Genomic DNA, 144,179 nt, shown 5'->3' on the forward strand with positions numbered 1-144,179 from the left:
AATATACAGACTAACACAGCTACCTGTGATACTTTTCTATAACTATTTGACAATATGTATTAAATACAAACAATACATTTTCCATAACTCAGTATACTTTTCAAGGAAAACCTCTCCAAAGAAAACATCTAAACACATCTCCACTTTTGGATTCAGGTACTTGCATGCAGACATGGCAGGAACTTTCTCTTAACTCAGATTTGTGAGCCAATGGTTTCACAACAATATTCCTTGTGTTTAAAATATCTCTAGTGCACCCATAACAAGTTGCTTTATGACCAGGGTTAAAAAATAAGCTTGCTCAGGATTCTTGATAAAAGATAAATAATACTTTAAGGCATAAATTTTAGGATTTTTTACATTTATTCTCCTGTCCATGTTAAGAAAAAGAAGATTCCAAGATGACACTGGCACACTGAAGCTTGTAGATTTCTGGTGCAGGCACATTAGCCTATGCAACAAAACTGTGGTGTGAACTTTTTAAATCCAGATCCAAGTAGTTAGCTGAATTTATCAGTGCCATCATACTTTGTTTTAAAGTTGGTACATTTCTTGAGTTTATCATCTGTTTCATACAATCAGTATAATTTTTCTAACATATAGCAGCCCATGATGTGTATTAATAGGCTCCTTCCCTTATTAAAGTGATTAGCTATGCATTTGAATTTTTTCTGAATATGCACTGTCATACATGATGAATATTTTAAAACTGCATACTCCTAATGAAAACCTGTTTCTATACTCTGCCAGTAATTCTTATTTGCAAATTAGTGTTCCCAACTTCCACAGTTTTAGTACAGATCTTAGTCAGGAGGGGTAGAGATGTTTCTGTTAGCCAGATGTGGTAATGGCCAACAGGGCTGAATCACTTGCTCTCCTGTTCATTCCCTCCTGAGACACCTAACATTGGCCACTATCAGAAAACAAGATACTGATCTAGATTGTCCAGATTGTGTCAAACCAAAGATCTTTCTTATGTTCTTACTTACAATGCTTGATCAGTTTCAAGTACCTGAAAGGTTAAAGAGGAGGGAGAAACATTAGTCTCTTTAACTTCTGATGATAAGTAATGAGCTTAAATGGAGGAGTGTTAGTTAGGATATTAAGGAAAGCTTCCTGTCTGCCTGGTTAAACATGGCAATAATGTGCCTAGGGAGGCTGTAGAGTCTTCATCACTGGAGATTTTTAGGAGCACATTGGACTAATACATGTTGGGGTGGTTCAAATGACACATGAGTAGAGGGCACTGGCCTTGATGGTTGCTTGAGGCCCCTGCCTGTAGTATGATTCTATGATCTAAAAGGCATGGGAGTCTCGGATGTTTTGCTTAAATAAGAGCACTTTTTGGACTTGAAGAGAAAATCTTGAAAATGGGAGGTGCCTGGTACAGCTTCCAGGACTAGAAGTATAACACAAAGCAGGGCCACTTTCTTTCATTCTAGCAGTTTTAAAGGGCTTAGAATTTTAAGCCACTGAGGATTTTCTGTGGCCTGACCCATGATTTTCAAATACTTGGGGTTGGCCCCATTAGGCAGCCGGGCAAGCCGGGAAAGAGGCCAGCGCCCTGAGGTGGCTTTCCCCGTCCTCTGACCTGCCCACAACCAATGAACCCCCGCCACTGGGCAGGGCCAGGCCACTGACAAGGACCGGCCGCTGGGGGCAGAAGCCGCAGGCGGACGCTTCCTCTACGGTTAAGGCGACTTTAAAAGACGAGCTAAGGGGTCCGTGGCCTGGCTAGGCTGCCCCCTATAGCAAGGCGGCCTCCAGCTCTGCCCCACCGCGGCCGGCTGGCAGGGCAGCCGCTGAGCCCGTTTCCATCTCCGTCGCGGCCTGGCCGCGCGGAGCGTCCAGGACGACGTCAGCGCCGCCCCAGCATTAGGCCGAAGAGGCAGAGCCCGCGCACCCCACTGGCTACCAACATTGCCTGGCAGCAGCTGCTGGGATCCCGCCGCGCGCGGGGAATGCTGGGAGTCCCAGTGACGCTCGGGACTGCTCTGTGGCGGTTGGTGTGGAAGGCGGCGGAGCTCGCGCTTGTCCGGTTGCTGGGGTAACGGGGCGGAAGTGGGCCTGGCTGTGCGCGCCATTTTCAAACCGATGGTTCAGCCCAGCTGCCGGGGGTCAGGTCTGCGGAGCCGGAGGCTCCGGTGAGTCTTCCTCGCCCGCGCGGTCAGAGGCGCGGCCGGTAGGAGCCTGCGGGGGCTTCGCTTCCGCCAGCTCCAGCGGAAGGAAGGGCCGGGCCACGGGTGTGTCACTCACTGCACGTTGCTATGGGGAAGCTGACAGGGGTTCGGGCGCAGGAGGGGTGGGAGTCGCCTGGGCCTAGGTCTGGGTCTGGTTGAGGGTGTCCTGGCGTCGCTAGCGGTAGGGATGGGCCGGCTACCCGTCCCGGGGCCACGCTGCTGCGTCGGTGGGTGTTACCGATTGTCCCCGCTTCACTGCGGACAATGACGGGGCTGGTGACCCGCAACCACCACAGCGCCCTGCGCGTCTCGCTCCGGTTGGAGACGTGTCCGCCCACGGTGCGACCTGTGCCCGCTCTCAGCTTTCCCACTCCCCGCAACTAGTGCGTCCGCCCTCAGCTGTCTCTACCCGAGAGCTGTGCAGCTGTAGCTAGCTAGCCAGCCTGCCTACCTGTTGCGTCCCTGTAATCGATCCACCATCTGTCCTATGCTGACCTCTTACACGTATCCTTTCTGAAACCTTTTCAGATCCACTGGCCCTCTCCCATGTGGTGCCCATACTCTGCCCAACTCTACAATCTGTGCAAACACCTGTGCTGAGGTGGTTTAAGGTGCACAGACAACACGTGGCTTCCCCTCATCCTGGGGGCCTAGAGCTCTAGGACTGGGACAGACTCACCCACTTTTACATGAGCAAGCACTGTGGGCAGTGGCAGGGGTTGCACTTTGCTTGGAGGAAGCTGATAAGGTGACCAGTTCTACTGCTGCAAAGTGCATCTCCTGTTAGTGGCACCAGGTTCTTCTAGGTGGGAGACCTCACGACTGGGCCCTACCCCTTGTTCTTCCTCTAAAAGCCACCTAAGAAACCTGGACCACTGTGAGGAGCCCTGGATCCTCCCTCTAGGGCAGGTGGAGGGTCTGGGACATCCTACAGTGGCACAGGCTTCTTAAACAGCTTGGCTCACTTATGACCTGGTCATGGGTTGTGGTCTCAGAGGGAGATGAGGAGGAGGGGGACTGGACCCACAGATTTGGCACTGAGAACATTTCACATAGGCTCTGGCACTCTAGAGACCCCACATTGTCCAGAACTCCTGGACACAGGCCCTACGGGCCCCTTGCTTCAAACTACATTCAGTTAGAATCTGCATTTCTGTACATGTATTTGGATTGTCAAAAAAATTTGACAAGATCCCTAACCAAAGGCTCTTAAGCAAAGTAGGCAGTCTTGGTATAGGAGGGAAGGTCCTTTCTTGAATCAGTAACTGATTAATAGACAGGTATCAGAGGGGTGGATGTGTTAGTCTGTATCTGCTAAAACAAGAAGTTGTGGCACCTTATAGCCTGATATTTTGGAGCATAAGCCTTCATGGGGAAAGACCTGCTTCATCAGATGTAATGTAGTGGAGTTTCCAGAGGCAGGTGTAATTATACAAGCTCATGAAAAGGAGGGAGTCCCAATCAAGAGGAAGGCCAGAGTTGATGAGGTCATTTCAGTCAGACAGGATGGGGCCGCTTCCAGCAGCTAATGTGGAGGTGTGAACATCAAAGGAGGAGAAACTGCTTTTGTAGCTGGCCAGCCGCTCCCAGTCTCTGTTCAGTCCTTGATTGATGCTGTCAAATTTACAAATGAGTTGTAGCTCTGCAGTTTCTCTTTGGAGTCTGTTTTTGAAGTTTTTTTGTTGAAGGAAGGCTATTTTTAAATCTGTTAGTGAGTATCCAGGGAGACTGAAGTTGTCTCCTACAGGTTTTTGTATGTTATCATTCCTGATATATGGTTTGTGTCTATTTATTCTTTTATGTAGAAACTGTCCAGTTTGGCCAATGTGTATGGCAGAGGGGCATTGCTGGCACGTGATGGCATATATAATATTAGTAGATATGCAGGTGAATAGATTAATGGTTAATAGGAAGGAAACAAAAAGTAGGAATAAACATTCAGTTTTCACAATAGAGTATGGCAAATAGACTTGTCCCCAAGGGATCGCTATTGGGACCTGTGCTTTTCATCATATTCATAAATTTTCTTGAAAAAAGAGGATAAAGAGTGAGAGGTCAAAGTTTGCAGGTAGTACACATTTATTTAAGATGGTTAAATCTAAGGCTGATTGCAGAGAGATACAAGCAGACTTCTTAGACTGCGTGAGTGGGGGGGAAATGGCAGATAAAATTCAGTGTTGAAAAATGTGAAGTAATGATCTGAAGTAATGCTGAAGAACTTAATCCCAATTAAGCCCACAGAATGAAGCAGGTCTAAATTAGCTCTGACTACTTAATAAAGAGATGTTATAGTCATTGTGGTTAGTTCACTTGAACTGAGGTTTCTAGAGTGCAGTGGCAGTTAAAAATAAAAGCTAATAGAATGGTAGGAACCATTGGGAACAGGATAGATAATGAGACAAAAATACTAGAAAGCCACTATCAGAAGAAAGCAGCATTCATGTAGCGCTCTAAAGACTGACAAAATAATTTATTAGGTGATGAGCTTTCATGGGGCAGAGTCACTTCTTCAGATCTGGAGATAGTGCTGTATTGGAAATGGCATAACAGAGATCCAAGAAAAAAATATTGAAATAAAAACTGAACAAATCTGATACATAGGACAGAAAGGGGTAGAACAAAGGGAGAAGAGGAGGGGAGAAAATTACTAAGTGTCCTACCTGAGATCACTATGAATCTCAAAGGTGGGGAAGCTGTCTTTGTGATGTGTATGGTAGTTGCTATCTCTGTTAAGACCTAGTCTCAAAGTATTAAATTAGAGCATAAATTGTAGTTTAGATGTCACCCTTTGTAATCTGCTGTTAAAATCTTTTTGTTGTAAACGCATATCTCACGTCTTTAACTGTATGGCCCACTCCACAGAAATACTGACAGGTATATGTGTATTCAGATTCCTAATGTCTGCTTTGTGTCCATTCATTCTTTGGCAAAGTGATTGTCCAGTTTGTCCAATATACATAGCAGAGGGGCATTGTTGGCATATGATGACTATGTGGTTGTCTGTAGGTGAGGCCTGTTCTCTCCTACAGACAATCACCTAAAGTCAGGAAAATTCCAACTAGCAACCACAGGCCGTAGGCCACACCACAGTAACACTAATCCTGGGACTTTTCCTTGCAACAAACCCTGTTGCCAACTTTGTCCACATATTTATTCTGGAGACACCATCACTGGACATAACCATGTTAATTACAGGATTAGTGGCTCATACTTCTGTACCTCAACCAGTGTTATAAATGCGGGGACACACAGGTAGGCTCTCTGTCTGCCACAGTCCCTGGCTGCTCACTCCACGTACCTCTCTGCACCATGGAGACTTCATGCACTACCCCAGCCCTTTAACGCAGCTTCTGTTGGCTGGTTTCTGGCCAGTGGGAGTTGCAATGATGGGGCTGGGGTGGGAGCCAGTGTGTGAAGTCTCCTTCTCCTTGCACAAGGTGCATGAGGCACCTAGAGGCCTGGGGCTGTGGCCAGCAGAGCACCTGCCTTGGGGTCTTTGCACGGCAGGCTGTGGGCCAGCTGAAAAAGCTTGGTGGGCTGGATCTTGCTTTCCCCTGCCTGTAAAGAATAATAAACCCCATGAGGGCAAAAGAGACTCCAAGATCCCCAAGGGAGAAATGGAGTGCCACTGATTTTCTCTCCAACGCCGCACCTCAGTTCACCAGAGCATCAGCCCAGATGCTCTGGGGCTCATGCTCAGCCACAACCTCAGTGGCCCTGATCTCAATGCAGATCTCCATAAAACCAATGTTGCTCACCCTCCTGCAGCTTGTCTTCTAGGCACAGGAACTCTTGCCTGCATCCTGGGGATGTTCCGCATTGCATCTACAGTCCCCTATGGCATAAATAGCAGCACTGATCTCCTCGCTATGGGCACCAGTCCCCGACAGACATGGTCAGCAGGCAGAACCAGGCATCAAGCACCCCACTATGGTTACCAGAACATTATTCCTCCATTATAAAAGCCCAGTTCAGGCCCTCACCTTGTCTTCACACTCATAAATTGATGAGGTTTATAGCTTCAGATGCTGGGGACGTGCTTCTCTGCCTCCAAAGCCTTCCTCACAACATCTCTCTTGTTCTTCTCCATGTGAAGTCACTACAAGAAGATTGTGAAACATGAATTAAAAAGTCAGCCATTTGCATATGACCTGTAGTTCCGCATCAGCTGCCTGCTTGAGGTAAGCAGAGCACAATTAGTCCCCAAGCATTTGCTAAGATCTGGAGCTGGATGCAGCACTGCTGTTTGCAGGTAAATCCTAGAAATAATGAGCATCAGGCAGCAGAAGCATTTAAAAACCTCTCTATCAAAACCCCCATTCAGTGCGTGACTTCTTGATAGCCATTTTTTAACTGTCAGCCTGTTGGATAGTCACACGAAGTAAGAAATTCAGGGAGATACTGAGGCTGCAACCTCTGAGATCTGATTACAACGATTTGCATAGGGTTTTTGAGCTCCTGTCTGAATAGTTATTTACTAATTCTGAAATTAATGTTAAACCCTCCCCCCACAATTGGTACAGAACAGCTATCATCTGCTCAAAAACAGAGGCCATCAAGATCATCCCATCCCAATGCTCTACTTCCTTTACTGGCATCCCCACTGAGTACAAGGTCAGATTTAAGGTTTTGGTCTATCTTCAAAATCCTCCATAGGATTGGTCCAAGATATTGTAATTTCTTCATCTGATGCGATCATGCCTGACCATTACAATCCACTGGCACTCTGGAATCCTGAGTGAAATTTGTGAAGGAAATGAAATCTTTTTGGAAACTAGCCAATGGACCTCACTCTTGGTGGAGATCAAGATGACCATAAAATTCAGACAGCATGGAAACCGCTTTGATTTAGGCATCCCATTTAAAACACAAAACCCTCTTGCTGTAGTCTGATTCTTGCTGATGGGAAGGGAAAAAAGAGATTTTTATGTGTATGCCACATGGAAGGTGCTCAGATGGGTGTATTGTATAAGAATCTATATAATGGTGATGGTGCCTTTTTTAATAAGGTCTTTGAGTTACACAAGGTTTCTAGAACATATAGAGGACTATTTCCTATACCAAATTACCAGTTTTTTTATTTTACTAGAAAGGATTGCTTTTACTTGTGTTTATACAGCAGTAAGAAAGAAACTCTGTACATCTTCTGTAATCTTTTTCAGGTCACATTGTTCTTGTTGGGAGTGATCAAACCACTTTTGAAGTTTATTCACAATGAGCACAGCTGCAGAGCGAAAGTTTATTAACCTCAGGAAGCGGCTGGATCAGCTGGGCTATCGGCAACCCTTGGGTGTGGAGAGCTTGCCTCTGGTGGAAAAACTTTTTAGGTATCCAAAGGGAAAATCTTTAAAAAGAATATCAGTCACGTTGGTGGCTGCTACTTGACCATAAAACTAGTGGGAAAAGTGTATTACAGTATCTATTTTTAATTGTCTAAAAACAAAATTGTCTATTGAAATAGGGTCAAATGATAAATTGTTTAAAGTGAATATTTAAAAATAATTTCTAAGCATTGATAAGAAAATCATACTATGCAGCTCCTTGGACAATTGGGTATTTAATGGTCTCTTTAAATGCTATTGATGTGCACTTAAAATTCAAAATGTCTAAACTGAGTCTGAAAGTGGAAATTTACTTTCTGACTCAGTTACTTTGTAACCTGATGTGGGTAGAGCATTTATAATTAGCTGCGTCCACATTTACTGAAATGTGTTATTGGATGCAAAGGACTACATAAAACAGAAAATGAATTTGGTTAAGTAGTGAATCTGGAAGACAACTTATCCACTCTTAAGCTGTTTGTTGGCTTTGATGTCATTAGGCACACAGGAGTTCCTCTACTAGATCAGAACAGAGGTCCATCTAATCCACTGTCCTGTCTCAGAGAGTGGTCAGCTTCATATGCTTTGGATGAAAGTGTAAGAACCTCACAATCAGCAGATATGGAGTAATCTGTTCCCATACTTAAGTCTCATCCTGAGTGCCAGTAGATTGGCTTAACTTTTCTGGGGCATGAGGGTTAATGTTCCTTTACAAAATTTGCCATAATTAATTATAATAAGTAAATATTCTTGATATACATATCTCTGCCAATCCCTTTATTGAATCATATTTACATTCCTGGGCTCATTTATCTCCTGTGGCTATGACCATCGCAGTTTATTTAGATGTTACTTATCAATTTTGAATTTTCTGTCCTTTAATTGAATTAAATTGCTTTTGTGTTATAAGGCAGGGAGAACCAAATTGTTTGATCTATCTTGTATATACCATTAATTATTTTCTATATTTTCATCATGTCTCCTTCATAGCCTTTCTGAAGTAAACAGTCACAGTCTTTTCAGTCATTTTGAATGCGACTTTTTTCCCATACCTTTGGCTATTCTCGTTGCCTTTGAATGCTTCTAATTCGGAAATGCCCTTTTTGAGAAGGGATGCATGTAGTTTTCCAGATGAAGTTGCATCAGTGATTTATATAAAGGTGCTACAATATTCTCTTATTCACCTTGTGTTCTTTATACATTTTATGACATTCACAGAAGAATCCCAGTTCTCATTTTCAATCTTGATGGACAAAAACCAGTTTGTCCATCCAGTATTTTTAAGATCATGTCATGTTGCAGTTTATCCTTGAAGAGCAACACAAATCATTTTAATTTAGAAAAACGAGAGCTCACGGCAACTCATTTTGTCTATAAAGAGAAGAGATTCAACCAGTTTCAGGCTGAATAACTAGGTCCAGGGTGTCCATAGACAAGATTGTTTATAAGATGCATAATCTAATAAATTGAGTTTCTTTACAAAGAATTTCCCTTTAGAGATAATTAGACATAATTTTAGGAATTTGATAATCCCCCATTTTTGGTTTACAGCCCCTGGGTATGTTATAGAAATTAATTACTGGTGGTCTCTAGTGTTTCCACCCTCATTCCTATGTAACCACAGAACCGTTTCTAAACATGTAGCAAGTTGTAACCAACAAATCTACAGTAAAGCAAGAAGGAAAACGATAAGCCACATTTGTCTCTTGCATTATACTGCATTCATATTTTGAAGTTTGTGTTTTCAAATCTTTATAGTGAAAATTTTTTCTTTATATACCTATGTTTTGGAATGTACGTGAGTATAATGCTAGAAGAAGGAATCTAAAAATCTATCTGCTGAATGAAACAAGTCATTTAATTTTAAAAAGGTTTCAAACAATATCGCTGCCTTTTTTTAAGGACAAAATAACCAGTTGGGATAATAACTTTCAGTTTGATGGGATTCTTACCTGAATTTAGAAAATCTATTGTCTTTTGATTTCAGTGATCTTGTCCATACAACAGAGAGCCTGCGCAGTTCAAAGTTATCTGCTGGAAAAATTGAAAAAGAATGCAGCAATTTTGATGCTATTCTGGAACCTTACAAAGCAGAGAATGCTAAACTCACCAGGGAGAATAATGAGCTACATTTAGAGATATTGAAACTGAAAGAAGATTCTGAACATCATGTTAAAGGTATCATGAAAAATGAAGATTTTCAGTCTTTCTGAATATCAAAAATAACTGGATTTTGTTTCAGATTGCAGATATTTCTCTGATCTGCGATTTTTTTTTTTCCTGTATATTCTTAACTTAAAACTTGTGTGTAGTCTCATTGACTTCAGCATGTGCATGGAACTGGAACCTAAATGTACAAATATTTGCTATATAATCCAAAGGTTGCTGACTACAGTATATTAACATACTGATCATGTGAAGTTACATTTTTCTTTTTCTGGCCTACTTCTGCGACAGTGATACTCATATGGAATCTCGGGAGCTTCAAGTGGCTCCTTAATGCGTTCCCTGTGGGTCTTTGCAGCACACAATAGTAGAACACTGTGCTTTTCATTATTAACCAGTCTAAGTTATTAGCCAATCAGAATGATTTTGCTATGTTGTTAACTAATTGTGGAATACTTGCTTAGTCATTTTGCTGTGAGAATAATTACACGCACACAGGCTGCGTCTATGCTACCTCTCCCTGTCAGAAGGGGCATGTAAATAGAGCGGATCAGAAATGCTAATAAGGCTCTGATATGAATATCAGCCATGTCGAAAGTGCTGTTTTCGAAATGCAAACTAGCCACGTCGACAGAGGTCCTTCCAAAAGGGAGGGGTAGTGTAGACAAAATAGTTTAGGAGCCAAATTAGCAAGCAGCATTACCCAAAACAGTATTCATTGTTTCATTACTCGCTGTGGCTTCATCTACACTACCCCTCATGTGCTCATTTTCAAAAACATGACGGTTTTAAAGGAGCTGATAACTTTGTATAGTTCTTTATATTCTTGCAAAGTTCATGCATATTTTCTTATTATTATTAATATATTTTTCATCTGCTAACGTGTTACTTCAGGTAAGCAACATATGAACACACGTTGAACAGCAATATTCCTGGATTTTAATTTTTAAACAGTGTTTTTGTGTTTTAGATTTACAGTGATACTTCAGTGGTTTAGGAGCCAAATTAGCAATCAACATTACCAAAAACAGTATGCTTTGTTTCATTTACTCGTTGTGGCATTTTAATCCTTTCTAAGGGTGATATTCAGATGGCACAGAGCAGTCGTAGTAACCACTTATGCCTCTTACTGTTCCTGGCATAGAAGGATAAATAGTTGATGACTAGAGGAAAGAGGATATGTCCAGATTGTTTCGAAGCCCTTTGTGGCTGTTGTAGCCTGGCATAAATTAGAGCATCACAGTTCAAGGGGAACAACCTGCACAAAGCATCCCTGACATCAAAGGAATGCACAGCTGAGCTGTAAGCAGTTTTTTACACATCACCCACCTGTGATCTGTGCTCTCTAGTTTGGCACAAGAAGTCTCCTATTCTTTCCACTGGAACCACTAAATAATAATAATAATATTTGGTAAAGAAAACTTATATGTTACTTACTTGAAGTAGCACATTAGCAGATGAAAAATATATTATTAGTAATGAGAAAATGTTCATGAACTTTGCAAGAATATGAAGAACTATATAAAATTATCAGCTCTTTTAAAATTGTCATGTTTTTGAAAATAAGGACATCGGACTCCTTTATGCATATTTTGTACTATTAGAATACTGTTAAATATTGTTTTTTCTTCCTAAAGACTTGAAGGCTACCTTAAGAAAGGTTGAACATGAGACAGCTGACTTGAAGTTTTTGAATAACCAGTATATGCATAAAATTCGCTCATTAGAGCGAGATAATAAAGCCAAGACTGAGAAAATTCAGCAGCTTCAGGAGAAGAATCTACAAGCAGTAGTACAAACACCAGGTATGACTACTGAATATAAAGAATCCTAGGCACTCTTACTTTCTCCAGGCTATAATAATGTTCTGATTTTTAGGTAAGGATGAGAAGCTGGGAAGACTTAGCGTTACAATACCCTATGATTATCATCTTAAACTTTCTCTGCTCCGCAGGTCTGCTTTTTTCGTATGTTTGATAACACTGTTACACAAATCTTTTTTAAAGACCAATGATGATAGACATGGGTAAAGATGCCTCTGGATAATAACAGAGTTAGAACTTGGCCTTAAGCTTTCATGCCAAACTACATAATTTTGACTGACTTTTGTTACCAATGGCAAATCAGGCTTAATGCTGTCATAGGTAAACCAATGTCTGAATAGTCTTCCTTCAACATTTTGTCAGTTGGTCATAGTTAATGATTTGTCTTTGTCTGTACTGACTTCATAAAAATAATAATAAAAAGAACATCATGCTAGTTAACCTGTTGGAGCAGTCTGAGGTCTGCATTAAATTGAAATGTCCTATAACAGCCAAAAAGGGCTACAAGATTAGTTCAGAATCAGGGTAATATAGTGGTTTCTGAATCCTAGCCTCCTTGCTTTCACTAATTATGTCCCTCCCCTGCCTTTTATTGGTGTGCTGACAGCAAGAAGGGTGTATAGTACATGAGAACCTACTTTGACTGTACACGACTTCAGGATCATCATCCTTGCATCTGCTCGATTGTCTTTGAGCCACTTACTTGGTTTCTTAGCTGAAGTTTGTTTAGTCTTGGAGTGCAAAATTTCATGGTACTCCAAAAATCTGAGTCTCTGGGAACTCTCAGAAGTTAAAGTACTCTCCTCTCTCTCTTTGTCGGTCTCTCCTGATAACTGAACATATGCTGATATTTAATTTCATATGTTAGGGTGACTTCTCTCTTTCATTTCCTTGTCCAGGCTTTTTCTTTTAAATGGAGATATGTTTGTGGGGAGCTATAAAATTTTAGGTCTTATTTGAGTTCTTTTGGTTGCCCATTCATTAATGGCATGTGAAAGAAATCTGTATACAATTTAATTAAAATTAAGATGTCTTCTAATCTTTTTTACCTCCCTGCTTTCATGCCTTGGGATTTTTGTTGACTTCTTCCTTATGATCCATTATACTTTTCTTTTCTTGTCTGTGCCTTTTCTCCTTTCTTTCCTCTCATATTTCCCCCTTAGCAGTCTTCTGCAATAACCCCTGTTCCATGCTCAAACATTATGTCATGTATAATCTTCTGGTTAGAAGAACTAGTGGTTGCTCTTTCTGAAATGATTCAGTACTGTTCCTTCTGTTGTTTTTTATTGATATAATATACACATTGAACTTTCCTGGCCTGGCACCCTTGGGAACAGTCAGTGCTGGACTACGGAAGATCATTGGTGGCTCAGCTACCTCCTTTTCTGCTCTCCCCACAGCGGTTGGGGTTTCTGTTTGCCCCCTATTGCCTCGTCCAGCAATGCTTTTGCCCTGAGCCTATCAGTTTTTCTCCAAGAGTGCTCCCAAGAGTTGTCATGGATACTGGACCAGGGGTGTTCCCAGACTAGGGAAGTTCAGATTATGGAAGTTCAACCTGTAATGTAACGCAATATTAAAAAAAAAAATCCCCTGTTGCTGCACATGGCTCTTTAATTTACAAGCAAGTAGCCAAGATTGTGAGAAACATCTGTAAGATAAATTAGCTTGATTTGGAGTTAGGGCAGAAGGAAGGAGGCATCAGTAAATAATGAGGAGCTTAGTTTGGTCTACTGGTTCTCAAACTCTGGGCCGCAGTCACCTTGCAGATGACATGCAAGGCCCAGGACTTGCCCAGTGGGGAGCCCGTGCTGCCACTCCAGCCCCATGGTGCCCCTTCTCTCTGAGTTTCTTGCGCCAGCTTCCTGCAGCTGGCACTGGGAGCAGCCCCAAGCCCTGTAGTCTAATCAAGCTCGCTGAGGAAGAAGTGCCTCTGTGCACTGCTGCTCTCCCTGTACTGCTTGGTGCACATTTTCAGCTGTGATTCTCTTTTGCACCTTTCAGAGATACTGGAAGGATCCCTTCAATTCTACACCAAAACCTTTTCACTGGGATCCTACACAACCTTCTGCCATAATAGTGGAAGCAGATAAAATGTACTTTGTTGAAGGCAGGTTGCCTGGACTATCATAATTTTGCAGGGAAGCATTGAATCTCTCTTCAATTTGTCATAAATAAAACTTAAGTAACATAAAGCAAATTAGTCTTTTTTTTTTTAATCAAGGTTTAATACTTAAATTTAGGTGACGGTAGAAAGATACTTGTCTATAAGGAGTGAAAGCATTTTTCTATGTAGTTTAAGCAAGATTTGCTTTATTCTTGTAGTGGTAAAAATTTTCTGACTTCTGATTATTGTGTGTGTGCATACTATTGTTGTATTTATTTTAGTAACAGGAATTTTTCTCTTTTGTGGGATTTGTGGGATCTAAGTTTTTTGTGGGTGGGAGTAGGATATCAATGCATGAAACAATTCTAGAGTGAGTATTGCAGAGCAGGATGGTGTGGGGATTAAAAATAGTCACTTTCAGGGTTCCATTTTTGTACTCATATCCTCAGAGAGTTTCCATACAATCCCAGCCTGAAATAATTCATAACCTTTTAAATTTGATGTGATAGACCTCATTGATACTAACAATTAATTCAGTAAAATTCTGTCTAAAAATTGCAGGAAATTGCCATATCTGTTACACTGAAATATACATCAAAGGAAAAATGTGAGACTAAAATGTGTGCCAGAATGTTACATGTTATACAGCTTCTATTAATTTTTTTTGTGTTCATTAAAATTTATCATATTTGTAGATCTCACTATTGCAAGGTGATTTTATTTGTCTTTAATATTTCACTGTAAGGCAAAGCTGGCATTTTTAAACTGAGTCCCTGGATTCTCTACAAAACCCGCTGCGTTTGGAATTGCATATCAGTTAACTCTGTTTACCATTATTACATCGTGAGGGTTATATTGTTTCTGGATTGAAGAGGAGCTCTCTTTATCTCAAAAAATTACCTCTCTCACCAACAGTAGTTGATCTAGTAAAAGAGATTATATCACCTTCCTTGTCTGTTTAATATCTTGGACCACGTTGGCTACAACTTGCATACGTTACATGATAACTACCAAGATTTTTCTGTTGGAAAATATTTCAAAGAGAAATAATGGAATCTAAAAGTTGTTTAATGTGTTGTTTAAATATTTTCTCAGTAATATTCTTACTAGTGGCTCTTGTGCTTTTCGCCAGTGCATAGTTGAAAGGGTGAGGATTACTGAAACAGTGATAAGTTCTATAGTTTTGTATTGTGGAAAGTAGTAGTAGTAGGCATCCTTCAGTCTGCATAGACTATGGATCGTGGCCTTTAAAGTTTCAATTGAGGACTTCATTTACAGCGTCTATTGTGACTATAAAGACCCACACGAGAGTGACAGTCCTTGCTGCATCTCTTGCAGATGTAGTGGGTGTCTGGCAAGTCCTTATTGTGCTTTCTGTGCAGTCGCTTCTCCTCTGCTAGCTGTCTGATCTTCAACTCGCCCTTCTGAAGGCCCTTGTGTAACCCCTGCCTCCATCTGCTGCGGTCGTCTTGTAGTTCTTCCCAGTTGTCCAGCTCGATGTCTACCTCTCTGAGGTCTCTCTTGCAGACATCTTTGTAATGCAACTGGGGGCGTCCAGGAGGTCTTTTGCCAGAGGCTAGCTCACCATACAGGATGTCTTTTGGAATCCTTCCATCATTCATCCTGTGGACGTGGCCAAGCCAGTGGAGTCGACGCTGCCTGAGGAGGGTGTGCATGGTTGCATATTGTGGAAAGTGTAAGCAACCAAACATATTGAGGGACATTTCTTTTGTTGGACTTTATTGGGATCAGACTGCATATTTGGTTATTTAAAATTGGAATTAGACCAAATTAAGATTTTATGAAGGATGTTATCAGGAAACTGAGTTCTCCTATCCATAGGTGCTTTTCTGTGATAAAGAAGAGAAACATGCCAATTCAGAAGTTACTGAGTTCTTCATTTCAGATGAAAATACATCTTCAGTTTCAAGTAATAAGCATTTGTGGGTTTTTTTAGGTGGTAGGAAAAGAAACATTCCATTCAAGCGTCAGCTCATGCAAATTGACCAACCTGTCCCTCCTTCAGGAGTCAGCACCTATCCAGTTCCTCAGCCAGATGATCCCTATGTTGCAGATCTTCTTCAAGTTGCTGATAACAGGTGACTTAAAAATTTGTTTTCAAAATATTGAAATGTTGGTGATATATGTAAAATGTGTGGTTGTAACAACATTTTTCTCGTCTCTTTTAATTTTCAACATCATAAAGCATTTCATTTTTCCTTGCTATGAAGATTTGCAACACCAAACATTTACTTGATTTGCTAGTCCATAGCCCTTGTAGACTTTTTTTTGCCAAGAACCTCTAAAAGCATGGCGATTTAGTCATTCACGTTTGGCTAATGACACCAGAGAAATCAAGTGAGTCCAGAAAATAAAAATACATATTCTTTAAGACGAGTGAAGTTTTCATATGGAATAGCTGTTTGATTGACTGACATTGCTCTCTTTATAGAATAAACATTACATTTCTTCATTCTAAGTTTCTGCATGTGACATAATGGCCAGACTGGGACAGTTCAGTGGTCCATCTAGACCAGTATCCTGTTGTCCAACAGTGACCAATGCCAGGTGCTTCAAAGAGAATGAACAGAACAGATAATAAAGTGATCCATCCCCAGTTACCCATTACTAGTTGCTGGCAAACAGAGTGTAGGGACACTATGTCTGTCTAATAGCCACTGATGGAGCTAACCTCCAAGAATTTATCTTGTTCTTTTTTTGAACCCTGTTATAGTCTTAGTCCTTCCCAACATCCTCTGACTAGGAGATCTGTGTGCTGAGTGTGCATTGTGTGAAGAAATATTTCCTTTTGTTTATTTTAAACTTGCTGCATATTAATTTCATTTCATGACCCCTAGTTCTTGTGTTTGAGAAGGAAAAATATTACACTTCCTTATTTACTTTCTCCACACCAGTCATGATTTTATATCCACTCTGTCATCTTTTTTCCAAGCTGAAAAGTCTTAATTTTACTCATCTGTTGCATACTCTAATAATTTTTTTGCCATTTTCTGAACCTTTTCTAATTGCAATGTATCTTTTTTGAGATGGAGCAACCAGATATGCATTCAGAATTTAAAATGTGGGAGTACCATGGTTTTTGTATAGAGGAAATATTTTTTCTCTCATTTAATAAAATATTATTATTATAATATATAAAAACACACTAGCAATGAAGATTTAATAAGCCGCTTATTGTCTTAAAGCATTTGTTTTGAGATTCTAATATTGTACCATAAATAAATTTTAGTTCAAATACTATGAATTGATGCCAAGAGGGCAGTGTTTTGTGGAGAGGGTATCTCATCTTAGGTATTTGCTATTTTTTTTTTTTTTTTGTGATTATGTGTTAAGAATGTTTGTCCTAAGAATGTTTGTATTGGGAACTTGAACTTGTATGAGTCTACAGTCATTTAAAAATCTTTATTCTGATATCTTTTGGGTTTTCTTCTATTAAAACTTATCTACTTTTCCCGTTGAAATGTCTGTACCTATATTATGTATGACTGTGATTCTTCTGTTTAGTCCAATGTATTTCTTGAGGGGGCAAAGAGAAAAGTTTAATAGATAATATTCTATTTTGCTATAATAGGAGTGTATTGAATTACTTAATGAAACCAGTTTGGACATGTGAAATATATTGTAAATATATTTCAGAATTCATGAACTTCAGTTGGAAGTAGCCGAATTGCAGGAAAAGCTGGAGATATCTGAGCGTGGGGTGAAAAATTATAGCAAACAGGTAGAATTAACACTTGAAGGTTATTTTATTTATTTATTTTGTCACAGTAACCCGGAGTAGTCTGTGTATAATTTGAAATGTTACTTCACTAAAAAAGCATTAAGCTTCAAATACATTCAGAATGAATTCCATAAATGCTGTTTTGCTATTATACTCCTGCATGAAATTGCTAATGGAAAGTTGTTTGCTTAATAGATGTTTTTTCTACTGCTTGTATTTGGATCATTGAGTCCATTAAATAACATATATTTAATCCGGGGCTGTAAGTTAACCACAGTTAAGTCAAGTGATTAACGCAAAAATTAATTATGAATAATTGTCATTTTAATCAGTGTTAACAAATAGAATACCAGTTGAAATGTATTAAATATTTTAGATGGTTTTTGCATTTTCAAATTTACTGATTTCAGTTACAACACAATACAAAATATACTATGCTCCCTTTGTATTTTTAATTAAAAATATTTGCACTGGAAAGATGATAAATGAAAGATAGTATTTTTCAGTTCACCTCATACAAGTACTATAGTACAACCTCTTTACAATGAAAGTGCAATTTACAAATATTGGTATTTTTCTTACAAAACTATACTCCAAGACAAAACAATAGAAAACTTTAGAACCTGCAGATCCACTCAGTCATGCTTCTTATTCAGCCACATGCTAAGACAAACAAACTTGTTTACATTTACAGGAGTCAATGCTATCCACTTCTTATTTACAATATCACCTCTGCGTGAGAACAGGTGTTCACATGGTGCTTTTGCAGCTAGCATGGCAAGGTATTTACGTGACAGATATGCTAAACATTCATATGTCCCTTTGTGCTTCAGCCACCATTGCAGAGGATATGCTTCTATGCTGATGATGCTTATCACAAAAATGTGTTCAAGGGCAACTGGTGAGGAAGGATTCAAGGAGGCACCACCCCTCCCCTCAGGCAACATGGCCCAGGGTACAAGAGTGTGCATTGACTGGGAGCAGTGGAGGAAGTGGAGAAATGTGGCTCCACTCCCCCAGCTCTTGGCCACATCACTTGGGGGTAGGGCAGTACTGCTCCTCCTTGCATTTGTAGGTGGGAAGTGCAGTGACCCTGCCAGAAACCAGAGGAATGAAGCCACATTGCTCAACTTCCTCCTGCTGCTACTGAGGAGTACAGAAGGGCCTGACCCTTGCTGCCAGCTCCAGGCCCCTCTGCTACTTTCCCAGGCTTCCCAGAGGCTCTGGCCCATTGCATCTCCCACTCACAGCATTTGGGAGATCATATGGCCCCTTGGTTCCCCCTCATGTTTCGCCAGTGAATGCATTAATTAAATTTGTGATTGAAATCTCAAGGGGAGAATTGTATGTCTAGTTTTTCACATGATGCACTGTATTTCAATCTCAGATGATGATCCAGCATGTGGTGTTTGTTTAAAGAATACTTTCACTGCAGATAGGTGCTAATGTGAGGTTTTTAAAGAAAGCACTCAACCCCAGGTTTAAGGAGCTGAAATAACGTGTATCACATGCTTTCGGAAGTCTTAAAAGAGCAATGCTGTAATGCAGAAACTACAGAACCTGAAATGCCAGGAAAGAAAAATCAGCCTTCTGTTGGTCGTATTTGACTTAGATGGTGAAAGTTAATATCTGTTAGTCAGCAGTGCTTTGGATTATTATTGAGCAAAAACCATCCTCAGCATTGACATATGTCCTCTGAAATGGTGGTTAAAATCTGAAGTTGTATATGATTCTTTAGCACATCTGGCACATAAATATCTGGTGACATCGGCTTACAACAGTGCCACATAAATGCCTGATCTCACTTTTTCAGGTTGCATTGTAAACTGGAAGCAGGAAACATTGTCTCCTGCTAATGTAAATAAATTTGTTTGGCTGAAGAAGTAGTAGGACTGAGTAGAATTGTAGGCTCTGAAGTGTTCCATTGTATTTTTGTATGCATTTATTTTTTGTACATAATTATACATATGTAAGTTTATCTGTCATGATAGAGATTACAATGAAGTACTTGTACGTGTATTGAAAAATATTTCTTTTGTTTTTTACAAGTGTAAATATTTGTAATCAAAATAGAAAAGTGAGCACTGTACACTCTAACTAAAATTAATCTATTTCAAAATGTAGCAAACATGCAACAATTTAAATATGTGATATTTGGTTATTGTTTAACATGATTAATTTTTTGGAATTGCTTGACAGCCCTAATTTGAAGGATTTTAAATTGAGGTTTTCATGTATGTATGCAAGAAAAAATCATTCTAGGATTACTTTGATATACAAATACACACCCTATTTCTTGAGTTTGGGTATGCATCTATTTGACAGATTTTTTTAAATGTAACTGGTAAGGATAAGCTGTCTTTGCAGTTTCTTAGTCCATGTGTGGCTTATTAGATTCCTGTTTTGGACATAAGTATCAACTTTTAAACTTAACTCCCTTCCCTCAGGGTGCAAAGATACTCCACACTGATTCATGGCTGTTTCAAAAGGCATCTCCTTGAAAACAGTCTTTTTTTTCTTGTTGAGAGTATGCTTGGATTTCTTGTCGCTTCTTATAAGCAAGTACTTCTGGTTAATCTTCTATGAGACCTAGCATCTGATTTTTCTTTCTGATTTTCTGCCTGCTTACAAAATCAGACATCAAAATATAGAAGTGTCACAGTGCGCTTTAACTTCCAAACTAATTATCTGACATGTTAGAGTTGTAGCTTTCTTTTGTTCTGGATTTCCTGTATATCCTCTATCTGCATAGAGACTGACCAGGAATTCTGTGTGGGTTTCCCCCTGCCTCCGCCAATTCTTACATGAGTATTGCATCCAGTCACACCAAGTGTGGCCTTTTCATACCAGGGAACCCGATGTGAGAATGTCCCATCTCAGTCACTTTTCCCATTTGCTACAGATTTTTTTCTTTCGTCTTAGTTTGATTTTTTTTCTAAATATTCAGGATAAATTTGGCAATTCAAATGATCTTATGCACGGGCAGCAGGTATAAAAGGCAAAGGGAGGCATTTTCCTCTGAAGCTAGCAAACCTGCAGATTATAAACAAAATGGACTTTACCTATAGGAGCACCAGAAGTAAATTGCTGTAGCAAGCTTGCTGCCATTGCCTGAATCATTCACTTGACCATCTAAGGCAGGGGTGAGCAAACATTTTTTGTTGGGCCCCAGCCGACGTTTCATCTCTGCAATTAGCTGGACCCTCCCAACCTGTTTAATGTAATCCAAACCAACAGAAATGTCAGTTATGTTCATATGAAAAAAAAACCCTTTTGGCATATGTAAGAAAATAAATATGTACGAAAGTAAAAAAATATATTAATCTGTGTATAAATGTGAATACACATACATAAAAACAATAACATATTTCAACATTTTTTAAAGAGATGGATGAGCCTAAGACCCAGCAGCCGAACGTGGTGTGCCTGCCAGTTGGGAAATTTCATGCCGTCCCACTCAACACTTTTTGCACCCTGACCTAACATAGTCAAAATATAACCTCTTTTCTTTCCTCAAGGGGTCTGAAGGGTATTAGAGATGACAAAAATACTACATCATCCAAATAATCATAATCTATTTGTCTGTTTCATGGTGGCGAGTTTGATTACTTGCTCTAATGCATAAAAACATACCTCATTTGGTTTAAGCCAGTGGCTCTCAGCCTTTCCAGATTACCTGAGCCCTTTCAGGAATCTGATTTGTCTTGTATACCCCAAGTTTCACCTTACTTAAAAACTACCTGCTTACATAATCAGACATAAAAATACAAGAGTGTTATTGAAAAAATGGTTTACTTCTCATTTTTACCATATAAATAAAAATAAATAGTTTGGAATGTAAATATTTTGTATTTGCATTTTAGTATTTAGTACATAAAGCAGTAAGAATAAGATGTATGAAATTCTAGTTTGTACTAGCTTTGCTAGTGCTCTCTGAGTAGCCTGTTGTAAAAGTATGAAAATATCTAGATGAGTTGACGAATACCGAATACCTCTGCACCCCAGCAGGGCTACATGTAATCCTGGTTGAGAACTACTGGTTTAAGCAAGGCTGCTTAGAATTAATTGACTGATGCAGCACATTTGATGCAAAATCTTGCTTAAGGATATCCTTTGTGTCTGTTAGCTGGCAATACGGTAGTGTGCCTGAGAAACCATTTTGGTACGTGAATAAGCCACATAATAGAAAATCAACAATTAGATGTTTCACTCTTAAATTTGTTTGGTTTTTTTTTAAAACAGTTTTTTAATGGGAATGTGCTCTCGACATATGCTTGTGCTTTTGGATAACATTTGACATTGGGAACAAACTCATACAAATTTCATACAACACTTGCCAATTTATACATGTCATACCTATTGGTTAACCATGTCTTTACATGATTGACCTCATGCTCTGGATGTTGAAAACATTTCTATGTTTTGCATTTTGAGTTCATGAATTTCTGAGATCTGTCTTAGCTGTGCTTTGCATCTGTGCTTTCTATTCCCTTTTTGTGTCTATTATTCACTCTTTTAAAGCTATACATTTGGCCAAGATATTTTTCAAACAGCTTTATGTAATTTTTACCACAGATTAATTTGTTTTCATTTGAAGTAAACACAAACCTCTGCAGTTATCCTTGTATTTTTGCCAAAAAACAAACAAACATGAAAAAGGCGGGGGAATGGTATTATTGGGGTGGGCTGCAAATGGGGAAAGTGGCGGAGGGGAAGAATATTCTTTTGAATATTTTCAACTTTACATTGATAATGTAATAAAGTAAGCAGTGGTGTTTTTCCAGTCAGGTCACTGCCTTTAATATTCTAGAAATTTCATATTCGTAGATTTCTTCCTACTACGTATCATCTAGTTATATGTATTTTTATTACTGTGACAAGCAAATGGCTAGCAACTTTGAATTCAAATCTGTTTAAAGTATGCAAAAATAGTTAGCCTTTCTAAGATTGGGTCAGAGATAAATAAGTATTTAAAAGGAATAAATATTTTCTCCCTAAAGGTTGAACTGAGAGATAGAGAGATAGAACGTCTAGTACTAGCACTGGATGGTGGTCGCTCTTATGACGTTATATCTTTGGAATCCAGAAGTAAAAGTAATGAGAAGGTTATTGCTCACTTAAATTTGCAGGTAACACATTTATGTGTATTTGATTGTCAAATTTAGAAATACTAGCAACCTATAAATAACTTGTAGCTTTCTTTTTTATAAAGTATATTTTGTTAGATGTACAATCAGCTTAAGCTGCTTAATTTAAATTTGCTTGGTGTCGTGTTTGCCAGTGTATTTTTAAATGACTTAATGCTTATATTGAGAATAATTTCAGTTCATAGCCCAAAGGTCTCAGTTTCTGTCTAGAATCTTTTGGAAAGACATCTTTGTTTAGAAACTTCCATTTTGTTATGCTGAAACTGTGAAATTCCTGTATGTAGTTTGGATTAATTTGAAAATGGGGTGTGGTTTCCAGCCTGAGGAGATACATTGATGTTAGTCCTCACTGAGCTAGCACACTAAACATGCTGTGGCATACGTGCCCATCAGATACCCTATCTACATAATTGAGGCAGCTGTCCCACAGCTCATGTTGCTGTGGCTACACTTTATTTTTAATATGCGAGCTCGATGAAGGCTAACACAAGTATGTCTCCTTGAGCTAGGAATCAAACCTCTGTCTTCCAGTGTAGACATGCCCAAAGTGGTTTGCTCTAGGTTATGCATACAGAAAGTGAAGGGCAGAGCAGCAAACTTAAAGTGGGTCTAAAGAGCCCCAAACTAATGACCTGACTGCTGGCCCATCTTTCCTCTCCAAGTAAGTTAAATGCTTTTTAGGGTTACAGATGACCTCAGTGGAAGTTCAAGGAGGTCAGGAATGTAGAAGTAGTGATCAGTGTTCCCTGTAAGCAAAGTGCTTGGGTGGTCACCCAGGAGAGATTCAGGGGCTACTCAGCAGATCAGAAGAGCACCCAGAGCCACCCACCCTGGGCATCATGTGTTTCTCTTGGTGGTGCACAGCTGCACATATGTTGGTGCACAAAACAAAATTTATTCTGCCCTTGGGTAGAAAAGAATTATAGGGAACACTGGTATTGAGAGATCCTCTGAGTGCTTTTGATGGGAAGGAGAAGTATTGGGGTTGTCAAGGTACATAGTAGGAATGGGGAGGTGGGATGAAGAGGGGACTTATGAGGGACATAACTTATCCGTCTGTTAATGGCCCCCCAGGGGCTGTAGTAATGAAGAATATATTGAGACACATATGCCAGCCCACCCATTGATATCCTTCAGGAATGGTTCAGGCTTGCAGCCAGGACTGCTGTCAGGCTGTAGCTGAGAGAATATCAACACTTCAGCTCCCTTAGTGTGGCTGTGCATTTCCCAGTTTTCTGATGTTTGGGCTTTTTTCATGGCGATATTAAGGCCAGTTCTACACTTAGTTCTTCAGTATAATTTACATCATTTAGGGGTGAGAGTGACATGAGTTATATCAGCCTAAGCACTGGTGTGGACAACACACCCACCAATATAGCAACCACCTCTTATGGGAATGGAATGGGTTTATTATGCCAATGGGAGAACTTTCTCCTGTCACCGGGAGAGCTTCTTCACCAGATGTGCTACTGTGACACAGCTGCACTGAGGTAGCACTTCTAGTCTTGACTAGCCATAAGCTTCTTGTAAAGTAGGTCTTAATTCCATATGTCTTAGTTTCTCAGCCTTTGGGTTTTTGGAATTTAATTTGTGTTCTGGTAGGGTACAAAGACCTTGGGCACTGAGTGTCTACAACCTTAACTTCAAGTTACTCATTTTTCTTTTTTTTTGTACGTGAACTTTTATTACTTGCTAAGAATAGGAAAATGTGCAATTTCATATTATTATGTGGGTTGTTTTCAATGCATAAAGCAGATAAAGTTATTCAGAAGCATTGTAAGAGGTATTCTCTTATCTTTAACTGCATCATTGTGTTTAATATTCCTGTTTAATTTATAAATGCATTTTAGGTTGAATATCTTCAGCAAACAAACAGGGAGCTTGAGAATCGCATACAAGACCTCTTAGACACGAAACAAAATGTCACTAGTGAAGTGGTTCAGTTAAGCAATAAAAATGAAGAGCTATGCCAAGAACTGAGTGAGATAGACCACTTGGCACAGCAGTTAGAAAGACACAAAGAAATTGCGCTTGAGACTGCAGATAAGGAAATTGGAGAAGCTAAGGTAAGCAAATACTGTAATTTGCTTTGGTGGTGTGTTTCTGATTCAGCTGCCAGTGAAATAATTTATATTATTTACATTGGCTTCTAGAGAAGTTATTTTCCTAAAACAGGGCAAAACTTTTGAAATGTACTTAAAATATTGTATGGAATTTCTCCTTGAAAGATGACTATCCTTACACTATGATTTAGTTGGTTATTTTTGTTGCTATGGCATTACAGAGCTTCATGTCATACCATAAAGCTTTCTTCCCTTCACCTTTTGGTGGTTTTTGTTCAAGATTTTGTTCTATTAAGAATGAACACGAAAATGCCCAAAATGGAAGTGGGTTTATTTTTCTTATTTTGCCACTTTACTACTTTAGCCAAGATAATTATTTAAAGAGTAGCCCCAGAGAGGTAGCTGAGGTAGTCTTCAAGGTGCTATAGGACTGCTTTTTTGTTTTGTCAAGATACAGACTAATAGTATAATTTATTAGGTCATAAGCTTTCATGGGACAGACCCACATCTTTCCTCCAGATCTGAAGAAGTGGGTCTGTCCCATGAAAACTTATCACCTAATAAATTATACTGTTAGACTACTTTTTTGTTTTATTTAAAGAGTAGTTAGCTTCTAGAAGGAAAACAAATCTGTCTTTAAAAAAAATCCTGAGACCAAGAACTTCTGGAACAAAATAGATCTTTGATAGAACGATGATCGTGTTTGGAGGGTTCTGCTGAAAAGCAATAGCTCATTAAATTGCTGTGGTCTATGACAAATATAAATCACTGTACAGCAAATTGGAGATATTTTCAGTACATGTTGGACTTCCCTGGTCCAGCATCCTCAGGACCTTGACTATTCCCAAACCAGGGAGTTTTTCAGACTGGGGAGGTCAACTCCAGCCCTTCTGCAGCTGGCCCCCGCTACTGGCCACCATTCCCAAGCTCCCTTTCTAGCTGCCTGCCATCCCCCACTGCCATCTGACTCCTGGCTACCGCAGCTTTCTAACCCAGGAACATCCCTTGTCCTGTCAGAGAGTCCTGTATTAGAAAGGTCCAACTTGTACTTCTGTGCTTTGCTTAATAAATATATGAGGAAATTAAGCTCTTGACTGAGTAAGTAATGACTAGTAAATTCTTAGCTATTAAGTTCATATTTTTATTGGTACCCTGTTACCAGATTTGCCTGTTACTCTGGGGTATGCTCATTTATTTGGGGTTACAGGAGGGAAGAATGTGCCAGAGAGAGAGAAAAAGAGAAAAGCGACCAGTTTAACAATGAAAGTTATGTATTTCTGGGGAGTGAATATATATTTAAAAGTTACAATACTAAATAAAATGATTACAAATGTTAGGGCTAGCAAACCGTATAACTTATTACATCAGACAAGGTCAGGAGGCTATGCCGAGAGAGAGAGAGAGAGAGACTGAGATCTCACCACTCCGTGGAGCTTGCATTTATTGGGGTTCCCAAATAGTGATGGTAGTTGGGGGTGTGTGTGTTCTGAGGGCAGGAGACTAACAGATCCCCCAGCATGATCAGATAGGAGGTGATGGAGTCTCAATGGAACTGATGTAGAGTTTACATCCAGGCATCAGAATGGTTTCATGAGCAAGGGTTGGAGTTTTTGTAGGTACAGGAAGATAGTTCAAGAAGAACACTGTATTTGATTATGGTAAACAGAGGTGAGACAATAGAGATTGATCATGCTTGGCTATGGGTGATGTTCCTTGAAAGAGCTCGCAATGCATCTAGGCAGTTTCAATATTTTGGATATCAATAGGATCCATTACTAGAATTGGTCTGTTAATAACTAATTTGGGTGTGAGCAGGCCTGATGAGTTCATTAGAATCTGGAACAGAGATTCCCATCAGGTAGTGCTTCTCTGCTTTGGGTATCCCATAGTTCAGTGTGGTTCCTGCTTTGGAAAAGCTGGTCTCCAGACAGTATGCTAAGACCAGAAAGACATCTCCATATCTTCAATGCAGATGAGGCTAGGGGTGTTTCCTTAATCCAATCACCTGTGTTGGTGGGATTTAGGTGTGTCTGTCCCTGGCAGTTTCAGTGCTTTGTCTTTGATTCAAGCAGAGGCCTGCAGGAAGGGAATTGGGTTTCTATGAGGAGGTGCGTACACTAGCAAGTCCTTTTGAAATAATTTTCAAAAGGAGGGCCTCTTCAGAAATATCCTGCAGAGTTTCTATATGCAAAATGCATTCTTTTGGAATTGCTCTTACATTCCCATTTCAGAGAGAGCACCTTCTTTTGAAAGATAATGTGTGTAGATGTTCCATGGGCTGCTGTTTTGAAAGAGCAGTCCTCCATGGTACTGGCCAGCGGGAGCACAGAGATGCCCCTGCCAGCACCAGCGGAGCTCTGTGGTCTCTGCATCCAGCCATGTTTAAAAGTGCATGGATCCAGAAACCCTGTGGCAGGAAACTAAGAGTGTGCTGGTTTCAGGGAGAGCACAAGCCTCCAGAAGCACACCCTCCTCCTCAGGCTCTGCCTGCAATACCCACTCCACCACCCCCATGGCCAATGGTCAGGATCCCTGTGCACCCCAGGGGCCCCACTCTGAGCTGGCGGATGGCTCCTATGAGTCCAGCTAGGGCCCCAAGAAGAGTGCCCCCTCTTGGACAGAGGCAGAGGACCTCTTAGGACTTTGGGGCGACGAGGAGGTCCTTCTTCAGACAGGCATATAGCGCTGGAATGGTGTGGCATTTGGCCAGCTATCCACTGGCCTGATCTCCTGGGGGGGACCCCCACCACATGGCAGACCAGGTATGCAGCAAAGCTAAAGAGCTGGTGTATTGCTGGGCCTGGGATGCAGCTAGCCACTTGCAGGCAACGCTCACCGGCTGACCCTATTTCGAGGAGCTGGACCGCCTCCTTGGGCCGAAGGAGGTGGCTCTGCTGATTGTGGAGCTGGATGCCGCTGGGCCAGAGATAGACAGAGGACCACCCAGGACCCTCAAGCGACACTGTTCCCTGGCTGCTGGAGCAGGAGATGGAGCCCCTAAGCGAAGATGAGGGCTCCAGTGATGGAATCCTCGTCACTGCAATCTCCTCCGGGTTGTCCAGCTTGGACGTCTCCACCCTGGCCTCCCCCGAGTTCCTGGAGGGACTGCCAAATAGGTACTGGGCATTCCGGATGCTCCAGGGCATGGGGAGTTGTGCCTGCCCCTGCCACAGATGGAAGTGGGCTGCTCATGCAGCTGCTGGCCCCAGTCCAGATGCACCACAGCTGGCCATGCTCGACATTCAGCACCCGCTCCCCTGAACAGCACCACAGGCGCATTGCCAGGGAGGGAAAGGGGCATGTGTGGCCGAAGCCTGTGTGTGCTTCACCCATGTGGGGACCCCTAGTGCCTGGGATCTCTCAGGACTCCCAGAACATCAGATGGAGGGTGGGGCCCATGGCAATAGAGAGCGGGGGGCATGGCCCCTGGGGCTGGGTCATGAAACTGTTAGGTCATCCCTCTGTTTCCAGAGCTCCATCATCTGGGGGCCATACAAGACCCATCGACAGCCAAGGGAGCCCTACAGCAGCTGGCGAGGGGGCTGGGCCACCCCCAGCTCCCACGCCTGTGCAGGGCCACAGCAGAGACGACTGCTGGTGCCACCATGAAGAGGAGGCCGCTGCACACACAGCTGCCTTGTGAGAGCAAAACAGCATGCTATGGGAGTGGCTGCTGTTGGAGACGACAGTCTGGGATTAGGTTGTGGGTGCCCTGGACAATCTAATCCAAGCTGTGACCACCCTCCTGTCCTAGCCTCCCATTCCCATGCCAGGCAATCCTGCAGCCCCTCCCCCCCGCACACACACCCAGACCCCCTCTCTTGCTGACTCTCACATCACTGCCCTGCTCCCACCCAACCTCCCTCCAGTTGCCCGGTTGGCACTTGGCCAGTGGCTCGTAGCCACTGCTGGGCCAGGGTGAACCAGCCCCCCATCTTACTCCCCCCCCCATGTCTCGCCAAGCCCATGGCCACAGCACCCCTCCCATGCCCTTACCTCCCTGTAGTCCCAGCCCCAACAGGGACCCCAGAGCCAGGGCGATAGGTGCCCATGCACCTGGTGCAGGTCATAGCCCTCCACCTCTGTGGAGGACTAAGCGTGCCCACCCCAGGACCCCTCTCCAAGTTTGCTGCCTCCATGCCCCCACCATGGCTTGCATGTCGTGGAGGCGACCTCCAGGCATGTTAGGAGGCACCGCAAACACCCATTCAGGAGCCCAAATGTCCACTCAACCATGTACTGGGCTTGGTTCAGGCGCCTGTTAAAAATGTGCTGGGTGTGGTCAGAATGTCCTGTATAGGGCCACATGAGCCATGGGTGCAGGGGTAGGCAGCATTGGCCACAAGGCAGAAGGGCATGGTTGTGTCCCTGACCAGGAGGTCCTGCGGGGGATAGTAGGTCCCCTCCTGCATCCTGCATCTGTGCAATGAATTCCTAAACACCCGGGCATTGTGGGCCTGGACCGACCAGTCCATGCAGATGTCTATGAACTGCACTGTGGCATCGATGAGGGCCTGGAGCACCACTGAGTGGTACCCCTTGCAGTTGATGAAAGTGCCAGCACTGTGGTCCAGGGCCCTGAGAGTGATGTGGGTCCCATCCAGCGCCCTGAAGCAGTTGGGGAAGCCCAGCTTCATGAATCCCATGAAGGCAAAGTCAAGGTCCCCGATACAAATGACCCGGTGGAGGAGGAGGGTGTTGATCATCCTGACAACCTGCATGGTGGGGATGGCAAACATGCCTGTGGGTGCATGGCTGGGTGCTCCATGCCTCAGGTTCCCCAAGGGTACCCCTTGCCTGGAAGCCTCCTCCTAATGGTGGATGTGTGACCCGAGCACTGCTTACCTTCATGAGGTTGGCCCTGATGGTGGCCTTGCCCACCCCAAACTGGTGGCTGACTGACTGGTGGCTGTCTGGGGTGGCCAGCTTCGAGATGGAAATGGCTAGTCTCTTGTGCAAAGGGAGTGCGGGCCGCATCTCGGTGTCCTGGTGCTGAAGAGCTGGGGTGAGCCAGTGATGTAGCTCCAGAAACGTCCGCTTTGTCAAGCGGAAATTCTGGAGCCAGCGGTCATTGTCCTAGTCCCCCAGCACGAGGGAGTTCCACCACTAGGTGCTGGTGGGATCACCTAAGTTGGGGGTGTGGCCATTGCTGTGGGGGAGGGGGCAATGTGTAGGAAGGTGGCTATGTGGGTGGCCTCCTGGAGCCTCTGGAGGACGACCACGATCACCATGGCCAGCAGGCTGACCATGGCCTCGAAGAGCTCCCCATCAGGGAGCTGCTGGGGATCCATAGTGTTCTCCGCAGTGACTCCTCTGCAAGTTTGAGTTCTGCAGTGCTCTGTGTTGCAAAGCAGCCCTCAACATGTGCAGGGCGAGGGTGCTTGGGAAGGGCCCTTTAAGGGAGCGGCTGGCTGCAGCGCCTGGAAGGGCTTGTCCACTGTGCGACCCTGTCCGTGGTGTTTCCTGGCCTGTTTTTACGAAAGAGCACCCTGGACTGTGTGGACATTCTTTTTCAAAAGAGCAGACCAGGCTTTCAAAAAAGCAGATCGTAATCTCAATCCACTTTTGACATGTGGCCGCGCTCTTTTGAAAGGCAATCTTCTGGAAGGTACCCTCCAAAAGATCACCTTTTGAAGCAGTGCAGTAGGTTAGATGTAGCCTGAATGTCATTCCCTGGCTTCCCAAGACTTGCACAGGTCTCACACGTGGTCACGCTCTGGTTCCCCAAAAACACATTGGTGGTAGGTAACCACATGTACTTAAAATTTAGCAAATGCAATTTACTAAAAAAGCGGTTTCTATGTTTTCACAAAAATATTTTGTACATAATGTTAAGGATGTTTTGAGTTTAAAAAAAAATTCAGATTCAACACATTAACATGTGGTTTGAACCGGGATGGGAATTTTCTGGGTCATTATAGGGGCTCGTTTGCATACTTGGCTTAATCTGATTCTTGCCTCCCACCCCCGCACCTCTTCTGCCCCTCTACTCTCTGATTTGCTCACCTTGATAATTTATTTTTTCTGATTTGTCCACCTTGATTGCTATTTTTGGATCTCTGTGCCTTAAATTTTGAGTCTGTTCTGGTATGGCTATGGTCTGAAGAAGTGGGTCTGTCCCATGAAAGCTCACCTAATAAACTATTTTGTTAGTCTTTAAAGTGCTACTTGACTGCTTTTTTGTTTTGATAGTATATAGACTAGCATGGCTTTCTCTCTGTTGCTATGATTTTGAATTGTAATAATTATTTTTATTAATTTATGTTAACTTTGATTAATAGAAAGAGATTGAAAGGAAACACAGTGAAATACAGGATCTTGAAGAAACAATAACAAAACTTAAGTCAGTAAGTAAAACAATCTTTTCAAATTGAGGGTTTTTTCAGGTAAATCCAGTAATTTTTTGTTTTTGTTTTTTTTTAATTTTTGTTTACCATATTTTATATAGAATGTTTTACACCTTCATCCTTAAGAGAGAAATTGTTAAAATTATAGGAATGAAGAAAGCTGCTAGCCTTTTTAAAATAGAAAAAGCATATAGGCATGAATATCTTCTGTAATATCTAACAACTTTAATAAAATAGCTTAGAATATCATTTCCAAAGTTGAAGAGCTGAAAGAGCCTTACTATAATTTTGTAGTGAAGTTAAATAAATTAAAGAAAAATTTGTATAGACAATTTGCTTTTAAACAATATAGTTTTCTTTCTGTATCTATTTCTACATGTATTTAGGGTTGTCCAGCAACAGAAAAAATTGAATACCATTTATTTAAGTATTTTGGATGTTTTCTTCATTTTTAAAATATATTGATTTTTAGATACATCACACAATAGAAAGTGTACAGTGCTCACTTTATTATTTTTATTACAATATTTGCACTTTAAAACAAAAGATAGTATTTTTAATTTATATAATACCAGAGCAGTAGTGTTCTCTTATCATGAGTTACAAATGTAGAATTATTTAAAAAAAAATTAAACTTCAAAAATTAAAAAAAATGGAGAATTTAGAGTCTACGAGTCGTATCAGTCCTATTTCTTCTTAAGCCAGTCACTGAAACAAGTTTGTTTACATTTGCAAAATATAATGCTGCCTGCTTCCTGCTTATGATGTCACCTGAAAGTGAGAGTAAGTGTTTGCATTATACTATTGCAGCTGGTATTACAAGGTATTTAGATGTCCGCTGTGAATCTTTATTGTATGTCCATTCATGCTTCCACCACCATTCCAGAGAATGTGTGTCCTTACTGATGACAGATTCTGTTCATTAATGATCCAAAGCAGTGAGGATCAACACATGTTCATTTTCATTGTCCACTCAAAATTTTTTATATTGCTTTTTTTTTAATGCAGTTATGTACTAAAAAAGAATGTGTGTTTGTAATTTGTACTTTAGTGATAGAAATTGCATCGCAGTATTTGTAAGAAGTAAAAAAAAAAAAACTCTTGTTTTTCAGTGCAAATATTTGTAATAACAAATAAGACAAAGTATTATACTTTGTACACTTTATATTCTGTATTGTAATTGAAATGTATGTAATCAAAACATAGAAAAACATCCAAAATATTACATAAATATTACATAAATTTTCAATTTGATTGTGATTTTATTTATTTTTATTTTTTGAGTTAATTGTGATTAATTGACAGCCATAGTTGTAGTACATAGGACATTTATGTGGAAAAGACAGTCTTTTCCTTGAGTTATCCGTATTATCATATCTTCTTCCCTGATATCATAATCCTTAATTTATAATGATATAATTATTTTCACTCCAACTAAATAGGATATCTCAGAGAAGATTCTTCATATAGAAACTGATCAGATTAAAATCAGGACTTGAGCATTTTATCCAGCAATTGCTGGGTTAAAGACAAAACTTAACACCCCAGATCAAAAACTGCCTGAGGCCCATGTCATTTAAAGTCAGTTTCATGTAGTTTAAAACAACACATCATATAGCGGTATTGTTCAAGTATTGTATGTAAATAGTACAATTCAGTGAGTTGGGTGATCTAATATGGGGAAAGATATTCACTAAACTGTGTTTCACCAAATGCAGAACAGGGTGAATACAAGAAAATATTGTTATACAAATTATTTAACTAAAGCCAATTAAATTAGCAAATGTAAAATATTTGATTTGTATTGTTTATTCATACACACTTATTAAATCTCTCACTTTAGTTGTACTTTCTTTCCTTTGCTGGTTCCTCTCTGCCTCTTTTTTTTTTTTTTTAAATAGTTTGCCTCTCTTGAGATAGTAGAATGAAACTGACCTGATTCTTAATTTCGCTGATGACTGCAGGGTTCTGAATTCAGTATATAGATAGCGTAATGTATTTTTACTTCACACTTGGCTGTAGTAAAAAAATGGCACCAAAACAATATATGTTCACTGACACCTAAAATTTTGTATGGGGAGTATGTTAAACAGTAGGAACATCTGCTCATAATTAGAAAGCTAAAAACAGTTAAATTATTTTGTTAAAATACTTTGCTTAATTTTTTTAGTGACACTTCTAGAAATCTACTAACTCTTTTAGTAATTTTATTTCAGGAATTAAGTTCATGTCGGAGAGAAAAAGAGAGGCTGGCTGATGAACTCTTTGGAAAAACAGATGAAAAACAGCATTTTGAACTATTGTTAAACCAGCTTGAACAAGAGAAGCAAAGGCTTTCAGAAAAAGTCGAAAACTTTGAAATTATAGGTAAATGTTTAAATATTGATTCCCTTTAGTGCTGCATATTTTTAAGATAAAATCCTAAAAATATTTATCTTTAACTCTGTAGCTGGTGGTAACACTAAATCACCCCTTAATATATGTAGAAATAAAAATAATTGTTTGAAGGCTTAAGGCTTTTCATCAAAATGTTTCAGCACCGATACTATATATATGTGGTGCTTTTTTTTTTTTTTTTTAAAAAAAAAAACAAAACAAAACAAAACAAAAAAGAGGAACTGGTACTCAGCTGGCTCCCCACCCCAGAGCCAATCCTGTGCCTGGGGCTGCCAAGGTGCTAGTACTGAGTACTAGCAAGTACTGGCACAAAAAGAAAGGGCTGTGTATATGTGATGTAATTTAGCTATAGAATGGTGGTTTACAGCCTCCTATATGGATTTATTCATGATAATTTTATTAACCTTATAGATGATGTCCTGAAATAGTACACTCTACTTGCTAATGCAAACTAAATTGTCGTGGAACTCAATATGATGATTGTGGCTACTGTTTCATTTATTTTGTGTTTGTGTGTCTCTTGCTGTGTGATTTTTGCTTACCTTTCTGTCTGTAATATGTTGGAAATACAGCTAACACTTCAAAGTCATAAATTGTAGGCATATACTATTAACTCTCTAGTTTTGTCAGTTATAAAATGTACTTTATCTTCTATCGGACTTTTTAGTAATATTTAGTAATAATGACTAACTTGAGTGTGAATTCCTTCAAATAATCTTTTATTCATATACATGAATTTTGTTATTTCTTGGGTGCTATCGTCTGCAGAACGAGAACTTGTCTTAGAAGTAGAGAGAATGAGGTTAGAATATGGCATAGCTTTTGGAGACAAGTCACCGTCTCGACTAGATGCATTTGTGAAGACTTTAGAAGACGACCGAGATTACTATAAAAGAGAGCTAGAATATCTTCAAAAGATGATAAAACGAAGATCTAGCCCATGCCGTAGGTCTCCAGAAAAGGTAATGCTCCCTGTCTAAATATTAACTGCAGAAAATTAATTATCCTAATTGTCTTTTTAAGTTGCATTCCCAATATTAAGAATAAGTAACTGCAAACCATAATAGTAGGCTTAATTTTCGTCTTTTACTGTTGACATTTTTAAGCCTTCTATTAGTGCTCAGTCTATAAAAATCCTCTGCCAGATGGCTTGGGCTAAGGCACTGTCTAGTTGCAGTGCAGTGAAACAGCCCTTTAGCCTGAGCTGTTTATTCTGAGTCAGGTGGCATGGGCTGGCAGTATAGACATATCCTGTTTGTTTTGTTGAGTTTTGGAAAAACTGTTCCTTGTTTGTATTAACAGGAAAGCATAAAGGTGCAATCAGGATTGGGCCTCCATTTTGATGACTTTTTCCTAGAAATGCATTTTTTTTACAGATATTACTGGTAAGTATGTATAATATATATTTATTCTTTTTGATTTACTTTGCAGAGTGAAGATCTGAGGTTGATTACCAGGGAAAGAGACGAACTACAATCTATGTTGGATAGATTTGAAAAACATATGATAGAAATTCAATCCAATGTCAAATTACTGACTTCAGAAAGAGACAAATTAAAAGACCTTTATGAACAAGTAAGAAACCAAGGGTGTAATCTAGCTGCCATTGAATTTGTTGACTAACACCTTGCAATACCATTTATTAATTAAAAAAGCTAAGATTGAAGGAATTGAGGGTTCAACGTGGTGGGCTCCTAGGAGCGTAGACCAACCAAGATATAACAAGCTGTAACTACTGAAGTAGGATTGCGAATTTAGTTGTTTGTTAATTATGTAATTCCTGATTTTTATTCCTTTGTAACAAACTGGTATCTTTTGAAGTTAGCATGCTAACTTCAAAGAAATTCTAGTAGTGGCTGCTATGTCTTTGTGAATTCAGTTAGTATATTTGCTGTGCAAATCTAATTTATATGTGATGTCCTTGAAAACCACAGTGATGAGTATGAAGGGCAGGACTAAGTACAGTGGGGGGAAGGGAGAAGGAAGGAATGAAGTGATACAGCATGGGGGCTGACAGGCAAAAATCTCCACCAAGGTGGGGACATAGATTCGGCTCCAGTGGCTGCAGTAGGGTGTGCAGCTACAGGGATGCACAGCTCCTGCACCAGAGCTGACCACAGCTGCGAGGCAGGGTGCGTGGCCCTAGCCACAGCCCCCTCAAGCACTGGCTGTAGCCAGAATGGTGAGTCACTCTGGGGCAGGAGCATATTGCCAGAGTTGTAGTCCCTGATGCAATTCCCTGGCAGAAACCATGTTGCTGGAGTGCAGTGGGGGCGCAGCCACAGGCAGCATGCAACCCCAGTTCCACAGCCAAGCCGGGGCTGGGAGGAGGGTTCATCATCTTGAGACGTCACAGAACATGAACTTGCACTCTTGGCTGCATGCTTTGGCAGAAGACACAAGACTGGGGACAGGAGGAAATGCAGCCTGGGCGTGCAGCCTGGCTGGAGTCCTTCCATCCTCTGGAAGCTTAGGGGCGGGGGCTGCAGGATCTTGATTCTAGCCATCCCATCTTAGTTGCAGTATGGCTGGGCCTCATAGTCCCAGCTTCAGCCCTCATTTCAACTGCTGACTTCTGAATTGGAAGAAGTCATGAAGTAAAGATAAAGGAATCTGTGATCTTTGTAACTGAATCATAGCCTCAGTGATGAGTGCTATGGGAAATCTTAAAGAAGGCAGATAGAAATTAAAATTATAATCTACCTTATTAGTATAATTTGTTAATATTTAAACTAAATGTATGTCTGTGCTTTTACTACAGAAGTGTGAATAGCAGTGCTTTGCTGTAACTCCCATGTGTACATGCCACAGGAGCAAACTAAAAGGTTTCTAATTCTTGTTAATGTGAACTAAGAACCTTTTAGTTTGTGCCAGCAGAGTCCACATGGAGGAATTAGAACACAACACTTCTGGTGTGTACTGCTGTTCATAACTAGTCCGAACTGCAGAGCAGTGTAGATAAACTTTGGGTCACCTAATATTTTTAAATCCAGTTATAGAGCTTTACCTAATTTATGCTATAGTACTCTATGGGATAGAATCCTCAAAACTGCTAACTTTAAAATCTTATGCCCTCAAATATGTGACCTTAGGAATATTTTTAAGGAGGTGCATTTTGGAACATTTTATCAAATGATGATTCTACAGTATATAGTAAACTCATTTGCAACTCTTGTACTTCTGAAGAGTAATTAATTAAAATGGTACCCAACGTACTTGGTATTTAGAAAACGAAAGTTAAATGATGGAGAGGTAGAATTCAAGAGTACGGGAGGGGAGGATAGACGTTAGGGAAAGGCGAGGAACTAGACAACTGAAGACAGTTTGGACATAAGGAAGAGCAAAATCATGAGGTTTGTGTGGGAAAATCAGGAAGTCTGCCTTTGTGTGTCTTAAAAACACTTTCTGGATGTCTAGGATATAACTAGAAAAATGCAATATAGCTAATGCAATAAAAATATTAAAATCAGTATGTAATTTTTCTTAGCATTGTGTACAATGTATTGTTTTTGAATATTTGAATACCACTAAGCAGTACTCTTTTTAAAGTCTCAAGATGAACTAAATAGGTTGAGAAGAGAGGCAAAGCATACCTTAGTTTCTCAAAGTTACGTGGAAGAGGAAAGAGACATGGCATTAGCTGACTTTAGAAGAATGGTGGCAGACAAAGAAAGCCTAAGGGAGAGGCTAAAGGTGAGCATGTGTTAAAATAAATAATGCCTTCTATGTTAATCTCTTGAATATCTACCCTTGTGATTTCTGAGGGGAACTTCTAACGTGTTGCTTATTTATGTGGTCATAATTAAGAGCGTGCAACTTCAGTTTTTGTCTCCCGTGAAACCGCCACTGGACCACTTGTACAGTCTGTGCAGAATTAAGGACCTCTCTGGAAATTCAAATTTTTTAAATATTGTACCTGTCAAAACAATCTCCTTATACATCAAAGAATGCATTTGTCAGGCGAAATTATGCATAGGATCAGTATGTTTGTGCGCCAAATGTATGGCTGTACTGTTACAATTACTTCTGCATGTTGTTTCAGTTTATTGACAGAAAAAAATTAAACCTATGCTCAATAATATTGTGGGTTTTTTTGTTTTCCTTCAAGAGATTTCCCTGTGGGTGCTCCACTCTGGTCAAATGCATCCTGGTGCCATCAGTTGGAGATGCTGATAGCAGTATCCCTTTTCTCCTCAACCCCTCTTGAGGCTGTACACGCACTTTGCCTGAGTCACAAACTGTTACTATTTAAATTAGAGATGTTAATGGTTAGCCTTACCCTAAATGGATGAGGCTTACTGGTTAAGATTAACCTGTGGGAGCTGGAGGGGCCTCATATCTGCATTGGGCAGGGAGCTGCTTCAGCCCTGTGGGGCCTGCCATGGGTATGGGGCACCCCAGCTGAGTTGGATCACCCCTGGTCTGCAGTGGGCATGGGGTGAGCCAGGGACAGGAGCTTTTTTCCTGCTCAACCTGAGTGGACTGTGTCCTCAGCAGGAGGAGTGAACTTCCTGGCTGTGCCCCTGGTTAATCAGTTAACTAGTAAAATCCCATTTAATACCCCTAATTTACATAGCATGTGTGTGGCCTGGGCTCCTCAATTCTTTTCCCCTGTCCCTGGCTAGAGACAGAATGCAACAGTTCCAATACCTTCTTTCAACAACCCCCTTAGACTCATTTGGACATAGTTATAGTGACAATTCTTTCTCTTTTTGAAAAAAAGTTCCCTCAACATGCCAGATTCTCCCAGATTCCAGAGGTGCTCCTCTTGCAGAGAGGTCATCCCTGAATCACATGGCCACTCTGTGTCTGCTACCCAGGAGAGTCCCACGTCCTCCAAAATGCCTATACTGCCAAAAGTTGAAAGCACAAACTCGAAAAGGCATGTAGCTGCACGTGAATCTCGTTCTGCTTCTGGACTCTCAGATCATCATCTGATTCTGGACAGACCCTGGCAAGGGAAACAGAAGCAAAACTTTCAAAGTGAAAGGTGAGTCCTCAGCCTCCCCAGGCATACAGAAGAACAAAAGACAGAAGCACTAAATAACACGTCACCAAAACAGCCCTCTGCTGTCACGGTGTCACCTTCAACTCACCTGATCACAATACCTCACACCTATTCAGCACCACATCAGTTAGTGTGGCTCAGCGCTACTCAGCAGCAATTTCTAAGCCCCACTGACCTCACTATATCCCATTCCTAAGGGACTCCCCTCCTGGATGGAGACTTTTCTCCAAAACCCCCAGGGCCATATTTTCAGTCACTCTCATAGCCCTTTCACCCTTATTCAGTGGTGAGGGATAAGACCTCTCTCTACGCTACTCCCCACTTTGGGGTCCCACACAGGCAAAACACATCTGCCACACAATACCCATGGCATGCTCCCCGCTTGATGGGACTATTACTACCATTCCCCAGGCATTGACCCTATTGGGGCACATGGGACTATTATCGAATGGGACAAACTAACCATCCCACAATGCGGAGGCAAATCCACAAGCCTTCCCCGTTAACTCCCCAGGTGGAAGTGCACCTCAGCTACAAACAGAATTCACAGGGGACACCCTGCTCATGGCCACTCCAGCCTCCCCTTCATCCCAGGAAGCCAAATTACCAACCATCTCTACAGCTACTGACAACTTCATCCACTTCCAGGACCTCTGTAAGAGAATGGGAGATGAGCTCAATATTACTGTGGAAGAAGTTTCAGATACCCACCATGAGCTAACAAACACATTACAAGCTGTTATCAACCCTGATAGCACTCCCAATCAATGGGCCCATCATGCAGTCCACATAAGCCATAATGCAGATGTCTGCCTCCATAACAGCCACGAGCAAGAGTATGGATCATAAATATTTCATCCCCTCCAAGGATACTGAGGTCATTTTTACACATCCTGCTTGCAACTCACTAGTGGGTGAGGCAGCTAACCAAAGGAAAAAGCAGCAGCAACAATTCAAGGCATCCCCATCTGACAAAGAAAACAAAAAGATGGACACTTCTGTGTGCAGGGTATGCTATTCTGCCACCTAGCAATTCATAACAGACGACTACACAACTAGTGAAGTACAGCCACAGGAATTATACAAACTTTTATTGATGACATGCCCCAGGAAAAAAGGGAATAATTTCAAGCACTGATATCCGAAGGACAACTAATTCCCATACAGCAATCTAGGCCACCCTAGATGTTGCAGATGCAGCTTCCAGGTTCACTGCCACGACAGTAATAATGAGTCATACATCCTGGTTCTCCCCATCATCTTCAAGGGAGAACCAAGCCATAAATGGAGGATCTTCCATTCAGTGGATGTAAACTGTTCATGCCAGCACTTAATGGTATTATCCACTCCATGAAGGATACCCATGCCACTCTTTAAATCCTAAATTCATCCATATCATCCAGAGGCCTATTGTTAAAAGGCAGTGTAGGTATCAACAGTATCAATGACCATGGTACCCCTATTACTCACACCAGCCGCAGCAATACAATATGGCATGCACTAGTGACAGCATCATAGATCCAGAGCCCAAAGACGACATCCTTCCCACTATCTGGAGTGACCCAATGTCAAGCCTCGGATAAGCATATTTAAGAAATTGGTCAAGAGCACTGAACAATCCACCCTTTCTAGTGCGTATAGTGACATCACATCACCTACTCTTTATGACCATTCCCCCATGATTGGGATGCCATTACCTCAAACTATTGGGCCCTCAAGATCATATACTCAGAATATACTGTCTCATTTACATCCCCACCCCACAACCACCCCATCACTCTGCCCCTCTTCAGGGACCCCTCTCTCATGCAATTGCTGCACAGCAAGATACAACACCCCATAGGCCTCGGACCAATAGAGCCATTACCTACTCAAAGGAGGGAGAAGTTGTTCTACTCCTGTTACTTTCTAACAGTAAAGAAAACCTGTGGATGGCAATCCATTTTAGGTCTGAGGCCTGAGCAAATAAATACAGAAACAAATATTCAGGATGTCACTCTCTCTACAGTAATTCTGGCATAGGGAGACTGGTTTTCTGCTCTTGACCTCCAGGATGCATATTTTCATACAATTGATCCACCTGGCAAATACATGCTTAAGATTCATGTTTGAGAAGGACCATTAGCAATGTGCTTTCTTTTGGTATCTCCACAGCACCATGAGATTTTTCAAAGCTCCTGGCACACTTAAAGAAACGGGGCTTCATAACTTTCCACTGAAGTCTCCAGCCTATTCTCATGCCCTCTGTGCAACTTCTACAATAATGCAGTGCTTCCATGACCTGGGCCTGCAACTCAAAGACGAATCAACATTGATGCTGACAAAACAAATTCACTTCATAGGAACCTACCTCACCTCCACCATGTGGGAGATTCCTTACCTTCCACAGGAAATATTCGGGACAATCTTCAATCTTATCGACACCATACACATCAGCTTGTGAGTCACAGCCCGAGATTGCCTTCAGCTATTGGATATATGCCTGCGTCTACCTCTGTCATCCCTAATGCCCACATATATATGAGAAGCCTTCAAAGCTGGTTGGCTTCAGTATATAAATGAAAATGGCACAGATTCCACAAGTACCTCACAATGCTGCCCTGGTCAAGCACTCCTGTAATAGACGTCCTCCCACTCCTCCAACACATATGCCGAGGTGTCCTATTCCAACAAGACTTTTCCACTATCACCGCGAAAACAGATGCATTCCTTACAGGATGGAGAGCGCACATGGGCCACGTCATCAGCTAAGAACTATGATTCCCATTCATAGCCACCTGCCACATCAGCCTCCTCAAGCTCAGAGCCATACGCTATGCCTGCTTTCACTTCCTCCCAATAATCAGAGGGAGCAATATCGGAATACTGAATGACAATGTAACATGCATGTTCTTTGTAAACAGATGAGGTGGAGCTCACTCTCATTCCCTCTGCACTGAGGCCATGAAACTATGGAATTGGTGCCTGCAGCACAACATCATGATATCTACTGTATACCTACCTGGTACTCAAAATACCAGTGTGGACAAACTCAGTTATTGCCACATCATACAACACAAGTGAAAAGTGGATGATACCATCCACACAACATTTTATAATGCGGGGGGTTTCCCCAGCTCAACATATTAACAAGGGTGCAGGAAAAAAACAAATGAACAAAAAACCTTGTTTCAGAGGAGACACCATGACACTCCGATGGACCAACACCCGTCTGCATGCAATACAAAAGTTCAGAAGTGACAAATCACACATGATCTTAATAGCATCAATATGGACCAGGCAACTATGGTATCCCTTCTTCATGGGCATGTTGGCGCGCACACACGTGTGCACACACCACACACACACCTCCAGCCCAATCTCCTATCTGAACACAATTGCTAGATCCTTCTCCCCAACCTAGAACATCTCCATCTCAAAGCTTAGCTGCTTATTGGCTCTCTCCTGACAAGCTAGACTGTTCAGAACCAGTGCGGACTGTCCTTCTCCACAGCATGAAACTTACTTCACGCACCCCTTAGCTGTTTAACTGGAAGAGGTATGCATCCTAGTGCATGAACAAACATACTGCCCAACTTCTGCTCCTTTTTCATTGATCCTCAGCTGCATAGCTGAATTACAATATGTGGGCCTCTGCTTCAACTCCATCAAAGTCCATCTTGCTGCCATCTCCACATTCCATCAAGAGGAGGACAAGACCACACTATTTGCCTACCCTATTTGTCACCAAAAGATAAATGCAATACATCCTGGCCTATACCCTGATATCAGGTGACCAACACATCCTTGGGGCCTACATCTCGTCCTTAATACACTAATGCACAATCCCTTTGAATCTGAGCTACCTGCTCTCTCTCATACCTTTCAGTGCCACAAGGAAGGCTGTTTTCAATCACCTTTGCCAGACAGGCAGGGGAGCGTAGACCTCTTGTGACCGATCCTCCTTATACCACCTTCTTTGGGGACAAAGTTGTGGTTCACCCACATCCCAAATTTCTATCTCAAGTACATGCCTCTTTCCATTTAAATGAACATATCCACTTACTAACATTCTTCCTGAAACCACATGCCAATGATTTTGAAACAGCTATGCACATTCTTGATTGTTTAGAATGTTTAAACTTGAGCAGAAACAAACCCTTCTGAAGCGCACAAACAAGCTTTTTGTCTTCATCACTCAAAAGTCCCAGGAAGATACCATCTCTAACCAGACTCTGAAAATGGATATCTGACTGGCTCTCAAAATAGATAATCCAAGGGCTTCAGCCCCAAGCAAAGGGCCTCTAATTGGAGACCCGCTGTCCAGGGCGCTTGGATTGGGGCTTCGGCCCTGGGTGGGTGGTAGAGCTAGGGATCTATGGCTTTGGCCCCACGTCTTAGCAAGTCTAAAACAACCCCAGGCCCTCTTTGGGGTCTGCCCCACTGTTTGGTCATTTCTACACGTTACTTTCTCCAAAAGTGGCATGCTAATAAATGGCCCGCAAAATGCTAATGAGGCGCAGATGTAAATTTCCAGTGCCTCATTAGTATAGGGTCACATGATCTGGAGACCAAACCCCAAAACGGCATGTAGAGAAAATTTTCAGGAAGAAGGGGCTTCCAGGAGATCCCCAGGGGCTGCACCTCTACATGCTGTTTTGGGATCCAAAGGAGCTTCTTCTGGACTCCAAATCATGTGACCTGATGCTAATGAGGTGCTGGAAATTTATATCTGCACCTCATTAGCATTTTTGGGCTGTTTATTGTGGCGTGTGTAGAAACAGCCTTTGAGAATCGCTGAGCTATTTCATTTGTAAGCAGATCTCAATCTTCCAGGGTTGTGTTTTTAACAAATTCATACTGATTTAAAAATTACTTTAAACTTTGACAATATCTTTTAGAAAATAACTTAGAATTTTGATGTCTTTCTTAACGATACGTGGCATCACTTTGATTTTGTAATCTATCACAAACCACAGATATTGTTTCATATGAGGGAAAATAAATTTATTGTTTCTGTCGCAAATGTTCCCAAACGTCGAATTGTAAACTGATTTGAAGACATCTGCAAATGTCCTCACAAAATCATTAGAAAGTTTGTATAGTACCTCCTTTTTTCTTTTTTCCCCAGATGAAGCTCTGCATTCTTTTTCTGCTTTGCGTGTGTGTGTGTGTGTGTGTGTGTGTGTGTGTGTGTGTGTGTGTGAGTGAAGCTAAAGCTTTTTTTTCTTTTAAAACTCCAAAATGGCAGTGCTCTTTGCATAATATAAATCATACTACAGTCTAAAAAAATACCTATTGTTATAAATTATCCTGTATATCTTTCCACGTCAGATCGAGCAGGAAGCAGCTGCCTTGGAAAAATCAAAGATGGAGCGTAACATTGTTGAGCTGGAAAACACTATTCATGGGGTAAGTGACAAATTAGTGAGTGAACTTCTAACAGAAGCTCTTTTACACCTAAATGGATTTTTAAATAAAGCCTTTAGATACATTTTCTTTAAACTAAATCAATTTCTCTCTTTTTTTTATATTGTTTGCAGTTTGAAACACAACAATTTGAAATGAAGACAACCATCTCTGTGCTAAAGGAAAGAATAAATTCTCTGGAAGATGAATTAAAAACAAAGTCTTATAAACTTGCTCAGACCTCTGATGACTCTTCACAATTTAAAGCTGAATTATGCTCACTTCAGTAAGTTTAACTTAAATTTTTCTGTCTGGTTCCAGTGGTTAAAATATAATTTTGTCATAGGATAACATGACAAAGATGGATAACTCATAGTCAATATTTCATAAATATTTTTAAAATATCCTGGTATTGTATAGCTGGCTTTCACAAGAACACTTCAGCAAGAAAAGGTAATCTACATTTTCCTGGGCTACCAGTATAACTGTATAATGAGCAAATATATTTTAAAGTGCTAGTTGCAAATGAAAAAAATTCTTATTGTCAACATGAAAAATCCAGACTCCTGAACCTGTTCAGACTCCCTACAAAGACATCACTTTTTATACTAAGCTGAAGTAAATAAAATACCAAAACTGAAAAGTTCACAAAGTTATATTGAAGGTTGCCAGGTACAGTTTAGGAGGAAATGCTATTAAGGCCGTTTGTTGATGTTTTAAAAACATTTTTTTTGCATTTTTATAATTGGGGTAATTTACCCCATCTATGTGATGTTACTCTCCTAGTTCTATGGAGTTCCAATGTCAAGTCTACAAAAAAGGCAGTAGTCAGTGTTGGTTTCTTAATATTTTCCCGCTCGTAGAAGTAGTTTATTTTTCCCAACTACAATGTTCCCTAGATATGATCTTGGAGGAAAATGAAGTTTCTAACAGATGCTGCACTTGGATTTCTTTTCGGTGGAGGTGAAAGCTCTTACAGATTGGAATGTTTGGCCTGGGTTATGCCTGTTTCTGACTGGTGTAATTCTTACATTTCACAGAAATCTAATGTTATATATGCAGGTTTGGCAATTTTAGCTTTACTTTCTAAGCTCACAGAGAACCAGCTGGTGTTAACAAATGCTGAGGCTTATTTTTCCAAAATTTTCCTCCTGTCAATATCTTGACTGCATCATAATACCACCTTAACCTAAGTTTATACTAGGGAAATAAGTCAATTTCAGCTACTCAATTCTAGTTATGGCATTTGTACAGCTAGAATCAACGTATCAGAATCAACTTATTTCCCTTGTACAGCCCTAGCCTCTACACTCTCTGGTTGACGTCTTTAATTCCATGCGATTATGTGGAGTACAAGGATCAACTGCTGTTGCCAGAGAGATCAATTTTGCTGTGTCTTTAGCAAAATCGAACTCTGACAGATTGACCCTGACCAGGTCAATCTTCCGCTTAGTAGGAATAGCTCTTTGGGGCCTGTTAGGTTTCACGTGTACTGAAATAGTACTATCGCATCCCACAACTTGTACTAAATGAGTTTTTCTCAGTAATGTTAAACTTTCTAATTTATTATGTGTGCAGAAAAATTACAAGTTAACAAAAATCTTTGTTTTCCTGAATCTTAAGTGATGAAAATATTAACAAGATAAATGTTCAACCTGTTATAAAAATCTAATTTTCTCATCTTAAAGTCAAAATGGGGCCTCAGATTTTTTAAAACTGACAGACTCAAAAAGTATGTAAGAAAAGGTTAACATAGGAAATTTTTTGCTATTTCTGTTATTCACAAACTCAACTATTGATTCATTGCCTCTGACTTAAAGCAGTGTTTCTCACTAGTGGTACCTGTACCCTGGGGGGTACACCTTCCAGGAGGTATATCAACTTATGTAGATATTTGCCTAGTTTTACAACAGGCTACATAAAAACATTAGTACAGTCAGTACCATCTAAAAGTTCAGACAATGACTTTTTCTACTGCTTCACATGCCTTACACTGAAATGTAAATACTATATTTCTATTCCTGTTAATTTATTTGATAGTAAGATGGTAGACAGTCAGCAAGTTTTCTGTAGTAGTCTTCTGTGATATTTTTGCATGTTTTGTAAGTAGCTTTTAATTGAGGTATAACTTGGTGGTAGGCAAAACAAATCTGACTCCTGAAAAGCATACAGTAATCTGGAAAGGTTGAACGGCACTTGTTTCAAGACCTCAGATTACTTTAAGACCATATTTCTCAACCAGCAATATGTGTGTACCTTTAGGGATTATGTGAGAGAAATCTGAGGGTATTTATACATGTATTTTTTTTAAAATGGTACTTTATTTAAAAAAAAAAAATGGTTGAGAAGCACTGGCTAAAAGGATGCCTATTTTCCTAAGGCCTTTCATCAGAATAACCAAATGTTCTTAATGCACGTCTGCTGTAACAAATCTTATGCTACTTTCTTTTGATGTGTCATTAGCCCTCTACATCTTCAGGAAGTGCGGGCAGTAGTGGCAGCACATCACTGGGAGACAAAAATCCATTTCTGGATGAAAGTTTGTCTTAAGTAATTCTAGATAGCAAGTGAGGTAAGCCATCAAGAAGATCCAAGCCCTTTTTTGTTTGTTGGACCTGACAATCAGCAAAGACAAATCAGTTGTTCTTCCAGCACAGTGAATTGAATTTGTAAGAGCTCCTCTTCACTTGACATTAGAAAGAGCTTATTTGCTTTAGGCCATATGTCAAACAATCTTGAACCTGAGCAGAGAACTCAAGTTATGTCCTTGTACAACATTACGTAGCTGCTTGAAACTTCTAGGTCAAATGGCAGCTTGCACTATTCACAAGCACAATTTACCTCAGAATTCTGCAGAAGTGGTTGAAGTGTGTCTGTCATCCTCTACTAGAAATGCAGGCTCAGATATTCCTGCAGCTGTTCTGTCTTCCTTGGAGTGGTGGATAGCTCCTGGTAGTGTATGTAGTGGAGTTCCATTCTGTACAATTCTTCTGTTTGTGATCTTAGTCACAGATACTTCATTCCTGAATCTGTGGAGTTTTCAGACACAATATTTGTAGAGTGTTCCGGACCTCCCCCTACACCTTAACATCTGGTATCTCTTGAGTTATTTTTCTGGCCTGTCAAGTGCTCCTGCTCCCTATTGCAGTCTATTCCATATGTGTATTCACAGACAATGGTGTTGCAATGATTTAATTGAAAAAACAGGGAAATCCCAGATCAGACCCCTTTTGGCAAGAAGCACTAAACTTCTGTCACTTTTTCATAAGATTACCCCAAAGCATCTGATCTTGTTCAGTCTTAACATTCTAGCAGACCCTCACAGCAGCTCATTCAGCAGAGATCATGACACAATTTAGCAAAATCAATTTTTTCATATTCTGGGTTTACTAGAAATAGACCTTTCTGACACCTGACAGAACAGAAGTGCCCCTAGTTTTGTTCAAGGGCAGCTCTCAGCCCAATATCAATTTTGGGAGCCTCTCTGGTCTCCTAGGTGGGGAGACTTCTTTATACTTTCCCACATTCCCCATGCTGCCAAGTCCTCATACAACTTAGACAAGATTGTTCTGTTCTAATTTTGATTGCTCTAGCCTGGCTTTTTCCTCACTGGTTCTCAGACCTTTTGAACCTGTCCATCTGAGATCCCACTACCTTCCCTGGATTCTGAACATAATTTCACAGGGCCAGGCTCTTTATCCCTATCTCCTACTGAGGCATCAACAAAGGGGCTTTCAAGAAGTGAGAAGTAGGTTATCTCTTCTGCTGCAGTGGAAAGCATTTGTCTGAGTAGAGGAAAACCTTCTACCTGATGTATTTCATAAAATAGAAGAGATTTTTCTACGTGGCCTTGCAGAATGATACCTGTCCTTCATTGGCTTCTATTCAATGTATTCTGGATTACTTGCTATATCTAAAAGAAAGAGTCTATCAGTTCCCTTGGGGTTTATCTGTCTGCTACTTCTGCATTCATTCTTCTATAGATGGGAGAGGTGTTCTCCAACTCTGTGACTGTTACATTTTGAAGAGTTTGAACAGGGTTTTCCCACCTGATAGAGACCCAGCTGTAGTCTGGGATCTAAATGTGGCATTCTCAGTTTTAATGGAACCCTCTTTCAAACTTGTAGGTATGTGCTCACCATCTGATCTCTCACCGAAGGTGGGATTCTTGAAAGCTATTGTTTTGACCAGAAGAGTTGCCAAATTTCAGGCCCCTCATCTATTATTTGTTGGGCCTGACAATCAACAAAGACAAATCAGTTGTTCTCCCTGTACAGAGAGTTGAATTTATAAGAGCTTGTCTTGGCTTGATATTAGGAAGAGCCTGTTTGTTTCAGGCAAATCTTACTAGGACAAAGTTGGTTTTGTATCCACACCCCAAATTTTTTACTAAAGTGGTTTCAGATGTAAATATAAATCAGACTATAATACTTGCCAATTTTTTTCCTGAAACCTCACACAAAGATAAGTAAAATCTACATATTTTGGAGACTAGCAGAGCATTGGCATTCTGCCTGGCTGGGATGAAGAGTTAATTATTCATATACTTTGCTGATAGGATAGAAAGAAAAGCCATTGCTTTAGAATATTTTCCTGAATTTGTCTGTCCTATGATATTGCCAACATTTAGTTACCTCAAAGGACTTTGACATACTCGGCAAGCTGACGCACCTTCAGCTGCTTTCCCAAGTTCCATTTCCATCAATGGTGTTTGCAGGGCTGCTACTTGTCTTCTGTTCAAATGCTAACTACTCATTATGATTTCTCCCATTTTTCCCATTATGATTTTTGTGAGGAATGATGTTTGTGAGAGTGGTACTTCAGTCTTTGTTGAGGTAAACTCTGATTTCTTCCTCCATCTGGGACTGTTTGTGTGTCACTTAAAGTGAAATGGACACATGCAACTACTTAAAGAAATAATGGTTACATATCTGGCCACTGTGTTCTTCAGGATGTGTTGTACATATCCATTCCATAATCCTCCCTCCATTCCCCTATGCTGGAATCACAGCAAGCAGTGGCTTCTGGTGTGAAGGAACTGAATTGTGGTCAAGGCATCTCTACTCTTTCGTACACTTGGGCCCTCTACGTGTTCCTGCTGTTAGCCCTGTGCTGCCCTAACCAATACTGCTATGGATAGGGCCCTACCAAATTCACAGCCATGCAGAATGCATCATGGGAAATATGGTGTCCTCCTGTGAAATCTGGCCTCCTGTGTGCTTTTATGCTGTACTATACAGATTTCACAGCCAAGACCAGTGATTCTTAAATTGGGGACCTGACCCAAAAGAAAGTTGCAGGGGACTCAGAAGGTTATTTTAGAGGCTCTGGTTACGCTACAGTGATCTGTTGACAGAAATCACTGTCGGAAGAGATATCCCTACAAAACTTCTTTTGACAGAGTGCAGCCACACACAAAAGCCCATCAGCAGAGCACTCTACTCTGTGGACAGAATAGCTGGAGTACCCGGCTGCTCTCTCAACCACACAGGCACCGGGAAGCACAGCAGACAGGGCGGCCCATTGTTGCGGATGCCCTGTCTGTCAACAGAAGTCCCCCAGCCAGTGTCCACACAGCTTTTTTGTCGACAGAATCTGTAAACAGCAGAGTTATGCGAAAGTGCTGAGTTTTGTCCACAAACTGTTGACAAAGTGCATTTTGTGTGTGGACATTTCACCATTTGGCATCAAAACTGGGATTTTGTTGGCAAAACTTGCTAGTGAAACTGTAGCCAGAGAGTCACAGTATTGCCATCCTTATTTTGTACTTCCCCAGTACTAGTCTCTACGTAAGCAACTATTTTAGTTGCATAGAGTTGCTTGGTTGTGAACAGGAAAGGATGTATATAAAAGTCACTACTAAACTGATGTTTTGAGAAGTTAAATGTGCTTATAGATCAAACAGTGAGGCCGTGTCTACACTAGCCCCAAACTTCGAAATGGCCACGCAAATGGCCATTTCAAAGTTTACTAATGAAGCACTGAAATACATTTTCAGCGCTTCATTAGCATGTGGGCGGCCGCAGCGCTTTGAAATTGACGCGGCTCGCCGCCACGCGGCTCGTCCCAATGGGCTCCTTTTTGAAAGGACCCTGCCTACTTCAAAGTCCCCTTATTCCTATCTGCTCATGGGAATAAGGGGACTTCGAAGTAGGTGGGGTCCTTTAGAAAAGGAGCCCTGTCGGGACGAGCCACACGGCGGTGAGCCACGTCAATTTCGAAGCGCCGCGGCCGCCCGCATGCTAATGAAGCGCTGAATATGCATTTCAGCGCTTCATTAGTAAACTTCGAAATGGCCATTTGAAAGTTTGGGGCTAGTGTAGACGTAGCCTCAGAGACATCCTCATTCTAGTGGGAAAAAAAAATTGTTTAATAAATTCCTCATAGTAGACATACCTCAGTATCAAGAGACCATGGATATGTTTCCCTGGGAGGTAAATAATTCATTCAGTTGATTTTATGGCAGCTGCAATTGTGGCTGAAGCTACTTGCTGCTGCATTGTTCACATTTAAAGGTGATGTTTTGACCTTCTCTGCTTTGCCTTCTGTGAGCTCTTTTCTTCTCTGTTAAATTAGACTGTTTCTTCTGGTAACTCCAGAGACCTTTGTTAAGCTCTCGTTTCCGAACGTTGTGGTCTTGAGTGTGATCTTCCCATTTTTCCACATTGCTATCCATTTCTGTGCTTACTTGCACACATCCTTGAAATGCAATTTTAGGCATTCCTTTGGTCTCTTTCAATTATCCATAGAGGATGTCCTTTGGGTCACCCCCATCATTTTTTCAGTATACGTGTGCAAGCCAGCAGAAGCAGCTGTGTTTGAGCTGCTGGCCCATTTGAGCATCTCACTTTCAGTGCTGCTCTCCTTCCAGGAGATTCCAACAATGCGTATGGAAGTTGTTGAGCCTCTCTTTCTAATGAGAGTATACGGTCCATGTCTCCCTTTGATACAAAAGTGTGCTGATAACATTGCACAATACACACAGATTTTTGTAACAAACAATCACTCATGTAGTACTTTAAAGACTAATACAATAACATATTAGGTGACGAGCATTTGTGGGGCAGACCCACTTCTTCAGATCCTCGGAAAACAAACAGAACACAAAAAAATCCCATACTCAAGTCTAGACATTGTGGCCGCTTTTCCAGTGAAGATTTTGTGAGCCCAGGTATGGAAACTTGTTTAACGCTTCAAGTTCATAGTTGGCTGATCTTGCTTCCTCAACTCCTTGGCACATAGTTAGTCTTTTTTATGCTTCTACTGAGCCTGAAGTCTTGTCAGGCTTTGGAAAAACTGTTCATTAGGCTTTGAAGATGAGCGTTTGTGTGTGTTGTCACTGCTGCATCATGAGCAAAGAAGAGGTGTGTGTAAGCTGGGGCAAGTATGTAGTCTTGCTTAATTCCACTATGACTCTTGAAAGCCTCAGAGATAGCCATCATATCAGACTGTGCCATATATGTTTTCATGGAAGGATTGAATCATGCTTAAGAGCTTAGGGGGGCATTCAGTTTCATCTAAAAATGTTTTCTCATAATTATAGCTGAAAATGGTGTAGTTGATAATTATGGAGAGGATAAGATACTTACAGAAATTGTAAATCTTTCAGCCTTTAGTACAAATTTTACTGTCTGATGGCATTACCACATCTATCAAGGCACTTTTATAAGGCTTCGTTCTGAGATGTTTAACTTGGTGTTAACTTGCAACAATGTCTTTCTACAAAATTAAAAAAATACTGCAGCCCTTTTTTTTAAATAATAAGCTCCTGTTGACTTCAGTGGGTTTTCTGCTACTTTGAAAACCAGGCCACTTACCTTTTTCCTTTTGCAAAACTTTTATTATTTGCGTTTGTTTTGATTTATTAAGATGACGAAAATAACTGTCTGACAAAAACAATCCCACAGAGTGATAGCCTTAGATAACTGTTTGAATTTCTCCATTTTTTTTTTTACAATTTGCTCAAAGAATATACCTGAAAGATTAGAGTCTTGTGTTTTCAACTGAGTGTTGATTTCTCAGGTTATTAAATGAACAGCTACAACGATCCCTTGAAGATCTTCGGCACCAGTTCTCTCTTAAAAAGAATGAACTTCAGTCAGCTCAAGAGGAAATTGCAAAGCTGGCGGAGAAAATAGGTAATCCCTTCATATTCTTTTTGCATTAATTTTCTATAATTAAACCGACCAGAAGACCTATTTCTTCTCTTATAGATAGGTTGAACCACAAGAGTGCTGCACAGGATGAAACGGTGAATGTGCTCAGAAGTACCATTAGTGTCCTCGATAAGGAAAAGGACAGTCTTCAGGAAACTGTAGATGAAAAGACAGAAAGAATTGCTTGTTTAGATGACAACTTAGCTAACAAGGTATGTGCACTAACAGTGCTTACTGCAATTGCAGTTGATTAGTACCTTCCACCTGAGGATCTCAAAGCAGTAAACAAAAAAGTAGAGCAAGATGTTGTGATGCAGAAGACCTTTGTGTTGCTTAGGCTCTGTTAAAGATTTAAGTGGCGCTGAAAGTCTTGTGCCAGCCCTGGGGTCTGGGTTTAATTTTACTAGCATTCTAAATTAATTGCCATTAACACCAAGAAGTTAACTCAAAACAAACTGACTTGATTTACAAATTGCAATTAATGGCACTTTTAACTGGTGTTGATTAAACAATAATAGAATTCCAGATGAAATTTATTATAAATATTTTTGATGTTTTTCTTTGTGTTCAAATATATTGACTTCAATCACAACATAAAATATAAAGTGTACACTGCTCACTAGGTTATTTTTATTATAAGTATTCAAACTGTAGAAAGATGAACAATAGTGTTTTTAATTCCCCTCATACAAACACTGTAGTGCAATCTATTGTGAAAATGCAACTTACAAATGTAGATTTTTTTTAACATATCTACACTCTAAAATTAAACAATATAAAATTTTAGAGCTTTCAACTCCATTCAGTCCTAATTTTTGTTCAGCCTATCACTCAGCCAAACAAGTTCACAGAAGATAATGCTGCTTATTTACGTCACTGAACGTGAGATGAGGCATTCAGATGGCACTGTTGTAGCCAGTGGTGAAATGTACTCATGTGCCAAATATGCTTAAGCGTTCATGTGCCCTTTCATGGTCCAACCACCATTCCAGAGAATGTGCTTCCAGGCTGATGACACTGGTTAAAAATCCAAATTGATTAAATTTATGACTGAAGTCCTCGGGGGGAGGATTGTATGTCTCCTGCTCTTTGGTTTTTCCCAGATGCTGCCATATACTTTGTGTTATAGCAGTATTGGATGATGACCCAGCCTATGTTTGTTGTTAAGAGCACTTTTCCAGCAGATTTGACAAAACACAACGAAGGTGCCATTGTTAGATTTCTAAAGATAACTACAGCACTACAACCAAGTTTTAACAATCTGAAATGACCACCAAAATCAGAGAAGGAAAGATTCTGGTGTGGAAAGAGTAGCATTCCAGTACAGAAACTACAGTACTTGAACCACCAAAAAAGCAAACAAACCAACCAACCAACCAAAAAAAAAAAAGAAAAACCTGTTAGTGGCAGCTGACAAAAATAAATGTGCATCAGTTTGCACTGCTTTTGGATCATTATTAAGCAGAATCCATCATTAGCATGAAAGCGTGTCTTTGAGGATGGAGGTTGAAACCTGATAGAACATACATTAAATATTTGTATCTGGCATACAAATAACTTGCAACTCCAGCTGCAACAGTGCTATAGCCAATGCCTGATCTCACTCATGTGCCATTGTAAATAAAAAGCAGGCAGCTGTATTTCCCATCAATGTAAACACGTTTGTTTTAGCGATTAGCTAAACAAGAAGTAGGACTGATTGGACTTGTAGGCCCTGAACTTTTACATTATTTTGTTTTTGAGTGCAGTTTTGTAAAAAAATAAATAAATAAAAGCCATGAAAAAACCCTTACATTTTTAAGTTGCACTTTCACAATACAGAGATTGCACTATAATGTTTGTATCAGGTGAATTGAAAAGTACTATTTCTTTTTAAAGTGCAGATATTTGTAATAAAAATATAAAGTGAGCATTGTATACTTTATTCTGTGTTGTATTTGGAAATGTAGAAAACATCCAAAATATTTAAATAAACGGTATTATATTACTTGATTATTTGTGATACACCTTTGAGAAATAGAGCTGTATAATCAGTTTCACAGATAGGGCTACCAAGATTCAGAGAGTTAAGACTCTAGACTGACATCACACATCAAGACTATTATATTATGGATATCATCTGCATCTACTGATTCCCAATCTTTTACATTAACTGCTACAAACCCTTCTTCCACAAACTTCAAATTAGTCCTAAGTTTCATTTTTATTACAAGAAGTTTGGAAATTTGAACATTTGAAAAACCAAGTTACCTGTTGCTGAATAGTTAAAACTTTTATAACTGCTACCTTTTAAATAATTATGCTTAGTTTGAGTTATTGTGGGTATTTTGATACATGATCTGTAATATAAATTTTATATTTATTTCATAGGAAAAAACAATTGCTAATTTCAGACAAACTGTGTCAGAACTGGAGTCTTCTGTAAAGTAAGGAAACACTGAAATTGTTTTCTGTTGGTTTTATATGCTGCAGATCAATATCTTTTGCAGAATAAAAGCACTAGCAGCCAGGCTATTACTGAATTTTCTTGTGACATAGTCTTAATTATATATGTTATGAAATGGGGGCGAGGAGAGAGAGCATGAATTGCACTGTGGAAAAATATATCTAATTTACTTTTCCTAACCTTTTCTGGTTGAATAGAATTCCAGATAAATATTAAAAGTCTGCCAGTTTTTACTTTGCATCCTTAATAGAATGTATTGCATTGTGTTTTTCTTCACTTTATTATCTTCTCCTATTTAAGGAAATGTCTTGCTGAGTCTGTTCTTCTCAGAATATCTAAATACCTCTTGTATGTTATGAAACTAGTAATAATGCAGCTGGAAATGTTTTTCCCCCAAAGATGCAGAGATTACCATTGTGAATCTTGTGCCTCAATGTTTTGTCGACTTGTTTCAAACCATTCAACTCTTGCCCAATCGGCGTGGCGTGTGTGTGACACTTCTCAGGGGCTTCCAGGGTTGTGAAGCACCCCACAACCATCTATATTTAGTAAGAGGAATCCTGGTTTGTCTACCCAATTTCTCCCCTATTCCTCCAGCCACTCACAATGCAAGCAGTCTCCTTTAGACTAGCAATAGGCACACTCCAGTCCCTGAGCCTTCTGAGTATTATGCTGAAGTGACTGTTTGGACCATTGCATGCTTGCAGTATTCACAGAACTGCTGCTTCCAAAGAAACGTAATCCCCATTTTACCAGTTCCGCCTTAGATCACCACTTTGCTTAACTCACAGTTAGTCTTTAAAGTGCTGCTTGACTGCTTTTTTGTTTTGATATCATTTAGATATGGTTATAATGAATCAAGTATAAGTTTAGAAGCTAGTGATTACATGTAAAATAGAACCATAACATGCATTCAAGATCCTAGAGTTAAGTAACTATGTGCTCTCATATCTTAGATTTTCTCACCCAAAATCCTTGCAACGCTTTATGGCTAGCTCAGTTTGTGATCCTTCTTTCATGAAACAAAGCAGCAGTCATGTAGCACTTTAAAGACTAAGAAAATTATTTATTAGGTGATGAGCTTTCATGGGACAGACCCACTTCTTCAGATCTGTAGAATTTCCAGTCCAGACCCAGTTATATAGTACAAGGGTCCAAAAAAATTGCCATAAAAACTGACAGATCAAATACATGAACTGAAGGGGGAGTGAAGGGTGGGGGATGTTAAGTGTCTTGACTGAAATAATTACGAACATCAAAGGAAGGGAAGCAGTCCCTGTAATGTATCAGAGGGGTAGCCGTGTTAGTCTGGATCTGTAGAGCAACGAAGGGTCCTGTGGCACCTTATAGACTAACAGAAAAGTTTAGAGCATGAGCTTTCGTGAGTTAACTCACTTCTTCAGATTTCCAGGACCAGCATCTGAAGAAGTGAGTTAACTCACGAAAGCTCATGCTCTAAACTTTTCTGTTAGTCTATAAGGTGCCACAGGACCCTTCGTTGCTCTACAGTCCCTGTAATGCGTGAGATAATTGGGGTCTGTGTTCATAGCAAGTGTTAAGGTGTCGAATTTGAATGTGAACCCCAGTTGACAAATCCCTCTAAGTAATCTGTTTTTAAAGTCTCTTTGTTGTAGGGTGCTCGTTCTCAGGTCTTTAACAGAATGGACCGCTCTATTGAAATGCACACTGACAGGCTTATATGTATTGAGATTCCTGATGTTTGTTCTGAGTCTATTCGTTGTTTAGTGAAGTGTTTGCCTGGTGCATTGTAGAGGAGCACTGCTGGTACATAATGGCATATATAATATTGGTAGAAGTACATGAGAACAAGCCCCGATTTTGTAATTAACGTGGTCAGGTCCAGTGATGGTATCCCCAGAATAAATATGTGAACAAAGTTGGTAGCGAGGTTTGTTGCAAAGAAAAGTTCCATGATTAGTATTACTGTTGTGTAGCTTGTGATTGCTAGTGAGAATGTTTCTTAGGTTACGAGGTTGTCTGCAGGAGAGTACAGGCCTGTCACCTAGGGCCTTCTGGAGTGTAGCATCATGATCTAGAATAGGTTGTAGGATTTTAATGATGTGTTCCAGGAGTTTGAGCTGGGGGCTTATATTTAATGACAAGTGGTGTTCTGTTATTGATCTTCTTGGGACTATCTTGAAATACCTGGTTTCTAGGTGTTCGTCTGGTTCGGTCAATCTGTTGTTTTACTTTTCCTGGTGGGTAATTAAGTTTTATGAGTGCTTGGTAGAGATCTTGAAGTTTTTGGTCTGTCAGTAGGATCAAAGCAGATGTGATTGTATCTAAGGGCTTGACTATAAATGATGGATTGTGTGGTGTGTGCTGGATGGAAGCAGGAGGTATGTAGGCAAGTGTAGCAGTCAGCGGGCTTCCAGTAGAGAGTAGTGTCGATGTGGCCCTCAGTGATTTGTACTGTGGTGTCAAGGAAATGTACCTCTCATATGGAATAGTCAAGGCTGAGATTGATGATAAGGGTGCAGATTGTTAAAATCTCTGTGGAATTCTTCCAGATTCTCTTTACCGTGGGTCCAAATGATAAAGATGTCATTGACGTAGCGTAAGTAGAGGAGGAGTAATAGGGGACTTGAGGAATTGTTGATCTAAGTCAGCCATTAAAATTTTAGCGTACTGTGGGGCCATGCAGGTACCCATAGCAGGTGATAAGATGTCTAACACTCCTACCTAAAAGGAACATTTCAAAGATATGTCATAGAGCTCAAATAGTATCCACACATACATTTCAAATGATTACATCAACTAGCAAGCTACTGGCTCTTGATAGAGCTCTTATGCTACCCTTTGGTTAAATATTGTGCATATAACTGACCCAGGGAATAGCTATAAAACGCTATGCTCCTTCTGCCACTTGGCATCAAAGGGACCCTACAGGTGCATTCCAAAGGCCAAACTACCCTCTGGCTGGGTCTGCACTGGAGAATTTTGTCAATAGAAGGGGTCTTAACTCAGGGAGCTTCTACACACTTAAAACATTTTGTCGACAGAACTCTGCATTTTCCTCTACAGTATTATCCCTAAAAAATTTGAGGCATAACAATCTCCGGCCATAGTACTGTTGAGAAAAGTGCAGTGTAGACACTTCTGTCGACACAGAGGGCTTCTGGTTGCTGGGCTGTCCTCTTGGCAGAACTGCTCTTCTACTTTCTGGCACCAGAGGGCAGTGCAGTCTGGCAGTTCCCTGTAGATAGAGCAAGTTGTGTGTAGATGCAATCTGTTGGCAGAGGTTCTGTTGAGATTACCCCGTCGACAGTAACTTATGTTGACAGGTGCTTCTAGTGTAGACATAGCCTCCTAGCTTATTGTTCTGATCTAGACTTCATCTGATCCCTTTTAGCTATCATCTTTCTGACATTTCCTCAGTTAACTACTACATTTTTTTAAAAAGGCTAAACATTTGTTTGAAGATCCACTTACCTGTAATTTTGGTGCATTGATATATGAAATATTTGTGAAGGAAACATGGGAATGGGGATGTTATACGAGTAATATATAATGTGTATTTCTATTGTGGGTTTTGTCTTCATGTTTGTGGGCAGTAACTAACATTGTAGCCACTATCTAAATAGAAATAAATCAGAATAATTCCACTTCCCTGAATGTAGGTTGTATATGTATACCAGATTATCAATCACTATGATGTCAGATTTCCATGTGCATTTTCTCATATACACCAAGGTTAGACGAGACCATTGTGATCATCTAGTCTGACCTTCTGTATAATACTGGCCACAGAAGTTCTCTACAGTACTTCCTAGAGCCAAGGTGTCCAAATATGATCGCTACTTGCCACATGTGGCGAATGGGACACATGGTTTGGCAATTCTGGCTCTGAAGTCTTTATTCCTTATGACCTGAGTACTTAGCTGAAGTTTGGGATTCTTGAGCTTATTATTGTTAGGAGGAGGAATTGATGGAATTGTGTAAATTTTATGCAGTTCTTTCTATTTTAACAAGGATATATGAAGTCCTGTTTCCCTAAACACAAACAGAAGAGAGTTTATTTTCTTCGAGTGATTGTACATGTGCATGCCATTGTTGGTGTACAGTGCTCCCTGTTCACAACCATTCAACCCCTTGAGCTCTATTAATTCTTTCTTACCACTTGTGATGGTAACTGAAGCCATTTGGCTTGCCTTAGTAAGTACTCTGTGGGTTTATTGTAAATAGTTTTTTAGCTGTGCAGCTAGCAGTTATTTGCGCTGTTTGATAATAGACAAAAGTGGTTTTATTAAGTATAGAAGACTAGAATTTAAGTGATTGCAAGTGAAAGCAAATGGATCGAAGTAAGGTACTGAGCAAAAGAAAAACAGAACGTGCCCGCTAAACCTAATGTGCTAAGTGAAGTTGTTACAAATCATATTTCTCACCCTAGTTCTTATTTCATGTGCAGTTTTTCAGAAGTCAAAGTTGATCTTTTTATCTGACCTTGGCCCAGTAATGCTGCTCTGTCCCTCTCATTACAGTCGTGTGTTGTCTGTGTGCGTCCCCCCCCAGCCCGCAGGTGTTCTTATGTATTCTCTTAGGCTGTTTCAAAAGCCAGCTCAAGATACTCATTGCTACCCATTACTTAAATAGAATTTCTCCAAAGTGGGAAGTCTTTGTTCCATCCTCACCATCCCAATGGCAAAATACTAAATTAAAGATGGACTCCAGCACCAGGTGACATGGTCACCTGTCTTTGTAGGACCAACCACTGTTTAGGCAAACAGAAAAAGCAAAACCATTTACAACTCATTGCCTTGACAACTGGGCCATTAAGTTCCTGACATACAGCTAATGTCTCTCGGAAGAAGGCCTAGATTAATAAGCAGGTTTGCGCTTCATATTTCTGTCTTCACATACAAGAAAGATGCATGAACACAGGTAGAATGTAAACATTCAGTGGATCGAAAGCTCTTGAATGGCAGGTTACTTACCCATTTAGCATAAAATATATTCATATTCAAAAACATTTCCATAACACAATATAAGGACATAGCATCACAAGCAGTATCTAATTTTTACCTACATTTTATCCAAAGCCATATGATGATAGAAAGGAATATTATCTGCACTATTAGAATAACATTGGCATTCTTCACAGACAAGACTAAACAGTTCTGTTTAACACAACTATTTGTGGCCATAGCAAACAGAATGAAAAGTCTCTTAGTCTCTTTGCAGAAACTTGCATAACTTCATTTATTCATGTTGGTTATGATCTGGCAGGTATTCTCCTGCAGGACAAACTCATGGCTCGTTTCACAAGATAACAAGCAGCCTTAACAGTGTTCCTCGCCCAAGTCCAAATCCAGGACATTTCTAGAGCGGCAACCTGTCTTTCAGTTCACATCTTTGCATTCTATGCTATTCTGTTCTATGTAAGAGAGAATCCTAAATTTGGACGAGTTGTAATCCAGTCTGTGTGTATATGAACTCCAGTCCTTCCTCTTATACTGCAGCTTAAGAATTGTATGTGTGCAGTTTAAGAGAAAAAAAGTTTACTAATCTGCCGTAACTTCTTTTTTGAGACATGTTGCCCATCCACAAGCATCTTAGCAAGAAGCATCTGAGGAAGTTCAGAGGCATCTGGGACTTTCATAGCAGCACATGCTCACATATAGCAGCAAAGGGCACTTGTACTCTCCCAATGGGTAACAATGAGATTAAAATTTCCAGTGACTGTGTGCAAAGTATCTTAAAGAATAATAGTTACAAAGGATTAGTGTTTTTTCCCGCTGCTCCAGGATCCTTTCAGGCAGCACTCAGCCCAAAAGCTTTCTCTAGGTTCTTACCCCAGCTGTGCTGTCAGTACTTGTTCAAGCTATTTCTGGCTCGTTCTGAATCTGTTTTTGTGGTGTTTCTCCTATGCCTCTCACGTAAATGCATATAACATCTATGTTACAAACAAAACCCAGTCTAACATCTCCATTCACTTAATTTGAATTCATGAATGCCTTCATGTATGCCTTTGTTTTGGGCAATAGTTCCTGTGTTTGGAATGGAAGCTGTTTTTTGCAAAGGAATTTAACTGTTTATTATGCCGTAGCTGCACAGGAAATAACTTTCCTGACTCATAAGTTCAGATATTTTGAAAAATTTCCCGTTCCACAGTGGAATGTAACTTATTTTTCAAAAACAACTGCGATTCATTTTGCCACCTACACTCCCCATAGTCCAGTGGGATACAGACATAGGAAAACCAGACAGGTAGTGAATGCTCTAACTAGCAGGCTACTGGTTATTCTGGTAAGTCTGTCTCTTCTTTTGATCTGTTCCACTTTGTATAAATAAATTAGTATAAATATTTATTGTATGAAGCACTTCAGCCTGAGTCTTGCACATACCAGATAAGTGTCCTGACCACAGGCCTATAGTCAGCCTTTCTTTTTCTAATCTAATAAATATTTAATTTTTATACCAAGTGGAGCAGCTCCAACGGTAGAGAGAGACTTCCTGGAGAAAGGTTAGGGCACTTAAGTGGGATGTGGGAAACCTACATTGTAGTCCCAATTCTGCACCTTTTAAGTTATGCCACCAGCTTCCTAGGTGAGTGCCATGTAGAAGACTCTGTCTGTCTCTGGTATTGAGCAAGAATTCCATTCTGGACTGAACACTTCCTAACAGTAGATTTCTGTTGAAATCGCCCCTTTTGTAGGAGGAGCTTTGGGTTTCATGAATCAGTATTTTCCAATGGAAAAACTGTTAGAAAATTTCTCTTGGATTCTACTTACTGCCATCTTTCTTACTTCTGTTCCGGGGCAATTATATCCACCAGTTTCAATAACATTTTGTCCAACCTTCAACAATTCTATATAGTTCAGTGATAGTTTGCCCAGCCCACAACATGCAGTTAAGCATTTATGCTGGTAAGCAGTTCAACAGTTTACAACTTTCAGCTACGCAAATTTTTGTCCATCGCACATGAGAGGCACAAGATTCATATAGTGGTAATTTGTCTATAGCTGTTATACACAGACTGAGGTTTGGGAGCTGCAAATGACTTTAACATATCTCCTGTGGCTCTTTGCAGTGCACAATATGAAAATAATGTGTAATTTTAATTATTAATCAGGATGCTTTTACTATGTTACAATACTTGGTCAAACATTTTTTCTGTGAGAATAATGTATTTTATTTTACATATAAGTAATAAATGAAACAATGAGTTCACTCTACTATAGCTCTTATGGGTAATATATGCTAATTGCTAATTTGGCTCCTGAACCACAGAGGTCTGAATACCACTGGTTTATAGTTACCTTCAGAACAAGAAACAGATAAGTAAATTGCTCCTAAACCTTTTGTATATTCAGAGTCTATTTAACGCTTTGAAGCAGTATATGCTATAATGCAAGAAGGGAAATTTTATTTAAGGTTTTCAAAATCACCCATTTGATAGCCAACTAAAGGAGGCGCTGAGTAACAGAGATCGTGAGATAGCTAGTCTTCGTCGCCAGCTTGATGCATCTCAGGCAGAGCTTGCAGAAACAGGAAGAGTGAAGGAAATGGCCCTGAAGGAGAACAGAAGATTACAAGATGACCTAGCTATAATGACCAGAGAAAACCAGGTATGAAAGTGCTGCCTGATAGTGAAATACACTAAAGCAGAGGTGTGTCACTCTCTCTTTCAAATTTTGTGCGCCTTGGGATTCAAGCATCAGAGCAAATGTAATTTAAGCATGACTGTCATAAATAAATCCGTAAGAAACATGATATACAGTTTGAGTTTCGTCAGAAAGTCCTTTTACAAAAAAAAAGTCTTTTTAAGCCTAGCAAAAGCTTTGTTGTCTATAAAAACATTTGTTATAATTGTGAAATAAATTTGGATTACTGAGGTACAAAAAATCCAAACAGTTTTTGTTTTTGTTAATATGTGTGCTGAACATTAGGTTATAGAATATCTTAATGTAACTCAAATTATCTGAGTAAAGCTTTTCATTGTTTCATTGAGTCCTAATTAGTTTGAATTAGTCAACACAATAACAAATGATAATTTAGACACTTCTCAAAAAAATTCTTTCTGTCTGTGGGTCAGTCAAGTTCCAGCCACTTAGGCTTCAAATTAGCACTCATGACTCAAAGAGTCTATGACTTAGGTCACTTTTCCTTCTGCACTTCAGATTACACAGCTGCAAAAGTGGAGATAATACAGCTTCCATGTAGTCAACAGGAGAGGGATCTTGAAAGGACTGTAAGGGATATTGGGGGGTGGGGAGCTTTTCTTTCAGTTGGCTGGAGATGTAAGAATGGACTAACTTGTTGAGTCTCATCTTCTCTGCCCTGACTGTTCAAAGTCCTCCAGATTCACTCCAGTGAAATACATGGTGTGTAAGAATAGAGAGGCATACACCATTTCCCAGGTATTTTGTGACCTGCCAATTAAAATCCATTTGCTCTTGTTCATTCGCATCCATATCCTGATGAATGTAGAATTTAAGAATGTGCTGTACGTATAATCAAATTCACCTAATGAAATATCCCAGAGGAGAATAAAGTAAAATATATAGGGCACTTCACAGGCATAGTTACTTTGGGGTATTTTATTTTAATAAAATATTGAGTTTTCATATAATCTCTTTAGGCGGTCACTAATGAACTGGAAAGAGCAGTCCATGAAAAAGAAGAAATGAAGACTAGAGTTCATAATTATATAACTGAAGTCTCCAGATTTGAAAGCTTAATGTCTTCGAAGGTGAGAAGGGGAGGAAAGTCTGTAAATTGGCTTTAGTTGTGCTTTTAATGAATGTTTTCAATAAGTTTATTTCAACTACAGTTAACTTAAAATTAGGATTTTTAGTCATAAATTTTTCACTTTATTTTAAAGCTCATAATGTGGATGTGTAAAACAGACTAGAGCATCAGTTCTCAAATTGGGTCAGGATCCTAGCATGGGTCACAACCCCTTTTTAATGAGGTCACTGGGATGGCTGACTTAGACTTGCTGAGGCCCAAAGCTGAAGTCAAAGACTGAGCCCTACTGCCTGGGGCTAAAGCTAAAGTACATGGGCATCAGCCCTGGGCAACAGGGCTCACATTATAGGCCCCCTGCCTGGGGATGAAACTCTTTGGCTTTGCCCCACTCCCTATGTCCAATGGAGACACTTAGACTTGAGCAGGCTTAATCTTCCAGCTCTCCTCCTTGTATCATGTAGCAATTTTCGTTATCAGAAGGGGGTCACACTTTTTAATGAAGTTTGAGAACCCCTGGCTTAGAGGCTTTTAAGACACTGTCAGACTTCATTGATTCATTTATAAATTGTCAGCAGTGGTGAGGAGAAGCATCGTCAAGTTTGTCTGGATATTTTACAATACAGATAGTGATATATTTCATAGAATACTAGAGCTGGAAGTAATTCAAGAGCTTATCAGATCCAGTCACCTGACCTCATGGCAGGACCAAGCACCATCTAGACCAACTCACAGGTATTTGTCTAACCTGCTCTTAAAAATATCCAATGGTGCATCTTCCACAACCTCCCTAGGTAGTTTATTCTGGTGTTTATGCACCCTGACAGTTAAGAAGTATTTCCTAATGTGCAGCCTAAACCTCCCTTTGTCCAATTGAAGGCCATTGCTTCTAATCCTATCTTCAGAGATGAAGAACAACTTTTTTCCTTTCTCCTTGCAACAGCCTTTTAAATACTTGAAAGCCATTATGTCCATTTCAGTCTTCTCTTTTCCAGAATAAACACACGCAGTTTTTTCAGTCTTCCCTTATAGGTTATGTTTTCTAGACCTTGAATTATTTTGTTGCTCTTCTCTGAATCATGCCCAATCTGTTCACATCTTTCCTGAAATGTGGTACTCAGAACTTGACAGAGTACTCCAGTTGAGGTCTAATTAGCACAGAGTAGAGCAGAAGAATTACTTTTCGTGTCTTGCTTACAACATGCTTGTTAACACATCCCATTGTTGGTCAGCAACAATGATCAACATTGCCTGTGCTGCTCAGGAAAGTTCACCTCATGGCAAGGTGCCGTATCTACATAAAATAGTCTTATGGGGTTGACCATCAGTCTGTCTAGCCCAGTATCCCATCTTCTGCTAATGGCCAGTGCCAGGTGACCTACAGGCAATGAACAGAGCAGGAAGTCATCAAGTGATCCAACTGCTATTGCCCGTTCCCAACTTTTGGAAAACAGAGGCGAGGAACATCATCCTTACCCACCCAGTGTAATAGCCATTGATGGATCTGTCCTCCTTGACTTTATCTATAGGTTGAACCTCTCTCATCTGGCATTCTGAGGACCTGACTGGTGCTGGATGAGAGAATTTGCAGACCCTGGGAGGTTCGTATTGTCTAGCATCATTACCAACTTCCACTGGTTACTGGGCTTTTTGAAGACCTTTGGGGTAAATAATAGCACAGAGCACTGAGAGCCAGGACTGGTGGCTGTAAACAAACTTTATGGACCATAGGAAACTTGGCCACACCATGGTAAGTGGATATGCGGCTAACTAAAATCATGCCAGACTACAGATGTTGCCAGCTGAGAGAGTGCTGGATTAGAGAGGTTCGATCTGTAGTTCGTTTCTGAAGCCTATTATCGTTTTGATCTTCATATCCTCTGGCACAGGTTGACTGAACATTGTGTGAAGACACTTTTTTTTTGTTCGTTTATTTTAAACCTGCTGCCTATTGAATTCATTCAGCAACCTTCGGTTTCTCTATTATGAAAGAGAAATAAAAAACACTTCCTTATTTACTTTCTCCACACCATTCATGACTTTGTAGACATTCTCATATTAATAATTGTCTCTTTTCCAAGCTGAAAAGTCTACCTTGTTAATCTTGCCCAATATGGAAGCTATTCCATACCCTCTAATCATTTTTTGTTGCTCTTTTCCAAATCTTTTCCATTTCCAGTACATCTGCTTCTCTTCCCCAACTGTACTTCTGAGGGGTGGGAATTTCATCTCAAGATGCATCTTATGGACAAAGTCATGAGGCCACATGGACTCCAGCTGGGGGTCCACATCTCCGATGCATCAGCCTGATTTTTGATTGAGGGTATCTACTTCCACAGATCATATGTTGTGGTCTTATGGGAATACAGGGAGCATTCTCTTAAATACTAGTGCAAGTTCTTCTCTGAGCCCACTTCAGAGACATCAGATACAGTCCTCCCTACGTTGAACAGTAACAGAGAGAAAGCCGTGCTTGTCTATATACTATGAAAATAAAAAAGCAATCCAGTAGCACTTTAAAGACTAACAAAATAATTTATTAGGTGGTGAGCTTTCATGGGGCAGACCCACTTCTTCAGACCATAGCCATACCAGAACAGACTCAATATTTAAGGCACAGAGAACCAAAAATAGTAATCAAGGTGGACAAATCAGAAAAACGTTATCAAGGTGAGCAAATCACAAAGTAGAGGAGCAGAAGGTGGAGGGGAGTCAAGAATTAGATTAAGCCAAGTATGCAAAAGAGCCCCTATAATGATCTAAAATATTCCCATCCCAGTTCAAACAACGTGTTAATGTGTCTAATTTGAATATGAAAAAGAGTTCAGCAGCCGCTCTTTCCAAAGTGTTGTGAAAATTCCTCTTCAGTAGGACACAAACTTTCAGGTCATTAACAGAATAGCCCACTCCATTAAAGTGGTGGCTGACCGGTTTGTGGATCAGGAGTGTTTTTATGGCTGTTTTGTGCCCGTTAATTCTTTGTCTAAGAGAGTTTGAAGTCTGTCCAATATACAAAGCATCTGGGCATTGTTGGCACATGATGGCATATATGATGTTAGTTGAGGAACATGAGAATGTGTCCGTGATTCTGTGAATAACCTGGTTAGGTCCAGTGATAGTATCTCCAGAGTAGATATATGGACAAAGTTGGCAATGGACTTTGTTGCAAGGAAAAGTTCCAGGACTGGTGTTCTTACAGTATAGACCATGGGTGTCCAACCTTTTGGCTTGCCTGGGCCGCATTGAGTGAAGATAGTCGTGGGACGCATACAAAATATATAATATAGTTAATGTATATAAATCACATAATAATGTTAAAAGTTTACAATCTTGTGGGGCTGCATTACTAGCTGTCCAGGGCCGTATGCGGCCCGTGGGCTGCAGGTTGGACACGCCTGGTATAGACTGTGGTTGTAGGTAAGAATCCTCATAAGGTTGGGAGGTTGTCTGTAGGAGAGAACTGTCCTGTCACCTAGGGCCTTCTGGAATGTGGCATCCTGATTAAGGATAGGTTGTAGGTCTTTAATAATGTGTTGCAGTGGTTTGAGTTGGGGGCTGTAGGTAATGACCAGAGGTGTTCTGTTCTTGGCTTTTTGGGGCCTATCTTGGTGTAGCTGGTCTCTGGGTATTTGTCTGGCCCTGTTGATTTGTTTTTTTTGTTTCTCCTGGTGGGTAATTCAGGTTTACGAATATTTGGTAAAGAATGCAATTTGTACCTGAGGGCTTGACTGTAAACAGTGGATCTAGTTGTGTGTGTGCAGGATGGAAGCTGGAAGTGTGTCGGTAAGTATAGCGATCAGTGGATTTCTGGTGGAGTGTGGTACCGATCAGGTCATCCTTGATTTGTACTGTAGCGTTCAGGAAATGCATCTCTCACGTGGAGTAGTTGAGGCATAAGTTGATGGTGGGGTGCAGATTGTTAGTCTCTGTGGAATTCTTCTACAGTCTCTATATACCATGGGTCCAAATCCATAAAGATGTCATCAATGTATCGTAAGTAGAGGAGGGGTAATAGGGGGCGAGAACTGAAGAATCGTTGTTCCAGGTCAGCCATAAATATATCAACATATTGTGGGGCCATGCGGTTGCCCATAGCAGTTCCACTAATCTGGAGGTATAAAATGTCTCAAATCGGAAATAATTGTGGGTGAGAACAAAGTTACAGAGGTCACACACCGGATTGGCTGTGGTGACATCAGGGATGGTATTCCTGATCGCTTGTAATCCATCATTGTGTGGAATGTTAGTGTACAGAGCCTCTACATCCGTGGCGGCTACAATGATGTTGTCAGGAACTTTCCAATGTTTTGTAATTTCCTCAGGAAGTCAGTGGTATCTTGGAGATAGCTGGGAGCATTGGTGGCATAGGATTGGTGGCATAAGTTAGGTAAGTCTTCCTGCTTAGTCCACAAGGATTTGGAATGTCTGAAGTCTCTGGATTGTCACAAGGAAGCCCACCAATCCAGGGCTCTGTCAGTACCAGACCATCCAAAGAGGAGAGGAGACGTCATTCCTTCAAAGTCTTAGCCTTTTACCTGCAAAGTACAAAGCCAATCAGAAAACCAGAAGCGGCACACTAATGAGCTAACTGGAAGATGCTAATGAGGCACAAATGCAAATTTCCTGTGCCTCATTAGCATATTGGCATGTGGTTTGGAGTCTGGAAGAAGCTCTTCCAGACCCTCCTTCCAGAAGCCTCTTCTTCCCCAAAATTCCGAACCACGTGCCAATATGCTAATGAGGAGTGGAAAACTTGCACATCTGTGCCTCATTAGCATCTTCCGGTTAGCTCATTAGTGTGCTGCTTCCAGAAGAAGCAGCACATGGCGGTGCAGCCTCAGTGTTTCTTACCATAGCAGAAAGAGTCTGAGGTCATGCTATAGCCTCTCAAAGGAACTCCAAATGGATCTCAACTAACTCCTATCTGTTGTCATGTCTTCCTCCCCTTCATGGAATTAGGGCTAATTCTACAATTCTTCTACCTAACTTGGCACTTTTCGATAGCATCCTTAGATCACAGAAAAAAAGAATAGTTTTGAAAGAAGGACTGAAAACTTCAGTGCTAGATGAGTTAATAAAATGGGGTAATTGGATTGGTTGATGATCTTTTTAGGGATATCTTTGCCAGACATATTACAGCTTTTGTAGGAAAAATAATAACATACCTTGAGAGCATCAAGAAATTCCTACCTGAAGAGAAGTAACAGAGAGATAGCTGTATTAGTCTGTATTGTAACAAAACAAAAGAGCAGTCATGTAGCAAGAAGTGGGCCTGTCCCATGAAAGCTCATCTACCTGAAGAGAGAGAGGGAGAATATGATGTAAACATTCTGTTAATGTATTTTTCGTGGTATCCTTGACATGTATGCCTCATTGAAAAACTGTCTGTTTTGTTAGTTGCTTAATAAACATCACTTCTAAGATAAACTGAGTTGGGCTACTGTATCTAGGGCAGGGGTGTGCGACTGAAATATCAAGAAGAGATCTTTTTTCAAATTCAGTTACAAAATCAACACTTCAAGAGCTGCAGTGCATGTTAATACGAGACCATCCTAAATAAATATATAAAAAATAATAAATAATGACAAACTGTATTTTTGTAACCTGTATTTTAAGCAAAGTGCACACAATGATTTGTACCAGTTGGAAAGTTAAGCTACCTGTATTCCCAAGCTTTACCCCTGCATGCCACAAACCTGCACGCAAACTCCAGGTTTAACACTTCCAGCACCAAACAGCCCCCCCGCAACCCATCTCCAGATTTAACCCCTCCAGCCCCAAACCACCACCTCACATCTGCAAATTTAACCTGCCTCAGAGCACGAGGATAGCGCTCCGTCATGGTCACTGCTGTGCCTGCCCCGCCCCCACGCAGCCTGCCCTGCCACTGCCTTCTCTGCACAGCTCTGGCAGGCTCAACTGCCCCTCCCCCCAACTTTCTGCAGGCTGTCCCCATGTGCATGGTGGCAGCTCCATGCTCTGTTGGCTTTCTCCACCGGGACTCCCTGCTTTGCCAGCTTGCTCCTCCAGGGCTCCCTGCTCTGCCAACTGATTTCTGCAGGGCTCCCTGACGCGGCTGACTGCTCAGTGGCTCTGGAGGCTGCCACTGCTTAAAGAAAAAGACTAAATTTAATTTTAGGCAGTGGCAGCCTCTGGAGCCACAAGTGGCTCCTTAAAGAGCCTCAGGTTGCTGAACCCTCATCTAGGATATACTTGCTACTTGCAAAAGGAATTAAGCTATGTACTCTGGAGGGGGGGAGAGAAATGAAGTACTTCATAAAGGGTCAGAGAGATGACCAAGTCCATTCCTTTCTTTTGGAAAAGTATAACAAAAGTGATGTATAGCGCAGATGGTCAAATGACTTGAAGATATAAGGCATTTATTGCAGTGATGCATTGTTAATTATAGAGTGGTGAATTTTTTTCCATTAGGAGAAAGAAAATCAAGATTTGTTAGAGAAGTTCCGAATGCTCCATAGCCAAGCTGAGGACTGGGAAGTCAAGGCCCATCAAGCCGAGGGAGAAAGCAGCTCAATACGTCTTGAACTCCTCTCTGTTGATACCGATAGAAGACATCTTCGAGAGAGAGTGGAACTTTTAGAAAAAGAAATTCAAGAGGTAATACCCAATACAAGTCAATAAAATTGAATCCTAACAAGGAAAGTGGTTTACGCTTCATTGCTTTTTGTGTTTTTAAATAGAAGATGGGAACATTTGCTAAGCTTACATGGAAATGAGCTTGTATTCTTGAATGCTTTGAAAGCAGACGCACAATATCTGAAATGGAAAGTGCAGTTCTGGCTAAAGTAGTATCTTTTCTATGCTGCATAACTCACTGTTCATGTCACAATAGCTTTTCAATTAAAAAGTATAGTTTACCAGCATGTAATAGTCTTTTAGTTTATCTATCCATAAAATACATATTGTATTTGCTTATAGTATTTCCTAAGGGTAGGATTAATTTTTTGATTAAAGCCCATTGAGTTCCTGAATTGAAAGGCACCATATGGTAATCATAGAGGCAGTAGCGTGTTAGTAGTAGCAAAAGTCAAGAATCAAGGACTCCTTTATATATGGTATTGCACAGAAATACTGCACAGTATTAGCACTCTGTATTGCTATGCTGTTATTCCTCAATTAAATCTCTGAACATGCTCGGTTGAGCCCAGCTGAAATTACCACTGACGTAAATCAGAAAAGTTGGTTAGGGAGTTGATGTGGAATCTACTGGACAGACTGAGATTTTTGAATGAGGCAATATCTTTGTCCTCTGAAACAGATTTTGGTTTTGTAGCTGAACAATTGTATGGCAGTGTGGACAACCTCTGTTTCATGAGGAATAGAGCATTAAAGTATTCTTACAAGTAAAGAGCAACTGGATATGGCTGAATAGGAAATAGCACTTTTGGAAACAAAACATAATTCTTCAGAAAACATGAATGTACAGGATTCTTCTAGTAAGTCTACTATGAAAAGAAATATTTAAAAGTATTTGAAAGATTCCTTGATGGTGAAATACCTGTGTCATTTTGTATCCTCTTCTTTTTCTGAGGCTACTCACACCATTCCCCTCACTTTCCCAGCATACATGAATGGGAAAGTTTGGGAATGGGTGAAACCTTGGCTCAAATCATCTAGCATACCAGCCAGTGCTTCTGGGAGAACAATTGCTGCAATGGATATAGCTCAGGTTCAGGATACATCTGTACTCCTCTGGAATAGGAAAGGCAGATTGTGGCCCTTAGTCACCACTTACCAGTCTGCTCTTTGGAAAACACTAGTTTGCTGTACTTTACACAGAGCCTACGGCCACCACAGCTAAGCCCTAAACTGCATGTATAGATTGAACCTCTCAAGTTCGGCACCCTGGGGATCTGATCAGTGTCAAATCAGAAAATTGCTGAACCCTAGGAGGTCAGTATTGTCTAGCAGCACTGCCAACACTTCTAGTGCTTACTTCATTCTTAGAAGACATTTAGGGGTAAAGGAGAGCTAAACAACTGGGCTACGTCTACACGTGCAGCCAACATCGAAATAGTCTATTTCGATGAATAACGTCTACACGTCCTCCAGGGCCAGCAACGTCGATGTTCAACTTCGACGTTGCTCAGCCCAACATCGAAATAGGCGCAGCGAGGGAACGTCTACACGTCAAAGTAGCACACATCGAAATAGGGATGCCAGGCACAGCTGCAGACAGGGTCACAGGGCGGACTCAACAGCAAGCCGCTCCCTTAAAGGGCCCCTCCCAGACACAGTTGCACTAAACAACACAAGATCCACAGAGCTGACAACTGGTTGCAGACCCTGTGCCTGTAGCATAGATCCCCAGCTGCCGCAGAAGCAGCCAGAAGCCCTGGGCTAAGGGCTGCTGCCCACGGTGACCATAGAGCCCCGCAGGGGCTGGAGAGAGAGCATCTCTCAACCCCCCAGCTGATGGCCACCATGGAGGACCCAGCAATTTCGACGTTGCGGGACGCGGATCGTCTACACGGTCCCTACTTCGACGTTGAATGTCGAAGTAGGGCGCTATTCCTATCTCCTCATGAGGTTAGCGACTTCGACGTCTCGCCGCCTAACGTCGAAGTTAACTTCGAAATAGCGCCCGACACGTGTAGACGCGACGGGCGCTATTTCGAAGTTGGTGCCGCTACTTCGAAGTAGCGTGCACGTGTAGACGCAGCCCTGGACAGAACACCTGGAGCCAGGACTGGTGGCTGTAAACAGTCTTTATAGGACCGCAGGAAATTTGGCCATGCCCATAAGTGGACATCCAGATAACTAAAATCGTACTGGACCAGAGATATTTGACCTCTACCTTTGCTGCCTTGTTTCCTGTAAATAATCCAAAGGGAGCACAATAAAGGAACCGTATAACATATGAATGGCCATACTGGAGCAGACCAAAGATCCTTCTAGCCCAGTAGCCTGTCTCCTGACAATGGCTAATGTCATGTGCCTAGAGGGAATGAACAGGACAGACAATTATCAAGTGATCCATTCCCAGTCGCACATACCAGCCCTGACAATATGGAAGCTAAGTAGACCATCCCTGGCCACCCTGGTTCAGAGCCATGGATGGACCTATCCTCCATGAATTTATCTAGTTCTCTTTTAATCCTTGTCTTAGCTTTCACAGCATTTTGTAACAGGGAGTTACACAGGGTATGTGGGGAAAAAATATTTGTTTTTAAAACTGCTGCATATTAATTTCATTTGGTGATCCCTGGTTCCTAAGTAATAGGAAGGAGTAAACAACTTCTCCTTATTTATTGTCTCCACACCAGTCATGGTTTTATATCCCCCTGTTAGATGTCCCTTTTCCAAGCTGAAGAGTCCCAGTCTTAAGCTTTCTTCATATGTGAGCCTTTCCATACCACTAATCATTTTTGTTGCTCTTTTCTGAACTTTTTTCAATTCCAATATCTCTATCTTTCTTGAGATGATTACATCTGCATACAACATTCAAGATATGGGCTTACGATCGGTTTTTGAAGAATCAGTAAGATATTTTCTGTATTTAGTATGCGTCCCTTTCTTTATAATTCCCAACATTTTATTTGACTTTTTGACCGCTGCTGCACATTAAGTGGATGTTTTCAGAGAACTATCCAGAAACACTCCAAGATTTCTCTCTTGGGTGGTAACAGCTAATTTAGAATCCATCATTTTTTATTTATAGTTGGGATAATGTTTTCCATAGACACTACTTTCCATGTATACACATGGAATTTCATCTGCCATTTTGTTGCCCATTTACCCAGTTTTGTGAGATCCTTTGAAGCTCTTTTCAGTCTGCTGTGGACTTTACTATCTTGAGCAGTTTTGTATCATCTGCAAATTTTGCCAATATACTTGACTACCCCTTTCTCCAGATCACTTATGAATATGCTGAATAGGACTGGTTCCAGGATAGACCCCCTGAGGGATGCCACTGTTACCTCTCTTTATTCTGATAAATGAGCTGTTATTCCTAACTTTTCTATCTTTTAACCACTTACCAATCCATGTTGTTTTCCTCTTATGCCAGGATAACTTACTTTACATGGGACCCTTTGGTCAGGGACCTAGTCAGAGGCTTTCAGAAGTCTACAAACACTATATCCACATACATGCTGACCTCAAAGCATTCTAAGAGATTGGTGAGGTATGATTTGCTTTTACAAAAAGCATGTTAACTTTTCCCCAACAAATTATGATCATCTATGCATCCAACAGTTCTGTTCTTTACTACCATTTCAACCAGTTTGCCCAGTATTGAAATTAGACTTATCAGCCAGTAATTGGCAGGATCACATTTGGGGGCCTTTTTAAAAATTGACTTCACACTGGCTATCCTGCAGTCATTTGGTACAGAAGATGATTTAAAGGATAGGTTATAGCAAATCACTGTACATAGTTCCGTAGTCTCACATTTAAGTTCTTTCAGAACTCTTGGATGAATGCCATCCTGGTCCTGATGTCTTACTACTGTTTAATTTACCAATTTGTTTCAAAACCACCTCTAATGACACCTTAATTTGGGACAGTTCCTCAGATTTGTCACCTAGAAGGATTGGCTCATTTTTGGGAATCTCCCTCACATCCTGAGCTGTGAAGACAGAAGCAAAGAATTCTTTTAGTTTCTCTGCAATGACCTCATAATCTGTAAAGGGGTTCTTCAGTATCTCAGTCATCCAGGGGCCCCACTGGTTGTTTAGCAGGCTTCCTGCTTCTGAGGTACTTAACATTTTTGCTATTAGTTTTTGGCTAGCTGTTTTTCAGATTCTTTTTTGGCCTTCCTAATTATATTTTTACACTTAATTTACCAGAATTTATGCTCCTTTCTATTTTCCTCACTAAGATTTAACTACCACTTCTTACAGAATGTTTTTTTTTGTCTGCCTCTTTTACTCTGTTGTTTAGCCACAGTGGCACTCTTTTGAGTCTCTTACTGTGTGTGTTTTAAATTTGGGTATATATTTAAGTTGACCCTCTATTATAGTGTCATTAAAAAGTTTCCTTGCTGCTTGCAGGGATTTAATTTCTGTTTTAATAGGGCTGTCAAGCAATTAAAATGATCAGATGCTAGCCATATTTTATCATCTTACCTTCTTTGTTCCTTACGAGCACTAAGAGAATCTTCATTAATAGATCATTCCCTAAGAGATGTCTCCAACCTTTCCATGTGCTTAGCAATGTTTCCTACCTTCAGTCATTTCCAGGAAACTCCATTGCATTTACGGAGATCCCTGGGTAAGTGGTAGTGATAAATCTGGCCCTGTGGAGCAATAGCTGTAAAATAAACAGTTGGCTCACTGTAGAAGATCTGTTGTTTGGTAGAGCTGACACGAAGACTTTAGGATGGAGGCGTTAGATATTTCATGATCTCAGTACATGTAAATAAATAGTGCCACTATATCTACCAGTAATTGCATTTTGTTAAGTCGGACAAACATGTTCTTGAGGTATTTTTCAGGTTTAAGTATTAGTTCAAACTTTTGGTTCTTACAACGGCATATTAGATTTTTACAGTTATGTCAAATGATGATTTCATAGTTGGAGAAACAATCTTTCTGAATATCAAGATTATAACAGACAAGCAGAGACAGGCCACATTGCTGTCTGACATTTTTAATTCATTGGGGAAAAAGTGTTAAGTTCAAAGTTGGCACCTGAGTAAGAGAGAGATTTCAGTCTTCAATTTTTTAAAAAAAATTGTCTTCTACAATATTATTATAGTCTACTTCTGTATATATATTTAATATATATGTAGTCCTTCGAATGGCTGCAACAGATTCAGGGGAACATGCTTTTTTTAAAAACTATGAGTTAGAGGAAAATAAGAGCTTGAAATTCAGTTTAGAGCTCAGGGAAGAGATACGTCGTTATGTAACTTTTAACACTGAGGAGGGAAAATTCATGTTCACTTAGCTTTTGTCTGTTTTCATTTAGCATATCAGTGCACACCAAGCATACGAATCTCAGCTCTCTTCAATTACAAAAAATATGTCCAGATTGGAAGAGGATCTCAAACGCACTCAAGAGGAAAAGTCTTCTGTATTAGCAGACCTGGCTTCTGTGAGGGAACTATGCATGAAACTTGAGTCTAGCAAAGAACTTTTTTCACGACAGTTAATGTCCAAAAACATGGATTATGAAAGGGTAAGGAGCAAAAACTAATTTAGTTATTGTTATAGCACAGATACACAGTTTGATTCCCTTACTTGAGGGAGCACTGAAAAAAATTTTCTTCCCCTAACCAGTAATCATTTCTGACTTGCATGTACACTTCATGGCTATTCCTTTAAGACAGGAAATAAATGTATATGCATGTGTGTGAGAAACGAACACGTGCTTAATTGCTAATTCTTGATGTACTGTACAATTTTTAAATTTTATGATAATTAGCCTACAGTAAATATAGGACTATTTTATTTAGATCATGATTATTTATTTTGATTTTGATTTCAAGTAACTAATTTTATTAATTACTACATTGTGTCCCATTCTGAAGTAATGACAAAAAAACCCTCAGGTTAAAATGATCACATTAGTTAAGTTAAATTTAAGCATTAAGATTGAGTTGAAAATAATCCTGTGTTGAACATATATTTATGGTTAAGACATTTTAATGTTTATGGGTTCAGATTAAACTGATCTTCTTCAAGTATTTTCTCCTTTTTTCCCCTGTATGGTGTCAGTGTAAGACACAAGTTTGGGTGCCTTACCAATGTGTCTTCATATCATAATAATTTAGTTGCCTTATAAATTTAACCTTAATGCTCAATTTCCTGGGTTTGTAAAGCTTACTTTGGGGTTTATTAAAACATCCCTGGAATGTGTTTTTTCTAAACCCTTAATTAAAAGTGATATGTACTTTAACTGTAAGTCTAACTTAATATAATTTATAGGCTGTTTCAGAAAACCTTTTATAAGCTATAAATCGGTGTTTTTCAGAGAGAGTATAAGAACTGTACACATCTGTTTGTAAAACACTGCATAAGTAGTGAACATCCAGTGTCAGGCCAGTAACAAATCTGCTTCATGACTTCTTTATTTTGGTCTTGACCAAGAAGTCTGATGTAGAAATGCCTAATATGGTGAATGCTGGTGGGAAAGGGGGTATGTTTAGAGGATGAAATTTAATTAAAAAAGATTAAAAATTAGGTGTCTTCACATCACCAGGGCCTGATAAAATGCATCCCAGAATACTCAGGGAGCTGATAGGGGTGGTATCAGAACCTTTAGCTATCATCTTTGAAAAGTCCAGAAGTCAGGAGAGATTCCAGAAGACTGGAAAAGGGCAAATATAGTGCCCACCTATGGAAAAAAAAAAAAGGGAAAAAAGAACAACCAAGGAAACTACAGACCAGTCAGTTTAACTTCTGTGCTGGGAAAGATAATGGAGCAAGTAATGAAGGAATACATCTAGAAGAAAATAAGGTGATAGGTAACAGCCAGCATGGATTTGTGAAGAACAAATCATGCCAGACCAATCTGATAGTTTTCTTTTACAGGGTAACAAGTCGTGTGGATAAGGGAGAAGCAGTGGATGTGTTAGACTTCAGTAAGGCATTTGATAGGGTCTCACATCATCATCTTATCAATAAACTAGGCAATACAACTTAGATGGAGCTACTGTAAGGTGGGTGCATAACTGGCTTGATAACTGCTCTCAGAGAGTAGTTATTAATGGTCTACAGTCATGCTGGGAGGGCATAACAAGTGGGCTACTGCAGGGTTCTGTTTTAGGACTGGTTGCATTCAGTATCTTCATCAGTGCTTTCGATATTGATGTAGAGAGTATGCTTATTAAGTTTGCAGATACCACCAAGCTGGGAGGAGTTGCAACTGCTTTGGAAGATAGGGTCAGAATTCAAAATGATCTGGCCAAACTGGAGAAATGGTCTGAGGCAAACAGGATGAAGTTTAATAAGGACAAATGCAAAGTACTCCACTTAGGAAGGAACAATGAGCTTCATACATACAGAATGGGAGGCAACTGTCTAGGGAGGAGTATTGTGGAAAGGGATTTAGGGGTCACAGTGTACCACAAACTAAATATGAGTCAACAGTGTGATGCTTTTGCAAAAAAAGCAAACATGATTTTGAGATGCATTAACAGGAGTGTTGAGAGCAAGACATGAGAAGTCATTCTTCCCCTCTACTCAGCGCTCATTAGGCCTCAGTTGGAGTATTGTGTCCAGTTCTAGGCATCACATTTCAAGAAAGATGTGGAGAAATTGGAAAAGGTCCAAAGAAGAACAACAAGAATGATTAAAGGTCTAGGAAACATGAGCTATTAGGGAAGACTGAAAGTACTGAGCTTGTTTAGTTTAGAAAAGGGAAGATTTAGAAGGGACATGATAGTGGTTTTCAAGTACCTAAAAGAGGGTTACACAAAGGAGGGAGAAAAATTATTCTCCTTGGCCTCTGAGGATAGGACAAGGAGCAATGGGCTTAAACTGCAGCAAGGGAGATTTAGGTTGGACATTAGGAAAAACTTCCTAATTGTCAGCGTGGTTAAACACTGGAATTAACTGCATAGGGAGGATGTGGAATCTCCATCACTGGATATATTTACGAGCAGGTTAGATAGACATCTATTGAGGATGGTCCAAACGGTGCTTGGTTCTGCCGTGAGGGCAGGGGACTGGATTCTATGAACTCTCGAGGTCCCTTCTAGTTCTAGTGTTCTATGATTCTGTTACAGTAATTGTTTTACACCCTAGGTTCTGGCTGAATTGGATGATGTAAAATCAGAAGCAGAGCTGTTGAAAAAGCAATTGTCCAGTGAACGACTTACTATTCAGAATCTTGAAACACTGTTGGCTACCAGCAGAGACAAAGAGTTTCAGAATCATTTAACATTCCAGGAGAAAGAGTCAGAAGTTCAGTTACTTAAAGACAAGCTAACACTTGCAGAGAGCAAACTGTAAGTTCTAAAACAGAAAACCTATATTTCTTCCTATATTTTGAGTTATAATGTTTTTATATTAGTAGTATTTTGATTTGAAAAAAAAATCTTGGAACTGTATAAAACACTTACTCCCATAATCAAACCCTCCACAATCACTCAAATGATTTTCCAAGGCAACATTGCTGTACATGCATCTGACAGTAGTATATGGTTATTCAAACTTTCCATAAGAGCCCAAAATTCTCAATGACTCTTGACTTGAGCTTCCATCTCCCAGTTACTATTATGAATCACGTTTCTGCTACAGGAAAGAAACTGTCTCAAGTCAAGTTTATCCATGTCAGAAAAAGAACTTAAGGAAAAATATACTGTTTTGTTCATATTAAACACAATGATTTCTTTAAGGAACTCTAATCTCTCGCTGTTTTGGAGTGTAGACTTGAATTTGCAAAGGAATGTTACCCTGGAATGGGATTTTTCCTTTTTACTCTTGTAACATTTCATCCAAATTTGACTGAATTATAAACATCTGAAAATCGCCATTTGTACATGCACAGTAGAGATTTATTAGAGGCTGGCAACAAAATTCTCCAAACACCAGTCTAGAGCAAGTAAAAAAAAAAAAAATTCCGTCACCACAGAGCTCTGTGCCAATCACAGGGACAATGCTCCACACTAAGAGGGAACAGGACTCTCCCTGCAATTCATCCTTCTCTCTGCCTGGGATCTTAGTTGTGCCAGGTGCAGAAAGTCCCTAACTTGTGAATGGGTTGTCTGTCACTACAGTATTTTTGCCTGTGTATCCCTTGATGAGAGTTCTAGTTTGAAAACTATGGCTGTAGTGCAGAGAGGGCATGAGGACATAACAGAAAGAAAGAAAAAGAAAGAAAGAACATGAAGAGAAGGGTGATGGGTGGAGAAGAGGAATCAAAGTATGGGGGAATTCTACAGAAGAGGTTATATCCCAGGTCTAGTAAGAGAGCATGTTTTTGTGTGACAGGTGACATGATAGTAGTTGGGGCAGGCTGTGGTGTGACAGGAAGATGGGTCTGTAATCGCTAGATCATGCTCCCTTGCAGAAAACCCCCTTTCTAGCTTGTTCTAGGGCCATGGTGTGCAACATGATAGCCACTAGACACGTGGCTATTTGGCTTGTTGACTGTGGCTAGTTGGGTTGAACAACAAATATATTTTCAGAATAATATGGCTGGTTTGCTATAGCCACTAGCAGTAGGTGCTATAGCAAACTAGCCACATTATTATAGCAGAGCTTCAGACCTGGTTGGATACCATGGTTCTAGGGTCATTCATTGTGCTTTTTCCAAGCTCTCTCTCCCTCAGTATGTCTTACTTCAGTTTCTGTCACTGTCTTGTGCACCTCCCCGCCCACTCTTCCTCACATTTGAATTCTGGACACATGGTTTTAGTTTCTGGATAGCCTCCATTATGCCTTGTTGTTGGTGGAGCGCTTTAACTGTCTCTTATCTCTACCTTAAATGAAGGACACATTCATCCCCTTTGGTTTGCTATGGCTCTGGTTGTCGTTTGTTGCTGACAATTTGACCAGAGATGGCTGATATGCTTCTGGCTGCAATAGTGCAACTACTTTTTGTGCCATCCATGTGATGGCTTTTGTATTCTTTCCTTTTTTAACTGTGTGCAATGTGCTTGATTTATATGAAGGTAGATTTAACTCATCTGATATCAGCTAAACATAGTAGTATACTATAGAACTTCAGAGTTATGAACACCAGAGTTATGAACTGACCAGTCAATCACGCACCATGTTCAGAATTAAAAATATACAGCCCGAAGCAGCCAAGGCCAAAGAAAAGGAGCAAGTACAGCTCAGCAAGTACATGTGTTAAATGTAAACTAATAAAAATAAAGGAAAGAAGCATTGGTCTTCTGCATAGTAAAGTTTCCAAGCTGTATTAACTCAATTTTCAGTTGTCAACTTTTGAAAGAGCAAACATATTTTCTTCAGAGTTGCACATGCATGGTAATTTTCTGATGTTTATAATTCAGATGCACTGTTGTATGAGTTTATTGAAGGAATTCCACATTTACTCTTCTGTTTTCCCAGGTTAACTATGTCCAGTAATTTGTCATTCTAATTTAATTCTTCCCATCACTTTTGATTGTCAGTCTTATTTTGAGCTGTTTGAAGTTACAGCTCATCTTACTTATTTGTTTGCCTTGTTCATAGCTGTTTTTCCTAATTCCTCTAGGATAACAGCTGAAAGTGTGCTACAGTTTAAGAAAATTCTTTTACTTTTCATTATATTTTTAGAATCTCTCATAATAGAGAGGTTTCCATTCTTCGAAGTAAAGTTGCACAGCTGCAAACAGACTATGATGTTTTAAAAAGGCAACTGACAACGGAACGATTTGAACGGTAAGCACCTATATTATTTTTGTTGCTGTGGGGTGATCCTCCATTCTCATCTTAATGGTAGCTGCTAATGCAATCCCATGTGTTTTGAATATAATTTTCCTAATAATTTTGTTAAGGCTTACTAAAATTCAGTTTCTACACAAGCATTCCTTTATTAATCCAAAGATGACATGGTGTTGATTTCAGCCACTACATCAGTACAAGTCTATGCACCCTCATATTTTATATCCTACCAACACTGTAGTTGTAAGCATTGACCAAATTTTACCACAGGATCCAGCCCAGGAGAAACTTTTCCATCGTGTTTGACTCCTGTGAAAACTCTGACAAAGAACTCCAAAAAAACCCACCTTACCTTGTGAACACTGTTACAAACAATGATGTTACTGCTTGGTATGAGACCTTCGCTATGGCCAAATAAAACAGTTTAATGCTGAACCTTGTTATCTGCCCCTGTCAAGACAAGAGTAATGGCTGGAGCTCTTTTCCCCTCTCCCTCCTAAGGGTTTCTTACCTCATTTTGGCATATTTTTTCCTTTCAACTTAAGTAAACAAATTAACTATTTACCACATCTGGTATGCAGTTAGCTCAGTGGTTCTCATTGGGGCCATGAAATCTACAGATATCTGTTTTATATCCAGGGGTCCCTGCATCCATGAATGTGGATGCACATATCCATGGCTCATTTCTGAAGATGCAGATACAAATTTTGTATCTAGAACCCTGACAATTTGCAAATATCTTATATATCTGCAACTCAGTTTTGCAGGTGAGGATGCCGATACCATTTTTGTATATGTGCAGGGCTGGCTCTAATTCTTGTCTTTATCTGTAGTAGTTTACATGCACCCCAGAACCACCACACTGTTCATACCCCTATTTAAAAAAATCAGCATGCAACTGTCACTAAATATTAAAAACAAAGGTTTTGAATCGAACAGAACAACAATCCATTGTAAAAAAGAAAAAAAGCAAAACTGCTATTGTGGTAAATGCTTACGATTAATTGTGCACACAGTGCCATGATAAATAGATTAGTGTATAGATGGCAGTGATTTTGTGTAATGCTATGCAAGTGTAATCCATCAAAAGGCACAGCATCTTGAGATCTGGTATGTGTGGAGGAATTAGCTTTGTTAATTATTCATTGCTGTGGATAAAATGCATGCAGTGTGTTTGTTTTTGTTTTTTTTCTTTCCTCCTAAAGCTTCTCATGCACCCCAGTATACATTCCATGCCCCAAGCCAGAAAACTTCTGAATTGCTATCTTTTCTTCATTTCTGTTATTACAATCCAAATTTTAACTAAAATCCTACTAATATTTTAATAGCCACTACAAGTTTAACACAATCTCCTCTTCATGATCTTATTTTTTTATTGCGTGCTTTGGGCCTCACTTGTTCTAACATCAAAACTCAATTTAAAATCATAATATACCCAGCTCCAATGTAGGCCTGTATTCCTACACTATGGTTGCAGTTTAATTTCAGTGCAAATGGTGTTGTTTTCTATCCTCTTCAGTGCTGTTTGAGGTTTAGAGGAAAGAGAAAAGAACATTCTCAACTTCAAAATTGGACAGGGTGGAGTGTTTTGGGATCTTTTGAAATGTTATAAGTAGTTTCAGATACTAAAGCTGGTTCTGACACTCCTGGTAGATCCAGTGGATTTACCATTGCATTTTAGAATGACTTTTTTGTTTTTTCTTGCTTCTTGAGGTAGACCCATATAAAAAGCAAGTGAGTTCACAAAAGAACAACACTGACTACACAATGTGTTTTCAAATTCACAAAGTAAACAAATGGAAAAAGTAGAGAATTTATTTCTAGTCTTTTATCATATTCCTAAGTAAGGGGAGGGCAATAAGTGGTCTATGGGCTGGATGCAGTTTGCCACGGTGGGCTGCCAGACTCTTTATTTACCTGAATGTCCACAGAAATGGCCACTTTCAGCTTCCCAGTGAAAATGATGAACACTCAGCTAAAGAGAGCCTCTTTGTTCCTTAAGTATAAGAGGGATGCTATTTGAAATGAGTGTAATATATCTTCCGAAATTCTTTCGTTTTCTTGTATCCACTAATAATTTCTACAGAGAAATAGTATGATGTGGCAGAATATAAATTCTAATAGTTGTAATAAAGATAAAAGTGTGTTTAAATTAGTGTTTAACAAAAATTCTGTCTACATTGTAGAGAGCGTGCAATTCAGGAGATGCGTCGACATGGTCTGTCCACATCCTCTGTCCTTACCTCATCTCCACTTAGCTCAACAATGAGGTCTCCCTCCCATTCTCCAGAGCGTGCAGTTATAAGAACTGATAGAGCAGCAGCAGAAAAGTAAGTAAGGAACAATTTAGCCGTGTCTACACGTGCACGCTACTTCGAAGTAGCGGCACTAACTTCGAAGTAGCGCCCATCACGGCTACACGTGTTGGGCGCTATTTTGATGTTAACATCGGCATTAAGCGGCGAGACGTCGAAGCCGCTAACCCCATGAGGGGATAGGAATAGCGCCCTACTTCGATGTTCAACGTCGAAGTAGGGACCGTGTAGTAGTTGTGCGTCCCGCAACATCGAAATTGCAGGGTCCTCCATGGCGGCCATCAGCTGAGGGGTTGAGAGACGCTCTCTCTCCAGCCCCTGCAGGGCTCTATGGTCACCATGTGCAGCAGCCCTTAGCCCAGGGCTTCTGGCTGCTGCTGCTGCAGCTGGGGATCCATGCTGCATGCACAGGGTCTGCAACCAGTTGTCAGCTCTGTGGATCTTGTGTTGTTTAGTGCAACTGTGTCTGGGAGGGGCCCGTTAAGGGAGCGGCTTGCTGTTGAGTCCGCCCTGTGACCCTGTCTGCAGCTGTGCCTGGCACCCTTATTTCGATGTGTGCTACTGTGGCATGTAGACGTTCCCTCGCAGCGCCTATTTCGATGTGGTGCTGCGCGATGTCGACGTTGCCAGCCCTGGAGGACGTGTAGACGTTATTCATCGAAATAGCCTATTTCGATGTAGCGTTCACGTGTAGACGTAGCCTTTATGTCACGACATCCAGGGATACAACCTTCAATTCTTCCTCTCCTTATGTGTTCAGAGTAGCCAGGCGTCTGCATTTTTGTAGGGAGAGATGCTAGGATCATCCAACTCATATGGAAAATCAATATCTATCCATCCAGTCTTCACATATACCACCCTAGCCAGAAGCAAAGTGGGAAAATGCAAGCACACACTGCCAAATAGATACTCAGAGCTACCTGGGGAGGAGGGGTAGCTCAGTGGTTTGAGTATTGGCCTGCTAAACCTAGGGTTATGATTTCAATGCTTGAGGGGACCATTTACAGATCTGGGGCAAATAGATTTAAAAAAAAAAGTCAGGGATGGTGATAGGGCCTGTTACAAGTGCAGAGGACTGGACTTGATGACCTCCAAAGGTGCCTTCCAGCTATATGAGATAGGTACAGCTCCATACATTCAACACATGCACTGCTATGGGCTTTCTGTAGGCATTTTAGGAGAATGAACATTTACTAAATGGGGACTTGTGCAGAGCACAGTCTCATGAAGGAAAAGGAGAGTATGGTTACATTCTATTTCCTGGGATTCATCATCCAGCCCTCTATTACCACAAAAGAGGTAAGGCACACACCAAAATGTTCTTCATTTCTAGGTTAGTTTGAAGGATATAGTAGGAAGGTGTTGGGCGTCTGTGTTAGTAGAGACATCACGATGCTATGCCCCAGCTACCAACCAGCAAAAACTTCAGATTTTTGAAAGGTTCTAATACAAACTTCCAGCTTCCCAAGATGCATCTTGGGGGCTCTTTCATCTCTGATTGCCAGGGTCCGAATATTCAAAGCCATGATAAGGCACCATCTATCAGAGGTAGGTCAGAATCTGTAGACAGCCTGTAATCTTTTACTGGTCAGGAGATTTGCAAGACACTCACATACATCTACATTTTTACAAAGCATTATTATTTTAGATGTGGCCAGTCAATGTTACAAATCTGATTACAGGTTTGTTTGATGCAGGTCTCCCATCTCCCTATGCTATTAGTCTGAGTGAAAAGTCAAAATCAAACAACAGTAAAATGAGCTCTGTTTATTTGCAACAACTGTGTAGTAACCACATACATGGAAATGTGCTCTGTCAATTGTGCTGTTTTATACTATGTACTGAGATTTTTTTCCCCCTTACACAATTCACTTAGTCTGACCTAATAACTTTCTTCTGGTCTTTGACTTACCTTGTACTTCTGTCCAGTGCTTGTGTGATGTGTCAAGAATTTTATTTCATATAAAGTAAATTCTGTGGACGATATGAGTGAATTCAAGTTATTTAGGAATAAATTATGAATAGGATAATATTATATATTTTACTTTTCATTGAATTGATAAAAGTACTGTAAACAAATTTTTATATTTTAAAATCACTTCTTCCTCCTTTCCATCCAGAAACGTGAGCTTCAAGGAATAACCATACTTGGGCTAGTCTTACAGCTAAACCAGTAATTGAAGGATTAATTTGGTTCAAGGACTTATGAAAAATATGAAGGTTGACATGAATTCTACCTCTGATTTTACTTCAAATCAGTGATAACTTGTGAATTTGTGTGCTTATGTTATACAATCAGTGTTGCAGAATTCTATTTTCCCATTTATCTGGCATTGACAAGTTTTTTGCATGGGTGTTTTACATTACCAGTCTATGCAAAAAATTCACCATTATAATAAAGTTGTGTGACAATTTTGCAAACGTAACATAATATCTATATACATTTATGGTACAAACGGAAGGTGGATCAGAATAATTGATGTGACAACTTCTGATTTCTCTGCTTGTTTAAATCAGAAATGTGTACATACTACAGCACAAACAAAACCAGGTTTGGACTTTTTAAAAGATTTGTTATGATTTTAGTGGATTTTTGTGTGTTTTGGTTTTTTCCCAAGTGTTTTTTGTTTACATGCCATTGCTTTTATATACCCTATGTCTTGCAGAATGTGAGGTCATTTTCCAAATGCATTATCACCCTTGCAAGGATTTTTCTTAATGAAAGAGTGTCCACTCAATAACTACTTTATAAATAGTCTTCAATAAAAAGAAAAGTCTTCTGTAGTGCCGTTTATATTTTTAAAAGTTACATTTTGCCATTGCCAAGGTTAATAAAGTAATATAAACACGAGATTTTAAATAGATAATGCACTATATCAAATATTACACAGTAGTTCTATTTTTCTTTGTGAATATTTCCGAACTAAATCTGGAGATTTTTTTTCAAAAGCTCAGAGCAAAATCGGGAATCCTTCATGCAGATGAGCTCAAGCTTTTATTAAAGAGGTGACACAGGGTCGTATTACGATACAGAGCTGCTAGGTAAGTGCAGTCAGGATTAATCTCTTTAAGAAAACTGATAAATGTGACAGACCATTATTAAAAGTTTAGGTCAAAGTAGATTTTGTAATGTAGTATATTTTTTTAAATAATTTTTTCAAGCTGGTGTGTGTCATAACCGTGTATTTGAATTAATTGTCCTTCAGCAAAATATTGAACTTTAATAGTGCTTCATAGGTGTTAATTCAAAAGATAATGTAAAATATTTATTGGTGTTATGTATATAATTAGAAGGGGAAACTTCTGCTGTTGTAATGCATCCCTGCTAACTGATTTACAGCATTACATTCATGTAACTTTGAAGAAAATCCTGTACTTCCCAGATTTCATTATGGATACCAGTAAGGAGTAAAGAACATATAAAAAAATGACATGGAAGAATTAAACGTTGAACTTGTCTACACTTGGTCTCCCATCTACAGTATTTTGCAATAAGATTGTAAAGATTGTGATTTAATAAAAATGTGTCTTTTTTAACTGGACCTCTGGTGTCAATAGAAATATTGTAATTAACTTAAATGTTGTTGCAACCCTATATAAGCTTTATTCTTGTATGAAGTAACAAGTTAGTTCAAGCTTCTGCAACATGAACAGGAATTGCTTATACAAAAATTACAATACATTTTTAATGGGTTGTTGCTTTATAAGTTACAAGGTGGAGGGAATGATACTATAGGCACAAATACTACCCCAAATGAAGTTAACAGCAAAGCTCTCATTAACATGCGTGGTGCAGGATGAGGTTCATAGTAACAATATTAAGTATGTTCTTACATTATTCCACATTTTCTGTTTTGGGTAGTTTCAGCAGTTGCTTTTAAATCTTTTAATTTACATTCTATTTATTGTCCAACCTTTTCAGTAATAAAATACTAAGTGAGAAGAGCAGGGTATGTGAACATTACAAAGGTAAGGTGACCCAAGTTTTATGTCAGCATACGTAAGCTGGCTGTGCACATCCACACTATATTCCTTGTGGTGTTCACTATAACAGTGCTTGCATCGATGCAGAGCAGGGCATTCTGGGCACTTTGCCACTCATCTCTGTCTAGTGCAGGATGTTTTCAATAGGCTTTGCAATGGTACAGGAGGGGAAAACATTCATGCAGGTGTGACTGGGAAAATGGCATGAATATCCCATTCTGAGGTTTTCACACACCTGTAATTTTTATCTATATCCCATAATTCCTCATGCCCCTTTTCAAAAGCCCAGTAAACCTGCGCATCTGCCATCTCTGAGAGATGCATGGGTCCACACAGTTCTTCACTATAAGGCTAGTCTATACGACCAGGCTACAGTGGCACACCTATGCTAACAGGAGAGCACTTTCCTGTCAACATAATTACTCCACCCCTATGAGAAAGAGAAGCTACGGCACTGAGGGAACATCTCTCACTGACATAGCATTGTGTGTTCACATCGTTAAATCAATGTAATTTACATTACTCAGGGATAAGGTGACCATATCGCCCCATCCCAAATACGGGACAGGGAGATGTGTGGGGTAGGCGCAGCTCCTCCTGGCTGCACCAAGCCCTGGAGAGCCAGCACTCCCTCTGCCTGGAGCTCCAGGAAAGCAGCAGACGCAGGCATTCCCAACTGCACCCCCAAGGGCCTAAATACCGGACAATTTGTCTCTTTTAAAAATAAAGTCAGGATGCCTTTGTGGCATCCTAAATATGGGACTGTCATGCCCAATACAGGATTGTTAGTCACCCTACTCAGGGATGGCTTTGTCAAACCCCTGACCAATGATAGTTACACTGACTTCAGTAGTAGTGTAGACAACACCATAGTGATGAACATTATGAACACAACACACCTGATCCTGCAGTAGTTCTGGAGCTGCTGCAGAGAATGTAACAATTCCTTTCAAGTAGTCTTGCTGAAAGCCATGGAAGGAGAGAATTTCTGGTTGATGTGGGCAGTCACGGTGCAACAGAATGTGACTGAGTGCCAGTCTGGTCCCAAGAAACAAGCACTGACTGGTAGAATCACATCATTGTGCAGGTATGGGATGACCTGCAGTAGCTGCAGAACTTTTGGAGACACAAGGCCATGTTTTTCTAGGAACTATGTGCAGAATTTTGTCTCAGCCCTCCTGCACAGCAACACTGCTATGACAGTGGAGAAACAAGTGATAACTTTGTGGAGCTTTGCAACAACAGATTGCTACTGGCCAGACAGGAGTCAATTTAGTGTAGGCAGTTTGCTGGAGATAGCGGATGGTTTTGTTGCAGTGGGGTTCCTGAATTGCAGTGAGGTAATGGATGGTTATGCATATCCTTCAGACATGCGATCATCACCTCCTGTGCATCATGCTCCTCAGCTTTTCTCATGTCCTCAATCTCCCTGCCCATTTTGTCCATGTGTATGGTTCTCCATACCATCTGCTTCTCCAGATGCTTGCATGAGCTCTACAAACATGTCATCCCACATTCTCTGTCTTCTCCTTATTTGACTCAGCTTCTCTGCTGGTGTGGAGGGAGAGATAAAGGCCACAGTTGCAGCTGCAAAAGATACAATGCACAAAAGTATTACTATGGGTGCACACTCAAGGCTTATGGAAGACTTGCTATATTGAAGTCACTCCCTTAAATCGACATGTTTAAAGCAGTGAGTTTTTACTTTGGCCAGGTTTTCATAGACTCTGGTGGCAATCCCAGCCATGGTGAGTACTTCCTGGAAGGGGGAAGGCAGAGTGCTAACACAAGGCAGGTGAGGTGGGACATGCAGGTAGTGGTGTTTGCAGATCAGGGAGTTGAATACTAGCACCATTTCCCACAGGAAATGCTCACTTTAACTGATATCTTGCATCTGAGCAAGAGACGGAGACAGAAAAGGTTCAGCTGCTGCACTTGCTCAGCTGTGAATCAGGTCCATGTGCTGTTAGCCTGTGTGCTGCAATATTACCTGCCCAATTAATCGCTGGGTGGCATAGGAAAGTGTCTTACTGCAGCAGAAAAGAGTAAGGTATCTCTCCCCAGAAACATTCAGCAACAGATTACAGAGTACTTCCAGCAAGGTTTCCTCAAGATCTCAATGGAAGAATCACAGGACACCCCCGTGCGCATATGTTTTGGAAGGTCCCCTCTGCATAACTGTTCTTGGCAATGAGAAGGAGATAACCTGTGAAAGCAGAGTGGCTATTTTACTACCTCTTGTCATGTGACTAAAAATAGTAAATGAGAAGCTGTAGCCCTGCAATATCAATAGACAATGCATTCTTTTCAGAGGTTCCTTCGCTGGCATCATGCTCACCTCTGTTGGAGCATTGAGACTGGCCAGACTGCTTCAGGGTTCAAAACAGCTTCTGGCTTACCACAATTCTGGATTTCCTGGTGATCTGTCCCTCATTCTCTCTCTCTCATCCAACTCCTCACCCCTGAGTCGAGTGTGGTGGCTCTTGACTCCTCTGATGTGTCCACAGGGCCCTGGGCAGGAGGAGAAGGGAGAGGTTGTGCAGGTCCTTGTAAAAGCAGCATGTTTGCGGTGCCACACCAGGAGTGACTGTTCATCTCACTTGCCTTTGGGTATGCTTGCTGCTGCACCTTTACTTTCACACAGCACTGTTACAGGTCCCTCTTATAGCGCCTCACTCCTGCTTCATGTGATCTGCTTGTAGATGTCCACATTCCCTGGATCAGAGCTTTACCTGTACAACTTGTCACAAAAAACAGGAGATCCTGGGTATTCCAGGCAGGAGTGCACTTGGAATGTGTAGCCAGCATGCTGAGCTGGGCAGTTACTAGGTGAATGCTCCATGCTGCACAATAGCAAATGAAATTTCAGAAATGTGGGCCTATAAAAGGAAGCAGGGCAAGAAAATGTATTCTTGTATACTTGGCTACCAGAGAGCAGAGTTCAAAATGGTGACCAGAGTGGTCACATCAGGGCATTGTGGGACACCACTTGGAGGCTGTTAAAATAGACATAAGCAAGGCAGTGGCTACATTGGACCCTGCCAGAACAACAGATGCTAAACCTGCAGACGTATTTCCCACGATACAATGATCAGTACCCCCCCACAAACACCTTTAAAGATCCCTGTGTCCTACACATGCCTATCACAACATGTGGCATTTAGCACACTGGATGAGGTACTCCACAATTACTATGTGGGCAGAGGTGAAAATAGGACAGTATGGCGTACTGGTAAGAAAGGGGTTTGTAGGGCACAGCACTCCACACCATACCAGCAAGCTACTTATAGCTGGTATGGCATACTGGAAGGACCCCAGGCTGACCTCCCACGCCCCTGCAGACATTTTCACAAACACTCTATATAGGACTGCTGCCTTCATCCCACAAAGAAACTTGCACAATATCTTCAAAGACTATCCTGGAAACTCTCCTGCCCCCAAAGCAAGAGCTGCTCATAGCGTGGAAGTAGTTTGTTGGCAAAAGAGCCAAAAAAGGGCACACTCTCACACTGGCTTTTAGTGGTTAAAAGATGCATCATTCAGACATACCCTCAGTGAAAGATGACACAAACACAAACTAAACAGTCCTAGACCCCAATTATGGTTGACTTCCATGAGGACAACATGACATCCCTACATTTCTTAAGCAGAGTAGATGACACATTGGAGATTTCAGCAAAGGTGACCCAAGACATTCTCTGCACCACACAAGCTCCAAGACATCCAGCACACTTCAGTACTAGGATATCTTGGAGTAACCAACAAAGGGCTTTTCAGACCAGTGACATTCTTCTGGAAGATGCTTGCCTCTCTGGTACCACACCAAAGAGAACAGACCATCACTCCTATGTGCCTTCCCAGGGCTTCTAGCTATTTTATGTAACTGTCACATCCAGGGTAATTATCAGAGGGGTAGCCGTGTTAGTCTGGATCTGTAGAGCAACGAAGGGTCCTGTGGCACCTTATAGACTAACAGAAAAGTTTAGAGCATGAGCTTTCGTGAGTAAACTCACTTCTTCAGATGCTGGACCAGCATCTGAAGAAGTGAGTTTACTCACGAAAGCTCATGCTCTAAACTTTTCTGTTAGTCTATAAGGTGCCACAGGACCCTTCGTTGCTCATCCAGGGTAATTGACACTGATGGGAATGAGAGGTTGAAACAAAGCCATCAAAATGAGATACTGAAAGGCAAGAATCACAGAGTTAATGCATGTGGAAAATTATTCTGCCCCATGCTTCCAAATGAGTTGCCAATTACCAGGTCTTGCTGGCAACATTTGTTTGTTTGAATTGAAATGCTGCTGGGATGTATCTAAATTTAGAAAGAAGAAGGAGTTTGTCTTTGATTGCCAAAAGTCAGCTGGTGGCAATTAAATCCTTCCAAGTAACCTTTGATACTGTACAGATTCCAGACATATGTCAGTCTCCCTTGTTGTGAGGAGATCCTTGTATTTTGTCAGCAGAGATCCCTTAAGAACCGCAGCTCTTGAATTTGAAGCATGTGAACTTTTCAATGTAATTCCTTCTCATCTGGCAGAATGGTGGTTTCAATTACCTGGATCATCTGTTGCAGCATCTCCCTGCTGGACGACTCTGCCCCCATACAGCTATGGCAAATAAGCAATATGTTAGGCAATACGTACAGGCTCTACAGAGGCTGAATTACGTCATACCAACAACCCTCAGACCAGCAGGGTACAGAGCTCACAGTCAAATCAGCATGTGAAGTCACTACCTTACCTCAGGAGTCATGACTCCAACATAAAATTTCAGGCTCTACAGCTAGTGAATTATTCTTTGCCTTGGGCTAGCCAGCAGATGCTTGCACTGCTAGGGCACCAGGCTCAGTGACAGACTGACGTAGCAGGTACTGAAGACCTGTGACTCTAAAGCAGAAGAGCTTAATCAGGAGCTTCTGGGGCAAGAGCCTAAGAACAAGGAGAGAGCTATCTAGGTAGTTCAGGAGTAAGTCCCACAACAGGCCTGGTCTGGGGTGGGGAAAAACCTGACAATTCAGAGTCCCATCCCTCCCTACTTGAAGGGTCCTCAGCTCCCTGGGGAAAGAAGTTGTGCTTGTTCATGTTGATTCTATTCTGGGTGCACGTATGCCTATGTGCACCATTATTGGAATCTTTTTCCTTAGCAGTATTGTATGGCTGGCTCTGGAACCCTGCCTTCATGAGCCAGTATATGAGGTGCCACGGACCTTGTGCTTTCTCAGTTCCTTCTTACTATCCATCACGGCTGGAGTGCCTTCCTCTTGCTGTGCAGGTCTAATGATAGCTGTTTCTATTAACCTACTGCCTCTTCTTTTCAAACCTAATAGACTATCAGGAACTCTGAGCCCACTTCCAAGGATATTGCTTGTGAGTCACTCAGAACGGAATCAACATGAGCAAGTACTCAAAGAAGAAAAAATGGTTCTGTACATATTGTAACTGTTCTTTAAGATGTTGCTTATATCCATTCCTTTACATGCTTTCTTACCCCTCTGTTGGAGTTATCAACAAGAAACTGAGAGGGCATAGGGCCAGTGGCGCCTCATATACTGATGCGTGGGCACAAGGCACCAGGATTAGGCATACAAATACTGCCAAAGCAAAAAGTTCTGACAATGCTGTACATGGGTGTGCAGCACCTAGAATGGAATGGACAGGAGCAACACATCTCAAAAATAAACTTATGAATGGTGGGAGTGTGTTTTCCTACACAACTCCCCTTCCTCCCACTGTGATTTGGAGTAGTCTCAAGATACTCAGATATGTCCTGCAAATACCAGAGAGTCCCAAAAATGCAAGAGGAACTAAATCCTGCTTCAGGCAGTAATTAATACTGCTAATGAATAATTGGGGCAGAAACCAGGGTTAAACCCCTTTTCTTTGCCTGCTCTCCCTGAAAAAAGATGTCCTCTTTGGCTGCCCAGCTCTGAAAGCAGAAAGAAGACAATGATAGCTGGTTTCAGCAGCATTAGAGAAGTAAGCCCCAGTGTGGGACAGGAACACACAGGAGCAGCCTCTATCCTGTGTAACCAGGGCATCCCACTTAGACTAGGTGGAGCATCTGGGGATCTCAGAGGAGTTTTAACTGACCTTCTCTGACCTGGTTTCTGGATCTTTCTCCCCTTGTAGTTGCTGGTTTCTGAATTCTGCCAGGGCTTTTCCAGCACTGCAGCTGGGTCTCCCTCCAGCCAGGCAGTTCTCACCACCTCCAAACAGCCAGAGTTACACACTTCTGTGCTCTGGCTTCTGACCTCCAATGAGGCAAATGAGAAGGGGAGAGGAGGAGGAGGGGATGGTGCCACAGAGAGAGCTGAGCCTTATGACAGGGCAGGAGCTAAGGCCTACAACCAAGTTTCATACTTTAAAGAGATTAATTGAAAACCTTCACGGGCAAGCGTAAGTTCAGGATGGATTCTGGCTGCAGTGATTCTAGAGCTACATGACTGGTATGTAGCTCTTGACCTCCATGATGCTTACTTCCATATAGAGTTTCAACTTCCTCACCAAGTAAATTGGCATTTCCCCCTACCACTACAGGGTGCTTCCATTGAGCCTATTAACAGCATAAAGGGTATTCATAAGATGCCTAGTGATAAAGGACTCAGGAAACTGAGTCCAGGTTTACCTATATTTGCCTGGATGGCTCATTCATGGAAGTTATAATCAACAAGTAAAGTACATTCGATGGACTCTAACTTTTTGCCTCCTTAGGTCATAAAGAAAAATCTATCCTAGCCTCGAACTCAAGTAATAGATTTTATAAGTGGTTTTAAATGGGAAAATGCCAATGATCTGTCCGCCACAAGAATGACAGACTACATTGGACCCATCCATCCACCAACAAGTTCATCCCAAAACACTAATAAAGATTTGTCTGAATCCTAGGACACATGGCCGCCTAAATGTATGCAACTTCATCTTTTCTGTATGCAAAGATAATTAAAATCTGCATCAGCCCAGCAGGCATTACCTAGATATGTCAGTGCCCATTCCTCTACAAATCATGTCATTTAATTGGTGGAAAGACCCTCTGAAAGTCTGTCTTCATGAGTGCCTTTTAGGATGTTGGTGAAAGACGGTTGGAGAGCCTACATGGACAACCTCCAAACACATGGTAGGTGGACCTCAGGAAACACGACTTCATATACGTATCTGATTGGATGTGTGTAGTTTTCCTGCCAAGTCTTTTGAACAAATTTTTCATTAATTTTTCTTTGTCTTCCTTTCCTCCTTTGCCTACCAGTTCTCTGAGGATTTCTGAAGTTTGCTTTTCTAGGTCCTTTGTCCTTCTTCTGCCACTTTTACTTCTTCCTTTCATTCAGTCATGAAATGTATCATTTCATGATCATTTTCTTCCAAATTGCCTTCCTTCTTAAGGCTTACAACAAACTTCTGTGTGAGAATCACATCAAATGATTGTTCTCCTGGTTTCTTCCTCCACCTTCTGAAGCAAAAAAAAAAAAAAAAAAAAAAAAAAAGAGAAAGAAAGAAAAGAAAAAAATGCATAGAGGGGGGCCAAAAAAACTGCCATGGATTTACTCTGAGAAGGTGTTGGAAGGGACATCAAGAGGTCATCTAGTTCATCCCCTTGCACTGAGGCAGAATTAAAGTATACCTAAGTCAAGCCTGAATAGGTGCTTATCTTGTTCTTAAAATCCTTCATTGATGGGCATTCCACAACCTTCCTAGGAAAAACTAATTATATCTAACTTAAATCCCTTTACAGCAGGTTAAGCATGATACTTTTATTCCTACCATTGGTGAATATGGAGAACAATTGATCTCCATTCTCTTTATAACAACCCTTTGCACATTCAAAGATTTTTATCTTGTGTCCACCCCCATCTCTCTTCTCTAAACATGCCCCGTTCTTTCAACTTTTCCTCCTAGGTAATGTTTTCTAAAACTTGTATTTTCGTTGTTCTCTGCTGGACTCGCTCCAATGTGTTCAATTCTTTCTTAATGTATGGCACTCAGTTACTTCAGCTGAAGCTTCATAAATGCTGAGTACATTGGCTCAGTGACCTAACTCAGCATATTTATCAACAGTAGTCTCCAACTTCCATCTAAAGTAGGTTGCGTGTACCCACCTGTACTTTCCCTCACACCACTTTTATATGAAGGTGAGACAAAGCTTCTTGCTCTAGATCTGCAGTGTCCAATATGTTCTCCACTTCCCTCATGTGGTGAATAGAATACTCTGGCATGGCAATTCCAGCTCGGGAGCCACAAGTGGGGAATGCTGTCTGTCCACTCTGTGCATGAGCCCCACTATTTGGTAGGAGAAGCATGTGGTGGCGGCCGTGACTCTGGCTGCTCCTGCAGTTCTAGTAGCCCTCACTGCTCCCGAGGAGGTGGCCCCGGTGGCTCTGGCTGCTCCAGCAGCTCTGGTGAGTCACCAGCACTGCTTTAGAACGGGGGTGGGGGGGTAAAGGTGCCTGGCTCTGGGGGAGGAGGAAGGCATTTATTTAGAGTGGGGGGCGGGTGGTGAGGGTTGTGGCAAATATGGAAGGATGACAACCACAAGTGTGGCAATCTTTGAATTCTTATTGGACACCTTTGTTCTAGCTGCTCCCAGGGCATACTCTTTCTGCAATCCTGGCACCAATGCCTTTAGGGTATCCCTCAGACTCTTCATAGATTATGCAGATGAAATAAAAGTCAGGCCATTTAAACACAGAGACTCTCTAACTGGATTCCTACTTGCATCAGGCTATTCTGTTCACCCAACACTGAAGCATCCTAATCTAAATGTAATTTTGGTAGGAATCTTGATGAGGTAAACTCCTAGCAGGGAGCTTTGGTAATCTTACTGCTTGTGAGTCACCAGCAGTGGACTATATTTGGACAAGTGGTCAAAAAACAAATTTACCTTTCAGTAACTGTGGTTCTTTGAGGTGTGTTGCCCATGTATATTTCACAATCTGCCTTTTGTTCACACTATTGCAGGGTCTCAGAGTAGTGAGCCTCTGTATGAGTGAAAGAAATGAGGCACTTGGGATTGTGCTGTCCTTTAGGGTGCAGGCATGGCACCCACTAGACACAGCAGATCAAAAGAATGCAAACTTGAGTGAACTGGGCACATGTACACCAGCAGTGCAATACTGAGAACAAGCACTCAGGGGACCATACTTAATGTAAGTAACTGAACTCTACATTTCCCCTCTCTGTGTAATCTGTTCTTTGCTTGGTTGAAATAATCTCTTCCATGAGCCACTCAGATGATAGTGTTACAGAATAGCTGGAATAAGGAAATGATGATGCAGTCACTGTGGTGAACTCACATCTGTCAGGCCAAAAGACAGCCTCTTTCAGTCACTGCAATATCAACATTTTGAAAACATACTATTATAAACATATATCTAGCAGCAAGAAACTATGTTCTCCTACCCTTCTCTGCTTCTGCTTTATCTAAAAGTAGTAGAGTTAACACTTTTAAATGGCTGAAGTCTTATAAACAATAGTCCTTAATTATAGATCAAGGGTGAAGAAAGGTTAATTACAATAGCAATGAGGGAGGAATGATGCACTGCATATGGTACACCAGTTGTGGACTGTGGAAGGGAGTTATATTCAATAGCTGTTCATGGATTATTATGTCCCAGCCACCCAGAAATAAATCAAATTATTCTTCACTGTTCAAAGATAATTGTTTACACTTTAATTTTTTTAAAGACTTAAAATATTTAAGTCTGCACTCACTGTGAGCGCCACGCCGTTTAGGAGGAGTATGGGCGTAGTTCCATCCCTCCCCCACCGGGGTGCTCCCCAAAAGCACTACTCCCAGGCTGTGCCACTCCAGGGGAAGGGGGAGACTGTCCCCACACCCATAGGAAGTGGTGGGAGAGGCGTGGGAGGAGGAGCATGCGTGGAGCAGCGGCACTTGGCCGGTGGGAGTCCCCACATCCCCGCACTGGTCACCGCTGGGCACTCATTTCAGTAATCAGCTACTGCGTGCAGTAGACCCTGGAAATGCGCCATTGGGCGGTGAGTAACTCGCATTAAAGCGACTCAAAGTCTCGCTCCCCCGGCCTCGGCTCACCCCCCGCCAGGCTCTAGCTCCGGCTCAACCCCCTCAAGGCTCACCACCTCCACGTGTGGCTCCAGCTCAACCTGCCTTCTCACGTAGTTCTAGCTCAACCACCCCCCTGCCCCCGCACATGGCTCCGGCTCAACTCCACCCCCTGCAGCCCTAATCCACCTCGGCATTAACCCTCTCTAGCCGCCCCCCACCAGGACTTACCTTTCTAAGGGAGCTCCAAGTGCTCCTACTGCTTCCCCGGCTGCAGAAGGTGCATTCTAGGGGGGAAAAAGGCCCCTCCCCTGATGTACGCGAAATTCAGGTTCCACAAGGCTGTCTGGGACCGCAACACTTGCTTAAATCAAGGTACTGTTGTATGCACATAGGACGAGATTCGGTCCTTTACGCCAAGAGTTTGCAATCTAGTTCAGACAATATTTAGCCACAGAGGCTGCATCAGGCTATGGTTTGCATTCAAGGAGTTGGAGAAATCTGGCAGCGGTGCTGTTGAAAAACTTCCTGGCACAGACATTATGAGTAGGTGAGGGTGCTGATTTGATCAGTGAAAAATTAATAGGACTACTTCCATAAGAAAGGTAAGCAGGATTCCTCTGTAGCCCGTTTTGCTAGTCTTTCAAGTGCTACATTTCTTCTGTCCCTTTCTCTTTGTTTATCCATTAATGCATATCTTCATTCTCCTCCTCTGGCATGATTCTCTATGTGATATGCATTGTTGTAGTCCTGTGAGTCCCAGGATATTAAAGAAACAAGGAGGGGTGAGAAAGTTTCTTTTACTGAACCAACTTCTGTTGGTAAGTGAGACAAATTCTTAAGTCACACAGAGATTTTTGAAGACTTGATACCCTGCGGTCTGACTTGCAAAAATGCTGAGCACAAATAGCTGCTGCTGAAGTCAATTGGAATGTGCTGTGAACACATTAAATGCTCTATCATGCTCAGTTCTCTTCTTCATGTCATGTCATAGAGGGCACCCAAAATTAATGCACATTTTCGTCTTAAACTCTGTGCCTCAGCTCCTGTGATGGGGTGAGATAAAAATCCCCACACTAGCCCTGCAAGAATGGAATTGAACCAGGTGGGCCCAATCAGCTAATTAGGTTTCAAACTGAGGAGCTTTTAGCTGGAGGTGGCTGATGAGGAACAGACTCACCTGTGCAGGAAGCTGCCTGCAGATTAGCAGCTGCAGTGAAAGTGGTTCAGGGCTGTAGGAAACAGTAATTCTCTGTAACGGCAATGAAGGGTCCTGTGACACCTTATAGACTAACAGAAAAGTTTTGAGCATGAGCTTTCGTGAGCACAGACTCACTTCATCAGATGCTGGTCTTGGAAATCTGCAGGGCTAGGTATAAATAAGCCAGAGCAAGGGTGGGGATAACAAGGTTAGCTCAGTCAGCAAGGGTGAGGCTTAGTAATTCTCTGGGCATAGGAAAGAGGATTTTTTGGAGCTGGCTCACCTTGAGAAAGAAGGGGAGCCAGAGAGTGGGAAGTAGCCTGGGAAGAACAGAGAGAGGTAGGCCAGAATTGCTGAGGTGAAGGTGCCTGGACTGGAACCTATAGTACAGGTCTGGGTTCTTTATCAGCCACTGAGGGAGTGGAACTGGGGCAGTGAATGGGAAGACTGCATGGGACTGTTGATGGGAACACTGTGATCTGGAACACCTGTACCCTAGCTAGGAAGCTGAGTCGGAAAGAGGATGCCACAGGGGCTGGAGCAAGAGAAGTTGCTGACTGGATTTAGAGTGACACCACACAAATTGAGAGCTAGTGACCAGATGTAAGGACCAGTGGTAAGTACAACAACCCATGACTGCACCTCACTGTAAAATAGGAATAGTATGCTTTCACCTCACAAGAGTATTGTGAAAATAAATTAATGCTTGTAAAGTACTTGCATGTTAGTGTTGAAACTCATTGAAAAACTTATCAAATGTCGTCCAGAGCAAAGTTGGAATAGCAAGTAATAAATAAAGCCTAAGGCTGTAAATTGAACAGTGTTAAAACAGGACATTGTGTAGCTGATCAGTGAGCATATCCCTCCTATACATTTGAATCAGTTTCCTTCTCTACCGTGCTTGGTTGCCCAATGGATGGAAAAGAGGAGTGTTATTTAGTGCACAGGAGTATGAGGCTCCTTACTTTTTATTCCCATGCCTATCCCCAGCCCAGTGCATACATCACAGGGAATATCAGGTTTTGCCCCTGTTCTTTTGGGACATAACATGCTCACTTGCTTTATGGGAATTATGTATACACCACCTAGTGAGTGCAAATGGCATCTCTGAGGTAGTTGGGTATGCTTATTGAGGTGTGAATCTTGGGAGATTTGTTACTAAACTAGGAGATGTCTCTTCTAAGCATGTGTGAAATGCAACTTTTCAAGGGTTATAACTTGGCCAAATTGAGACAGATGTTCACAAAGTAGTAAAAGGCATATACCTGAGTCAAAGGCCATCTCTTCCCAAATTGCTACTGTCTTCTCCAAAATGTGGAGGTACTACAGTTTTTTCAAAGAAAAAGTCACCAGGATTTTTTTTTTTAAATAAACAAAAGGTTATTTTATCTGTCTTTGTTCTTGGAAGTGGCTCATCCATTTGAGCTGGAGTTTTGCAAAACAAAATCTGACTCAGTCATACAGGCAGCATGACACATTTCAGTTCTACAGTTAACATTTACAAAATTATGAACAACTCAAAATTAGATCTTAAAATAGGAAGTATTGACAACTCGTACCATCCACACCTGTGATTATACTAGCAACCCCTATATTTAAGTTGCCTAATTTTGCATTGTAAACTACTCTTGCTCCAGTTCAGAAGATGTCCCCAATATTTCTGTTTGCAGCAGAAATTGTAAAGTTCTTGTTCCTTTATGCTATGAAACAGTGGTGTAGCTAGGACAGAAACTGGATGGATCTGAGTTAATGGGGGTGTGGGGTGACGGGAAGAAGTGCCATTTCAAATTTTGATGGGGGATGACCTGTACATCATGTGATAGTGGTGGGGGTAACGAGGGGATGGGGGAGCAGAGTGAGGACAGTGGAATCAATACAAGCCAAGCAGTAAATTGTGGGGGCGGGGAGGGAAGGGAACAACCCTGTTTGCCCTTTCCAATATGCATATTACCTCTTTTCAAGGGCTACTAAGGCACTTGAACTCTAGTTTTGTGGCAAATAACTTGTCAATTAACTGACAGGAACACTGTATCTAATTTCTGTACAAAAGAAAGAGCTGAGAGGAGCTAATATTTTATTTTCTAATACTAACATAGTCTGACATCTTGTGGCAAGTTCCTTAAGGGACGCCGATTAGGGTTAACATTTTATTGTACCTTCTTTATCATTTCTGCTCAGACAGATTTTCAGGACTCCTGGGCTCTATCTTCGCTCTGGGAAGGATGTGGGGTCTATGGGTTACACAATGGGGCAGCTATACATCTGAGTTCTGTACAAAAACATAATGGCCATACTGGGCCAGACCCAGTGCCCCTCTAGCCCAGTATCCTGTCTTCCAACAGCAGCCAATGCCATGTGCTTCAGAAGAAATCAACGGAAGAGGCAATCAATCATCAAGTGATTTATCCTCTGTAGCCCATCCTCACCATTCGTTAGGAAGCTTGTGCTGCTCTCATGGTGCACCGTTCCATCACTCCCACCACTCATCAGAAGCAGAGCAGTGTGCCACTGATGGTAAGTGCAGCGGGGGCAGTGCTGGGGGATCATGCATGCCCCACATGTTGCCTGTGCTTGTGTCCCTTCACTCCAGCCTAGGCTATCTCTCAGAATACTTTAACGACAAGCAACAAACTTCTCCAGGTACTGTGATTTATCAGGACGTGCGGAGGCCCACACCCAGTGAGGTTGCGTAAATGATTAACGAGTAGCTCTGGGAACATGGAGAGGGAAGCAGGGCCCCCTGTTTTCTGTTTTATACCCTGAGATCACATGGTTGGAGAATGCAAGTCCCTGCATGTCCGGTGGTTGCTGCAAAGTCACATGGTGAAGCGATACCCCTCAACACTAGCTAGAACAGTGGCCTTCAGCAGATGGTAATCTTTCCCTGAAAACTCTGACAGCACGATTTTTACACAGTTTTATTTAAATGAAGAACTTGGCGTTGTAGGATGCTTCTTTTGTCACAAATTGCATACCAAAAAATTTGTGAAAAGAACATTTCCTTTCTATTGGTCGTTCTAGCCCCCAGGTGTTCGACTTTGCAATTTTATGGTTACTTGTGAAATATTTCAGGCTCTGTGTGTAAGCATTAAGATCTTTAGGTGATGACACTTTTTCCACAGTTCATAAGAGTAACGTGAGTGTATTTAAGGTACAATATAACGTAACAGTGTTTGAATTTCATACCATTGTTTGGAAATTAATGAGAGAATTTTAGGCTGAATATTAGGAAAAATGTGCGCTCTGTACTGGGGTAAGGGATCTTCTTTGAGTGCTTGCTCATGTTGGTTCCATTCTAGAGGTGTGCACGTGCCCACCAGGCATGGCTTTTGGAAAATTTAACAGCACCTGTAGGGTTGGCTGTGGCATCTTCTTGAATGCCATGCTCATGTATTAGTATATCACCAAAGGAGGCCCTAATACAGTTATTTCTATGTTTTCCATATTCCAAGGTCATGGATGTGTCCTGTTTTATAGTGGGTGGATGCCATTTGCAATTCACACCACATCCCCAAAGGTATTTGCAAACTGTATGGTACCTTACTTCCCAAATCTCATCAAGTGCAGGTCTCAGGAAAAAGTGCAAAGAAACCTTGATTTGATGTGTTCCATCTCTGCTCATCCCCACCCAGCATGGGCCTGTTGATTAAATGAAGGGAGGAAAAAAATACCTTAAATTCCAGTGAACAGATGTGCAGGTTCTCAGCTCCATGCAAGCCAGAGGCATGCTTTCAGGTCAGTTAGGATTGGCTCTCCCCCATGCTTGGCAAAGCAGGGGAGAAGCACATATAGGTGGACTGGAGGGAAGAAATAGAACCTATAGAAGGGGCTGGGTAAACATGATATAAACTGACTTACAGTTGGGGAAAATTGTTTTAGTATGCTAAGTATATGTAAATGACTTCCTAATACGGTCGTCTATGTCACCCATTGCTGTATTTGCCACAGGATGCTGTCAAGAATAGGAAGGGAACTTGACTCTGCAGCAGACAGAGGGAAGGGAGTTCACTTTTGCTTGGCATCTGTAGACAGACTGGATAAAATACATATGGGCTCTATGAAACAATTCTTTATTAGTAAGAAAATGGACAAATTTATTTTTGTCTCAATTCTATCAAAGGAAAAGTCTGTTAATTTTGTATACATGCTAATTTAACAATACAACTGTATTACTAATTGACTTTACAATGTTCAGAAATACCTTTTTAAATTGTGCAAAAACTATTGTATCGCTATCTTTGTGTGTATTCCGATGCAGAAGTCTTGCAACTTTTGATGGGTTTCTTTATTAAGCTGTCTACTGTTTTATCTGACTAGTGCTACCTCTGTATCAATACTTCAAGTGAGGTTGTTGAGACCATGCTTTGTCTTCTAAACTTATTTGTTTGAATTTATTTTTAAAAAGATGAGAAATTACCATTGTTTTGGCCATCTTAGATTACTTAAATCGTTACCACCAATCTCAACTGTAAAACTGATATTTTAAGACTTCTTGGCATTTTGTACATCATGTTTTAATTAGATTGCCTGTTAGCAGAGCTGTTCTGCAGAGGTTTAACAGTGGCATTCTTAACCATTGTTAACTGACATTGCAGGAATGTCTTTGAGAACTAATATGCCACCTTGCATACGGATCTTAAATTAGAGAAACAAAATAAGAGCCTTTTAAGATTTAGTGATTGCATCCGTATTTTCCTAAATACAGACATTGATCTAAGCATTTTTTAACTTTTGGTGGTGGTAGGTTTTCTTATGTTCCCTTGTTAATAGATATAAAATGTCACAAAGAACTAGTACTGCAGATTTTGTGGTTTATTGCTCATTTCTGTCCTTCAGGTGGAACCTAGAAAATACATGGCTGATGAAACAACGTTGCTATGTCTACAGAATTTACTGTCCGAAGAGGTGTTCTGACAAAACTTCTGTTGACACGTTGTGTCCACACACAAGTGGATTGATCTTTTGACCCGCTCTGTTGACAAAAGGGCCCCCTGGAGTGTCTACACAGCATTTTTGTCGATTGATTTCTGTAGACCAAACACATTTTGTGTGTAGATACTGAGTTTTGTCAACAAAACCCTCTAGTGTAGACATAGCCCATGTGTATACAACAGATCTTGAATAGTCTGAATTTAAAAAGAGACATGCAGATTACCATGCTGGCTGCGCTTGTAATTCTGTTCTTCTGCATTCATGGGAGAATAGAAGCAAATTTAGTGAATGGGATGGTACTTTGCTCCCCCCACCCCTTCTCTTGCTCAGTGTCTTCTGTTCAAATGGCTCATTTCTACCACCTAGTGGAATGATTCATTCATTCACAATGGTCATAGCACTGACAGAAGCCAGAGAGATATGGTGGCTGAGATAATATCTTGAATTGACCCAGCTTTTATTAACAAATTTTGGGCCATTACAAGGTGCTGTCTCACCCACTTGGTGTGTCTAATATCCTGGGACCAACCTGGCTATGACACAGCATTGCCAGAAGCAAGCATTATGTGACAGGTATTGTAGGAACTTATACTGGCATAGCTAGTAAAAGTCACTAACCCATCTGTTCTCTAAACCTACCTATCACTTAGGGAGACTGTAGAAAACGATTCATCTGTGTTAGTCTCTATGTCTGTGCAACAGAGAGAACAAGGACTAGAGAGCCTGGCCTGATTGATTTCTAGTCCTGTCAGTGTTAAACTCTTGTTCACTGGTGCTTAGAGTCCTTTAACCAGATAATTGTTCTCCTCTAGCCACAAAATGTGTGCACTCTAGAGATTAAAAGACTTCTTACATGTATACACAAGGCAGGACCATGTCCTGTCAATCTTAGATTGGCAGGGCAGCAAATGCCAAGATATGGTGCTCAGTATGGACAAGTTCAAGAGAACAAAAAACTGTTATGTTTAGACCAGCCTCTTTATTTTAAACCTTCTTCTGCTTATCCCCACTGTGTGGATGTGACAGTGTTGCCCACTCTGCTATATTTAGTAGATAAGGTGAGGTAACTTTTGGCTCCTGCTACAGGAACTCTCATCTGCCTGTCTCCTGTTCAGCCCTGCTACCCCACTGACCTCACATTGCTTCTCACTTCATCCTCTCAGCGCTCACCCCATCTACTCCCCACAGCCTCACCTCTACCCATTAGGTTCTGCACCCTCCCCGGGCCTGGTGAAGGAGTCTGCAGTGGGGTCTCCTCATGTCTCAGGCTGGCAGAGGAACAGTTGCCTGTGGCTGACATCTGGACCCCTGTCTGTACCTGGGATGGCTGACTAGATTTCTAGGCAATATTAATCCTCTCACTTAACTCTCTCAAATGTCAAGTTTTTTTTTCCAGTTGATTTAATTGCTTTTTGAAGGTTGGCTCCCCCTTTCTTTATATCGCAGGTAAAGTTTCTCTTCCCCACTGAGGTGTAAGTGAGGCTGTCTTTTACCCCTATTTGTTAGCTTTGTTTATCTGATATGTAAATGAATTCTCAATGTCTTTAAAAGTACTCTGAAATTAATTGCCCAGTGGAGAAACTAATCTTTGTTTCTTGTGAGGTAATTTCTGTTCTGCTGGAAACACTTTTTTTTTTGTGTGATGACTTGGGTGGGGGAAAAAAGTTGACATCTGAGAGCTAGATTGCAAGATTTTCGGTGAACCTTCCTTTATTTTTCTCAAATCATGACTCTCCAATCAGTTCAAGAGTTGGCATGTTTGAATACTTGTATTCATTGTAGTATTGGCTGAAAATTTTTGGGAGTCTGGGGAATTTATTTTTGTTGCTGTTCCATCAGTTAAATAATACACTGATTATGATTCTTGACTAATAGGGGAAGAGGGCAATTTGTATTTCTCCACTTGTTTGGTCAGTTCTTTGACCTGCAATATTCCATAAGTATTTCCAACACTTGACTATTAATATTCACTTAGAATACAAATAGCTAACACTTCTGCTGTTTCAGTGGTATGGGTTCACAGTGTTCATGATTAAATGTACATTCTTCTTGGGGTGACGTTTTTGAGGGAAGTTTTGGGCCACAATACACTGGGATCCAAATTATTCCAGTGGGCTAGCTAGTAGAAGTTGTATAAGCTTCGAAGTTAGACTTAAAACCTGGATCATGCAGTTCAAAATTTGTATCCTGCTGCTATTGAATCTAATGTGTCTGGGTATCCAGATATTTTTGGTGGAACAGTAGCGGCAACAATTTTTTCATATTGTAGGCTTTCTGGGGCCAAAATTTGTAAGGCTCTAGGATCCAGATGCTTCATCCAAGATTTTGTGGTATTCTTGCCATAATTTGTGTCACAGCCTGGATTCTTTAGCTGCTATCAATCCTCAACATGTTTACCTAGACAGTGGAATTTGGGTGGGAGGGATAGAAACTGGGAAGGATTCAGTGCCTGTCAGGTGCTAGGTCTGGATTTTGTTGTGCTGCTGAACCCATTTGCATTGGTGCCCACATTTTTTGGAAAGCAGCAAAGGCTAAGAGCATGGGCTCCGTCTAGGCTGTGGAACTTGAAAAGTGGGTGCCAGATTTGGGGGTGCAGGGACAGGGTTTCTGCCCAGTTGAACTGGGATGCTTTTGGTATCCATTTTTCAGGGCTGGAGTGGAAGCAGCTAAACACGTCTGCTTAAACAATGGGATTTGCAGAGCCCAAAATTGGCTGGATCCACTCGGCTCCACAGGCCAGAACCGGATTTTTGGTGTGCTAGTGCAGCAGAACAGAAGTGTTCAGAGTTGGTTGGTTTGTGCAGTAGGAACTGCCGGACGCTTCTGCTTAGGGGCCATGGAATTTGGGGGCTTACAAATGTAACCTGGAGGATCAGACAGACTCCAGGGCGGGTCCAGCTTTTCCCCTTTCCCTCCAATCGGAAAAGTTCTCTATGTAGGCAACAGGATTTGGCAGATCCAACTTTGACCCCCAACTCTCCCATTTGGCCAGGCTGCCGAGCCTGCTGTCTGCTGCTGCCCGACTCCGGGCTGGTGGGTTGCAGGCAGCATGTGATCACTGGAGTGACTGAGCTCCCATTGCCATGGTGTGGCAGCCGCGGGGGGAGCAATGGAGGCTGCTTAAGAGACAGGCTGGGCGGCTGCGGCTGCATCCGTCGCGAGAGGAAACCACCCCACGCGAAATCGCTGCTCACTACGGAAGGAGTGGAAAAGGTAGGACGTCCCTGTGTCCCGAACTAACGCTAGTTCCCTGTAAATGGCAGCAGTCAGCGTTCCGGGGGCGGGTGGGGGGGGGACCCTCCAGCACGGTAGGGGCGGGGTGGGGGGACCCTCCAGCACAGTACTGTCTGCTTCCTCGCAGGCTGACCTTGTCTCCCGCCCATTAGCATCTCTTTGCCTCTGTTCAGCGATTCCTGCTGGCCGGGGCTCTTGTCTATTGTTAGACACGGGCAGGATTTAAAGGAGAGATGGCTAAACTCACGTGTGCGCGATCGCTGTGAGCCTGGGTTTAGCCTCAGTGTTGCTACCTGTGATATTTGGCTGATAATCTCCATGAAAGCAACCGTGGAGATCATGCAGGCTAGTAGCAGCTGGCTGCACAATGAATGGGTCAGAATAAGAGCATGTGAGCAGTATCTCCTCGGGTAGAACTGCCTTTGTTAAATATTAGGATCGTTTGTGAAGGGTCATTGAGGGTGCTGCTTTGTCGCTGATAATTTAATAGTTGGCTTGACTCTCTTAAATTTCTTCTCTACCCATCGGTTAGTATGTCTGAAAAGAATCCTGTGTTCATTTCCCTTTGCTGAAAAGCAAAAGGTCCCAACAACATGACTTTTGTTCCATGCTGTCAACCTCGAGCTACATTGCTTTGTTTAACCTCCTTTGAAGCCATTTATCATGGACCTCTGCCATCATATTGCAAGGAGTGATGAAATCTGCTGACTTTCACAGCTAGAATGATGTATTATTTCTTTTTTTTACCTTTTCCATAAGAATGGAAATAGGTAGGATAGAGGTTATGATGTCTTGGATGTAAAATGTTTATCTGTGTTCTTACACAAATACTTCAGTTTAATCATTTATTCATTCGGGGGGGAGGGGCAAATGAACCTAGCCATTCGGATTGCTACCATGTAACGTTAATAGATACGACTGAATTTTGTCATTTATTTTGACCAGTATTGTTAATAAGATTCACAACAGAAGAATACAAATGTTTAGTTTTTAGAAGTTTGCAGAATATTTTTGTTAATATTTGTGCTCTGGCTTTTTAAATGCACATCCAATTTGAAGGGAAAAAAAACAGTTCAAGAGGTTAAAGAGACTCTAGAAACCACACCTTGCATCCTGCAAATTTAATGTGCTTCACAATAATGACACTGAAACTGATCTGCTGGTAGAGGTGTGTGCGGGTGGAGGAGTTAGCACAGAAAAGGATATGTGCTATTTGCAACTACAGGCATGCAATAAATATTCTGTGGCTAATTTTCTGTTGACAGATAGATTGATGTATGCCGCATAAACGGTGTATTATAAAAATGGCTAGCAGTTGCCTTCCATTGGCACTGTGTCTGTTAGGGACCTAGTACCATTTATTTCATTTAAATTCTTGACTTTCTATTTAGTAATTAAAATGATCACTGCCAAATAATGCTAGATATACTTGTAGTAGTGTATCAAATTACATAGCTATTTCTGAATATTAAATCAGTCAACAGGAATAATATTGTGAGTTTATTTAATGAAGAAAATTAAATATTTGATATAGCCAATGTATATCAGGCATATAATTCACTTACAGTTTTAATCCAATTCAGGAATTTAAGCTATGTATTAACTCCAACTCTTTCATTGTTAAACTTATTTAATGAAAGGCCCTTTCTTGGTCTAGCATTGCATTAAAATACCGATATTCCCATATTTGAAACTCATATAAAGACTGTAAGACTGTGCACTTATCAAAAGATTCTATTCTTTGTTACCGTATAGGTTGCTGTGTCTCAGCACATTTTTTTTTAATAAACACACTTTCAAAGGACCATCTCCCGTAAATGTGGTATTTGGAAACTTTTTTTTTGCATATAAGGTACACTCATAAATTTCGTTTCAGTTGTAAACATATTTGTGTACTTTGTATGCTGTATAGCATGCACATTTAAAAATAGCACTGGCAGTAAACTGTAATAGAATAGTGCTCAGTATTCTTATGAATTATTAATGCTTTTACAAGAGCCTCATGTTAAGCAAAACATTACAAATATTAAAATTGAATCCCTAAGTACTTTATTTTGCTGATTTATGATATTACATAGGTTGTTAAGTGCCTTTAATAATTATGGTAATGGTGAGGTGTTAAACAAAAATAAGTTTGTAGCATTTTCTAGTCACCCCTGTGCAAATAAAAATTGTATGTTGGGTTAGTTATTAACGTATTAGTGCTGCTATGCAAAATACACTAGCTTCCTTTTTGAAATGGATGATTGGTTTTGTTTTTACATATGAATTAATTGTGGGAATCTGTCACAACAGTTTTTTTTCCCCCTGCCCCCCCCCCCAGAATTTTGATTCAAATAAGAATAGTGAATTTTAGCGTCTCTAGTTTAGCTTTAGAATATTTTTATATGCCTTTTGCCAGATGCCTCAGTCAATCCTTGAAAATGATAGTAGGGTTTTTGGGTATAAGCAGTGCTTTGGGATCTTTCAATGTGTTAATCAGTAAGTTTTACAAGAAGCATCATAGTTGAATGGAATAAGCATAAAGAACAAAAATGGAACAGAATGAATGTCACTTGATTTTTTTTTTTCAGATTTTAAATCAAGTATAAGAACAATACACAGTATTTTCGTAGAGACAGCATATATTTGAGTAACAGCATCGGCATCTTTAAACTTTTCTCCTGTACTACTATGTTCATCTTTTGAATTACTCATATTTGAATAGCTTTTGTACGTATTCAAGGGGTTTCTAGATTTTCCCAAAGTCGTATCAGTCTAGGATCTTGGGTTTTTTCCAAAGGCAAAATTTATACATATGGTGCTGAATAATGGTTTCGAAGAGCTCACTTGCAGTGGTATTCTAGGAAGAGTGAACTGTGAATCTTTGGAGACCAAAGAGCTCAGAATAGATACTACCATGACAAGTGTGAAAGAAATGCCAAGAGAATTTAAATACCTGGGATGAACTTGTAGTAATTTGCATCCTATGTCACTAAACTGGATTCAGTGGGATTACACAGGATGTATTTCAGAGCAGAATTTGTTTAATTTGCCTAGAAAAATAAGAGCATGTTATAGTAGTGCTAACACAATCACTGCTGCTGTTTTTTACTGGAATACTCATGTCTTAGGTAATCTAATTTTTGATTACATTGGTGACTACTGAAAAGCTCATTTCCCTCCCCTTAGCCATCCCCGATTCTGAAATCAATAGGTGCTGAAAGTAGGAGTGTGTGTGTGGTGGGGGACGGGGCGCTACAGCATCCTGAGGCATGAAGTGGTTTCCATTACATACAGGGTTTGCAGTTTTGGTTCAGTGGCTTCCACCACATCTGCTGAAATTCACTTTTTAAAGAAACAATGTATTGTAATGTTGATTTCAAACGTAGCGTGGTATAAGTCTCCCTGAGAGGAATTTCACTGAGAATATCAATTATGTATTCTGTTTTTTGTTCAAAATCCTAAATTGTGTGTCTGCAATTGACATTCTAACCTCTGCATTTATATCTGTTTTGATGCACAATAAAGAAATAAAATTTATGTACAGAGGCTAATTTTTAATTCAAGCTGTTCATGAACCTTTGCATCAGTCTTAGTGCAGATTAATGTATTGATATCAAGGCAGGCGTAATGTTGCTATTGTGTTAAGTTTGCTTGATATTCATATATTAATGAAATATTATGCTCATGAATTTTTATTTCATTAATATAATATTTCACTATTCATTTACCTTTTCCTTTTCTATATGCTTTTAGCTATAGGAAATTATAGGCAGAACTTGAGGCACATTGAGACATATTTGTAGTTTTCAGTTGTTTGTTCACCGTACTGAAGGATGCAGCTGGTTTGTAATTCTTTCCCATAAAAGATTTGTAATGGGGTATGTGATTTTATAGTTGTATTAGTAATTTCTATAACTTTACTTCAGTTAGAAAAAGTATATGAAAAGTCTACATGAACACGGCTAGTATTTGCATGTGTAAAGAGATACGTTGTGCAAAAAATTATATGATGACCAGTTTGCATGTCTCATTAGTCAGCGTAATTTTGAATGCCAGCAGTCAGACTCAAGCAGCTTACTATAGCAGTTCAATAGGGTTTTACAGTGATCTTTCTGTAGCAGGAGGCTTGTATGTGAGAGATTACGGTTATTAGGACTTTAAAATTTAGAAGAAGTGGTATCAGAACTGTATCTCCTGAGCTGCATAGGACATTAACTTTTTAATCTTGTTCTTCAAAGAACTCCTTTTCTTTAAAATAAAACAGCATGCAATTCTTTCTCTGTGACCGTCCATAAAGCCGCACTGGAAACTCTTCAATACAAAAAAAATGAAAAGTACGAATCATTTGAGGGTATAGCAATTTGACCCAAATCATTAGAGACAAGTCCGGATTTTACAGTGTATAAAAACCTCTATAAATATACCTTACACACGTATGTATAAATCTCTAGTTTTGTGTTATGTATGATATAGAGGGATTGAGATCATCACTTTTTCAGGTTTCCTGACTTAGTGTTATAAGGCAGTTTTCAGTTACTTATAATTTTTCCAAACTTTAACTGTTCTGGTTTTGATATTCTCCATTCTGTGCTTCTGTCTCAGGCTGAAGGTTTTTGGGGAAAAAATCAGCCAAAATACATTCTCAGAAATGGCTGAACTATCGATAGAAAAATGTAGTTTTGTGACCAGGGAAAGTGCAGAGGCATGGGACTTTCAGCGCTTCAGTCCCATGTCTGCATTCGCAGCATCAGCTCCATAATACTCATCAGAACCTTCAACGCAGTGCTCCCCTTATAGCAGAAGACCTGAGCCCAACTCTTCCTGCAGGGCTGAACCCAGAAATGAAGCCAGAAGGCTCAAGCTGCAAGACCCAGTACCCTCCTTTTTCCCTTGGCAAGTCTGAAACCCCAAGCCCCAGCGTTTGCCTCAAACCTAAAATCCTGAGCCCTGGGACTTCCAAGGGAGAGAAGCCTTGAGTGTTCCCTGTACCCCAACTGGGAGTTCTGACAGTCCCAAGAGTCAGAAGGCTCAACACCCCACTTCCTCATCCAGCATCTTAACTCCCCACCCACCTGGTGGCTGCAGTCTGTAACCACATCTTGTTCAGTCAGTATGGCCATAGCCCTGAGGTTCTACTGTATCTTTTTCAAGGATTCTGGTGCTGAGAATTTCTTACCAGACTTAGAGCTGCATGATGAGTATGGGAATGGGGTGGTGACCCTCTGCTGCTGCCTGCTCCCTGCCCCAGTTAATCCTGTCTCCTTTTTATGCCGGTCTCACCTTTTCCTGTAACTTGTGTGTTTTGTTAGCCTCTAGGTGAGAGTATTCTGCTGAAATTCCCTACCGCATGTGATACTGGTGTAGAATATTTTAAGCTTCTTTATAACGCTGCTTCCCCAACGTGAGAGGAAGATATGGGGAAAGAGGGTTGGTTGGGCTGCTTGGGAATTAGAATCCTTGGTGTCCTTTTCAGCATCTGCTTGTTCTGCACTTCCTGCTTTCCAAGTTGAGCGTGGAAAACATCTACAGGGCTAATGGTATTAGCTAGGCATCACCTGTTGGCTACCATGAGCCTATTTTGCGGGAGGCCAAGAGAGTCATCAGGTCCTTCCTGGTACCCTTTGTGAGAGACAAAAAGTGCCTGCACCAGCAGTTAGCATCCACTGAGTGCTCCTACCACTTCTTTAGTTTTGGTAGGTGCCTGGACAGGTCACGGGGGTGTATCTACAGTGCAATAAAACACTTGACAGGCCTGTGCCTGCTAGCTCAGGGTGAGGGACTGTAATACTTTAATGGAGATGTTGTGTCTGGGACCTTGGGTTTGCGACCTTTCCCGCTTCTGGGATCCAAGAGCTCCGGCTCCAGCCTGAGCCTAAATATTTACACTGCAGTAGTGTAATCCTGCGAGCCCGAATCAGCTAACCTGGGTCAGCCACAGGTTTTGCATCACAAAGTAGACAGACACAAAGTGTGCCCTGACCCTACCTAGACTGCCTTTTGGGGCGTGGAGGGGGTTTTCCTTCTAGACTTGAGTACTCATGACTGGTAGTCGTCTTCTTCCCTTTTAACGTTCCTCTCCAGAAGCCCAGGGAATCTAGCTTGTTAGCTGGCAATAGGTTAACTTTGCTACAATTTAAAAAAAAAAAAAAAAAAAAAAAAAAACACCTGCCCCAGCCAGTGGTCCCAATAGCCCCCCTGGGCATGGTGGGAGGGGCCTGGCTCTGTATGCCCAGAAAGGGCAGGGCCTCAGGTGGAAGGGACAGAGCTGAGGCAGCCAGTCCTCCATGCTGCAGGTGTATCCCCCCACCCCAGCCCTCTGTGCTGCCCAGAGCATGGCCATGCTGTAATAGCAGCAATGGTGGCAGCTGCGCGCTCTGAGCCCCGGGTCAACTGCCCATTTTGTGGCTCCTTTTCACACCCTGCTGGTGGGCCTGGTCAGAACGTTAGGTAGTGGGGTGCACCCCGGGAGTAAATTCAAGCGTAGGACACTTGGTGTTATGCCATGTGTTCTGGGCTTACAACAGGAGATGACATAAATCTCCATACTAGTTGTTACCCCTGTCTTACCCTCCCTCTAGGTCAGGATGAGTGGGATTTGGGATTCTACCTCTGGTTCTGAGCCCCCCAGTCAAGAATTTTATAAGGTTTAGGTGGAGGGTCACCTTTCATTTCACCCTTGTTCTCAAATATGGTCTTCCCTGTGTTTTGAATGACATAATTGCATGGTAGTTTGGCGGGAGGAAGGGGAACTCTTTCATTTTGTCTTTTGACCAGAAATATACATATGTGATAAAATGAACCTAAGGCTTAAACTTCAATTGTAACACATTGGACCATATACTTCCCTTTGTTCTACCTTTGGAAGACCCCTTCTGCTACAGGGAGCTTGTGCGGGCATGATTGGAGAACTGCTGTGCTCTGGGGAACTCTGCCAGAACAGCTTGCTTCTGGGGCCTGGGGTGTGGGGGAGACGGGTTTAGGTCAGCCTGGAAGGACTTACAGCTGCCTCAAAGCCTCTCTGATACCTTGTCCCAAGAACCAAATTGGTCGTTGGATAGCCTTGGGATTAGGGGTGGCAGAAAGGTTGCTTCCAACCACCATCAGATGTATGGCTTGTGACCTTAACACAGCATGTATTGGATGCGATGGAGTTTCCTAGTCTAAGCTATAGGAGACACCATGTTAAGACAGGCTTCTACTTTAGGAGTCAGTCCTACCATCTCAATGCAAAATTTTCAAAAGATAGCCAGTCTGGCTCTAAATATAGAACATTACTCAAGCAGGATGCCCACAGCAATTCAATGGGGATTTCTTCTGGGGGAAAACTGGTGGGATTGGAAATGTCTAGTTATGATTAAATTTGTACACTATGTATAGAGAAGTAGTTCTCCACTATCTTACACACACAATACAAACCACCTACATCACAGTAAACAAACTACTCTGCCAATTAATGAGCACAGTAGAGCTCTAAAAGGGTTGGCGGTTAAGAGAGAATCTGGAAAAGATGTGTAGCTCTTTCCCCTTATACTACTTGAGAATTTGGTAGTGGATATGGCCATCTTAATTACCTGGATTTCAGTGATCTTTTTCATTGCTGTAAAATGTTCTTTTTATGAAAGAAGAAAAGCTACTTTTTTTTCCTACTAGATGTCTTGTTGTAGTTATGTTACTTTCACCTTATCTTAGCACCCTGTGTTTGATTTGCTGCATCTGTGTTTTTGTGCTAAAACATGTATTTGTAATTAGGAAGTGCCTGAAACTTTGTTAAGGCCTGTCATATGTTTTTACTGATATACAATCCAGTCTCTTTCAGCAGCCTTACTTATCTACAGAATGACAAGAAAATATCATTAAAAATTGTCCTCCACATATGGTGCTACTCTTGCTTTTTCAGTGGGATAGAAGTAAGGTTGCCAGCTTTGGTCCGATGAATTCCTGGAGGTTTACATTTCACACGACAATCTTTAAATTAAAGTTTAATTCCTGGAGACTCCAAGGCAGTCCTAGATAAGAGGTATGACATCTCGCAATCACTTACCAATTTGTCATTAAGAAACCCCTTACCAGTGCACAGGGCATCGGCATGTAATAGTGTAGCTTTGAATGCTTTATTCATACATAATTGTGTCAAGTGTAATCAGTTACTAAAAAGAAAAGTATCTAAGCTTGCATTCTGAAGTTCCACATTTTGACTGGCTAAGACTGTCTTTGTTAGGAACCTAGGAGAACTAACGTCAAACCCCAGCACAAAGTTCATGGCTACACCCAAGATTGAAACATTGGCACCAGCTTGACCTTGTCCTCACCAAACGCAGCCGTCTAGGTAATGTCAGGGCGACATGTAGCTACCACAGCACAGACTGTGACACTGACCATTTGCTCGTGTGTAGTAAGGTGCCCATCCGACCGCAAAGATTCTTTCACTCCAAAAAGGAAGGGAGGCCGCGCATTGACACTGGGAAGACTCGTGACCCTTCAAAAGTATGCGAGTTTGCCCAAGCACTTGAAGAGGCCTTGCCCCGCCCAGACGACACTGATATCAGCAAGAGATGGGAGCAACTACGGGCCACTATCTATAATACTGCGATATCTACCTTTGGGAAGAAGACAATCAAGTCTGCTGATTGGTTTGAAGCCCACACTGAAGTGCTGATGCCCCTGATTGAGAAGAAGAGACAGGCACTGGCTGCATACAGGTCCTCTCCCAGTGAGGTAAACTTGCAGGCGCTCCGGTCTGCTCGGAGTCAAGTGCAGCAGGTTGTTCGGTGGTGTGCCAACGATTACTGGCGCCAACTCTGCTCCAAGATTCAGCAGGCCGGAGACACTGGAACATGCGAGGAATGTACGATGGGATCAAGCAGGCCATCGGTCCATCACAAAGAGAGACTGCCCCACTTAAGTCGGCCACAGGCGAGGTCTTGAAGGACAGAACCAAGCAGATGGAATGCTGGGTGGAACACTACTCACAGTTGTATGCCAGAGAGAGCCCTGAATGCCATCGAGCCTCTACCCACCATGACTGAACTCGATTCTGAGCCCACCTTGGAGGAAGTCAGTGATGCGCTAAAAGCACTCTCTTCTAGAAAAGCCCTGGGGAAAGACAAGAGTTCCCTCAGAAATCCCCAAATGCGCCAATGGTACCCTAGTTTCAGAGCTGCATTGAATACTTTGCCAATGCTGGAGAGAAGGCAGCGTCCCGCAAGATTACGAGGGATGCTAACATCATTACTGTCTACAAGAACAAGGGTGACCAAAGCAATTGTAACAACTATCGCGGCATCTCCCTTCTCAGTACTGTGGGGAAGCTATTTGCACGTGTTGCTCTGAAGAGGCTCAATGTTCGTATGGAGAGAGTCTACCCTGAGTCTCAGTGTGGGTTCAGAGCTGAACGGTCCACCATAGACATGGTTTTCTCTATTAGGCAACTACAAGAAAAGTGCATGGAGCAGAACAAACCTCTGTATATTGCCTTCATCGACCTGACCAAGGCATTTGACCTCATCAGCAGAAAAGGTCTGTTCACGATTCTGGCTAAGATCAGCTGTCCCCCAACTCTGCTCAGCATTATTAGGGCCTTCCATGAAGGCATGAAGGGGACCGTCGTATACGACAGATCCGCATCCGAACCTTTTGAGATTCTCAGCGGAGTGAAGCAGGGGTGTGTGCTGGCTCCAACACTGTTCGGCATCTTCTTTGCAGTTTTGCTCAAATATGCCTTTGGAACTGCTACAGAGGGCATCTGTCGCCGCACGAGAACAGACGGCAACCTCTTCAAACTGTCGAGGCTTAGAGTGAAGACCAGGGTGCTTATGAAGAGTCTAAGGGAGTTCCTTTTTGCTGACGATGCAGCTGTTGCTGCTTACACTCCAGCAGGAACTGCAGTCACTCATAACTCGCTTTGCGGATGCATGTGTGGAATTTGGCCTCACGATCAGCTTAAACAAGGCCCAGGTGATGGGCCAAAACGTGGGTAACGAACCATCTATCAACGTGCTAGACTACGAACTGGAAGTCATCCATGAGTTCATGTACCTAGGCTCGACGATCTCGGACAACTTGTCACTTAATAGCGAGATCAACAAGCGCATTGGAAAGCCGCCACAATGTTCTCCAGGCTGACGAAGAGAGTGTGGGCTAACAATAAGCTCACTGTACATACCAAGGTGCAGGTCTACACAGCCTGTGTTATGAGCACACTGCTGTACGCCAGTGAAACATGGACTTTGCACTCAAAACAAGAGCAGCGGCTCAATACATTCCACATGTGCTGCCTTAGGCTCATACTCAGTATCTCATGGCAGGACAACGTCCCCAAAAGTGCAGTGCTTGAGAGGGCAGGCACCGCCTCCATGTTCACCCTTCTCAAACAGAGGCGTATGCGCTGGCTGGGCCATGTGTCTCACGTGACAGATGGCCGAATACCGAAGGACCTCCTCCTCCAGCGAACTGGCGTCTGGAAAGAGGCCAAAAGGGCGACCTAAATTGCGCTACAAGGACACATGCAAGTGTGACCTCGGCGTTCTCTCTCTGTGCGAACACCTGGCATTCGCTCGCCTCAGACAGGCATATCTGGAAACAGGGAGTGAAGGAAGCTCTTGTTATGTATGCAGCTACCTTGGTGAAGGAAGCAGAAGACAGGAGAGCCCTCGGGAAGATCCGTGCCCGTGATACCAGAGTGACATCTGCCTACTGCTGCTCACAGTGAGGAAAGGACTGCCACTCCCGCATTGGATTGCACAGCCACAGAAGATGCTGCTTGAATCAGTCCAACTGGGGTGCAAACTCATGATCTCTCGGGATCGAAGGATGCCTACTACTAGGAGAACTAATGATCAGCAAATGCTCTCGCATCCACTTTATGGGCTAGTTTAATCCAGGGGTGAGGAACCTGGGGCCCATGGTCTGGATGCAGCCTGCAGCAAGTCTACACACCTCAGGCAGAAAGCCCCAAGTCTCAGCACCACCCTGAGGACAAAAGTTATGAGTGCCAGCTTGCTAGCATATCCTGGCATCCCCTAGACATAATGTGAATCTGGGAAGCTCCATGTGCCACCTCTGTCTCCAAGGCTGACTCCACAGCTCCCATTGGTCAGGAAGTGTGCTGGGGGATTTGTGGGTACAGGGGCAGATCTTCTGCCTAGGGGGCAGACATGGTGGTTGCTTCTGGGGGCAGTGCAGAGCCAGGATGGGAAGGCAGGGTATGTGCTTAGCCTCCTGTGCAACCAACCAGGAGCTGCCTCGGGTAATCACCACCCAACTGTGCCCCAAACCCCTTCGTGCATGCCAACCCCCTGCCCAAGTCAGGACTTCTGTCCTGCATCCTAACTCCCTCCCAGACCTTAGCCCCATGTCCCAACTCTGAGCTTCCTTCTGCACCCTGGACCACCACCTGTAACAGATCCCTTATGCCGTCCCAGAGCTTGCACCACTTCCCACAACTCCCCAGTGTTCCGGCTAACGCTTTCCGTCCATGGGCAGAATAAACTTGTTGTGGGCCAAAGCATGTGCAGATGTGCACCACCCCTAGAAACATGCTGGTGCCTGTGGGTGCTCTGCAAATCATCTGGGTGGCACCTGAATCTCCTAAACAGATGTCTAAGTGCTCAGCTTACAGGGAATGCTAGTGCTCCTCCCCTTCAGCCACTCCAGCAGGCAGCCTGCACAGGGCAGTCTGACTTGACCTGCCCCTGCCCTGCCCTTCTTGGCTTCTGCCTTTGGAGGGAGAGATCCTTCCCTCTTCTAGCAGTGGGACCCTCTCCACCTGTCCAGGGAGCTCCCTCCTAGCACAGATGAGTGCCAGAGGCCAGTTTCCATCAGGGCTCCACACCTACACACCAAAATTGGTTTCCCTCCCTCTCACTGTCCTTTCTACCTTCTCCCAGCACAGGGTGGGTGGTCCTTGCCACCCTTATCACCCCATGCCTTTTTCAGCTCTTTAGCAGCCAGGTCCTCCAGCCTTGAAGTTCCCCTCTCTGCAGTACTAGACCAAGGGACCCACAACTCCACCACACCCACCAGGGCTGGCAAATTAAAGAAAAAAGAGCAGATAGTTCCACCATTTTACGAGCTTTAAAATCTCAACCTTTCTAAGTGCTCTAAAATCTGAACATTACTCTGATTGCTTGGAAATCTACCTCCTGGGGATGCCAAGTAGCCCTAGTGATGGAAATTTGGAGTCCTTTGACCAGAGTAACCCTGAGTTATAGGCTGCTCTCCACACTTGTTTCTTTCTGTTGAACAGAGTGAGGTATGGAAGAATTGCAGACAGATTTCATTGAGCTAGAGGGTGTGAACTTGCCCCACCTTCTGTTGAACATAGCTAAGGATAAGTCAATCACAACCCCATTTAGCAAAAGGAATCTTGGAACAGATGCATGTAGAGTACTACAATTTTTAAATTCTGGGTGCTGGCAATTTGATTTTGGTGAAGATGTAATCCGTCCTTGGGGGAGCGAGGGTGGGAATTAGGCACACGAATAATTCCTGAGAAGGGACAGTATTAGGATTCAGAGGAGTGGAGAAATTTGAGGGAGAGTGGTGTGGGATGAGGGGAAGGCGATAACTGGGGACCGGAGGGGGAGAAGATTGGGGGTTCACTTGAGGAAGGTATGGCACAACCCACTTCTTCCAGTGCACCCCCAGATCCCTGCACTGTGCTGTTCCCCCATGGTCCAGTGCACCCCAGCTGTGCACTCCAGCATTGGCATTCAGTGGCCATCACTAGCAGGCACAAAGGCAAATGGAGAAAACACAGGTTTTGGTGCTATAAGAACTGATCCCTGAGGGAGGAAGTGCTGCCCTTCAAACCCTTCCATTTCTTAAATCACTCGATAGCACCTTCCCAAACACAGCAATAGCATTTTGCTGACAATCCCAGTCAGAGTAGCTTCAGGGGAGCAAAGTTTGGTTCCTGCCCCCCCCCCTCCAAATTAAGAGCTACCTACAGCCAGTGCTTCCCCTAGACTTTTCCATCCACATATGGATTTTTTTCCATCCATGTGCAGAATAATTTTTTTCTCTTTACGGAGGCATGTGTGAGTGTGGACCACCAGCAGAAAGAGAACCTACTGGGGGTGCTCTCTGCTAATAAGCTGGACAGCATTGGAATCTCTCCTGAGGAGCCTCCAACTGTGTCCCAAGAGATGCTGGATAGATTTGCCACTTTGTCCACTGAATCAGAGAGGTAGCCATGTTAGTCTGGATTTTCGAGAACAGCAAGAACTCATGTGGCCCCTTATAGACTAACAGATACTTTGGAGCATAAGCTTTCCTGGGCAAAGACCCACTTATGCTCCAAAACATCTGCTAGCCTGTTAGGTCCATCAGGACTTCTTGTTTGTCCACTGAGAAGGAAGTAGCATCGAACCGGGATTCCCATGGTCAGACAGCAGAATTTGCTGCAAAGAGGTCTAGGAAGATGGGCTTTCAAGACGTAAGTGGTGTGACACTATGAACCGTGAGGGGGGTGGGGTTTTTTTTTTTTAATTACATGCACTTAGCTCTCTTTCCTTATTATAATTGTTACAACAGTTATACAGGTGGGTGTTATCGGTATTTAACCTACAGCTCGCAGGTGTCCTGGAAGTGCACTGTAACCAGATTAACTGTGTAAAAATATTAATGGCGGGGTGCCCCACACAGGAGACTTGCCCCATCTCCCTGCCAGGGATGGCCCTGCATCCGCCCCCGCAGCCCCCCGTCCCCACCCTGTCCTCTGGCAGGGCTGCTGTACGGAGCGGGAGGAGAGGCAGATCTGTGTATGGGCAGGATGGCAGGGCTGGGCCTTGGGCTTCTGCTCCTCTCCCTGGGGCAGAGTCAGGAAAGCAGTAGAACTGCCAGAGGCTGATGTGCAGGTAACATGGGGTGGGGAGGGTGGGAAAGAGGTGTGGAGGCCCTGGGCTGGAGATGGGTGGAGCATCACATGGGGTGGTCACGCTCACTCCTTCTACCCACGGTACTGATAAATGTATTCTACTCGTACCACAAGTCGGTGGCCTATGGTAGGAAAAGAGGCTCCACCCACCCTGGTTTAATCCAGCACTTGGCATGTTTTTGTGCATGTGTGCCTAGATACTTAGTGATGGGATGATATCGAAACGGTTTCCAGGGGGGAGATATACTGGTCATGGTTCTCATTTTCATGTAGTCCCTTTACAGAGCTGTGGCAAGTAAATGTAATTTAGAGAGTACCAGAGCCATGGCAACGGGCCTCTGTAAATAAGAGTCAAATCTGTTTTCTTTTTCTTTGTATTTATACAAAGTAGGTTAAATCTTTTCAGTGTGGCCTTTTAGCAGTCTGTAGAATAATGAAAAAACCAAACTGCAAACTATTTCGCAGACTGATGTATTTTAAACTGTTGAGGAGGATTGAATTTTCTTCTAAAGCAGCAAAGTATTTTCTGTGAAACGAAACTACTCAAACTAGTTTTCTGATGAATGTTCAGGGCCTACGGCAAATCCTTGCTACTTTAGTTGATTACGTGTCTGGTGGTAATCAAGAAACTGTCTATTGCTCAAATTTTAACTACACTAACTGCTTAGAACATAAGAATGGCCATACTGGGTAAGACCAAAGCTCCATCTAGCCCAGTATCCTGTCTGCCGACAGTAACCAATGCCAGGTGCCCCAGAGGAGGTGAACTGAAGACAACGATCAAGTGATTTGTCTTCTGCCATCCATCTCCCGCCTTCGACAAAAGGCTAGTCACCATACCTTACCCCTTGCTAATAGCTATCTATGGACCTAACCTCCAAATATTTATCGAGCTCTTTTTTAAACTCTGTTAGAGTCCTGGCCTTCACAGCCTCCTCCTGGTAAGGAGTTCCACAGGTTGTGCGCTGTGTGAAGAAAAACTCTTATTGGTTTTGAACCTGCTACCCATTAATTTCATTTGGTGTCCTCTAGTTCTTATATTATGGGAACAAGTAAATAACTTTTTTGTATTCACTTTCTCCACCCCATTCATGATTTTATATACCTCTATCATATCGCCCCTCAGCCTCCTCTTTTCTAGACGGAAAAGTCACCGTCTCTTTAGCCTTTGCTTGTATGGGACCCGTTCCAAACCCTTAATCATTTTAGTTGCCCTTTTCTGAACCTTTTCTAACGCCAATATATCTTTTTGAGGTGAGGAGACCACATCTGCACACAGTACTTGAGATGTGGACGTAACATAGGTTTATATAGGAGAAGTAAGATTCTTCGTCTTATTTTCTATCCCTTTTTTAATTATTCCTAACATCCTGTTTGCTTTTCTGACTGCCGCTGCACACTGCGTGGATGTTTTCAGGGAACTATCCACTATAATTCCAAGATCCCTTTCCTGATCTGTTGTAGCTAAATTTGCCCCCATCATATTGTGTGTATAATTGGGGTTATTTTTTCCAGTGTGCATTACCTTACACTTACCCACGTTAAATTTCATTTGCCATTTTGCAGCCCAATCACTCAGTCTGCTGAGATCTTTTTGAAGTTCTTCACAGTCTGCTTTGGTTTTGGCTATCCTGAACTGCTTAAACTGGAAGGAGGTTTGTACATTGCCATAAAAAAAAAAAAGGTGGGGGGAGGAGGGTTCCATAGCTTCAAGTGCTTTACAGTGTATTTATGATAAATCTTTTTGTACAGTAGATCAAATAACCATTTGAAGGCATGTTTTTATTATACATATTAGAATTTATGGAAAGACATTTGAATGCCTGCAAGGGCTATGTTAACTTTCTCTATTAATATTCATTGTACTCTGACAGACTTCAGATGCATACAAGTAATTACAATGACTCGTCACTACTGTTTTCATAACTGAAGGACGTCAGTTTGCTATGCAGTTTGCTGCTGTTTCACATAAAGGTATGCTTTGATTAATATCAGATTTGTGAGGTAATGTGCATGGGCTACCTGATAAAGGCACACTTGAGCATTTGTTTTCTGTGAATAATTGGAGGATCGTTTTGGCAGGCCCGCTGCAGGAAGCGAGAGCAGTTGTCCTGGCGATTCAACAGGATCCAGGTTTCCAACTGCTGATGCAGTAGCAGAATTGGTAGACAGAGCCCTGGGGTCCCTTGAACTGCTGCTGAATCACTGCCTGGGGTTAGGGGTGGGAGGTTTCCAGTGCTATTGTCCAGGCAGTGCTGAGGGCAGGCTGCTGTGTTCCCACCTCTTCTGGGAAGATGCAGCTGCCCTTCACACCTTACCTGTGGCGCCCCTCCCACCCCGCCTGCATCCAGTATATTTATTGCTTCATGGCATGTAAAAAGCATCTTCTTCTCGTGCCCGTATTTCTAAAAACTGCTTATTTTTGTGTATAGATAAGGATCTAGTCTGATTAAATATATACATATTCCATTCAAAAATGAAGCTTCAATAAATTGTACATGCTCAGATTTTCCTTTTCTGTCTCGCAGACAGAGTAGATGGTCTGTTGGCCTCTGACTATTCTGTCCTTACTGGATTGTCTTTAAGCTATAAACAGTTTAATTTAGGACTTGCCGCTTGCTGTCGCTGTGCAAAATAAGAAACAAAATATAAGCATTTCCCAAGCAAGATATCCTATTATTTATAGGAAATGTGGTGATGTCTGTAGCTTCAGTGCTTTTCTATGCTGTGAAGATGCAGATAAAGTTCTTGCTATGGTGTATGGGAAGGTACAAGGTACAAAGTTACTGGTCTTTAAGGTTTTGATCCTCTGTGCAAGGATTTCACCTTCAGTAGTTTGACCTTTTTATTGTAAATTGCTGAGCTAGACCCCTCTCTTTTTCTGGAATATATAATCTCCCTCTGGAGTCCCTCACATTAAGATTTCTCCTTTGGATGCCTATAACTGATGTGCGAAGGTGAGAAATTAGACTAATTCTAGCAAGGAACACTGTCTGGTAGTAGCTACACACGAGGTCTCTGTCTGTGGGCCTGAATGCGCTCCTCTATGTCAAGCTCTCTCGTCTTGATCTCAAAGTGTCAGATGCCATTCTCATGGTGGTCCTCCAGGTAACTTGGTTGTCCGTCTGCCTCTCCCAGGTGCCAGTGTTGCACTTCACCAAGATGCTCTTAAGGAGGTCTCTGTAGCACTTGTCCTGCTCACTGTGAGACCTTGCCCTACTTTGAAGCTGAGCATAGAAAAACTGTTCAGGAGTGGTGTGTCTAGACCGTCATAGTTTCTTGTGGCTGATTGTTGCCTCCTTGCTGCAGGCATGAGCCTCTGTGAGGATGTGAATGTTGGTCCATCTGTCCTGCCATGTGATGCCCAATATTCTCTTCAGGTATCTTCGGTGGAATTTCTCCAAATCTTTTATATGGTATCTGTAGTGTCGAAGCTTCAGCTCCGTATAGCAACACTGGATTGACAATAGCGTTGTAGATGTCAATCTTGGTCTGCATCTTGATGTCACCATCCCCAGTGACTTGGCTCCATAAACATCCATAAGGTGCACTGTCACTGGAAATTCGGTGGCATAATTCATAGTCAATGTTCGCATTGCTGGACTGATCAGCTTCCCCATATCTCAGAAGCTTTGACGTTTTCCAGCTCATGGTCATTTGCCATGATGGTTGGTTTGGGTAATGGTACAGAAGGTGTTGGCTGAAAGAGATCTTTGGTCTTTCATGTGTGAGAGTCCATCCCAACCTTCAGAAGGCTGCAGAGAAAACATTGATTGCATGGAAGTGGCTTCTGTAATGGTCTAATCCAGCGGTGGCCAACCCATGGCTCCCAAGCGCATGTGGCTCTTCACTCAATGAAATGCAGGTCCTATTCAGAACTGCATGACACTGCTGCTCTGTGCATACATCCCAGCACCTGGAGTGAGAAGCACACGGTGGTGGCTGCAGTAAGACCCAGGCATTCGGTTTGGGGATTGGCTGGGGGTGCCTGGCTGTAGGAGAGTGGAGGGGGATCGGGTTGGAGTGGGCGGCTAGGGGTGCCTGGCTGTGAGTGAGAATCAGCATATACCTAGCTTTCAGTATATTTAAAGTGTAAGTGTACTGTGTACTATATCTGTCATTGAGAGAGAGAAATATGTGGCTCTTTGCACTCTATCCACAGCTATTTTGGCTCCGAGTCTCTAACTGGTTGGCCATCCCTGGTTTAATCTGTGCATGATTTTTCCATTCTCCACTTTTCCCCTCACTTATCTCTCTCCCCTCCCCTACCCCATTTAAAAAAAAAAGAGGGTTCACATTCTAAAACAAGGGGCACAAGAGAGTGAGCATTTTACATAAACAATATTTCTCTTTCTGGATAGCGATGATGCTGGCCTGGCACCAGTTAGGTGATCTGTGCAAGGATATTACAGGTTGAACCTCTTTAGTCCAGCTCTCTTGTCTGGCAACATTTTATAAGCTAGATGACCAATTACCATGGGTATGACCAAGTTTCCTGTCATTTATTTACAGCCACCAGTCCTGGCTCTCCATGCTCTGTGCTGTTGTTTAGCTGTAATTTACCTCTAAGAGCCCAGTGAGCAGTGGAAGTGTTGGTAATGTGCTAGAAAATATTGACCTCCCACTGTCCGGCAAATTCTCTCATCTGGCATCAGTCAGGTCCCAAGGTTGCTGGCTGAGAGAGGTTCAACTCTTGTATTTGCAATTCTGGGCACAGCTGCTGTTTCCTTCCTGATAATGTTATATCTCTCAGCAGCATACAGCTTTCTGAATCATTAAAGACTGCTTTGTCAATTATGCGCATGTTGGTGTTCAGTGCTTCAGTATATCAAACTGCTTCTTAGTGAATGGAAACCCAGCTTCAGGAACATTTTTATTGGTGATATAGTATGTCTTGAAGCACCTTTAAAAACATTCACAGCTAACTTTCTGTAATGTTTTGTAAGTAGTACAGAGTATCTAGTAACTATGTTCGCTACCCGGCTGAGTGGATGTTGTGCAAAGTCTTCTCACTTCTGCACAGTCGTATTCCACCTCAATATTTTGCTATCCCTCTGTGTGCTGCTCTTCCATAGACATCAATTAATGATTTGTGGACAACGAGAGAGCAGATGGGGAATACTGACATTTGGCGTGGAGAAGAGGGTGGTGCCATGTTAGGATATCCAAAATAATACTTGATAAGCCTTCTTATTACAGTTCAGTTTGATTCCTGACTGACTTAAATCGGTCTTTAAAACCATGCGCTTAAAAGTGTAGAGTAATAAAAAGGAATGTGGACACTTGTTTTAAGTGTGGTTTAAGTTAAGCCTGTGCAATGCTTCATATCAACAAGAGCTAAGTGAGGTGTTCCATTAGTGGTCTTGATCTGCTACACTTTGGTCATAAACGAGAAATAAATGATGGATAAATTGAAGACCTGGGAAGCGGTGAAGCTGCTGCTTGGGAAAGGAAGCTCCCCAGCCTGTGGCCCTGCCCATGCTTCACCCCTGCTTTGTCCAGGCCTTCTCCCCACTATCTCCCTCTTCTCTTCCAGCGCAAACCCATAAACCCCCAATATAGCTTGAAAAACTTGGGAAAAAAACCTTTCTACAATTTTGAACTAGTGAAAACAGAGCATGTCTTCTAGTGCATGCCCAATTGTGAGCACTGGAATATGCAGTACGTCACAGGGCTTTTGGTATACCCAGGCCTGCCAATAGCAGAGAAGTGGAAGACGGCAAAGGGGGAATTTGGCCCAAGGTCCAGCGTTTCAAAAGGGCTGAGAATTCCAGCCACTGCCTCTGCTGCTTGGGGAGCTGTGCGGGGTGGGGGCCAGAGCCACAGTCTGGGCAGTGCTGAGGGCTGGATGCCCTAGGTCCCACCCCTTCCAGTTTACAGAGCTGAGGCCCATGATGGCAGTTGGGCCCCTTTGGGTATAACCTGAAGTTTGTCGAATTTATTTGCAGAAACTTTGTAGGAAGGGCTAGTCAGCTGCCCTGCTGAATACAACAACAACAAATGCTATGGAATATGTGATGCAGATCTTCTCTGTTTTACATGTTCTTAATCAGTAATTCTAAGTTTATTTTATCTTTCAAATGTACTCTTAAGTCTTCGTAAAGGTAGTAGTTCTAAATTACTACATACTAACACTGCAATAGACGTTAAATCAGTCAGAGCAGTTTAGTTCATGACAAAGTGCATTGCATTTTTAGAACAATGGAACACTAATTGATTGTGATCTCTGTAACAGTTGACACGTTTATGAAATTTCAACATATATTAAAAATGTTTCCAAAGATTTTAGGCATAACAAAGGATTTCTATATCTTAGTGATGCAATGATTTTGGTGAAGGAGTCCCTTCAAATTATTCATCAAATAGAAGTAAAGAGAGAGAAATCCATTTGACCAGCTATCCAGAAGAAAAGAGATGCCGTTGCTTAAAGGCAAGAGTGGGGAGCCTTCAGGTTGGATCTTGCCCACAGCTTGCCTGGTCAGTCAGAGTAGGGGGGCAGTGTTGCCTGGGAACAGCAGGGGATCTGCATCAAGTGAGCACCCCTCCTGCTCCTATGCACCTCTCCCACCCAGACTCCTGCCCCAGTATGCTCCTGCACCCTTCCTCCCACTCAAACCCCCTCAGCTTGCTCTGGCACCCTCCCTCCCAGACCCCACACCTGCTCCCTGGCAGTCTTCTCCTGCACACTGAATCCTTAACCCCCCATTTTTTGGTCCCATCCCAGGCCCCCAGAAGAATTATTCTGGCCTGGGGAAGCCCTGAACTTTGGTCCTCTCTTCTCCACTCTCTGCCTGTGGGGCTGAATGGTGAGGGGAATGAGGTATCTGTGTGACCTCTGTTTTATTTTTTCTGTGGGTCAGTGGCCACCGACCCAAAAAAGTTCTGCATCCCTGTTCTTAGGACTCGTGTGTGTGTGTGCGTGCGCCTATAAGGAGAGCATACTAAGAACAGAAGGATTTTGTAAGCAAGTCTTTGTACTATAGTAATTAAAATATGTATTTTTGAATAATTTGTTTTAAAAACCTGTCTGACGGCCCAAGCATTTAAGGCTAAAGCTGAATACTCAGACGTACTCTTCATAGGCAGAGTGGTGACATCTGCTCTTTCAACACTTTCCTATGCTGAAAATGTGAGTCAAGTTCTTGCAGTGGTGAGTGAGAAGATACAAGGTTATGGATCTAAAAATCTGTGCAAGGATTTTTTTTCTAAGAGGTATGGTTTTTATAAATGCCAGCAACAAATGAATAAAATAGTTAAAGGAAATTTTATGCTAAGGTCCTGTAGATATACCAATGCACAACTTTTTTTTGCTGTAAATTCAGAGTTGGCACATGTCTAAGTGGTTTCATTACCACTTACTGGCTCTCTTACAGGTTCAGTGTTATGCTAATAGATCTGGCAAGCTGGAAGGCTTTTCACTTTTAACTTGAGTCTGCAAGCTTCAGGAAGGGTCGGAACAGAGATAGGAGGGGAGAGGTTGAGCATTAATATCCAGGAAAAGCATTGCCTCCCCTTGCTGCTTATACCTGCCACCCATGGTTGAAGACCTTCCATATTTGAGATTTGTCTCTCTTTATTGAATTATTTGTTTTGTTCCTATGTTAGCTAAGTATTTCTATAGCTTTCACTGCTATGGCAATTTTTCTAACCGTTAGTTTGCTAGTCTGAAAAACTTCATAGCAACACAGAGAGGAACAACTCATTGGCAGATTGCTAATCATGTAAAAATTATCCAGAAATCTTTAATAAAATATTTTATTAGTGCAATAAATTTTGAGAGCCTTGTAAAATCATTAAAACTCACCAACTCATGGTCAAAATCTGTCCACCCTCTGATGGATAAGTAAATCTTTCCTATATTAGCATGGCAAGTAGATGTAGAGAATTTTCCAGAGCATCTTATGTGACTACATAGCCTTTGTAACATTGAAAAGGTAATAGGGTTACAGAGAATGCTATACTTAATACCTTTATCTACCTTTAACGCCTTTAACTATATTGCAAAAAAAAAAAAGCAAATCTGATATAAATATTAATAAGCGTTTGTACAAGTTGCCCTTATGTTTCCAGAATCTATAACTTGGAGAAAAGGGAGTTGGCTGTGATATTGAGCATTGGAGGTGGTGATAAATGTTTTGTGACTCAGTACAAGCAGTGAGAGCTTCCTAAGTATGGTTAAGATTTCTGGTTGGGTTGTTTTTTCCTTTTCAAACTTTTTGAAAGAAAAAAAAAAAAAAAGACTCATTTTCATGTTTTATATTTTTGTGTGAATTTAATTTCCAGAGCATTTGGGGATTTTACTCATTTGAAAGTACTTTCTTTGAATGGAAAATATGAATTAAAGTTCTGTCATAGAACACTGGATAAGCCATAAACTAAATGTATTGCAGTAGAGTCATGACATTCGTGAGAGTTTTGGTATTGAGAGCCCTTGCAAATGTTTAATTTTTTGCATCTACTGAACACCTGCTGGAGCCCAGAAGGACACTCCCTGGGCCCGCTACAGGTCCCCACCCTGGACATCTCTGGCTCCCAGAACTGCTCCCAGCGCCATCCAGCATCGCTCTTCCACTCCCCCAGCTGCCTGTGCCTGCTGGGAACTTGGTGGGCTCCAGCACCACAGGTGGCTGTAGGCAGCATTGGGGGTAAAGTGGGGCCCACATCAGTGACCCCACATTAGTCCCTACACTGGTAACCGCGGCCTGCAGGCTGGGAGAAGTGCTGTGTGGAAGCTCACTCTGCCCACCGAGCTCAGCACGGTAAAGTGAAACTGACTCCCCCAACCACTGACGAATAATTGAACCCACAATTGTTACATTCACAAATGTTGCAACCCTCTTTTATTCGGCTCCCTTAATCTCTATCTCTCTTTGTTTACAGTCTCATGCTTTTTGTTTAAATGTTACAGACCAGCAGATGATAGGATGACAATTTTTATGTATTCCAGCCTGCCACCTCCAATGAGTTGCATCAGCTCTGTTAAAGTTTTAGTTTTCAGAGTTGGAGTAAATATTTATATTTTGGAAACACCCAAAGGCACCAGTTGAGGTTTTGGGCGCATTATGATAGGCAAAAATGGAGAAAGTTACAATAGTCAAGAAATGAAATAATAAGGGTTTGGACAAGAGTTTTATGGTTTTGTGGACAGAGGAATGTCCTGATCTTAGAGGAGATGTGTTAGAAGTGGCAAGTTCTAAACCTGGTACTCAAAAATTGATGCCCAAATTACTGTCCTGAGTGAACGAGAGGCCGGTGGTGTCGTTCACAGTGACAGATAAGTGCAGAAGGAGAGCAGGAAGAAGGGTAGTGAGTGAAAGCTGAACAGGTCAGTTTTGTTCATGGTGGGTTTCAGATGACTGTACCTCCCCAAAGAAGTCAGAAAAACCTTCTGAGATTCTCAATTGCATGAATGTGGAAAATGCCTCAGTAGCATAGTAGATTTGTAAACCATCCATTTGACAATGGTCACCAAAGCCATGATTGCAAACAAAAGCATCTGTGATTTAATTTTTTTTTTCAGTCGGAACTGGCCTCTTACTGTGCTAGATTATAAATCTGAGAGGGGTAGCCATGTTAGTCTGTGTAGCTTCACAAATAACAGTTCTGTAGCACCTTAGATACTAAGAAACTTATTAGGTAATAAGCATTTGTGGGTAGGACCCACTTCTACAAATTACTCATATTTTGCTCACAAACGCTCATTACCTAATAAATTTGTTAGTCTTTAAGGTGCTACAGGAGTGTGCTAAATTAAGGCATTTATCTACAACTACCTGCTGCTGCTGCTGCTGCTGCTCAGTGAGTTGCCAGGTAGATACCTAACTCATTGCTGCAGTAAACACCTAAGATGCTACCCTAAGCTATTTGATGGCAGGCAACAGGCTCCAGTTTATGGATTATGGAAAGAATTTAGGCCTGAAGAGAGGGGCAGGGCTTTGCTCATCTTCCTATTGTTGGCATCTCCTATGGCTACCGAAGCCAATACAGCTGGTAGGGAGTTGCCTTTTGTGAATCCAGGCTTTTTAGGTTCCTCTCTCCCCCATTCATAGTATAAGGAGCCTAGGCACCTAACTCTGCTTTTGTTAGTGTTATTCCTGTGATTATGTAGGTGCTTAAATTGTAGACATCCTGATTCTCAGCGTTGCAATCTCTAAACTCTTTGTGGATCGTTCCATTTAAAATTAATGACATAACTCCCACATCTCAAATAAGACGGACCACTTAAAATAGGGCATAAATTCTCTTCTAGGACTTTGATATAATATTGTGGAGTTTTATTTTGGGATTGTTTGGGATTTTTTTCATGCATAGAACCATTAGCACAAGATACATTGCATACGTGTGATAAATATGATGTGATATCAGGAGACTAAACTATAAGACAAGTGACGTGTGAAAAAAGCGGTGGCATGGTCTTGGAAGTGTGGAGACTGTAGCTGAAATGGACTGGTGAGCCAGCCTTGAAAATTAGCACAGCTTGTAACTGGCATTGTAGGCAATTATTAGTGATACAATACAGTTCTTCTGTTTTGGTGAATTACTAGGTACATTATAGGCAAGATGTGATAAACTACAGAACTTGGCAATAATTCTGCTGCCCCCACTTCCAGCAGATGAGCTATCTGCCAAACTACTTCTTCCCACCACCCCCTTCCTTCCTTCCTTGTAGTGAGTTCAGTTGCGCTCTCTTCATCTGGGCTTGATAATAATTAAAACCAGAAAGCAATCTGTGCTTGTAGTGGCCTTTATGCTAAACAGGTTACAGCAGTATGAGTCCCTTTGCAGTGTAATGTGATGCTGCTGTGTGAGAGGTGTTAGCCTAATTAAATGTAAACTGCAAAAAAGGAGGGGCGGGGGGAAGGTAGGAGTTTCCGTTAATATACATTGCACACTTAGAATGAAGTCTTATTCCAGATAATGTGTATTATTAAAGAGTAACTTTTTTTTGGTTTACTTATGCTGGGTAATTTAGTATATCCTAGGCTTATTTGTCTAATTTCCATTTAATTTGTGTGTTAAATTACATTATATGACATGGGCAGTTCTTTCTTCCAAGTAATAAGCAGAGGTGGTGTAGGATCTGTGTTGGAGGTTGGGTGAAGAAGGGAGCTTGGGGTAGGAGACCTGGGTGGAAGATAGGGTGTGAGGTCTGAGAGGGAGTTTGAAGGAGTGGGTTGTGAGCTGGGACAGGATGTTGGGTTGCATGGTCTGGAAAAGAGCATGGGTGCAGGAGAGGATCCTGGCCTGAGGGAGAAAGGAGGAGGTGGAGGCTCTTAGAGGGAGTTGAGGTGCAGGGCCAGAAGTAGTCTGTGGCGGGGAGGTGCTTACCAGCAGCTCTCTGAGCTAGGATTCCCTGCCCTCCCGCAGCTCCAGCCCACTGGCTCTTCCAAGTAACTCTGCACTGTGGGGAGAGGCAAATGGGAGCTGAGGCAATGTGCTGTACTTCCCCTTCCCCCAGCAAGATCTCTGCTCCCATCAGCTGTTTTCAACTATGGCACGTTGGTGTAATATATAGGAGTGAAAGCAACAAAACGAATGGCATTTCCTGGAGATACTCAGTTAACATTGCAGGGTGTAGGCTTTGGTTCCGTTTTGCACAAAGCACAGGGTATGTTTACAAAGAGTTTGTCCATACAAGATGGTGTTTTTTGTATTTCCCCAAAATTCAGTACTACTGTTCCTACTATTGCATCTCTGCCACACAAAAGCAAAGTTCTTTAGCCATACCTGCGGGCAGCTGCTGGCATTCTGTTGTCTACTGCTGCTTACAAAAAGGTGAATTGTGTGTAAAATGCTGGGCAGACTCCATTGCCTTATTGATGATAGTGCAACCATCTGTGGAGATGAAGTGATAGCAACAATGGAGAGATCTGGGGAAGAGACCTTGCCTTAAAATGCATGCAAAAGCATGTATTTATTTACAATTGCAACCTCTAGACACTTGGGGGTTTGCCATTGAGGACCCTCATGGAAACACCTTTAAACCAGCCTGCTTATAAAACTGTTCCCCTTTTAAGTACTGTATTGCTTGGTACTTTGCAGCATTACATATGCTCAACACCTATTTGTAAGTCTGTTTCATTGATTTATTGAGATATAAAGGAAGACCTAGCAAATAAATCTTGATAAAGATTTGAAATATAAGGGGGGAAGTTCAGTTTCCTGCAAAAGTTGAGCAGATCTCATAAAAGACTTCACTTCAGATCAGCCACAATTCATGTTATGAATGGCTTTTTTTCAGGCAAATACAGCTTTTGGCATGAATATCAGAGTACAGTTGCCATGGCTTTCAGTGTCTGCTCTTTTATACTTAGAATAATTTTACTTTGACTGTTGGTGATCATAGAGGTATTAAACTATAGAGTGGGAAAACTAGACATTGTTTTCTTGCCAAATTTTAATCTCACTCCAGTAATGAAACTTTTCTTGATTGCAGGGTGAGGGGGGAAACCCAACAAAATTGAAAAAAACAAAACAAAATAAAAAAACCCAACAGCACTATAACAAAGGGTGCTGTTTTTATTAACCTTTTTAAGATTTCTGTGCATAAGTGCCTTACAATTTGCTGTGTGAATAAGGTACGTAATTCCTTTATAGTAAATATGGGAAGCAGTCACTCATATCTGTAGAAGGTACACTCTGCAAAGTGAAGTATTCCATTCTAAATGAATATATTACTAATTATGTAGATTACAATACATGGCTGCAGCTTAACAAAAATCTGCTAATACAGTGAATAAAATCTCATGATAAATTTTAATGAAGTCCTTCATTCCTCTATTGTTTTAAAATTAGGGTTTCCTGTGTTTCAACAGTGTAGAGTTGTAAGGGAATTGTTCAAAAGCGAATCCCAAAGAGCTTTGCATGCCTGCTTAAAGCCAAATCACAGCAGTATCGATTTTTTTCCAAGCCGTAAGGAGCCATGGACTAGATGGATTTACATGGCGGTATGAGACAGAACCGTAGTACCCAAGATGTGATGCTAATAATGACATTACATAGGAAAGTGGGATGGAAGGATAGTATGCCCATTATCTACAAATAGAGGCATAGTGGTACAGACCCATGTAGCCCAATTCCTTTGCTGGAATCAAGCAGTCTATGTGTGGGATATACCTGCTCCTGCTTCATACCTGTAGCAGAACTGAGGATTTTCTGCTGGGCTTTCGTGCACTGAAAGCTGGGGACTTCCCACCATTGTATGGGATTTTTCCCGTAGACAGTAACAAATGTCTCATTTTTGTACTTTGAACAATTTTGACACATTTGTAAGATCTGTGTATTACAGTGGTAGAAAATGGTGATTTTGATTGTTAAACAAAAGCAATTGGGAAATATGAATGCATACTGTATATTAAGATTTCTTGTCTATGACTGCAATTATTAGAAAGCCTATAAATATACCTTTTTTAGAGGTTCTTTTGTGTGCACAGGTTATGGTATATGGAACCAGTCTTACTGGAAATAGCCCAAGAATATACCCCATTCATGCACATAGTTTAGGGGAAAATGGAACATTTTTTTCAAGAACATTAGAGTTGGAGCTAGTTTCATACAACTGCTGGAGTATGCCAAAATACTTCATCATACTCTATTTTTTCAGGTGTTTTGAAAATATTCCAATGACTGAAATTGTGCAACTCACACCTACGGTTTGAAGGAGTGCAGTTTAAATGCATTAAAAAAACCCACATCATCTGTGGGAAAATTTGAGAGATCTTATGTGATCTTCAAAATTTAACATAGGATATATATTTCCCAGTTCTGTCATTGGCTAGCTGGCCTTTGGTAAGTTATCTAACCTTCCTGAACTTCTATTTTCCATCCATAAAATGAGTTAGAATAGTGTCCTACTGCTTTGTAGTTGTGTGAGGATTAATTAGTTCTTATGCAATCTTTATATTTTCGGGATGATAGTCTAGTCTTTTTATGTATGATACACAGTACAAGTAATACCAAAACAAAAAGCAGTCAAGTAGTACTTTAAAGACTAGCAAAATAATTTATTGGGTGAGCTTTTGTGGGACAGACCCGCTTGTTCAGACCATGAAAACTCACCTAATAAATTATTTTGCTCGTCTTGAAAGTGCTACTTGACTGCTTTTTGTTTTGATAGTACATAGACTAGCACAGCTCCCTCTCTGTTACAGTACAAGTAATAAATATTGAATGGAAACAGAATGTAGTTTCTGTTGCTCTTCAGCCTGAAAGATGTAGTGGTATAGCATAGTAGCTGCACAAATGTCTGTCTGAATAAACCAGTCCTCTCTTCTGGCTCAAGTGCTTTCACAGATTCTCCAGTTGCAACATTGTGGAGTGGGTAATAAAACATTTAAATTATTTGACTTTTGTCCACAATTTGAGGTCACTTAAAGCCTTCCCCCTTGGACTCCCAAGTGTATGGTCTATACTTACGTTTTTCAGGAATTTACCTGCGATGAGGTATTGAGGTGAAAACCACAGTATCCTTGCTCTGGACTGTGTGACCTTTATTTCAGTGTGAATTATTTTTTTTTCATAAAAAGCTTTGTTCTCCACCAGTCTCTTTGGTTTGTGTTGCTATGATACCTTGGTGACAGGAATCTTAGAAAAATCTTAGGTACGTAGCTGGTGCTGATGATAAGCACACATCATACCATCACACGACTTAGCATTTTAAATAGTAACAGAGAGGAAGCCGTGCTAGTCTAGTACGACTTAGCATTGCCGCTCAAAACAGACACACTGCACTGAAGTGAATGTCACCTTAACTTCTTTCACTTCAATATGCATTTGCCTCTTTTCTATTATGTCAAGTATCTTTATCATCCCTACAATGACTCATGGTCATGCTTCCTGAGTCAGAGAGTTGTCTTTTAAATTAAACCACATCCCACCTCCAGACACACATGTGTACCAGCTCCAAGTGGGAATAACATTTTAAAAGTTGTGAAGTGCATGATATTTAGGCCTCTAGGCTCATGAGGGATGAGAGATTATTGAAACCACTGTACTAGTGAGGCATTTCTTTTGAATATTTATGTCCTCATTATCCCCTTGTCCAGTGTGTGTCTTGATTCTTTCTACAAATTTGAAATGGAATTAGTTGAATGATGTGTCTGCACTGATATATAATACATGTAGACAGGTTACTATATCACCTGGAATCTTTCTGTGCTACCTTTTCACTACTTACAGCAGCGGTCATGATCTTATGTCTATGCTGTGTCTGTCAGAGAATGAAATCTGGAAGCTTGGAGGAACACGGAGAAAATTTAGAAATCAGTTAGGTTATTTACACAGGTTGTACCTCTCTTGTCTGGCACCCTCAGGACCTGAGTGGTTCCGAATGACGCGATTTGCTGGACCGAGGGGGTCAGGCCAGCTGCTGGGGGGTGGGGGGGCGTTGGGAGCACTCCTGCAGAGCTCTCCCACAGGGCTGCCATGGTCATGCCCTGCCTGGCAGGGGTCCCTGTGATTGTGGGGCTGCCGGTGGGGCTCATGGTCCAGCAAGATCCCTGCCACAGAGCTGAAGAGCTCCACTCCCCAACTGGCTCCCTGCTGTGGGGCTGCTGGGTTCCTGCAGCTCAGCAGGCATCTCTCAAGCTGCAGGTGGGGCTCTGTACCCCAGCTGGCTCCTAGCCAACAGGCTGCTGGGGTTTCCAGCTGTGAAGCTTGCCCGGCTCTTCCACCATCCCTCAGGGCTCCTGAGTGGGGCAGGGTTCCCTGACCCCAGCCAGGCTCCTGGTAGTGGGGCTCCCTGACCTGCTTCCCTGCGTTGGGCCTGCCCCCGGAGCTCCCCAGAGTGAGCTGTCAGTGGCGCTCCCTGCCAGCAGCAGGGGTTGGCTGTCAGGCACAGCTGGAGCTTTGCGGTCCAGGTGCGCTCTCATTCAGCACCATCCATTATCCTGCCGGATGTGGGATGTTGCCAGACAAGGGAGTTTCAACGTGCACTGGTATCCATATGTCTTGCATGTTGGATTATTGTCTCTAAAAATATTTTTCACTGAAAGAAGGAACTAAAAGTAGTAACTGCTACAAGACCAGATAACTGTTGAGCAGTCCACTCATCCTAAAGGAATTTTAATTCCTTATATGTTGATGAGTGATACAGAAATACTTACATTTAAAAAAAAAAAAAGGTGAGATGGTGCTAAACAGCATATCCTGGTGGAGAATTAGGAATCTAATCCATCACAACCTATTAGAGGTGTTCCTGTCCTCATTCATAAACACGTTACTGATAATTGCAAGGTTGACTCATTAATTTATCTAAATATGCACAGGCATAATGGAAGCTGTCTAAACAATGCCTTATTGAAAATGATAAATGTAGAGTGCAAGATGTTTTTCAGTTTTTCCAATTCATTTTTGTGCTCTGATTTTAAACCATTAAAATGTTTTCATAAATTTTCTCATTTACTGTGTGTAGTCTGTCATTGTTTTACATGAATTCAGATGCTTCAATCATGTGTATGAATTGTGCAATCACTCTTAAAAGCTAACAATATTCTGTGAACTCCCCTAACTTACCCTTTATAGTAGCTTTTTGAATCACAGCAGTTGTGGCTTATATTCAATGGTTAGATTTCATACAAGGTTGCACAGTGTGTGTTAAGTTACATTAAAGAAAGAGGAAATGTTCATATTTCACAGCTTCCAGATGAGAATTGATTTTGTTTAAAACTAATCGATCTGCTTGGGAAGGGGGTTGGCACGCCCAGAAACTAACTGCTTATTCATAAGTCCATGTACAGAGTAACAGAGTTCCTAGTACTCCTTTGTTAATGAACTTAGTATATATTTGATCTTGATTATGTAGCTGCCTGCTTCCTTTACACGCACACTCTGTATAGTGCTTCATGACCAGCATTGGCCCAGTAATATTTTTTTTTTTTTTTTTTTTTTTTTTTGCTGGTAGTTCTGAAAAGTTTGCAAAGAAATTTTTGGTTTGGTCTGATCTGAACATTATATCTTTTGGAATTTTTGGTGAATTGAAAGTCAGCTTCTGATTTCAGAAGGGTAGTCGTGCTAGTTTGTAGTTTCACAAGTAACAAATAGTCCCATGGCACATTAGAGACTAACACACACATTAGGTGGGCAAAACCTACTTCCTCAGATGAAAAATGGAGAGAGGAAAAACTGTTCCAGACCAGGAATTCAAACCCATGTATCTTGTATCACTGATGAGGGCCCTAACAACTGGGGTAAAGGCAAAAAGGAGTGAGGTGGCAACCCCAGCACCCTGAGTGCCTCCTGTGCCCCTTTTGTTAATGGCCAAAACTACTTGTGTCAAATTCACAAATAGTTTCAGATGAACGCACATTGGATTTTTGTGAATAAACTATTCACTTGAAAAATTTGGACCAGCTTTGTTCATGACACTACTATATACTATGTGAATGATAACCTTGTATCTACAGCTTCTGTTGAAAATGTTGCGAGCCTTAGAGGACACGCCTGTATCTACAAACTCACATTGTATTAATGCATTGTTGTGTGGTTGTGTGTGTGGTGTATATATAACATGTTAACACAACATGAATTGGTAGACACTGATAAACTCCATCTCAGGGGTGTCCCCTTCTTTTTTATAAGTTCAAATATGGTTACCCTACTCAACAGGATATGCAGATTTTTGCCCTGTATGATTTCTTGCCTTTAAGTGATTAGTGGTCTGTAGTCATTTGGAAAATTCCAGTATAAAGATGAGGAGTACCTGGGCAAAACTTAGACTGGGTAAAAAGTATAAATATAGAATATTGTGTAGCACTGTGAGGAAGTTTTTTGATCTGTGACCTGAGACATTAATATGAATCAGTTACAATTGTATTGTTGCAGAGTGTCATTTCAGAGCAGCATTAAGTTTGTTGGGGTGCTTGAAATCTGTGTGCATGCATTATATAAAAAATTTGGATTTTCATAATGTTTACAATTCTGAAAATAAATCCCACAGGCAGAATGAAATAAAAATATTTATTACAAATATGCCAACATCGGAGTCCTAAGTTTGTGCCAAGGGTTTACAAAAGCTAATGCTCTGACAATATAGATGCAGGAAAATACTAAAACCACAACTTTTTAAATATTAACAGCAGACTTCTCTTTGGTAAAATGATGATTGTGCAGTCCTGGAAGCTTGCTAAGGATATGGTCTCATGACCTTGCTCCATCAAATGCAGCAAATCAGCAAACGTTCCAGGACTACACTCACTTATGGTGGGCTAAGTAAAGGCAACTTCAAGTAACACAGGTTTTCTGCATGTTTACCAGCACTTCAGGTTTGTGATAGGATTTCTTTGGATTTCTCTAAATCCAAAAGATACGTAACTTTAACTATACAGAGAGATTTTAAATTGATAGCCCCTCCCCTTCTTCCCCCATCCCACACACTATGAGTGGAGTAATAGCTGTATAAAGATCCTTATGCTATAGCTTGTTGGACCAGCTCAATGCTTTTATATACTGAGGGAGATATCTGCACAAGTGTTGTACTGTTTGTAGGAGAATAGAAACTCTCTTGCTCATAAGGGACAGTATTATGAACATAGGGCACATATCCAAATTCCTGGTGGTGGGGTTGAGAACAGCACATGGCTGTGTGCAGCAGCTCACTATAGTATCTGCCCAGTTTGTTGTATTAAAATTTTACTCCCTTCGCATTCACTGGGGTTTTTTATTATTTAATAACCTCAAGATCATTACATTGCTTTAATTATTTTGGATCACACCCCCAGCTGCCATAGTTATACAAAATTGGTATGTAGACGAGGTCTTTAAGAACACATCTGCATTAATAGGATGCAGGACGAAATTCTGGCTCCACTTAAGTCAGTCAGAAACTTTGGCACTGACTTCTGTATGGCCAGGATTTCCCTCAGTATCTCCCTCTTAAAGGAAAATGGAAAAACTTGGAACAATGTTTAGATGCTTTTGATAGAACAGATGGCTGTGTTTAAACCCTCTTTTGGGACAAAATGAACTCATTTAGATATCTGGCTTCAGGCCTGTTTTTTATCCAGTGGGTCATTGCTTCAGTAGAAAGTGTTTGGTTTTATAATGAAGAAAAGTACTGAGATTGTTATATTGTCAGTTTTCATTGTTTTGTAATGCCTGAGTAGTTGCTGATCAGGGTTTAAGTTTTTCAGTACCAGCAATTTAATCATGCAAGTCTAATATTCTTTATACTGTAGTTAATAAAATTCCAGTTAAATTTTTTTTAGCAAGACACCTGATTTAGCACTTAAAATACATGAAGTGTATCAATATTCTCTCCTTTCCTTGGTGGCTGGAATTTTGTTATTTATAAACTGTTTCGGGTTAGAAAATGAAAGTGTTGGTATTGTGTAATTCAGTACACATTTTGAATTTGTTTAGTTGTGGACTTTGCTGAAGGAATACATAGATGGTTTAATTTCAGCATTGAGTCTTGCCTTATGCACAGCAAATGCTTAAGTATCCTATAATGCAAGCAACCGCTTAAATGTGTTGCTTCTTTCTAATTTTAGTGCCGTGGGTGTACTAAAATCAAGTCATTAAACTTGAGCAAGGGTCATTGGGTTTATGAAATGTAAGCATCTTGGGGGTGGGGGAGTGTACAATATTTGTTTCGCATTCTGTGCCAAGTACACAGAACTTAATCTTGAAGGAAAAAGGTTTGTGGGATAGTCAGTGGATTTTCCCTTCTCCTACACAAGATCTATTTCTAACTTGTGCTTGTACCACCACGCTGAATTTGATTTACAAGCTATGATTCCAGGAGCACTGAAGAGCAGAATCTCTTTCTTATATTGATATTTATGAGCAACGGAGTGTGCTCTCATGCAAGGCGTCAGAGTTTCTACTGGAAGATGTAGAAAACTGGAAGGGAAAGCTGTCCATTTGTAAAAACATCAGTTTTCTATAATACATTACAAACAGCCGCGTTGGTAGTGATCCCTTATTAGCTACCTCCCATCACAGCAAGTATTTTGTTAAGCAAATGTAAATGCATTTAAATAATTTGTGACAGGACTGACCAGTAGGAAAACTACACATAATAGTCCCTGAATTCAGTATTGTGTGTGTGTGTGTGTGTGTGTGTGTGTGTGTGTGTGTGTGTGTGTATATTTAAAAAAAAAAAAATCTAGAAACTGAGGCCAGAAGAATGTCTGTCTGCCATATAATTGGGGCATGCTGATAAGAGAATCTGTTTAATTGGGATGTCTTCCCAGAAAACTGCTTAGCCTGAGATTGAAAGGAAATGACTGTTGCTTACACAGGATGTTATGAACAGAACACCATTCTTAATGAGAATGTATTGGCTTGGGCCAATGTATTAAATGATGTGACTGAGGTATTAAATAGGTGTAAAATATAGATATCAAATAAAAATTGAGAAGCAGAATTTCAGTTCATGTAACTTTGACACAAGTCCCTTAATTTCACGGAGGTTCTCTCCTTTAAAAAAAAAAAAGGCGGGGGGGGGGGCAGGGCATTAAATAAAAATGAAATGCTGCCGTGGACTGATAGGATCTGTTCTGTGTCCTACCTTACAGTCAGTCTCTTGGAGGAATACCTTTAGTGTGCCAGACCCCCTGGCGGTTCTCACTCTTCTATCTAGGTAGATCACACTTACTGCTTCCTTAGCTGAGCCACACTCTGAGCTCTGCCCAGTGAATCCAACTGAGCTAGACCACAGTGACTTGTCCACTCTGACCTGGATAACAGTTTCCCCATGTGGGTGCAGGGGGGAAAGCAGGCCTGTTCGTATGCTGGTAGCTGCCTGTCCCCTCCATGCTTGCCACTGGCCCAAGTTGGGTGTGAGCAGGTCTGTCCTTGCAAAAGTCAACTGGCAGCAGGTGGTGGATGGAGGTGCTGAGCCATGGCCAGGAGTGGGGGTCACATGGCTGTGAGTCAGGGTGAGTTTTCTCCACACTGTCTGTGAGGGGATTTGTTTGGGTCAGGTGAGCAGCTGATGGGCTCTGCTCATTGGGGAAATGAGCAAGCAGGGTGGCACATAGGAGTCTAGCCCCTGTGCAAGTTTTGTCCAGGGGATTTGCCACCTTGTCCCAGTGGGATCCGTGGAGCACCATTTTATATTCTTGCAGAAGTCCCAAGGATAGCCCTGTTGAGAGGTGATGGGCAAATCTCCTTTCTCCTGGCTCTTGTTTCCCAAGTATCAATGTTTTGGTCATTTGAGACTTTCCACTGTCTCCTTTTGCGATTCCATATTGGCATGGGTCCCTTTCATCTGGTTCCACACATTTGGTCCTCAGAACTGAGACAGGAAAACAACACCAATGCCGCATGTTCTGAGCTGCTCCGAAGAACAGACTTGTCATTTTTCCCACTGCAGGGTAACACTATAAAGTTCAGAGGGAAACTGAGGCAAACATAGTATTCTTAAAAATGTTACATTTTTTTTGTCAAATGCAATGAATGTAATTTATCATTGCATAAATATACAGCATAAAATAATTTCATTATGTATTTTCACCCTATTTTCCTACTTAAAATGACTTCTTGCATGGAGAAAGTCTCTTAGCTGTTTTTGGAAGTTTTCTTCCAGGTCGCACACAAACTTAAGCCATATTTAATAGAATGGTAGAGTAATTACTGATATTAATGTCTAAGTTTAGATTGGTGTAAGCTATTTCAGCGTCAGAAAATTGGTGTTCTCTCAATTCTGAAAGTGTCTGTCTGAATTTATTACTCCCATTTGAGCTATGATTTTTAGCAGAAATATAAGTTGGAAAATACTCCCTTCTGCTTGTGGAACTTTGTACAGTCATCAAGAACTATATTGTATATTTTCTGTTTCAGTAGAACAGATATTGGATATACGAGAGGGTGTTTGTCAAACTTGATAGCAGCTACCAACAAGGTGTATTAATGTTAATTTTTAGTTTCAGGCTATCCCATTCTCCTTCATTACCTGCCAAAGGCCTTGTATTGCTGAGGCTATGTCTTCACTAGCCCGGAAGATGAGCTGCTCAGGTTTCTTCTTCCAGGGTTCAATTTCATGCATCTAGTTAGGGCTGTGCGAAATCAGCCCCTCAGGGGTCACAGTTGACCTCTATACTCCTCACAACATGTGAAGAGTAAGGGTTGTCAGCGGCAGAAACTCTCCCATCAGTCTTGCTCAGTATGGACAGCCAAGTAAGCCAAGCGCAGATAGGTCAATTCTAGCTACGCAATTGCGGTCAACTTACTTTGCCTAGTGTAGACATAGCCTTAGTCTTTTATCTTCCAATGTAGACATAGCCTTAGTCAAGCAAGGCAGTGAGTTTTGCCTCAGTCTCTGACTTTAGGTCCACTTCAGCTTCAGTGTGAATCTTTCAATGCACTTCATTTCAGTGGCAATGAGATCAGGCCCTTATTCAGAAACATCATTCTGTAGAAGAGAAATCTAACTGAATATATATATATATATATATATATATATATATATATATATATATGTGAATATATATCTAAATAACTTCTCACTATTAACTTCTCACTATTTTGCTAGACCATTGCTTGAATCTGATGTTTCCATTCTGACTATATCAATTTCTTGGATGTGTTTATAGAAAAGCATTTGTTTTAACTTCTATTTAAGTTATCTTCCTCAAATCAGGAATAGTCCTCTAGGTCAAGGGTCAGCCACCTGCCTCTCTTCAGGGAGTCTTTGCAGCTCCAGATGCTGCTGCCAGTGACTCCTCTGCAGCTCCCTGCCGTGCCACTGCTGAAACAGTAGAACTAATTTAATTGGTTTAACAACCAGCAGGAAGTGAGGAGAGATCAGCCCGTTAAATCAACTGAATTTAGTTACGTTATTTCAGCGACACCAGGGCAGGAGCCATAGAGACCCCCTCACTTGCCCCGCTCCCCAAGCAGCCGCATACCTCAGGTGGGTATGACTCAGCTCAGCTCTCCCGCACCAGCGGAAAACCTTGATGCCGGCTTTCCTTCTGCTGGGTGTACATGGCTGCCTGGCATAGTCTCCCCAGCCAGTTCCAGAGAGGGGTTAGTCCTGGGGACTGATTAGGGGCTGAGGAGGGCTAATCTTGGGGATTGGGCATGGGTTTGGGGCTGAGAGTTATGCTTGGGGATGAAGGGGGGGCTTGTGGGATGGGGTTGGATTGGAGGGCTGAGGCAGTTGAAGCCTGGAGATGGGGATTGAGGTTGATGTGAACATTGCTCCTTCCTGCTGAAGAACCTATCCCCACGTGCAGCGTTTTCTTTGTACTCATTTGCTGTCCAGTCCAGGGGTGAAAGTTACTTAAACTTTCTGACTGGCACAAATCATTGTGTGTGCGCTGCTCTTAAAACAGGGTTACAAAAAGTACGGTTTGACGTCATTTATTAGGGACTGTCTTGTATTCACGTGCATTGTGGCTCCTGAAGTGTTTTGATTTTTGTAATGGAATTTGAAAAAATAGCTCTTGTCACTACTTTGGTTGCACACCCCTGCTCTAATTATGCCAAATCGTGCTGCAAGCCATTGATCCAGCATTCAATCTTCTGGAATGATGTAAGTTTTGGAAAAGGAATGATCTATATAAAATGTGTGTAAAATGAATCCTGTTGTACTCTGTTGGCATAGCTGTTAGAAGCCATGTCACTTTCTTGTAGACTTAAACTCATGGGCTAGTGCTATACTCATCCCTAGTGCCAGCAGGCTGATGCAAATGAGCAGTCTCAAATGCAAAATGGCCACTCATTTGCATATCCACAGCAGAAAACAAGCAGTGAAGATGTGGAAAATCAGAGATAAAGGGCTGCTGACAAATGGGGGTTTTTGCTGACAGAACCATGTCCGCACTGATTGGTTTCTGCTGTGGATATGCAAAGGAGCCACTCAAATATGCAGCCATCAAGTTGCAGGTGGTAGGAATGAGTGTAGCACTAGCCATAGACTTCACTGCCAAAAGGGACCATTGTGAGAATGTACTCTGACCACCTACACATTGCATGCTGTGAACCTCACCCACTCTACTATAATTAACATCTGGCTTCTGGCTAAGATCCTCAAATTGTGATTTCAAGACTTCAAATTACAGGAATCCCCCATTTAGTTTAAACCTGCAAGTGACTCATTGCACTGAGGAAAGCAAAAAGCTTCCAGGAGATCTCTGCCAATCTGATGTTGGGGCATAGTCCTTTCCAACCCAAGGAATGGCACTCATCTGGTCTCTGAGCATGTGGGCAAGACTCACCAGTTAGAAGACTGAGAAAAAATTCTGTATAGTATCTAGAGCCTGCCCAGTTTCTGGCTATTGGGGATCTTCAGTTTCATTATACCATTCTCCTTCTACATTTAACAATTTCAGTCCTGAAGCCCCTTAAGCTTTTTGCTACCACTGCTTTCCTAGGACTTACAGAACATTGCTTCT

The 144,179-nt window shown here is 41.4% G+C and overlaps 1 protein-coding gene across 1 annotated transcript; it reads left to right on the forward strand.

Annotated features, from left to right (window-relative positions):
* Positions 1–2,008: 2,008 nt before the first annotated feature.
* CEP135 (centrosomal protein 135) lies at positions 2,009–86,144 on the forward strand. The gene is made up of 26 exons (XM_074991819.1): positions 2,009–2,144; positions 7,343–7,507; positions 9,489–9,679; positions 11,305–11,472; positions 15,552–15,693; positions 17,252–17,336; positions 22,337–22,465; positions 24,334–24,549; positions 30,828–30,893; positions 33,110–33,260; positions 34,059–34,252; positions 34,722–34,865; positions 36,840–36,983; positions 43,612–43,689; positions 43,821–43,972; positions 51,709–51,824; positions 51,900–52,054; positions 54,213–54,268; positions 61,709–61,877; positions 62,891–63,001; positions 69,430–69,615; positions 74,932–75,141; positions 77,712–77,914; positions 80,193–80,297; positions 82,487–82,630; positions 84,736–86,144. The coding sequence occupies exons 2-26, from the start codon at positions 7,395–7,397 to the stop codon at positions 84,755–84,757; spliced, it is 3,450 nt and encodes a 1,149-aa protein (XP_074847920.1). The 5' UTR covers positions 2,009–2,144; positions 7,343–7,394; the 3' UTR covers positions 84,758–86,144.
* Positions 86,145–144,179: the final 58,035 nt, after the last annotated feature.

This window comes from Carettochelys insculpta, chromosome 4 (assembly GCF_033958435.1).
Source record: "Carettochelys insculpta isolate YL-2023 chromosome 4, ASM3395843v1, whole genome shotgun sequence".
In the NCBI taxonomy this organism is placed as follows: domain Eukaryota; kingdom Metazoa; phylum Chordata; order Testudines; family Carettochelyidae; genus Carettochelys; species Carettochelys insculpta.

Coding starts and splice junctions, on each gene's coding strand:
- CEP135 (XM_074991819.1), top strand. CDS start 7,395: ATGAGCACAGCTGCAGAGCGAAAGTTTATTAACCTCAGGAAGCGGCTG. Junction 22,466..24,333: donor TTGCTCACTTAAATTTGCAG/GTAACACATTTA, acceptor AATGCATTTTAG/GTTGAATATCTTCAGCAAAC. Junction 36,984..43,611: donor GCCTAAGGGAGAGGCTAAAG/GTGAGCATGTGT, acceptor TTTCCACGTCAG/ATCGAGCAGGAAGCAGCTGC.